General features: G+C 41.6%; 1 long non-coding RNA gene across 2 annotated transcripts; it reads left to right on the top strand.

Annotated features, from left to right (window-relative positions):
• Window positions 1-51,051: 51,051 nt before the first annotated feature.
• LOC117796053 lies at window positions 51,052-128,182 on the top strand. Of its 2 annotated transcripts, XR_004620395.1 has the most exons (5): window positions 51,052-51,824; window positions 108,689-108,854; window positions 110,306-110,419; window positions 124,332-124,589; window positions 125,064-128,182. It is a non-coding gene; the product is annotated as an uncharacterized LOC117796053 (long non-coding RNA). The 2 variants fall into 2 exon arrangements; XR_004620394.1 differs by lacking the exons at window positions 108,689-108,854; window positions 110,306-110,419; window positions 124,332-124,589; window positions 125,064-128,182 and adding exons at window positions 55,732-55,913; window positions 64,271-65,048.
• Window positions 128,183-144,179: the final 15,997 nt, after the last annotated feature.

Below are 144,179 nucleotides of genomic sequence, written 5' to 3'. Positions count from 1 at the left end.
GTGTAGGCAATTATAATTTATTGTACAACTTTCCCTTAAATATTGATAAATGACAAGGTCGAGACATTTAGGATGACCATGAGTGATTCGGATGCCTGACTCAGATCGACAGACTCAGGAAGAAAAGAGAAAGATGCTACAAGCAATTTTTAAAAGAAGAATGATGTCTTGTAATTCAGATATCTGAATGATTGGTTTTCTCTCCCAATAGAAGGATAATCTCATTTCATGAATAACTTTATACCTGTCCCAGGATCATGCACAAAGTGTTGTCTACAATCAGCCTTAGTAACTGTCTGGGTATGGGGCGAATTATAACTTCAAAAATGTATACCTGATTGAACATTTCAGATTCACAAGCGTGCCTGGATGTCTTATTAACAAATAAATGTACCCAAACAATGTGAAAAACTGGAATATACATCATTGTTTTTATTGATAAGTAAGAAGAGACGAATGGAAAAATATATCTTTTTTTGCTACTCTCGCTCTCCCACCCTTTTATTGTCTCTTGGAATGCCCTGTGCTTGGTTTACATCAGCAAATATATATAATTTAGAGAGGCTTGACACAGCAAGTTCTCATTTTCGAGCTAAACTGAAGGGGATGGCTTATGTCACTGACAGATCCACGAGAGCTGGTTTTTCTAAAACAGTATTCTGTGAAGCCTTCAGATTTTTCAAAATGCTTTCAATTTGGTGATGTTGTTGGAAAAATATTTGCTTCCAAATCAGTGTGCAGCGTAAAACAGAAGGGCTCAGGCCTCGCTGCTTTGCATTAGCAGGAATGAGGAATATTACTGCTGTCTCGATGCCATAGGGATTCCTGCTGCTTTGGAAGCTGAGTGCTTCCCTGACAAACTATTGCTAATGTTCTTACAGCACTTGAGAATACCAAACCTGTGTGGTTGGAGTGGACAGATGGACACTTTGAACTGCGACTGGTAATGCTTTGGTGAATATCTTGATATTTTTGCATCATGTCTGAGGAAAGATTTGAAAACAGAAATTTGCGTATTTGTAATAATTCTATTGTGATGACAACAAAAGGGACCCTCACCCCACAGCCAGGCACATACAGTGTTTCTGTAGGACCTCAGGGACCAGCCTATATTCTTGGAAGTCTTTGCTATTTGGCACCAAACTGAAGCCAGCCACAATCTAGTTTCTGAGAAGGAGTATTCTGAAAGGATCAGATGGGAAGAACTTCTATGAGTAGTCTTCTGAACGACTCTCAGAACAAGGGTTAAAATCAGGTATTTTTACTTAAGATTGTATCACCCTTCCATGCGGAGCCTCGTTGGAGAGACTACCTAATTCTCAACCCCAGAGCAGGACCCGCAGGGTGGAATCAGAGGGAAGGGGACAGAACAGAGCATGGCTGGTCTCTGTCTGCATCAGCCTTTGGCAGTCAGCCTGGGCTCCTTGATGGCAACTGCTTTCAAAGGAAATATTTATATGACCTTAAATATAAAACACTAAGACAAGAGAGAAATGACTCAGGGAGTTTCACTTAAATTATCTTTTAAAAGGATCCAATTGAATCTTTACTTTCTGCCTGGAGATAATTGTGGACCTGACTCATTTTCAGCAATTCAGGGAAATTTGACTTGTGAATCGAATTGCTCAGACTGGACTCAAGATCTTTGGGTCTGGAAATTTTCTCTTAGTAATAAATATTTGGGAAGAGGAGATACTAGATGCTATCCTGATCTCCTCTGGAAAGTAGGTGAGACTTATCTCTTGTCCTTCCCCAGTTTCCTCTTTCTAGACCCCATCGCATTGCTTTCCCCTCCTTCCAACTGCTCCCAGTCTCTTCCTCTCTTTCCTTCTTCCTTCCCTCCCCCTTTTCTTACTCCCTCTCCCTGACTCCCTTTCTCACACATAATCGCATTCTCTTCTTTTCAAAACCTGCATCCTGATAGAGGTCTGAGAAAATTTCACACGTAAACAAAAATGTTACCCCTCCTTGAAACAAATACGTTTGAGTTATTTGAAAAGGAATCACAAGTTCAAAAAAGGAAAAAAGTAATGAAGACTTAGAGTTTGAGGCATCAGAAGTAACAGGTGTGGGAGGTATATTCTGGGGTAGAAGAATTGTCCAGGAGGCAACTGTCTGCCCATGAGGCCTTAGGGTGTTAAACTGCTGTTGTCCATGGCTCCAACCTGGGAGATGCTCGTCAACAGCTCAGGAGGAAGGGCAGGCTAAAGGGAAAGTAGAAAACCAAAAAACCAGACTTGAGAAAACGTCCTCATATGCCTGAAAAGCCTTAATGTTTAATGTATCGTGTGTGTGTATGTTTTTAATGAAGCAATTGACATCTAGATAGTGAAGAACAGGTGAAGTTTGAGTCCAAGTAACTGAACAGCACTTCCAAGTTTGCTTGGCCACACCCTTTGGGATTTCCTACAGAAAAGCCCAGTGCTCAGGGTTGTAAACCTTTTGTTGACAAATGTACCTCAGGGCCTGGTTAACACATCTGCCCAGCCTGTAATTTGGAAGGCAAAATTAGTATTATTTACAAAGAGCCAAGAGCACATTTAGTATTCTGCAAAACACAGATGAAGAACCCAGAGTTTCCGTCCCCGCAAGTTGGGGTATGACAGCCCCTGATCCTCTGGTTGCCAGCACCATGCCTTCGATCTGGTTTCTTTTTTTTTTTTTTTAATTTTATTTTATTATGTTAATCACCATACAGTACATCCCCAGATTCCGATGTAAAGTTTGACTTCATTAGTTGCGTATAACACCCAGTGCACCATGCAATATGTGCCCTCCTTACTACCCATCACCAGTCTATCCCATTCCCCCACCCCCTCCCCTCTGAAGTCTTCAGTTTGTTTCTCATAGTCCATAGTCTCTCATGTTTCATTCCCCCTTCTGATTACCCCCCTTTTCTTTATCCCTTTCTTCCCCTACCGATCATCCTAGTTCTTATGTTCCATAGATGAGAGAAATCATATGATAATTGTCTTTCTCTGCTTGACTTATTTCACTTAGCATTATCTCCTCCAGTGCCGTCCATGTTGCAGCAAATGTTGAGAATTCGTTCTTTCTGATAGCTGAGTAATATTCCATTGTATATATGGACCACAGCTTCTTAATCCAGTCATCTGTTGAAGGGCATCTCGGCTCCTTCCATGATTTGGCTATTGTGGACAATGCAGCTATGAACATTGGGGTGCATATGGCCCTTCTCTTTACTACGTCTGTATCTTTGGGGTAAACACCCAGTAGTGCAATGGCTGGGTCATAGGGTAGTTCAATTTTTAACTTTTTAAGGGACCTCCACACTGTTTTCCAGAGTGGCTGTACCAACTTGCATTCCCACCAACAATGTAGGAGGGATCCCCTTTCTCCACATCCTCTCCAACAATTGTTGTTTCTTGCCTTGTCTATCTTTGCCATTCTAACTGGCGTAAGGTGGTATCTCAGTGTGGTTTTGATTTGAATTTCCCTGATGGCTAATGATTTTGAACATTTTTTCATGTGTCTGTTAGCCATTTGTATGTCTTCATTGGAAAAGTGTCTGTTCATATCTTCTGCCCATTTTATGATTTGTTTATTTGTTTCTCGTGTATTGAGTTTGAGAAGTTCTTTGTAGATCTTGGATACCAGTCCTTTATCTGTGGTGTCCTTTGCAAATATATTCTCCCATTCCGTGGGCTGTCTCTTAGTTTTTTTGACTGTTTCCTTGGCTGTGCAGAAGCTCTTTATCCTGATAAAGTCCCATAAGTTCATTTTATCTTTTATTTCTCTTGCCTTTGGCGATGTGTCGTGAAAAAGGTTGCTCTGGCCGATGTCATAGAAGTTGTTGCCTATGTTCTCCTCTAGAATTTTGATGGATTCCTGTCTCACATTGAGGTCTTTCATCCATTTGGAGTTTATTTTTGTGTATGGTGTGAGAGAGTGGTCAAGTTTCATTCTTTTGCATGTAGCTGTCCAATTTTCCCAGCACCATTTATTGAAGACACTGTCTTTTTTCCACCGGAAGTTTTTTCCTGCTTTATCAAAGATTAGTTGCCCAAAGAGTCGATCTGGTTTCTAAACTGAAAAGGCTCCTTAATCAGTTTGAAGCAGGTAGCACTGTTAATTGAGAGCCACATCCATGCTCATGCCTGGAAAATTCTTTAGGGTCAACTAATTTCAGAGAAAACTCAGAATTTGGAAATTGAGAAAGAGGGAGTTGGGTGGTTTCCCTCGCAACTTTGCCATCTGCCTAGAGCACAATGGGGTGGCCTTTCCCTACATTTTACAAGAAGAAACTTAGGTGTTCTTAGTGGAAATTCCCAGGCTTTAGCTTTAATTCAAGCAAGACCCCCAGTGCAGGTCTGGGTTGAGAAGGTGAAGTGGGAAGAGAGAAGGATGGGGCAAAGTAAAGGCAGACACGTGATCCACCAAGATGAGAGGGCAGAGGAGCTTTATTTAGACTGAGAAAGTACCAGTTTGAAGCAGGAACTGAGATCTACAAAGTCCACGTTTAAATAGTGCCCTGCTTTAAAAGCTCAGAGTTCCAGTGCCTGATTCACTGAGGCCGAGTAAGAGTGTGCCAGGAGCATCGGACTTTTGTCCTGAGCATTCTCTGACCATTTCTGACTCAGAAGGTTTCAGAAATAGCAAACGTGATGCTCAGAGGAAAAGGAGGGTCAGGAGGAAGATCAGGAAGAGGAAGAGGACTTTGTCACTAAAGTTTTCCTGGTGGCAGCAAGCTCTGCACTAAGGTCAAGAAACTTCTGAAACCAGAGGACTGTGTGTGAGCAGGTGTTTCAGAAATTCCACCAAACTTGTTCTGTGGGTAAAGGACAATTCTTAAAAGTTTTGGGGTTTCTCTTCTCTGATTGTATTACCACTCATTTTGGAGTGATGTTTAGCCTAAGGGTTTGTGATGTGCAAACTTTGCAATTAAAATATATTTCTGCTTGTATTTCTCCTCCCATTTAACTTGTGTTGAGATGCTTATGATCAGCATTTAGTAGTGTCTATTACGCTTACCTTAGACTCTCCAATATATTTTTCTTAAAAGACAGTGCGGGGTCATTAATAGGCTTGCTGGTTACCAGAGCAAAGCATTGGAATCAATTAATAAAGACTTCAGAACTTGTTTCTTTACACAGGTTAAGGAAAGGGAAGGTTTAGATTCTCCTTCCAAGAACTCCAGAAAGAATAAATTCCAAAGTCTTATTACAAAAGAGATTATAATCAAAAAATAGTTACAAAAGAATTTATAATTGAAAGCCACATGTCAGTCTTTCTCATTTACTTTCATCTTGATGAACCCTGTTTTGTTACAGGTTGTTAGTGGGATCCTTAGACGTGGTGTGGAGCATTTCCCTCTTTAATCCCAAGCTCACCTCCTCCTGTTATAATGAGCCCCTCCATGTCATAAGGTGATATTTCACAAGAGAAAACCACAGATACTGTATGAAACAGGTGAGAACATAAAACAGCATGGTGCATGAAATCACCTACTTAAATTGTAGTTATTGCAAATATCATCAATTTTTCTTCAAGGCAGAATGCTCTACAGTGAGAAAAAAGAAGAGATTGATCAACCACATTCCCACCTAGAAATTTTTTTTGCATGAGCTTGTGCTGGTAATCCTGGGGGGAGCCCCAAATGGAGTAAAGGAGTTTGAGCTCCCGTTAATGTAAGTCAAAAAGCCTAATGGATAGTGTATGTTTACCAGAAATAAGGTTCAAAGTTATATACACATACTCAGTGTAGTGACCTTGTTATTGTGATAGATCTAGTTCTTATTGATGGTTTTATGGGCCTGTAATAACTAAAATTTGGAAAATGAGTTAATTTTTTTGCTTAAACATTTTTTGGAAGACTGTAACTTTAAAAACACAGGGTCCATAGAATAAAACATAATTAAAAAGGAAAACGTGAGTTTCTGTACTCTAATAGGTCATTTTTCATTAAGATTTTTGTCTGTACAGTGCCCCAGCATTTATAGTTCTTTGATTTTATGTCGAAATACAAACACAAATTCAGATTAGATTCTCTAATTAAATAATTAAGATGGTTATCCAGTGACATTTGGAAAACAACTCAACCAACTAGCAGACCCGGCAAACCAGCATGATTACATAGTATGCAAATTTTAATCATCCAAATTTGCAATAGCATTATATAAAATATGAATGACTTTATGCACAGAAATAAAAATGTGAATTCCAAAAAAGTTAAAAGCCTTAAGAAATGATTCTATAATTTCAAAGCTGGGGAAGCTGAGTGATTTATAAACTGTGTGATGCCATTGCCACCTGGTAAACTCACTTGAGCTTGGGATATGGAGCCATTTACTCTTCCTTGTCATCTTATGTTTTTTACCTTCTTGGCAACCTTAGTGAGTGATTCTGATGACCACTCTACTATGATTTTAACATTCACCATGATTTCAGTTTAAAATCTCCTGCCTAGAACATGTCTGATTCATAGCTGGTGCTCAATAAATACTTGTAAAGGAATGAATAAGTTAACATTTTTCTTCGCCTCTTATATGAGCATCATCTGAGCATTCATTAAGTGGTGGTGGTAGGCGCTAGTCTCAAAAAGTACTGAAAAAAACGTTATGGCAGTGAATTTAGATGTGATAAATACTATTATTGTGTATCTATGATTTTGATTGCATATGTATGAGAGGGGGAGAATGAGGGAGAGAGAGAGAGAGGCTGTTTATAAAATTTGGTCTCAAAGCAAGAAGAAGCTACAAGGGTTGTAGATTTTTGTATCTTCTCCCATTTATACTTATTCACATGAAAGCTCAATCTTGACAATTGTGAGTTTTGATTCGGTGAGGTCTTCAGCCACACATTCTTTTCATAAAGTGTATTTTTCTGGCATTTAAAGTTGTTTAGAAGAGTTTAACTCTCCCAGGAGAGGATGTTTGGAACAGATGTTCATCTGTTGAACTTAAGGCAGTCAGTCACCCCTCCCTTTGTGTACCTTTGAACCGAATGTGGAGTTGTGAGCAAATTGCTGACATGTACCCCAATTTCATGTTTAGGGTATTTGGTGATCCTTTGTCATCTACTTCTTCCTTTATATTGTTATGTAAGATGCAACCATGTTAGCAAAGTAGGACTGTAAATTTGGCAGCTTCTAAAAACCAAGATTATGTTTTTTAAGTGTGTGGAGTAAATAGAAGAAAGAGGTCAGCCTTAAATGAAAAGCTTTTTCTTACATTGTTATTGAGCTCCCTGAGATGCTGAAACAGTATCTGGTACTATTTTGAAACTAAACACTGAAACTTGGGTAGATGCTATTTGGAGGACAAACATCATTGTTAAAGAGAGCAAGATAGAGCTTGGATCTCTCTTTACAGTTTAAATGGAAATTCAACTAGTTCTGTTTTTCAGTAGCTGTCTATTTCTCAGGGAGGAACATGCACCCCATCTGCCATTTGTGCACCCTATTTTCTGTTACTCCTCTTTGGGGTAAGGTATATAGGGCTTCAGGTCAGACTTGCAGACTTTCAAGATAACATTCAAATTGGGAATTTGAGTCCCATGGAGATGGTATAAGAGGCCATTTAATCACCCATTTTTGGGGTGAAAATTAGGCATGGACATTGGCACAGATTAACAAAATGATTGATCCTAATTAGAACAAACTTTAGATTACTCATCCATGGGAACAGCTCTATTCAGTGTATATAGAATGGTTTGAGATCTAGTCTATGAGGCTGATTTAACTTATTAAGATAGTGTGTCTTTACACTGTGATAATTCTGAGTAATTTATTGAGGAATTTTAGTATTTCATTAGTAAACTATGAAGCTTAGAGGTGTCCTGTAAAAGGACAGAGTATCCATAGCTCAGATTTTTCTTAATTCAACTGCTTCAAGAGCCCAAGAAATAAGTACTTACAAATCTGTTTAGCAAATACTATATGTGTGTATTTATTTAAATAGAACTCAGATTATAATAGTCAACATTCTTTAATATCAGTCACATTAGAATTTTTGCAATGGAAACAGTGGTCAATTTTCATAATCCTCAATTCAAATGATTAGTTATCCACTTTCTGTGCTTGGCTATTTAGACTTTGTTTCACGCTGACTTTGTTGTCATCATTGTGTTTGGACGATCATCAATTTTGCAGAGCTTAACTCTTCAAGATAAAAATCCTCTTGCCTCTCCCCTGTGTGGCTAAATGGGAAAATCTGCCAGGACTGATGAGCAGCCCATCAACTATACATGGTGAGCCACAAAAAGACTATAGAAGAGATTATAAACATCTATAGTATTAGTTACAGGGACATTATCCATAAAGCATGTAATCCTATCCAAACCTTCCTATGACAGTTTCACAGTGTGCCAGAATTTTTAGGATATTTTCTATTTTCAACCCGTGATCCCATGTAATACATAGTCTTGGCATTTCTTATCGCTGCCAACCATGCATTTCTCATTTTTAAAAAATGTTTGTTCCAAATTTCAATACTGTGCATCCTTTTTGCCTTAGACCAAATACCTATCACACATTCTCATCATTTTAATTAAACTCGGGCCAATCCAGGGCAAATGTTTGATTTTGACTCAAAAGGTGCATGCAAATCACAAATTCTGTGCAATTCAGAATGGAAATACTTCCTGTAGCCTTCTTGCAGTGTGTGGAGTGAAACAGTCTGCCGGATTTGTGATTGCACATTGTTGGAGAAGACCTGCTGATTCAAAAATAGAAAAATAAACCCATGTCCACCTGATAAGTAAGCATCATGTGTCTGTAGTTGTAGTTGTAAGATCATCAGTCTAAAGAAGGAAAAGTCTGGGCCTGGAATGAGGCAGTCCTCAATTTTAACCCAGCATCAGGTGAGCAAAGAGCTAACTGGCCACACACGTGAGAACCACTGGGCCCTGGGAAATCATACATGAGATGGGCAATCAGGAGCTCTGGAGTTCCTTTGACTCTTCCAGCACTCTCTATGTGGACTCTGATAAGGAAATTATTCCTTTTCCTGGCTTATAAAGTGGAGGAAACACTAAGCAACCATGCCTATTACACATTTTTTCACAGCTTGTATGGTCAATTAGAGCCTTCAAAGAGGCAGTTCTATAATTGCTGAATTCATTTTCATGAATCAAGATTTTATGTAAACATTGATAACTGGAAGCTCAACAAAGAGAAAACCATTAATAAAGAGCTTCATCAAAATAGGTGCCTTAAAATCCCTTTTGGTCTGTTTGTTGCCATAGTGAGTTATAGCAGTAATACAAAAACAAGTCTTTCTTTTTTTGTGGAGAAAAAGTTTCTGCACACATGAATTTGGGATGTACTTGTCTGTTAAGCACATCCTACAATTCAAATCCTTACAGGCAAAGTGATTGGGCTTTCTAGACTTTACCATTATGCCTGGGAGGAGGGGTGTGTAAGATCTGTGGGACCCGAGTTTGTAGCATGGGCTACAAATGTAAGAGCAAGGAAGAGGCAGGTCTTGCTAGTGTTCATGGAATAAACCCTTAAGGTGATGACAGGTTGAGCAGTAAGGAGGAAGTTTACTTGAGCTTCCTTCTCACCCCATCACCTGCCTCAGAGGTACTCTGACCAGTACTTCCGAATAAGTATCTGTATGCAGTGAATGAAATGCCTGTGTTAACCCCTTTTCTAGAAAGTATTTAGCAACTTGTAATCAACTGGTTCAACCTTCCACCTAGTGCAACAGTCAGCTCAATAATATATGGTACCTGCTTTGTCTCATGACTATTCATAACATATCTATGATGTCGATGCTATTATTGTCTCTGATTTCTAGATGAGAAAACCGAGGCTTAGAAAATTTAGGTCGCTTACTCAAGGTCACACAGTAAGAAGCAAAATCCAAATTTGAACTCGAGTCTTCTTTACTCCACATTCAGATTTATAATCACTCTAATAGCCATCTTCATCTTCATTTTCCTAATCGAGACAACTGTTCCATTATTAGGCAACTCAAATGAGAGTATTAAGGTGAAATCTTCCTTCTTGGCCTTGTTCTGTACTTTAAAGTAACAGAGGATTAAGACCACTCCCATGCTGTCAATGCTTCAACAACACATCTTGGGCCTCTGCTATGTTCTGGGCCCACTGAAAATTTAACTTCCTAAAACTATTGTTACTATGTTTTTAAAAGAGTTTTTTTTTTTAAGGAATAGCTGACAAATAATAAACTGCACATATTTAAAATGTACAGTAATTTTTGTGTATATCTGTGAAATCATCACCCAAATTAAGATAATGAACATACCTACCACCCCCCAAAGCTTTCTTGTTCTCCTTATAATTATTCCCTCCAGTTTGAACTGTTTTGAGATTTATCTGTGTTGTAGAGAGTATTGATAGCTCATTCCCTTTTATTGCTAAGTAGTAATTCAATGTATGGATAAATCATACCTTATTTATGGACATTTGGGTTGTTTCCAGTTTTTGCCTATTATGAATAAAGTTCTATGAACATTAATGTATAAGTCTTGGGAGAGACATATGCTTTCATGTCCCTTTGATAAATACATAGGAATAGAATTGTTGGATTACATGGTAGATGCATGTTTAACTTCTGAAAAAACTGCCAGTCTCTCTTCCAAAGCAATGTTACCATTTTACATTCTCACCACCAGTGTATTGGTGTTTTTGCTGCTCCACATCCTTGCCAACATTTGATATAGTCTTTTTAGTTTTGTTTTTTTTCTTTTAAAAAATCTTTTATTTCTCTCAGAAGTATTTTTTGTTTTCAGTGTATAAGTGATTCATATTTTTGTGAAGCTTCTTCCTATTTATTTTATATTTTTGATGCTATTGTAGTGGTAACTTATTTTTAAATGTCAATTTGCCATTGTTCCTACTATGTAGAAATACAGAGAGTTTTATATGTGAATTTTGTAAGATACAGCCTTGCTAAACTTATCTATTAGATCTGAATTCTCTTGGATTTTCTACATAGACTATCATGCCATCAGTATATAAACATAATTTTACTTTTATCCTTCTAATCTAAATTCCTTTTATTTCTTTTCCTTGCCTTATTGCACTGGCTGGCATCTCAGTACAACACTGAAGAGAATATTTGAAAGAAGATGTCCTTGTCTTCCTTCTGATATTTGCATCTGTTTTTCTTGTTTATATTCTACCAGGTCAGTCTAAGTCTTTTGTCTTTATATTACCAGTTCAAAGTGCAACATTTAGGACATAGCCGATATTTAGCGAAGGGTGATTAACAATTAATGAAAGAAAAGTGGGATCCACTTCCTGCCCACAGCTTACCGGGTGAGAGAAGAGAGGTAGACATTGGCATGCAAAATTATACTATAACATGAAAGTGTTTTTCTGGATAATGATAGGGTGCTGAGAGGAAGACTTTTTAGTCCTCTGCTCGTGGCAGGGAAAGAAAGGGAAAAGGGACTCCTGGAAGGTTATCTGGAGAAGGTGATGCTGAGTTGGATCTGGAGGAATCAATAGTCAGGAGAAGGAGGGAGATATATGGATACCTCAGAATGTATTGGGAAAATAGAAAAAATGTAATATGAAAAACTGACAAATTTGAAAATTTGGCTTTCATATTTCCTCCCTCCCTTATTCTTTTTTTTCCAGATTTATAGTCCCAGTCCCCCCAAGTCTGATTCTTATGAAAGAATTCCTGAATCACCATTCTAGAGCCTTTCTGGTTTCTGTGCATGTCCTTCCTCAAAATATAGCCTCCACAACTGAATCCAGTTCCAGGTGTGACTAACCAACCAAAGTGCAGGTACATATTGCTCTCTTGGTCTGAACATTGTAATTACAGGATCCAAATGCATGTGACCCACTTACCTACACCTGCTTTCTCCAAATACAATTTTGATGTTTTAAAGGAATTAAACCTGGCAGCAAACTTTAAGCCACTTTTATAACATTTGATTCAAAAACCCAAGGAGTCTTGTTCTTCTTCTTAATATTTCTTGTTATGGAATCTAGCCTGGGTCTAAGTATATATTCCTTCTCTCATTTAAAAGAAGATGTTTTCTCTTTTTGGAATGAAGAAGACTTTACTTCAGTGGGAATTTCTAGGAGATATTTGCACTCACCCAAACGATCATCCTGCTGTTTTTAAGGAACCTTGATGGAGTCTCGTGGAATTCCATATAATTGTTTTACTGCATATAATGAGAAGCTGATATTAAATCCTTCTGATAGAAAATAATTACAAGAGATCAGCATCTAGCATTTGTCTCATGAATACAGTGTCTGAAGGACCGAATATCTCCGCTGTAAATTATTCTTGGCAAAACATGATTTCAAATTTTTCTCAAAGCTTGGCAGGATAGATGATAAGGTCCTATTTCAACACATTTCATTATTATTCATTATTTCATATTTAATTTTTTCTCTATGATACTTGCAACCCAGCAGGTAGTCCTTTAAATAAATAACCCCCACATACCTTCCCACATACACTCAAACACGCATGTGCACGTACATGCATATGCATATACACCACACACACGCAGAGAAGAGTCCATTTACCTGTTAGTGTAAGCTAATGTGTCTTTTTTAAAAAGATGTATTTATTTATGTTAGAGAGAGAGCATGAGCAGGAGGGGCAGAGGGAGAGAGAGTCTCAAGCAGACTCCCTGCTGAGCTTGACTTGGGGCTCCGTCTCAGGACCCTGAGATCATGACCTGAGCCGAAACCAAGAGCTGGATGCTAAACCGACTGCATCACCCAGGAACCCCTAAGCTAATGTGTCTTAAGAGAGGGTGTGTCCTCTTGCCTTTTCCTTTGCAGACACCAGGGTAGATTCTGAGGTGGGAGCTGCTTTGTTTTGTTGGAAGTGAGGTGCATTCCCAAACATCAGATCTTCACTGACATGAGGTCATGGAAACACATTTCAGTGTCTATTGCAATGGAGAAAAATAGAGAAAAGTCAGTAGCTGACTAGTTGTGTGATGGTAGGTGGTGACCTCTACAATTTCTTCCAGTGCTTAATTTATATAGGATACTTTGAATGATCAACTGTGTTTATGTATCCTGGCCTGTTAGGACATAGCAAGGAAGCAGGGCAACTGAGCATAGCCAGACTGACCTTCAAATCAGTATTAGATCGGGGAGACCCCATTGGGTGGCAAAGCTTTGGCAAAGTTTTTAGTGGCCATATCACCCTATAGAGCAATGAGATATCTGTTCAGCCTTGAATGTTCTTCCTTTCCTCTTCCCATTCTTCTCTAACCCTAAAACTTGAATCAAACTGAACCAAAGCAAGTTGAATTGAAGGCACTGTCAGCTAGTTTTGAACTAGCCTTCATTGTTTCCTTGTGCTATAAGTTTAGTGGCCCATGCGGAACCAGAGATTTTTTGGTCTACTCTCAGCCATTGATTAGGCCTTGTATTTCTTCTAAAATAGTGACTTCTCTGTCTCTTGGGACCATCTCAGAAATAGATGTCCCTTATGTAGCTGGAGACTTATGGACCAAAGTCAAGGAGATGTTCCTTAGCTATAATCTAGCTGGTGATGGGCTATCCCAAACCTATTGCATTTTTCATATCTGTGCTGTATTGTTGCCTTCTTCAGACAGGCCTTGACCCTACTTTTTAGAGCTGCAGAAATGCCTGGATATAACCACTTTCCTTCTGGTATACTTCAGATTCTTTTGTGTTCTCTGGGAACACATTTTATCCAGCCAGCTGTGTCTAAGAAGACAGTGTCCCACCCAGCCTGCTACACTATGGATTTTTTCTGACTCTAATGGAACAAGAGTGGGTTAGTTCCAGAAGGAACTACAAATCTCTCACCTCCTGAGCTGTCTACTAAGTTGCTATAGAGTCTTTGCTGAACATGCATGGGATGCCTTGCCCACATTATTCCCATCCTCATGACAATTAACAAGAAGTGAAGGAATGTTATGGTTCTAGGGATATTGTTTCTAACTCTCTAGCAAAGAAAAGCCCTAAATTCACTAGGGCAGTGATACAAAAAAATGACAAGTGGTGACTTTCATGAACTTCAACCAACCACAGCTGCATTAAACTAATGACCCAAGAATTCTGGTATTTTGTTATCATATAGGATACAGCCCAATATCAACAATCCGAAGGAAAAACATGCGGAGGGAAGCAACCCAGTTTCTGCCAAACATTGGGATAAAGGCTAAACAAGCAGCTGGTGATTTAAAACAGAGATACAGAAAACACAAGTTTGATGATTCCTGACCATGCCTCTCTTTGCAATAGGCAGAGCGAACTCAGAGATGATTCCTCATCACACAGAACTCTACCACCTCTTCCATTAAATTAGAGAGCTATGTATTTCACAATCAGCTGAGAGTTAAAAGCTCCTGATTGGTGGCACATAGTTTAAATTGGGGCCTCATATCTTTCTCTTAGTCTGATTTGGTTCAATTCAGTTCAGTTCAATACAAAAAAAAAAAAAAAAAGAAAGCATTTATGGAACCCCTACCAGGGACTAGACGATGTATTATGAAGAAAGTGGAGATGACTAAATTTCTGCTTTCAAAGAACTTAACATATCTTAGGGAAATAAGAGATAGAAACATCAAATTATGAAAGGAGGGCTGTGTTATAGACCCTCTGATGGAGAGACAAAGTGTTGTGGATCCAGCCAAGAAAACTGTAGTACCTCAGTAGAGAAGGACACAGTTGAATTGGGGCTTGAGCACTGAGTAGAATTTAACCCAGTGCAAGTGGGAGGAGGTGGCAGGGGCATGGAAAGGAAGAGTGCTTGGGAATTAATTAACAGTCTAATAAAAAGTGTTGGGTCATGAAGTTCACTGTGTGTTTAAGAAACAGTGACTAGTCTGACCTGTCTTGTAGGTAGTGTATTGGAATATAGGCTACCATTACAGGTTAGAGCCAGTTGTGAGGGACTTTGGATGGCACTCAATGAGTTTGACTTTCTGATCGATTGAGAAATTCATTCCTTCAATGAGTATTTATTGACTGTCTACCATGTAAGGGTTTACATTGTTGATACAGTGGTGTATGAGAGAGCAGCTCTCTTCTCCTGTGGGGCTTCTATTCTAGTGGGGGGCTAAGCTATTGATAAGTAGACAAATCAAGAAGATAATTTTAAAGAGATATCATTGCTGGGAAAGAAATAAGGCAGGGTGATGAGAGAGACAGAATGGTGGCGGTCCAGGGTAACCTCTCTAAGGACATGATATTTGTGCCGAGACCTATTTGTGCTTCTATTCTAGTGGGGGGCTAAGCTATTGATAAGTAGACAAATCAAGAAGATAATTTTAAAGAGATATCATTTGCTGGGAAAGAAATAAGGCAGGGTGATGAGAGAGACAGAATGGTGGCGGTCCAGGGTAACCTCTCTAAGGACATGATATTTGTGCCGAGACCTGATGAGAAGACATCAGTTATGCAAAGATGAGGGAAAGGAGAGTTCCATGCAGAGAAGCAGAAAAGAACTAGATCCAAGAGAGGAATATGCTTGGTATGTTTGGGGAACAAAAGATGAGGGAGTGGAGATAATAGAAAGTGAGGGGATGTGGCAAGAGATGGGTTAGAGATGGGGGCAGAACTTGCTCATGTAGGGCCATTAGGCCCTGGTAAAATGTGGGCTCTATTCTGGGTGGAACGAGAAGCCTGTTTGGGGTTGAGGCAGGGGAGTATCATATGTTGGCTTATGATTTGCTCTGTAGTGAACTGATTGTAGTGGATCAAGAATGGAAATGAAGAGAAACGCATGGAGAGGCTCCTGAATTTTGGATGAGGTGTGATGGTGACTGGGACGAGGATGGTGCCAGTGCAGAAGAAGAGGCTACCAAATTGGCATATATTTTAAAGTTAGTTCCAACAGGACTTGGTGTTGAATTAGATGTTGGAGAGAGGGGGAGAAAAATGAAAATGGCCCTGAGGGTTTTATTTGGAGCAGGTGGTTGTGTCATTTGCTAAGATGAAAGACTAGAGAAGAGATTGATTGATTTGAGGGTTACATCTTAGGTATTCTTTGGATAGATTGTTAAGTTTGAGTTGCCTATCAGTCATCCAAATGGTGAGGTCAAGTGCGTGGCTATCATGGGAGTTGTTATTCTGATATCAGGGCAAAGGTCATGGTTGGAAATAATAAACTTAGACACATACTTAGCATAGAGGACTACATAATGTGGATTGATTTCTAAAAAGCTGTGTGTTTTTTAGGTGGCTTACTAATAGTATCAAAAGTTCTACAATATTGATATCTCTGTGAAAAGACTATATAACCATCAACCAAACTTCCAGGCTTAAAAACACCATTATGTCAGTAAGAAAGATATTAATAAAAATGAACATATTGACTAATTTGTAAAATTTCAAGGCCTTTTGTATTGTAAATGCCTGCATTTGCTGCTATGGATTCACTTTATTACAATGAGATATAAGAAGGTGTCTCGTGGGTGTTTTTCTTATCCGTAAAACCTTATAAACTTGGACACTGAAGAAATCTTGTTGCTTATTCATGAAACATTTTAAGCTCATTAGAAAAAGCCAGATTATAAAGTTCCTAGCCTAATTATGACACTGTTTAAAAAACTCAGAACTGAAGTTTCCTTTTAATAGCCTCTGGATTCCTAATTATTGGGCCACTGGATTCACGTAGAGAAAACGATTGAGGAATACACCCGAGATACCTTAGGAGAGAAGACAATACTGCACAGAGGCTCTTTAAAGCTGGGGTATCATCGGAATGCTTCATCCATGCTCAATAATAATTACATCAACAATAATAAACTTTCTCAACAGAAATGTATTAGATCTTCCATCTCTATATGAAACCTTTCAAAGGATTCTTTATTCAGCTGCAATGCTCTCTTGCATCATGGGCAAATGAGGATGAAATAAAGCCTGAGAATGTGGTCAGGGAGACTGAGATGGGATAAACAGACCAAAAAATATTGAACCACAAAGTAATGCATGAGCTGAGGTCCATCTGGTGAGTATGCATACCGTTGCTCTACGCTAGAAACCATTACGAACCATTTGAAGTGATCAAAAAAAATTGCTGCCCAGGTGTAGCAGTTTATATTTTGAAAATGAAATAAATCTAGTGGATACTGTGGACGAAGAACTTGCAAAATCTTATTAGAAAAATAAATCTGTTTTGAGTTAGAAGAGTGAAAAAATCCCAACAAATTACTGGAGAAGAAGTGTTGCAAAACTCAATACATTCATGTTTATTCAATAATCACACACATGTTCCATTAAGAAATGCAGAAAAAAGTGCAATAAATATTGACTTTCACAGCAAATTGTAGAAGTATATGTGTGAGGAATAATAAATCCTTTTCATGACAGTTTGAGAAAAATAGAAACTTTGAGGCATTTACCCAGGTTGAAGAATAACAAAGCTGTCCTCTTAGGAGCAGGGGGGAAAATACAGCATTTCAAGTTAGTTGTAGAGAGATGATTCATTTGACTTGACTCTTTATATAAAGTAGAAAGAATTTGTGTTCGGTTGTTTCTTGAATGTAGGAAATCATGGGGCAAGACCTGGGCTTAGAGCCCCTTTTGTTTGGGTGGGGAGTAAAATCATGATGGACTCTCTCTCCCATGCTGTTGATTTTCCTGAAGTTCCCTAAATAAAGACTCAAATTCAGTGTTGCTTGCCTTAAAGTGTTCGGGGCTTTGGTGGAAATTGCACTGTGTTCTAAATATCTCATACCACCTCCTGGCAATATTTCTATCCAGAAAAAAGCATGTTAAAATGAATTTAAGAGCAAACTTGAGTGTGTGTGTGTGTTGGGGAGGGGGGGATGACAACAGAACATTTTGGGAACACTTATGCTTTGCTAATCAGAGCATAATGGGGCATAGTCTTTTAAAAGGGGAGGTGATACACTAAGTAATGTGTACCAAAGACTTTAAAAATATTCATGGACTTTAATTCACTAATTCTATGGGATTCAAAGAAAACAATCAGAGATACATGTGTATAACAACTTTCATGCAAAAGTATTTAGCTGCATTATTTATAATAGTGAAAACTTGGAATCGACTTAAATTTCAATGGTGAAATGATTTAATAAATTATGATTCATGGTAGACTACTGTGAAACTTTTGGAAATCATGTGGTAAAGAATATTTATTTACCTGCCAAAGAATTCATGATGTATTGTTAGACGCGAAAGCCAAAACAATATATATCACACATATGGTTTAGCTTCTGTTACGTTATGTGTGTTATATTGTTTATATGTAAGCCATATAGAAAAAAGACTGGAAGAAAATACTTAAAGAATGTTAACTGCTTAGTTTTGGGGGCTGGAATTATGTATGATTTAAGTGTTCCTATCTTTGTGCGTTTGTCTATTTTCAAGATTTCTGTGCTGATAATTGCTTTTATACTTAGAAAATTTCGTGTTATTAAGGAGAAAGCAACAGAAAGGTTAAAGGCAGAGTTCTGCCTTAGATATTGTGAGAGGGAGGCAGACTCTCAAGTTTTTGTCTTACTAAATCAGTGGGTGAAATCAATCCTGCTTTCCCTTGAATCTCTACCTGACCAACACTAGAGTGGAGTCTTAGAATGAGTAGGCTCTCGGTCAACAGCTCCAAAATATGAAATATTGGCTGGACCTAAAAGAATATCCATTTATTCAACCACAAGGAGCTAATCTCTAGAAGTAACCAATCTGCTGTGTGATTCCTGGTGGGACAACTGAACGGCAGGCTCCATCTCCAGAAAATTGCTTAACCCCTAACCCCCTACAGTGCAGAGCTTCCACTGGCCCCCCACTGATTTGTCAAGAGTTCCCAGGGTTATCATCAGCTTGGTGGGGCATAACGCAATAAGAGAAATGGGCCCTGGGTTTCACAGCTCCATGTGCAAATGTGGACACAATCACTTGCCCTCAACATTATAAGATCATATAATGATGCTTGGTAAATTGCTCTGAGATCCACAGGCAAGACTGTAAAATTCCATTACCAGTCTTTAATCAGTATTTGTATTCACTCATGTAAGAACCATTGAAAATCATTGATCCTGAACTTTATATAGTCATCAGCAAGTGAATCTGGGAAAGTTTAGGTGCCAAAAACTCAGGAAACTAACAGGATAAGCAACTATAATAGCATTAGGCAGCTAAAGCCAATGTAAACCAATATTAATATGAAGATAGAGGAATTTATTAAGGAACTAAATCTGCTGAAAAACAATGTTCTATGAGAACAAATCAAGATAAATGTGAATAGCTACTACTGATTTGGACCATCATTTCATTTCTTCTTCTATTGGAATGATATTTGAGAGTTGATTTTATCATCAAGAACACTAATTTCCCATTTGAAAGTTTTTAACCAAAACTCTATACAGCAGTGTGAACATTTTAGCTATTTAGCAATAACAGTGGAGAACAATTCTTTCAATACTTTATTTCTATGTCATATTAACATTCATGTGAGGGTGGTTTGTACTATGGATTTCATTGGCTCTACCCTGTTTATCAAAGTGCCAGTCAGCCATCCATAGTGCTATTGGAGTGCTACTGTGAGGGAATGGTGATACATTCTATCAAGAGTTTCTATTGGTTTTGTGTGTAACTGTTGATTTTTGAGAATTTTTCACTATTGCTATGTGCCTGATTTGTCTACTAGTAGAGCACTGGAGCTAGTTTTGTAGAGCTCCATCCATCCATCCATCCATCTACCTTTATTATGCCTTGTGACAAAGACAATTTCAGATGCCTTACAAAATATAAAATTAAGAAGTAATAGTTAAGGAAAATAGGACAAAGTCAAAAGAGTAAGAAAGATTAAATAAAGCCAAGAGTGAATTTAGTAAGCCATGAATCCTCTGTATTTTCTATAAGTAGGCCAAAATTCTAGTGGCCCATGCAGAGAGAGGGAGAGAGTCAGAATCATCAACCCTTGTTTCACACAATCCTTGGCTTCCCAGGAGGTAACCAATGGCAGGTCCAACAGGTGAGACCAAGGCAACGGAGCAGCTAAGCTCTGCTTAGCCAGAGGAATTCTGAGTTGGCTTTATATGGTATGGGTTCTGTGTAAGATTTAAGTTTAAAAAATCCTCCTCCACTCAAAGACATGCTCAACAACCATACAATTCGTAGTGGTCCAAAGATTAAAGCTGAAGGTAATGTGCAGGTAATGCATATCCACTGTTGGTACCAAAGCTGAAGATGTATCTTCCATGGGAACTCATGGACAAGATGCTGATGTTACAGTAAGCAATATACTCAACAACACCCTCAAAGAGAATTGTGGAAGGCAAATATATGTTCCTAGCTGAAGGTTTAAGTATCACATTCATCTACTCATTTATTTAACAAATATTTATCAAACATCTGCTATGTGAATTGCGTGTAGCCTGGAGGTAGGAGGTAGGTAGGTGGTAGGTGGTACACTACAGAGTATAAAGTATGTTTTCTAATTTTGAAAAATATTCTTTTTTTAAAATTTAAATTCAATTAGCCAACATATAGTACATCATTAGTTTTTGGTGTAGTGTTCAATGATTCATTAGTTGTGTGTAAGAAATATTCTTTGTGATATTAGCCATTCATGAAAAGTTAAACAATAATATAAATAATAAGATTAGAACCATCAAATTAAGACAATGAGAGTTTTGTAATCAGAGAATAGAGAATGAATTTTGCCACAGTTATCATAGGATCTTCTTGGAATGAGGTCAGCCTGACATTCTTTAAAGAATGTCCAGGGTTTGCATAAACAGAAATGAGAAAGGCATGCAGGTATGTTGGGGTGCTGTACACAGCTCAATAGAGAGAAAATAAAATTAAAACTATTAAGAAGTGTGAGCATGAGTTTTTAATTGGAGAGGGGAAAATGAAGGAAGTGAAGAAAGTTTACAACTTCTGTGTAAAAACCCAGAGGTTTACTGACATTCTGCAGTGGACGATATTGGCATCTGCCAATGTGAAGGATTGTGTTTTCCCCCATGGCATAGACCGGTTACATCCATTGTTACATTTTTGGCTAGAGAAGGAAAGAAGACATTCTGGAGGGAAGAGAGGGTGAGAAAAAGAGCAGACAGTGGCTTTTGAGATCAAGGCTATCTATCCTTACCAATGAGCCTTGGTCAGTCATTCTCTTTTTTAAAAAAATCCAGCATGATTCCATGTTTCATTAGATACGTGATTTTTAAAAAGTCACCCTTTTGGAGTTGGTGTACTATATCAAAGAGTAGTGATTGAAATTCTAGCTATTAACTGTGTCACCTTGGGTAAATAACTTGGCTTTCTTGAGTCTCTCTCAGTTCCTTCATTTCCAAAATGGTAACCAGTCATGTTCCCTGTTCACAGAGCTATACTGAAGGTTAAATCAGGATTGTATTTGTGAAAACTGACAAGATTTACATAGCTTTAGAATATCCCTGAAGAACAAGGGTTGCTTTTGAGCTAGCTACAAAGTTACAGTGGCAGAGATAGGGTAGCTCCCAGAGCCTAAAATATTTACTATCTGGCTCTTCACAGAAAAAGCTTGCCAACTCCTAGTCTAGAAGTTATACAGTGCTGTGTAGTGTAAAGTTATCCTTTTCTGCTTTTTGAAAAAGTTATCCTTTAATGTCTGCTTTATTTTCTCTCTTTCTTTCCAACTGAAGAGTGACTGTAATAACTTTTACTACATCCTTAACACATAACAGTTCCATTTTGTTGACTCTGAGAAGGTGACGGTTTGATGGGGTTATTGCAATCAGCATGTGGAAAATCACAAGACATCTATGTTCTGCTGAAAGACTGATCCCAAAATATAATTAAAATGAGCACCATTTAGGTGCAATATGGGTTGAGCCAAATGGTGAGAAGCGGGGGGACAAGAGGGAGTATTTATTTTATAAAGGTAGTTCCCAGGTTTTAAAGTGATGTCACTGGAGATTTTCCAAGGTTTTGTGGCTTTTACTTTTTTCCCCTTCCTTGAGATTACAAATAATGTCTTAGACAAAAAGAGATTGCTATCAAAATTTAATCTGTCCCTTTTGCCCTTGCACCAAAAGGAGTTAGAAAAAGGACACACAAAACCCAAAACCAGTAGAAGGAAGACAATAATAAAGATTAGAGAAGAAATAAATGAAATAGAAAATTAAAAAAAACCCAATAGAATGGATCAATGAAACCAGGAGCTGGTTCTTTTAAAAGATCAAGAAAATTGATAAACTTTTAGCCAGATTCATTAAAAGAGAGAGAGAGAAAGAGAGGACTCAAACAAAATCAGAAGTGAAAGAGGAGAAATAACAACTTACACTATAGGAATATGAAGGATTATAAGAAAATATTATGAAAACTTATATGCCAACAAACTGGACAACGTAGAAGAAATAGATAAATTCCTCGAAATATGTAACCTCCTAAAACTGAATCAGGAAGAAATAGAAAATTTGAACAGACTGATGCCAGCAATGAAATTGAGCCAGTAATAAAAAAAACTCCCAATAAACAAAAGTCCAGGACCAGATGGCTTCACAGGTGACTTCTACCAAACACTCAATGAAGAGTTAACACCTATTCTTCTCAAACTATTCCAAAAAATAGAAGAGGAAGGAAAGCTTTCAAATTCATTCTATGAGGCCAGCATTACCCAGATACCAAAACCAGATAAAGACACTACAAAAAAGAGAACTACAGTTCAATGTCTCTGATGAATATAGATGCAAAAATCCTCAATAAAATATTAGTAAACCAAATCCAGCTATATAATAAAAAAAAAATTCCCCACAATCAAGAGAGATTTATTTCTGGAATGCAAGGGTAGTTCAATAATTTACAAATCAAGGAATGTGATACATCACATCAACAGGAGAAAGGATAATACCACATGGTCATTTCAATAGAGCATAAAAAGCATTTGATAAAATACAATGGCCATTGATGATAAAAACCCTCAACAAAGTAGATTTAGAGGGAACACACCTCACCATAATAAGGACCACATATGAAAAACTCAAAGCTAGCATCATACTCAATGGTGAAAATTTGATAGCTTTTTTCCTAAGCTCAGGAACAAGATAAGAATGTCCACTCACATCACTTTATTCAACATGGTACTAGAAGTCTCAGCTTGAAATTAAAAAAAAAAAAGCAATAAAGGCATCCAAATGAGTAAGGAAGAAGTAAAACTTTCACTATTTGCAGAAGACATGGTACTATATGTAGAAAACCCTAAAGACTCCACCAAAAACCTGCTAGAATTGATAAATGAATTCAGCAAGGTTGCAGGATACAAAATCAATATACAGAAATCCATTGCCTTTCTATACACTAATAATAAAGTAGCAGAAAGAGGATGTAAGAAAACAGTCCCATTTACAATTGCACCATAAATAATAAAATGCTTAGGCATAAGCTTAACCAAGGAGGTGGAAGACATCTGCTTTGACAACTATAAAACACTGATGAAAGAAACTGAAGATGACATAAATAAATGGAAAAATATCACATGCTCATCGATTGGGAGAACAAATATTGTTAAAATGTCTATATAACCCAAGCATTCCATAGATTTAATGTGATCCTTATCAAAATACCAATACCATTTTTCACAGAACCAAAACTAATAATCCTAAAATTTGTATAGAACCACAAAAGACCCTGAATAACCAAAGCAATCTTAAAAAAGAAGAACAAAACTGGAAGTATCACACTCCAGGATTTCAAGATATACAAAGCTGTAGTAATCAAAACAGTATGGTACTGGCACAAAAATAGACACAGATCAATGGAACAGAAAAGACAGAATCCAGAAATAAACTCATGATTATATGATCAATTAATACATGACAAAAGAAGCAAGAACATACGACGAGGAAAAGACAAGTCTCTTTGATAAACAGTGCTGGGAAAACTGGACAGCTACATGCAAAACAATGTAACTGGACCACTTTCTTACACCATTCACAAAAATAAACCCAGAATGGATTGAAGACCTAAATGTGAGACCTGAAACAATAAAAATCCTAGAAGAGAGCACAGGCAGTAATTTCTCTGGCATTGGCCATAGTAACCTTTTTCTAGATATGTCTCCTGAGTCAAGGGAAGCAAATGAAAAGATAAACTATTGGGACTACATCAAAATAAAAAGCTTCTACACAGCAAATTAAACGATCAACAAAATTAAAAGACAACCTACTGAATGGGAGAAGACATTTGCAAATAACATATCTGATAAAGGGTTAGTATCCAAAATATAAAAAGAACTTGTACAACTCAACACCCAAAAAACAAATAACCCAATTAAAAAATGGGCAGAACACATGAACAGACATTTCTCCAAAGACAACATCCAGATGGTTAACAGACACATGAAAAGATGCTCAACATCACTCATCATCAGGGAAATGCAAATCAAAACCACAGTGAGAGATCACCTCACACCTGTCAGAATGGCTGAAATATAAAACACAAGAAACAACAAATGTTGGTGAGAATGTGGAGAAAAAGGAACTCTCTTACACTGTTGGTAGGAATGCAAACTGGTGCAGCCACTCTGGAAAACAGTACAGAGGTTCCTTCAAAAGTTAAAAATGGAATTACCATATGATCCAGTAATTCCACTACTGGGTATTTACCCAAAGAATATGAAAATGCTAACTCAAAAAAGGTATATGCACTCAGTGTTTATGGCAGCATTATTCACAATAGCCAAATTTTTAAAGCAACCCAAGTGTCCATCAATATATGAGTGGATAAGGAAGATGTGGTATGTACGCACAATGGAATATTACTTAGCCATAAAAAGAATGAAATCTTGCCATTTGCAACAATGTGGATGGATCTAGAGTGTATAATGCTAAGTAAAATAACTCCTCAGAGAAAGACAAATACTGTATGATTTCACTCAGATGTGGAATTTAGGAAACAAAACAAAGAAAAAAAGAGACAAACCAAAAAACAGACTCTGAGCGCTAGAGAACAAAATGATGGTTACCAGNTTCCCGGGGGGGGGGGGGGGGGGGGGGCAGGGGGATGGGTGAAATAGGCGAAGGCAATTAAGAATTCACTGATGATGAGCACTGAGTAATGCCTAGAATTGTTGAATCACTTTATTGTACGCCTGAAACTAATATAACACTGTATGTTAAGTATACTGGAATTCAAATTTAAAAAGAAAAGAAATCTAAACTATCCCTTTTGTCCCTTGCCTACAAATTAGAGATAATAATATTTCTTGTTAATGTATACCACTCGGGGCTGGGGAAAAGGTTCTGTTTCTCGTTGCCGTCATCAGCATCATCATGATCAGTGACAGCAACAAAACTTAGGAATCTCTACCGGTGACTGAATGCTTGGGACCATATCAGGCATAAACATAAAGAGTCATCCAGAAAATAGTCATCCTTCATTCCCTATCCTTCTCTTTCTCTCTCTTTTTAAATCACTAAAAATCATTCCATTCCCAGTGTTTTTGCTGGCTGTTATTTTGTCCCAGGCACATTTCCTTGATGCTTTAGTGATGCCTGACCCACTGTAGTGCTTACTACATGGTGGATATTAGGTTTTTAACAACTTAGATGAATGGAATATACGAGAGTCTATTTCCCACTCAAATAAGGAGTCCACCTTCCAGGTTAGAGTTTGTTAGGCTATCATTACAGTAACTTAAGTCAGTGTGTTAGAGAAAATTTGGCCAATTACATTTCCAGTGTCACTACATGGGGAAAATCAGACTATCAAATATAATGTTTATTATATCGTCATACACAAGGGAAAAACACGGGGCGCCTGGGTGGCACAGCGGTTAAACGTCTGCCTTCAGCTCAGGGCGTGATCCCGGCGTTCTGGGATCAAGCCCCACATCAGGCTCTTCCGCTATGAGCCTGCTTCTTCCTCTCCCACTCCCCCTGCTTGTGTTCCCTCTCTCGCTGGCTGTCTCTATCTCTGTCAAATAAATAAAATCTTTAAAAAAAAAAAGGGAAAAACACAAATTCTTTTTATTGTATTTTTAATAATAAAAAGGAACATAATCATTACTGGCAGAAGATGTATTACTTTTGTGGGGCTTTGCACACCAGCATTTCGTCCTATTCTCTATTATGGTCACAGCATTAATTATTGGGGCCTAATTAAGCAAAATTACACTATAGACCCTAATGAGGTCTCTAGATTCTTAAGAAAAAAACAACCCAGCTATCTTTCTACATAATTTTGAAGTTAACATTAGTAATATAAGTCAGCCCAACCCACTTTTTCTGCTCAGCTTATCTTTGAAATACTTGTCCTTTTTTTGGTTTACTGGTCAAAATTTAGGAGTCGTTTTTTAATTTTGTTTTGTTTCTAAATCTACCTCAGGGGCACTGGGTGGTTCAGTCAGTTGAGTATCTGTCTTTGGCTCAGGTCATATGATCCCAGGTCCTGGGATGGAGCCCCACGTCAGGCTCCCTGCTCAGTGGGGAGCCTGCTTCTCCCTCTCTGCAGCTCCCCCTGCTTGTGCTCTCTCTCTGTCAAATGAATAAATAAAATCTTAAAAAAAAAATCTACCTCATGTTAAAGAGCTTTCCACTAAAGAATATTCTGAAGCAGAAACTAAAGGAGTAGGGTGCTAGAGAGGGGACTCAGAAGTTTTTTTTTTTTTTAATGAGAAGTTATTTGAGAAGCTGAAGGTAGAAAGATGCCAATAGACATCAAATATGGTGCACCCTTTCCTTTCTTACCAGGAATGGCGGCGTGTGTGATGGAGAAGCTTCATTATACTCTTCTTTGTTCTCTTATCTACTGGCCTTTAGACCTCTGTGTTTGTCTGCTCATTCAGTCTTTCAACAGTCCTTGGCTGGAGTGCCCCGTGGGTCAGGCCTGCTGGGGTTTGTCTCTACCTACACCCACGCACAGGCTCAGGGTAGGCTGCCCCATACTGCCGTTTTGCTCGTTCTGTGGGGCCTTATGGCCCTTTCCTCTAGAGAGGTTCTTTGATCAAAAGCAGTTACACTTTTCTTCTCCTCTGGGAGGTACCAGTCCTGGATCACAACCTTTTTTATTCATCTTGTAAGCCTAAAATATTCTCATCTTCAATGCAGACATTTGCCTGTCTCCTTTTCTGAATTCCTTTTCTTTTCCCACACTCCCCAACAGGGGACATTTGTGCAAGCTCATCCTTGATTGTCTGTGTGTCTCTCTTGGCACTCTTTCCCTTGGTGACTATGGCCTCCCTGCCCAATGGTCCTACACTGACAGTTCCCAATCTGATCTCCTTTTGGAGGGCTCCGCCTGCTTACAGGGCATCTTTTCTTGGAAATAGCTCCACAAGGCGGAGATTTTATCTGTTTTATTTACTGGTGTATGCCCAGCTCCCTCTTTTCCTTCCTCTTCTGTTCTCTCATTTCTAGCCCAGTCATGCCCTCCTTACTGCCCAACGAGCTCCATCTTGCGAAGTCCCTGACCTGACACCTCCCCTGCTAGAGCCTCTCATAATACCTTAGACCTTTTTTTCAGAGCAGCACGATGTATGACATATGGCATTAATTGCTCAATGCCTCTTTCCATATTAGATCATAAAGACTCCACGAAGTCAGGACGAGATCCGCTTTGCTCACCAGGGCTGGACAAGTAGTAGGTGCCCAACAAATATTTATTGAGTAAAGAAATGGATAAACTCCTTATGTAACTGTTAGTTGAGTATGCTTTTAACTATTTATTCATTTATTGTTGGTATTGTAATCCGTACTATATACAATGGTCACAATTTGTGCAAGACATCACATTCTTCACATGGCTTCTCTACTGAAAAACTCCAATGACCTCATTTTACTGGTAAAATTAATGCATTAAATTATTGCTCCTGGTGTGTGAGGCACCGAGCCCAGAATAATCCTTTAAGAGCTTTGGCCACAGGGTAGTCTGCACTGTTGTACAAGAGAAGTCTCCCCTGACCTCAGGTGCGTCATAGGGAACCACTGACCCATTCCAGTGTTTGTTCCTATTCTCTGGGCTATCAAACTGGCTTCCGGTTTCATCTTAAGTGATCATCTTGTCCCACCCCTTGGCTTAGTGCCCATCCTTATCTCTGGATTTGGACCTCAGCTGCCCTCTGACTAAGGCTTTGTGTTGTTTTAAAACTAAGCTCTCACAATGGTCACTATCCAAGCCATCCCATGGTGGCCATCCAGCTGAGCTTGTCCAATCTCTCTGGCATGAGTGCCTCCATGGTGGGGACTGCATACCTAACTTGTCATTACTTTTGACCTATTTTCTGTTCTAATCGGAATACAGAAGAATCCATGCTCATTCCTGCACTTTTGTTCTTTTTGACTCCCTCTCCTCTCCTAACACAGACTCCTCACTTTTGTTTGCCTACCTGAATCCTCCTCATTCCAGTTTCTTCATAAATATAGGCCCCACTTCCCAGGTTCTCCTGAAGGCTGTGCTTAACCCGTATGACCCATGCTGGTCTCCTGTTCAGGGGTCTGTGTTTTATTTAGGCACATGCTGACGTCAGTGTGTGTACTTACGATCTAAATGTCAAGTTAGGATCCTAACAATTCTCATGTGTAAAGTTATGAACAACCCCTTCCTCCCATTCCCCCCACCCCTTGGGGATGACCATTCACTGGGGATATGCTTTGATGAAACTTCTCGGTGAGGCACATGAACCTTCAGAACCTAGATGTCACGTCTGGGTTTGGAAAAGTGGACCTGAGCGAACCTGCAGTAGGAGACAGAGGGAGAATTGATCTGCTCTGGGACAGACGTGGGGAGAAGAAGAGAAACTGCCTTGGGGAGGAAGAATTTGAACCAGAGAAATGACAAGTAAGAAATTTCTTTGTGAAAGACTATTGATTTCTTTATACACAATCTTTAATCAAGATTATTTTTAAAAATCCCACAATACTTAGTGTCATGACTTTCATACGGTCTGAGGGCCATGTAATGTGATACCTATAGAGAGTTGTTTTAACTAAACACAGGGTTACTTCATACATGTATGAGAGGTACTCAGTAACACAGAAGGGAAGTGGAGCACAGCAGCAGGTTGCTTGGTATGTTCCATCCTGATGTGCTGGCTAAGATAATTAAAAATGAATGCACAAAACCTGTTCAACTCACACAGAATTTTTAGGGAGAAAAAGATGGAATTTAGTCTGTTGTCTCTCATCATGCCATTTATACATATATATTATAATGTCAAACTAAGCCTTTTTTGGGAAGACATAAAAACATTATTTTCAATAATGCAATTTTCCTTCCAGCATGCCAACTATGTCTAGTGAGAATGGCAACAGAGAGATGCATCCCAACACATGCCTGGTATTTACAGTCTTCACATCTTGTCCTACCTAAATCCATCCACTCTTGGCTTCTCCACTGAGACATCATTGTTTCTTATCATTATGTCCTGGTCACACCTATGCAACTACATGCATGATCCAGTCTCTTCTTGCTACTTTGGATTCCTACCTTTATATCTCCTTGGCTCAGGACCCAAATACTTGCTAGTGACACAACACCCTTCCTGTCTTGACTGGTTCCTGGGAACTTCCTTTCTTACATGCTGCATCTATGGGCAGCCCTCTACCTGGTCTATTGTTCTGCAGACTCCATACCTTACTTGAGATGGTGATAACTGTTTCTGAAGGAGGATAACTGGAGTGACAGGTCAGCCATGATGGTGTGGTAATGACTTTGATGCAGGGACCATGGCCTTGGCGGTAAAGGAATTGGCAACATCTTGAAAAAGTTTGTCACTGCTCATGGAACAGAGCAGTTTGAGTCAAAGGAAGCAAACATGAAAAAAAAAATGTGTGTGTGTCATCCCTAAGTGAAGTGGAAGAGGAAAGGTTTCTGGCTAGTGTGGGCAAAAGTGGTTTTAGTTTTCATTGATAGGGGGTCACCATCCACATTGCCAGAGATATTTTCTCAACATTTGCTTTTTAATTAAAATCTTCTCTTAAATCATGAGCTATTATTATGTTTTTTTCCCCACTTGGATTGCTAATAGTCCTAAATAATCACCTATATTGGGTTCATCTTATCTTTTCTCGAGGCCCGTGTAAGCTCAGGCACCTAGAGATTTAATTACAGAGCTCAACCCTTCTCTGTTATTTTCATAGATTGGCCCCTGTAATCAAGCCAATCCTTGGCAACTCTTCACTGGAAACTCCTTTGACACCCAACAAGTCATTCTCTTCATTAATGCCTTAATAAGTCTTCAGAATCAAAGAATAACTGAAAAATAAACATAATTTCAGACACTAGAGTAAAAATGAGCTTTAAGTGACAGGCTGTTTGATATGCCATGAATGGGAACAAGAAAAGGATTGATTAGGGGAACAGGGAGGGATCAGTAAACTTCAAGGGGTATTAGACAGAGTGGTGGTGACCTCCACATTTTGGAACTTCTATCCCCATGAAAATTTGGAATTTGGGAGATTTGCATAAATTTGGAGGTTAACCTCTAGACTACCTGGAACATTTTTACTACATTTATATTTAGACATTTCAGGAAAAGCAGAAAATTTTGAGAGACACCTCCTTGCAATGTTTTGAATCTGAGCGATTGCTTGAAATTACATGGGCAGTGAAGTCTTGTAGTAATAATTGAAATGTAGCATGATATTGCCAAACCTCTCAACAAGACCCAGGAAGCTGTATCTTGAGTAATGTAGTCAGGTAAGAAAGTTATTGATAGCGTATTTAAGCCCGGTCCTTCTGAAAATGTGATTTGAAATTGTGTCCATTTGGCTAAATGAGATTATTTTAGTAAACAAAAAACAAATGCTACCCAGACCCAAGATGAATGATTGAATTCAGTGAAGCAGGCCATTAAAAACTTATGTGATATTAATACACAGATTGACTAAGTTTTTTCACTTTCCTTGCAAAGATCATGAGAATACAAGCTTGAGTTTCTGTACTCACAAGAAAGATACCCTCAAGTAAGAATCTGCTTCTATTATTTCCACTCTCCATATCTGCAAGTGAACTCACCTTCCATTCCAAAAGAAAAGAGAAAACATTTTAAAGGAGTTCCCCTCCACACACGCACATATCAACATTTTCCTATCAGATCTACAGTCTACCGGCATCTGCATCCATCCTTTCCTCTCAACCCTGTTGGAATAAGGAGCTATTCTTCCTCTCATCTAAAGCTACCTCCTCTTATGTTCTAGATCCCAAGCATTCTTGCTTTTTCAGCACCTTTACCTACATAATCTCTCTTCTCTGTTGTCATGATGTACTTTCCATCAGCATTTCAGTCCTGTAAAATCTCATCCAACTTAAAATCACCCTCCCTCAACTATACCTTATCTTTTAGCTCCTGTTCAATCTTGCCCATTCTCTTACGGTTAAATTTCTCGTTACTCACTCATTCCTCAACCGATTCCAATCTGCATTTAATTTTCCTAACTTTATTGAAATGACTCATTTAAGGTTACTCCTGACCTCATGTCACTAAATACAATGAATATTCTTCAAATTTCATCATATTGTGTCTTTCTTAAATGTGGACTATTATCACTTTGAAACATCCGCATATCTCTTCCCTCTTGATTTCCATTTTGTATCTTTGGCTAATCCTTGCGAACCTTCCTTATTGGGTCATCCTCCTTTACCTGCCCATTGGATATGGAGGTCCTTCAAGGTTTGGTTCTGCTCCTCTCACTCTACATTTTTTCCCTAGATGGTGTCTCTTAAATCTGAGTCTTCAGTTACCACTTATGGGTCAAAGTTTTCCAGATGTTCAAAAGTCTCTTCTGACCTCCAAAGTATATATACAACTGCTATCTTGTCACCTCCAATGGAAGGTCCCAAAGGCATCTCAACCTCAGCATAGCTAAGCCTATACTCATAATCCCACCCTTGAACCTGACTCTCCCCAGTGTTTCCCTGTTCAGTGAAAGTCACTGTCATCCACTCAGTTGTCCAAGCTAGACACCTAACAGCTCTCCTTCCTAATTTCCCCTGCTGAATCTATCACTAAATACTGTCAGAACTTTTTTAAGAATTTCTGAAATCTGTCTATCTCGCTCCATCTACATTTTCTCCACCCTCATGAAAACTATTGTGATTTCTTGCCTGATATCCTCCTACCAGTTTTCTTGCTGCCCTCTAAACCCTAGCCAGAGTGAAATTTTCCAAATACAAACTGGATCATAGCTTAAAACTCTTCAATGGCTAGTTGGAACGACCTTCCTAATCTCAGTTTGACATTTCCCCCGACTCTTTTTCCACCATCCTTCCCTTACTCTTTGCCTGTCAAGCATATTGCTTTCTTCCACACTTTTATGTTCAACTCCTAGACATCCTTTAGATCACTGCTCAAATATCACTTCCTCAATGATGTCTTCCCTATACTAGAGTCTATCTCCCACTCTATGCTTCCTTAACGGAATTGTTGCAGTTTGTAATGATGTATGTTTGCATACTTATCAGTAAATGTCTCTTCTTTTGAGAACCTGTTCAATTAATATCTGTTGAATAAAGAGTATTGAAACATGCTTAGCAAACTATGTGTGTGGAAGGGAAATGCTCTTTCCATTCATAGGTGTTGAGGTAAGTGAAAGGCAGGAGAAAGCACAGCCTGGTCTCTGAAGCTTAGGACAGGAATGAGCCAAGTCCTAGTTTTGGCTCAATTTTGGAGGTTACACAGAAAAAGTCAATAGTTATACAGTCTGGAAATATTCCAGGACCGTTGGTTGGGAGGTCTCTGAGAGAATGCTGCAGTTAAATTTGTATGTGAGATGGGACACTGAAGGGCTGGTCACGCCATTGCAGCTGGACTCCCCCCACTCCCCTGACTCTGCAGTCAGTATATCATCCCTTGTAGCCCTCACAGATCCATTTTGCAATCAGTTTATATCTCATGGCTGGGACTGTTCTCTTGACATTCATCCTAAAGTGACTGATTACAAATTACAAGCCCCCGAAGACTTTTCAAATTTGGGCTAAAACAATAGAAAATAATTTAAGACGATTGAATGGTAAGGAAAGTATGTTCCATAGATTGTTAGAGCTGAAAGAGAGTATTTAGTTCAATGTTATTTTGCAGATGAGGAAACTAAGGCCAAGAATAATTAAGTAATTAGTTCAAGATCTCATGCAGCAAGTTTTGGGAACTGGTAAATCCAGAATGCAAGTACACGCTGGCTTTGCTTGCTGTTCTCGCTAACCTTCAGACTCATTTTCATAAGTGCTCAGGGAAAAGCTTCAGGTTTCAATTCAGGAAATATGGCTAAAGTCTGGAATCTGGTCTGTAACAAAGAAAAAAACAAAAAAGGTCTGAGAAAATTTATTAAATCAGATCTATTTGATGCCTATTTTCAGTTATAATTACTTGTCAGCTTGAAAGGTACTATCTTGTGTCTTTAGTTATTGTCAATGGTCACATATGTGAGTTGTACAAGAATGTGATCTTCATGCATCTACATCTTGCATTTAAAAGAAGGAATCAGGCTTGGTAAATATCTCCATTTTTTCTAATGAATGCATGGGTTTTTACGTAAGCTCAAAGATATTTATCCTTCACAGTGTAAGTGAAAACTTGCCCTTAATTCATGAAATTGCTAATTATTTGATTCTCTTTGTAGGTGAGGCCATGCTGAACAAGTGATAGCCTATTTGGAGACACATGTGCGGTGTCATGACCAGTAGTTTTTACTACACCAGCAGTCAGGACCTTCTTCAAATGTAGAAGGCAGCTGCGAGTGACTCCTTGCTTGTTTTTTTATTTTTATAGTAGACGGACCCTGTGATGGTCCATGATAATCCCCTCCTCCTGGTATTCATGTTCTTGTGTATCCCCTTCACTTGCATGTCAGTGGGGCCTGTAACTTCTAATGGAAAGATTATAGCAAAGGTGATGGGATTTCACTTCCATGAACATGTTACATGAGATTGTAACTTCCATCTTGCCAACAGATTCTTTCTCTTGCTGGCTTTGGTGAAACATGCTGCCATATTGTGAGCTACCCAGTGGCAAGGAATTGTGGGGACATCTGGTCAACAGCCAGCAAGTGAGCGCTATGAACAGTCAAGGAGCTTGGAGCAGATTCTTCTCCAGTCAAGCTTTCAGATGGGGCTCCAGCCCTAGCTGACATGTTGAATGCAAGCTTACGAGACACCCTGGAGCAGAGGAGGCAGGTAAGCTATGCTGGACCCCTGACCCACAGAAGCTGTGATGTAACATGTGATGCGTTAACAGCTAAATTTGCAGGAATATTATATGCCACAAGACAAAAAGAATATGATTTTCTTTTTTTTTTTTTGGCTATAATGGCTATATCCTATTTTTTTTAACTGCCTAATAATAATAACTAGAACGACTTATGTCTTTCACACACATAAAGGATCTTTGTGACTGCCAGATCCCTATAATATCACATCAAAGTTTCTTAGTTTAGCATATAAAGCCCTTCACCATTAATTATTGACTTATTTTTCCAGCTTCTTCTTCTGTTATGATCCTATCCTTTCTCCACTCTCTCTGCACACACCTCCACACAGCTTCTCCTTCCTTCTCTTTGTTCCCAGGACACCCCACAATGTGGGGCCTTTGTACAAGCTTCTGCTTCTCCCTGGGATGCCTTCCTTTGGCATACCCTTCCTTATCTTTTAAGATCCGGCTCACTGATTGTCTCCTTCCTAGATTACCATGTCCTCACTTTAGCACGTTTAATAGCACTTTATTAATGTACATGATACCATTTGCCACCTTATATTATAGTTCATACAGGTGGCAGGGTGATCTTTTATGTTAATTTGGATTTTGCTTTCCAAATTTTCCCCTTCGTTGTCTTTTCAAATAGGTAGACACGGCATTGGCATTTCTTTGCTTCAGGGATTTTTTGCAAGGTGGAAAGCAGCTATTTGAAGTTTTGTGATTTTTTTGGTTTGTTTTTCTTCAAAGCCAAATGTGTTGAATAGATTGTGCTGGATATTTGGAAGAGGGAGGAGAAGAGGGAGGAGTGCCTCTGAAGTACTGAAGGGAAGAGTCCTTGGAGTGGACAGAGGTCTGACTCACTTGCGGAGCTCCAGGGGAGAGGAGCAGACCTTGGGAGGTAGGAGAAAAGATTAGACCTGAGGAGATAGGTCCTATCCTAGAGACGGGAGCTCAGGCACAGGGCCCTCACTGGCTGACGCGTCCCATGTGCCAGGCACAGCTTGAAAGAAGCATTGGCTGTGAATGAGAGTGTTGGGTGTCACCATGGCAACCAGGGCATGCCAATGACCCAGGAGTGGAGAGGCCTCCCCATCTGTGTACCGCCCAGAGAACGTCCCCTTTCCAATGGGGAAAGGGAAAATAATGACCATGATTGAATTTCACCACAATGTGTTGGGGAAGGGTTGACTCTGAGTTAAATTTCACTTGAGTTAAAAAAACAAAAACAAAAACAAATTTGATATTTCTTGCACACCTATTTGTAGATTAAGATTCATACCAGTATAAATGAGCCCTCAGCACAAGAAACATGAAGAAAACTATACCGAGGCACATCATAATCAATTTGTTCAAAACCAGTGATAAAGGGAAAATCTTAAGAGCAGCCAGAGAGAAAAACAAGCATTGCACACAGGAACAAAGATAAGGATGACCGTAGATTTCTTGTCGGAAACAATGCAAGTGAGAAGACAGCGGAGTCACATCTTTAAGGTGCTGGGAGAACAAAACTGTCAGCCTGAGATTTCCACCAGGGGAAAAATCTCTCTCAAAAATGAAGGCAAAATAAAGTTTTTTTTCCCCCTTAGAAATACAAAAGCTGAAAGAATTTATCAGCTGCAAATCCGCAGTATACAAAATGTTCAAGGGAGTCTTTCAAGAAGCTAGAAATGACACCAGATGGAAATGTGGATCTGCACCAATGGTTCTCAACTGGAGGTGGTTTTGCCCCTCCCCCACTCTGGGACGGTCTGCACTATCTGGAGACGTTTTTGGTTGTCACAACATAAGGGAAAGGAGGGTGGAAGGCTACTAGCATCCAGAGAGTAGAGGCAAGGACTTCTACCACACGTTTCACAACGCACCGAACGGCTCCCACCCTTCCTCCCCGCCCCCAGCAAGGAATGTCAGTTGTAATGAGGTAGAAAAACCCCTTATCTAAACAACAGAATTACATGGGTACATGTGAATATTTTTCTTACTATTTAAATCCCTTTAAAAGATTAGTGGACATTTAAGCAAAAAAATAATAATATCTTGCGGGTTTTCCAACAAATGTAAAAGTAAAATATGCGGCCAGAGCACAGAGGCTGACGACTGGGGAAATCAAGCGTGTTATTGCTACTATGCTCCTTCCACTCTGTGGGAAGTGGTACGCCATCCTTTGGAGGTAGACTGAGGTAGGTTAAATGTGTAACTATAAGGGCGCCTGGGTGGCTCAGTCAGTTAAGCGTCTGCCTTTGGATCAGGTCATGATCCCAGGGTCCTGGGAACCTGCTTCTCCCCCTGCCTGCTCTGCCTACAGCTCCCTCGGCTTGTGCTCTCTCTCTCTGGCAAGTAAATAAGTAAAGTCTTTTTAAAAAAATAGTTAAATGTGTAACTATAAACCCTAGGCTAACCACTAACATAACAAAAAAAAAGAAAAGGGATAGCTAGTAAGCTACTGAAGGAGAGAAAATGAAACACAAAAAATAATCAATTAATTCAAAAGAAAGCAGAGAAGGAAAAGGGTTGGAGGGGAGAACGACAAAGAACAGATGAGAATATTAAAAAAAATAGCGTGATAGCCTCAAACCCCATCATATCAATAATGATTTTAAATTTAAGGCCCAAACACACCAATTAAAAGGTAGATATTATCAGATTGGATTACAAAAAGACCCAGCTACACACTCCCTGCAAGAGATTTCTTTTAAATAAAGACACAAGTAGAATGAAAGGTAATTGAAACAGACAAAAATGAGAACCCAAATCATAAAAAGGTTGGAATAACTATATTAATAGTAGAGGAAGTCGGGGCGCCTGGGTGGTACAGCAGTTAAGTGTTTGCCTTCGGCTCAGGGCGTGATCCCAGCGTTATGGGATCGAGCCCCACATCAGGCTCCTCCGCTGGGAGCCTGCTTCTTCCTCTCCCACTCCCCCTGCTTGTGTTCCCTCTCTCACTGGCTGTCTCTATCTCTGTCGAATAAATAAACAAAATCTTTAAAAAAAAATAGAAGAAGTAGACGTCATAGCAAAGATTATTATCAGTATAAAGAAGGTTCCCTCATAAAGGTATAGTGTCGAACGTAACAGTCCAAAAGTACTAATAATAGAACTTTCAAATGCACGAGGCAAAAACTGGTAGTGTTTCAAGGAGAAATAAAGTCATGATTATAGTCAGAGATTTTTGGTACTGCATTCTTAATAACAGATGGAGCTAGTAAGCTGAAAATCAGTAAGGATACAGAAAACTTGGACACTTGCTCAACTGATGTGACCCAATTGACATGAGTCAATTAAAGAACAGTCTACCCCCAGATTCAGAATACAAATTGTTCTCAAGTGCACACAGAACATTTATCATATTTTAGGCCATAAAACAAGTTTCTAAACATTTACAAAGTCTGCAAGTCTTTCAAAGTGTGTTCTCTGACCATGATGGGATTAAATTAGAAATCAATAATAGGAAGATCTCTGGAAACTCCCCAGATATTTTGAAATGAAATAGTGCACCCTGCCTGTCTTTGGGTCTAGTGGGAAGTATTAGGCCACATTATTCTTCTGCTTGGGATTTGAATAGATAAACCAGTAAAGACATCAGGATGATTTAGATTCAGTCTTGCCTTCCCAGGAACAGTGGAAAGAACAATTTGATCCCCAATGGTCTTTGTAGTCCTAGGTCTTTATGCACAGACAATAAAATCACATAAACTCTTAGAGAGGAAAAAGCTGATTTAAATTTCTAAAATACACTGTAATATGATAAAGACAAATACAATTTTATTGCCTTCAAACCTAATATATGGTTATTTAGCCAACTATTTTAGGTAGCACACTTTGAGAGGTTGTTTTTAAAAGCATATAAAATATAAATATAAAAATATTTTTAATGCTTTATAATTAGTATGGTCTTCCTATGTTTGCTTTAGAGACAAAGATATAAAAATGCTTTGCAACTGGTCTGGTGTTCACAAGTTTGCTTTGGAGAATAGATAAGAATGTTTAAAGGTAAATGGATGCCTCTAATCTGTTCATATAGTATATGAAGATTTATAGTATAAGTAATTTGTTTTTTAAATACGATAAACATAAATAAATATTTTATTTTTAAAAAATGGCCACAATGATATTTCCAGTCCCATTTATTTTTCCCCATGACTTTGACATCCCTACCAACAGGAGATGGAGTCTGATTCTCCCCCATCTCGACTATGGACTGGCTTTCAGCAACTTGCTTCTATTGAACAGATAGGGGTGGAAATAATTCTGGGAGCCTTCCAAGGCTAGGTCAAAAAAGGTGATATGGCTTCCACCTGGCTCTCTGTCTCTCAGGTTGCTTGCTCTTAGAACCCAACCGCCATGCTGTAAGAAATCTGTAGAGAGACGCCACCCCATGGAGATGTTCACATGGAGAGGACCTGAGGCCCCAGCTCACAGCCAGCACCAACCCCCAGACATGAAGGTAAGATTTCAGGTGATTTCAGCCATCAGCCTCAAGTCTTCCAGCTGAGGGCCCAGACATCATAGATCAAGGACACGTTGTTCCCACTGTGGAATTTCCCCACCAGGGTCCTGGAGCCAGATGGGACTGGGTTTGAATCTGTTCCATTGCATAGCAACTGTGTGTACAAGAATGAGTCTTGTACATCTCTACGCCTTAATTTCCTCACTTGGTTTTTGGGAATAATAGTAGCACCAATCTTATAGGATTGCTACAATGAATAAATGATACAGTGCACATAGGACATGTTCATTAAACGTTGGCTACTAGGGTTATACATATTAAATCTGTCCATTTGAATGCATGCCTTGTCGTACAACCTCAACTTCCAAATCTGGAAAATTTCCTCCAATGTCCCACTGCTGGGCAGAGCTTGTAAAATGTACTTTTACAGGAACTCACTGTGCTGTTAATGGGGGTGACTTTCCAGGCACTGATCACTACTGTTGTCCTCTCAGGACACCCCTAGAGAAGTGCAAAGTGTCCCCATAGGACCCTGGGGTAATGCCCACTGGCTCCCAGGTAAGCTGATTTTTGTCTTTGTGAATGTCAAGTTTGGTCCAGAGATTCCCTTCTCCTGGCTCGTCTCACTGAGAGAAACACAGGAATGATTCTGCAGGATGATAATTTCCTGCAGACTTTTTGAGAATTTCCACTGTTTGTTTTGGAAAACAGTGAGGGTAAAATAAAACCAAAAGATTTGCTTTTCTCCTCTGACAGTCTGGCTGGGTTGACTTAGTGGCACTCACTTTGGGGACATGCCCTCGTCTCTCTCCCTCAGCCCTTCCAGAGAGAACAGTCTTGTGTGATTTTAATATGATCATGTCTTTACCATGTGGTCTATCAGCTGTCAGTGACAGTGTGTTTCAGAGTGTCTAGAAGGGGTTTTAACTGGCAAGATCTTTAGTAAATTTGCAAATTAGTGATCTGCCGGCTGATGTTATGACAATGTCTAAACACTATCAGTGCCATTTTAAAATAATCTTTCATCGATACAACATTCATCTTAATTAGCCAGAAAATGTTGGTCCCAAAGGAAGCTCTTTACAGTTTTGTGGATTCGTTGTGTGGTTATGGGATGGCTTGCTGAACTTATTTGGAAAAAAGAGATTTATTGAAGTTATTTGTATCTTATGCAACTTAGGGGGTGCTGGTCAGTATCCTGAATTATTGGAATGTAGAGCCAGGGATACAAGTGGACAATACTCTTCTCCTTGATGAGGTGGCATGGGATGAGTATCAGCCTGACAATCCTTGATACCTGGGTTTTGATCCTGGCTCAACCAGAATTTGTCTGTATGGCCCTGGGAAAGACCGAGAACATGGGATTGGACACTTACTTACACTGGGTAATCTGCATCCCTTGTTTTGTTCCTTGCAAACAATATGAGATGAAAATCATTGGCATATCCATTTTAGAGATAAGCAAACAAATGGAGCTGCAGGGAGCAGAATTAGCTTGTCATGGGTCATGGCCATCCAACTAGTAAGTGGTAAGAGACCCAGGTCCCTCTGCCCTGAAGACTGAGGTCTACACAATCAGGAGCTAACCTTTCACCGAAAAGTCCCGTAATATTCAAGAGTCTAGATTTTCTCATCTGTATAGTGAAGCAGTTGGACTAGATGACCTTTTGCTTATAATTTAGAGAAAGTATGATTCTATGTAGCTTACACATCTGGGTTTCTGGGTTGTTGAGTTCCTTCTATGGTGGCTTATATTCTCATGAAACCTGGCAGGTCCTTGTAGTACTCTTGGGAGGGTACAAGATTACAGCTCTAGTACTGGTTAAGAGGATTAGCAGCCTTAACAGGACCACTTTTCTTCAGGTTAACTCAGAACTGGACATTAGCTTCTCACTAGCTTATAGACATGCCAGCCAAAAGGGCCATCATTTTCTTTCCTTCCGGTGATGTCAGCAAGTTCCTGACAGTGCTCAGCACCCTCTGATTGCCCTATCAGTATTTACTAAGTCTACCTGATTAATATCCTTTGTATTATCTGCATAGGGGTCATTTAATTTAAATCTGAACAAATTCTTGGCTCTCTCCTGCTACACAAAAATGCATTAGGGAGTATTTTTCTGGTATGAGTTTCTGCCCCAAAGCATGAAATTCAGTACGAACTCAGCCCAGGTTACAGGATAGAGATGCCAGATGGCTGTTAAAATGGACCCTGGCTTGGCCTTTTCTCTTATAAAAATAATTTATGACCTGCCACTCTGAACTTCCAATTGTGGGCTTTGTAGGCACCCTGACAGTTTTCTCCCATATTGGTAACTACTCTCTGCTGTCTCTAGGACAACGTTGTTCTTGGCAGCAGCCTTAAAATATCATGAAAGGGGATCATCAAGATCACTTGGCATCTTGGCCCCCTCATTTTACACAGTGTTGTTATTATTTAGAGACAACTCCAGGAGATGGACTGTCAGAACTCAGGACTTCGGTTTCTTTAGGGTCCAAGGCATGAGTTGAAGTTTCTCTACTCTCCAGGCTTTATTTGTAGAGTAGGAGTGGTCATGCCTGCTTTTCAGATACTTGGTGAATTACATGAAATGGGTTTTCTGGCTGTATGAGTTTCCTAAGGGCTCTGTAACAAATTACCACAAATTTGATGGCTTTATTGGCTCATAATCTGAAGGCTAGATGTCCAAAATCAAGGTGTTGGTAGAGATATGTTCCCTCTGAAGGCACTAGGGAAGAATTCTCCCCTGCATCTTGGCATCCCTTGGCTTGTGGCTGCGTAACTATCTCTGCCTCTGTTGTCACGTGGCCTTCGTCCCTGTAAGTCTGTGTCCAAGTCTCCTTTCTTCTCTCTCATAAGGATTGCAGTCATTAGACTTAGGTCCCATTCTAAATCCAGGATGATTTCATTTTAATATCCTTAACTGCTTATATAGCTGCAAAGAACCTATGTCGAAGTAAGGTCACATTCTGAGGTTCTGGATGGACATGGATTTGGGGGCTGGGGGACCCTGGTAAAGTCACAATACTGGTTTCTGCTTGGGAAATTTTGAAGTTTCCCAAACACAGCAAGGATGCAAAAAATATGCTGGGCAACCAAAAAACCATGCTAAGTAGACAAGTTAAGGGAAGAGAGGGTAATTGTTGCAAGGGGTTGGGTGGTGGTTGGTCTCCTGCAGCATCTGTGTCAGAAAGCTTCTCTGCAGGGGCACCTGGGTGGCTCAGATGGTTAAGCATCTGCCTTCGGCTTGGGTCATGATCTCCAGGTCCTGGGATCGAGCCCCACGTCTGGCTCCCTGCTTAGCAGGGAGTCTGCTTCTCCCTCTCCCTCTCCTTCTGCCTTTCCCCCTGCTTGTACACAGACACTCTCTCTTTCTCTTTCTGTCTCTCAAATGAATAAATAAAATCTTAAAAAAAAAAAAAGAAGGCTTCTCTACAGAGATAATATGTGAGAACATTTTGGGCACAGTGGAGGAGTGAGCAATGTGAAATGTTTTGAAAAGAGTTTTCCAGGTGGACAGAGCCACAAATATCAAGATGCTGAGGAAGGAACCAGGTGACATGTTTTAAAGGACAGCCAGGAGGCCAGAGTGGTTGGAATTGGCATGAGATGAGAGGAAAAGAGGTTGGAACAGTAAATGGTGGTCTGGCCATTTGTAGGCCATTGTAAGGCTTTGAGCTTCATTTTAAGGGTAATGAAACACCAGTGGGAGTATTTGAGCGTGAAAGCAGACTAATCGGATTTACATTTTCAAAAAGTCAGCTGGGTTCCCACGTAGAGACTAGACACAGAGAAAGTATAGGATCAGGTCGGTGAGCCCGAGGACATGCCAGTCATTGAGGCAAGAGATAGTGGTATCTTGGAAGGTACTTGTAAGTGTTACTTTCTGAGATGGGGAAGACCAAGACATATTGGGACTTGGGGGCACAGTGGGAAATCCGGAGATCAACTTCGGATACATTAACTTTGGAAATGTCATTAAACATTCAAGAGGATGAACGGGGCGTTGGGTTTTGAGTCTGGAGCTTAGGAGAGAGGTCGGCATGGGGCGTTAGATCTGGGAGACCTAAAAGCGTGGAGCTGAGTGAGGTCACCCAGAGAAAGAGTGGATCAGGGGAAGGATGGGCAGGACAGAGACTTGAGTTATTTCAAAATTGAGGCCAGCCAGATGTTTTGAGGGCTATGCTGCTGTCGGCAATGCTTACAGCCCACCCTACTTCAATTCCTCATTACGGCTTATCTTTGCAAGATTCCTCTTCATGGGCCCCGGTAGTTTCAGTGTCTTGGTTTCGAGATCAGCTCTCTCGCCAAAAACTCATTGGTTGTCTTTTTCGTGTATTTCTGAAGGCTTTGGGGCGGAAAGCAGGCTCCTCCTGGAAAGTCCCATCTGCTATGTTCCTGTTCTCTACTTGTGGATTTGCTCTGTGTACCTGGAGACAAATGAGGCACGGATGGCTGCACGGGCCTGTCTTCTCTGATTCACAGTCTCGTTCCTCCTCCTGCATCCCGTGTCTGCTCAGGACATACGGCTGGAGCAGCCACCACACCCGTGCGAGCACTTGCGTTCACAGACCCAGCTGTCTGGGGCTCACCTGAGCATACCTGTTACCCTTCCTTTTGAAAAGCTGGCCATTGATTTCTGACTTCAAAGCTTCAAATCGTATAGGGGAAACCTTGAAGGTATTCGTCTGCCCCCAAGTGCCCCCATTCCAAACAGCCTTAGTTGGCCTGGATTTTTTTCTTTTGCTTTTGGATGGTTTTCCATTTGGTGACATGAGAGAGATTGGGAAGGAGGTGCAGAAGGGGAGGGGGCGCTGAGGTGCCTGACTCCACTAACCCCCGACTGGGCTACTATCGCCTCATCTAGTTTATGGGACCTGAAACCAGACCTATTGGAAGTCTGGATGGATGCGACATGCGGGGCAGGTGGGAATTGGTTAGAAAAAAAGGAAAAGGGGAACAATGCACGTTCAAGTGTGACTCACAACACATTTAGTGTTGCAAATGCTTTAGCAGGTTCCTTTTATCCACTTATGGAAAACCTGGCCCATTCCCCGTTGTAGCAAAGATGTATGTTTCTCCTGGACACACACACACACACACACACACGAATGCATGTGCTTATGAATGCATTGGAGCATGCGTGGGTGTACACACACACACACACACACACAGCCTTGCTTCATACCAGGCCTTTGCCAACAATGACTTCTTATTAAGTACTTCAGATTTAGGATAAAAGAATATGTAAGAACAGGAACATTTCTTTCCCCTGAGCATGAAAGAACTTTGTGTCTGTAGAATGTGTTCTGGCTTGCATTCAAACCTCAGTGTGTACCACAACACAATTCCCTGCAGCTCCGAGCCGGGTTGCAAGAGAGCCTTGGATCTGAATGCGCAGTGCCTGAATTTTTATCCCATTACCCAGTGAAATCCCATCCCAACTCAGTCTTAGTCCCTGTATAAAACAGCTTAGATGGCTCGAGCTTCCCTCTGAAGCAGTAGGTTTGGGCAGATACTAACTAATTCCTCTGGTTTTGTTACCAAAGCCGTCCCCCCACCCCCATCTCTTACTCATTCTCCAACAGCTAACCTTTCTCTGTAAACTGCTGTTTTTCACTTTTTAATCTTCCTGTTCCTTCCTCTCCACGTTTAAAATGCAAAGGCCTGTTGTATCTGGACTATAATAACCTCCTTTCTGTTCCCCCAACTCCTCCCTTCCCCTGCCATGCGTACAACAAGCTCTATGTTTCTTTTGTCTGCCTTGTGCTACTGTCGGCTATTGGCAGTGGACTTGAGCTATCCCAAGAGCAGAGGAAATTCAGCCTCGGTCCAGAGTGCCGGGGACCCAGGTAGTGACTAGAGATCATGTCATTGTCTCTAGGGAGGCACCTCAAGAGGCCAAAGGAGATGCTCCCTTTAGCAGGCACCTCAAGCCCCTGAGACTCAGTGCCTGTGTCCTTGGCTGTGTATCTCCCCCAGGGCCCACTGCACCAACTCCGCCAAGCCATCATGCAGGTCCTCAGTAGGCCCGTCTGTGTGTTCCTGCAGCCCCACGCTATTCCCCCTTGCATTCTTATCATACGTGGGTCTGGGAATCATCCGTTGTTTCCCTGGACCCTCTGTAAGGCTGGGGCTCATTGAGTCACTGCTGCATTCTAGTGTCTAGAATAAAGACTTGCACATTCAGGCACTTAGCCTGTATTTGCCAAATTCATTCATTTATTTAGTCAGTCATTTGTAAATATTTTTTCCTGTTCTATGCCAGATACTGTTCTAGGTGTGGAATCAATGGGCAAAAGTGGGTAGAATTCCCACTGGCCCCTCAGGCCCCTGCCCCTTCGTGTTCCTTTTGAAGTTTATTTTCAAGTTATTTGGTTTGGTGTGTTAAACTAATGAACTGTAGCAGGGTGTTGCACTGGTGAGCGGTGAGAATTGTCTCTGTCAGATGGGGTGTCCAGTGGCCTCACTCCCCATGACTGTGCTCTGTGTCCGTTTCTAGATCTGTCTTACCTGAATATTCAGTCATTGTTTCTGTTGGAAAAAGAATTTCCGTCATATTCACGATTAGGAGACAGACATATACTGGCATGTCTGGTGAATTGACAGGGTAGGAATGGGAAGGGACAGAAACCAAAATACATCAAGGCACCAAGGAGTCCTGGAGAGACTATATCCCTCTGAGAAGACTTGAGGCCATCTCCATAGGGGGATCCAAGGATGAGAGGGGATTAGGGAGGTCTCTCTAAGCTCTGTGCCTGTTGAAATCTGCAGCTCAGCAAACGGGATCTCTCTAACACAGTGTTATGGACTGAATGTTCGTGTGCCCCCCAAATCCATATGTTGAATCCTTCATCCTCCAAGGTGATGGTATTAGGAGGTGGGGCCGTTGGGAGGTTATTAGGTCATGAGGGTGGAGCCCCCAGGAATGGGATTGGTGCCCTCTTAAAGGAGACCCCAGAGAACTCTCTCGATCCTTCTGCTGTGTGAGGACACAGGAAGAGAAAAGGTAGCCACCTATGAGTGAGAAACTTCACCCTCACCAGACACCAAATTTGCCTGCACTTTCATCTTGGACTTTCAGCTTCTAGAACTGTGAGAAGTAAATTCCGTTGTGGACAAATCACCCAGCCTGTGTGGCATTCCGTTATAGCAGCCTGACTGGACTCAGACACAGAAGTAACTCTTTATTTACTAATTTTTTATCTCGGAAGTAACTTATGGGGCAGTTGGACCACAGGGACAAGAGTATCCACGTGTGGGACGGTGGACCCAAGAATAGAGCAAGAGGTAGCCTGACTCCTCAGGAGATTTCAGGTAACTCCCGGGGCCTCTCGGAAACATGAAGACGGAGAAAGTCCTCAGGGAGACAGAGGCCTTGGAGTTACGCTGGCAGGTTTAGTGGGTAGTACAAATCATTGCTAGTGTGACCGTGACCTTTTGCCACCACCCTCCTCCCCCAAAGGCAGATGGACACGCAGGACATTCTTGTTTCTGGTCTCTTAGATCGATTCTGCTTATAGAACCCCTCGCCTCTGTGGACAGGCCCCAGGGAGAACCACAGTGTCTGTCTCCAGCCCTGGCCCCTCCAGCCCTGGCCCCTCCAGCCCTGGTCCCGTTTGCTCTCCCACGTGCCTGTGTCAGCCTGCCTGGTCTCACTTTTATTCTCATGGCCTCCTGGACTCGTTTCTCTGGTTCTTAGGACCCCCTGGGTGTGGCTAGCTGTTGGGGAAGATCGTTCTTTAACTGCTGAAAGTCTGCCACTGTAGGGACTCTGTCTCCCACATATGGATCCAGACAGCACAGGGCAGGCGGCGAGAAGCCCCCTGGCCTGCCATCCTCAAACCAGGAGACTCCCGTTTGCACACCGCCCTGGAGCATGCAAAGCATCAGCTCGTTCTCTTCTTCACTTTGCAGAAGAGCAGATGAGTACACTTGGGCATCTCCGTACTAGTAGCTGATTTGCCTTCATAAATTGTTCGTTTTGGGTGAATTTGCCGTTTAAAGGTAAAATCATGGGTCACCCCTATGCCGTGGATCTCGACAACGAGCAGTTGAGGCAGGAGTGACAGATTGGTGGGAGAAGGTTTGGGTGCTGAGAGAGCTCTCATAGGATGCTTCTGATCAATATTCATGTGTGTATGAGTCTCTGGGGATCCTGTTAAAATGGAGATCCTGGTTCAGTGGCTCTGGCATGGAAAACTGAGACTCTCCTTTTTTAACCAGCTCCCAGGTGATGCTCTGAGGCCACACTTTGAGTAACAAGGCCTCAAATCACAGACCCCACCCAGGCAATGTTTACTCTTCTATGCCTGTGACATGGTCTTACGATCCAGGCAATGACATCCCTACTCAATATGTTGAATGAGCCTTTTCGGTTGGCTACTAGAAAGAGGAAGGGAAGTTTCTTATAACTGAAAAGGAACTTATTCCAAACTGGAATTCAGTTACATAAACACAGTTCTGTGAATGATGTTCTTGTTTTCCTACAACTGGTATTAATACTCTTTCAAAAATGCTGCAAAGAGGGCCAGGGAAGCCGCTGTGTGTGCAGAGGCGGGGGGGTGGCGATCATTAAGGCCAACAATACACGGGCAGAAATGATCCCTTTAATCAGAGAAGCTTTCAAAACAGGCTGGGTCTTTAATGGGGAGCCAGGTTAGGAGAATCGACAGACGTAAAAAAGTAAGTCCTTTGCAGAATCAGAGTGGGGAAAGCCTGCTGCCTGTCTCCTCTCCCATCTCTCCGCCCTGCTGAGCGGCATGGGGGAAGGTGTCACCTTGCCAGAGAGCCCGGTGGGGGGGGGGGTGCTGCCCCACCTCCTGCAGACGGCTCTCCTTCAGGGCAGAAGTGAGAAGGGGGTGGAAGGACTTTGGGTTTCTTTTTTTTTTTTTCCATCTGTGTTTGTTGCCTAGGGTGTCCTCTGGGTGATGCTAGAAGATAAGTTCTTGTCATTACTGGAGCACTGTGATTATTCGCCTGCAGTACCAGCAGGGAGCCCAGCCACAGGCCCCCCGGCACCGAGCTAGGCCCAAAGGGGGAGGCAGACAGCAGAAAGGTCTGCTTGTTACCACTGTGGATCTTATAAGATAGCTGGGAATGGAAGAGCCACATTTTAAAGATCACTAACCACATCCAGCAGGAAATCATAAGTTCCAAACGAGTGATACGCACAATAAGGATGTGGGCTGATGAGGGCATGGGGAAACTTTTAAATGAGGTGATCAGAAAGGCTTCATCGAGAAGGTAGTAATTGACTGAGTCCTGGAAGGGAAGGAGGAATTGAATAGTGCCTGGGAGGTCTGAGACGGTGCAGTTTCCAGAAACATCCTCTTGGCCAAATCCCTTTGTGGGAATGGCTTGGGGAGAAGCGAAAAGCTGTACATTGATGGATTTGGATGACAGAAGGTGCCATCAGCCCTAATTGTGGCCCACCTGAGGGTTGTCAGTCAGAGAATGCACAGTGCACCTTCCTAGGTCTCTGTTTCCTGCTGGACCCTACAGGGAATAAGGGACAGATTAGGATGCAGTTCAATTCTACCGTCTTCATTATTTTCTTAAAAACATGCTTTATGGGGAGTGCTCTAATCAGGCAGCCCAAATTTCTCTCTGTACTTCAGGAACCCCCTTAGCACCTGATTTTCAGCTTTAAAAATTGTCATTTATATTTGAAACCCCAAAGCATTCCGTATTTTAAACATCGGCAGATACAGGTTAATAATGGCAGGGCTAGGAAAAAGTCCATAATAATCTTAAAAAAAAAAAAACAACAACATTAAAGCTATTTTTTTTTTAATTTTAAACTTTAGGCTTCACATTTCAAAGTTTTATCAAACTGCTCCCCCAATAATTTAAACCATTGTTTTCCAAGGGAAATTTAATAATAAGAGCCGCCATGTGTTTCTGCTTAATTTTGGAAGCCTGTGTTATGCAGTCAAAGATTCTCATTTGAAAATAATTCCTGTCCTTATTCTAAAACTGCCAGGGGAATAAAATTTAAAAAACATGTTGCAGCTCTCAAGTGTATGTTTTGCCTAAAGCCAAGCAGTGCTGGAAGATCAAAGTTTGGAGTGCCCTTCTAAAGTTAGAACCACAGCCTTGCAAGGCGCTCGCAAACCCAGAGCCGGGCCCGCAGCTGCCTGTCTAGGTCCTCCTGTAATTAGCTCTGGTGCAAACAGAGGCCCGTGTTCCTCCCCCTGGGCGGGGCCCCAGCCTCAGGGCCCTGGTGGCCTGGGAAGTGGATCCCCAGAGAGATGGGACAGGCTGGGTATTTTTAGACCACATGTGTGCACTGCAAGGCCTCCTGCGTACCACAGTTTGCATTCGTGAGGATTGGGACCAGCGCCTCTGCCCTCCGTGTGCTGTCTGCCGGCTCTGCCCTTGGTGGGGGTTATTTGTCAACATGACAGATTCATCCAATAACATTTAAGGATGGGCAAACTGGGGCATGTTTGCTCTTCTCAAGCCGGCTCTTGTTCTCTCTTAGAAAAATGAATGTAGGTACAGGTGTGTGTGTGTCTGTATGTGTGTGTGTGCATGAGTGTGTGTGTGTGTGTGTGTGTGCTTTTTCTCCCTAAGCCCCAAAGATCTGCTTCCTCACTCCCTGATCAAAGCCCTAACTTGACACTTTTCAGCCTCTGTAGAGTTGAGGGTCAATTAGGATTCCTTAAAGCCCCAGGATGACACTCGGGCAACAGGAGAACTTGCAAAGGCTGTCCACGTGCCTCCAATCCTCTCCTTCGGGAAGTTGTACTTGTGTGTGCTGAGCCAGTCTGAAGGGCCCACCTGCCACTTCAAGTGTTATGGTTCAGAAATTGTAGGGGTCCAAGCAGATGTGTGAATCAGACATAAATGCGACTCTTTACCAAAGAGGTGCCCGGCCTGGTCCCCCTGAAAATGAACTTGACACCCAAACGCACCTTGGGCTAGCTAGAAGCCACGGTGAACTTGGGAAGACCGTCACCAGACCAGAGGAAACCCAAGCCTTTCCCCTGCTGGTGTGATCTGCTGCATGCTGTTGGTGGCAAGCATTCTCCAGAGCCTTCCCTGACACGCTCCTAGTGCCACCGAGGCTTCCCGTGGATTCCCGTTCCCCTGGCAGCTATTCAAGGAGAAGCAAGCAGGGCAGCTCTTTCCCATCCCCGAGCGAGCTCCCCACCACTTCTCAATTTCAGATAGACAGTTTTTACACAGAGCCTTGGTTTTACATTGGCTTCTAACTTTGCCACCCTTGATACGTTCCCGGGTGCAGTTGATAATAGGAAAAACAGGTGAAGTGCTAAGTCTCGCTCAAGCTGTCCACTTAGCTATTTTTACCCTCAGTGAGCTGAATCAGCTCTCTCTGTGTGCCTTTCCTAGAACAGAAGAAATCAGCGCCTTTTGAACAAGAGGCTGGAGGAGATGCCTTCTCCTTCACCACAGATGCTCCCCCAGTTCATCCTTAAAGTTTTGGTGCAGTGGTCTTGGGAGAAAGACACTTCCTTTTCCCGGAGGCATTGCTGTGAGCCGTGGAGGCCCACAGGAGAGCCTCATGCCTCTTCTGACAGAGGAAGCCCAGGTAGCCAAAGCTTCCCTCTGTGGTCTGTACAGCAGTCCTGGGGGAGAATGACAGGTTATTTTAATCCTTCTTCACCTCTTCAAATTCCAGCCTTAAAAGCTACTCGACGTAGAGGCCTCAGCGTTGGCGGTGGAAGGGTTATGATATTTGGGGCTGTTGGGATAGAGAGAATGTATTTTGCATGCAAGAAGACACGGGTTTGGTGGGGAGGGTGTTATGGGCTGAATTTGACCCAACCTCCAGCACTGCAGAATCTGCCTGTATTTGGAGATGGGGTTTTTAAAGGGAAAATTAAGTGAAAAGAAGGTCATTGGGGGGGGGTCCGGATCCAACATGACCAACGTCCTTACAAAAAGGGAAAATTTGAACACAGAGATGAGCAGAGGGAAAATGATGTGTAAAGACACAGGGAGGAGACGGTGGCCATCTACAAGCCCGCGAGAGAGGCCTCAGAAGAAACCAGCCCTGCTGACACCTTGATCTTGGACTTTAAGCCTCCAGAACTCTGAGACAATAAATGTCTGTTCTTTAAACCACCTGGTCTGTGGCACATTGTTATAGCAGCCCTAGCCAACTAAAACTGTTTCTGGTTTTGCACAAGTGTGGTACAAGGTCACACCAGAGATAGCTATTGGACAAACCCACTCTCTAAAAATGTACCTGGACAGGTGTTCCTACAATGATAGGGAATAAATAGAGCTCATTTTTTGGGGCGTATTTTATACACCTAACTCTTTGGGGGATTCATTAAAGAAGCAGGAAAGGGGACTGATGTACCCTAAGGACATGACACTGTGCAGTTTTTATTGTGGGGGAAAAAAGCACGACACCACCAAACTGGCAATTCCTCACAATACCAGGTGCGTTACAGATTGGTGTGTGGGCTTTTGTGAATTGGTTGCATATAAATGAGGAACATTTAAATAAAAAGGAGATCTAGAAACTTTCACTAGTTTGGGGCTTTTATTTATAGCTACTTCTGCACAGGGCTTATTTCCCTTAGCCCGTGAGTTTTGTGCCATGACAATCGAAGAGGCTTTTGCATGAAGTGCTACTGGTTTCAGTGTGCAGATGGGACGCTGCCAGCCCCTCCTTTACGTGGAAAACAGAGAGAATAGCAGGAGAAAATGGGGATGCTGAGAAATCTGATTTGCAGAGGGTGTGGTTTAGTGGGAAGAGAATGGAGTGAGCATGAATCCCAGCCCAAGCAGGACTATCAGGGTGATGTTGACGCATTCTTTAACTTTCCAGAACCATCGAGGCCTTGGCTCCAAAATGAAGGGCTGGACTAGGAGAAGGCTAAGGTCGCGTCTCACTCTGATTCTAGGGACTCAGGAGGTCAAGAGCCAGCGCTCCCGTGGAGTGGGAGAACAGAGCCCCAAACTGCCCTACCCTGACCTCCCCATTTGACCAAGTGATATTTTCTTCTCCTTAAATAGTCCCTGGGGACATCTCTCTCAGGGCACTTTCCAGCCTGATGCCACCTGCATGCGGTTCCCAAGCCCCCCATCTCCCTTCTGTGCCACACCATTCCTTCTTCACCTTCTTCACTGCTCTGCTCAAATATTTGCTGTTCAGTGCCATCTTTTTAGCTCTGGGAACTACTCACAGGGGAAGTTTTTAATCTTGCAATTTTGTTTTAGCGTCTTTTTCTCCCCTGTCCTAGGAAGACCTGACTGAGACTGTGTACCACCATCTGGCATTAACTCACTTCTCTCACCTCTGAACGGACCCGTGATACGAAGCTCAAGCTGCTGGATAGTGTAAAGGAGATGATGTCTGCAGGACAGTGAGCACAGAGTAAGCACTCGTGTTATGTGTCTTTCTCTTTTGTGAAACTTCTGTACTTTCTCTCTGCTCCACGTATTAGTAGGCACAGCCTTACGTTGTCAATGCATGCCTATCAACTTGATAGTAAACTCAAGGTTAGGCTCCTGTCAGACTTGTTTATACTGCGATTCCACTCCAAGTTACAATTTTGCACAGCACATAGGAGGTCCTGATGGATTAATTCTTGGTTTGTGATCTTAATCGAAGGGCTATTCCTTCAATGAATCCCTGGTTACAGGGACTCTCAAGACCCAGACACTCATCCTTCCTTCTCAGTGTTGGTTCGAATTGGCCTTTGAGCCTTCTGAGCACCTTCCTTTGCCATGGAAGTTTTAGATTCGCTTGTAAGATGTTCACACATAGTAATGGGTATTTACTTATTTTTAAATAGATGTGACAGTGTTTAACATGCATGAGAAATCAAACGCTGAGTGTTAATTGTAGACAAAATCATCCTATTTTGAAACAATCCATTCTTAATGATGTTAGGAAGGAAACCGGGCTCCCTGGGATGGCAAAGCAAACCCTCACGACCGTCACAGGGATGCGGGGATTTTCTAGGAGGTAGGGACTCAAACAAATAGAACCATAGGAGCATAATTGAATTTGTATTTATTTTTCCAAAGGTACATAAAAAATAAGCCTTAAAAAGTAGTGCTCTTCAATGGAAAGTTACAGAACACATGGATTTAGGGATATTAATATTCAGTGAACTTGCTTTTACTTCCAGGGGTTTATTTGGAGAATAATGGTCAAACCCATGAGCTGATTTGGACCCAGGCTCCTTGATTTAAGGCTGAGGGAACTGGGGATGTTTAGCATGGGGAAGAGAAAATTCTGGGTTACAAGGTAGCAGTCTTAAAATATCTGAGAGCCCGTCTTGTGAAAGAGGAAATGTGTTTGTTCTGCATTCCCACGACAATCACAGGGGGTTCGCTTTGCCATCCCAAGGAGCCTGGTTTCCTTTCTAACATCATTAACAATGGGTTGTTTTGATATGGACTGATTTTGTCTACAATTAACATTCAGCACCCTCTGGAAGAACTATAACCTGTGGGTGAAATGGGCAAGAAGAAAGATTTTTGTTCTGATGTTAGGCAGAACTTTCTAGCAACGACCTCTTGACGTGCTGAGGCAGAGATGGAATTATTGGATGGGATGAGTGTAGGAGACGTGGTTGGAGTCAGAAGACCATAGAAGCTCCTTCTGCTCCTGGGATCATAATCTCTTATATCTGAGTCCATCATTTTATTTTATTTTTTTAAAGATTTTATTTATTTATTTGACAGAGAGAGACAGCCAGCGAGAGAGGGAACACAAGCAGGGGGAGTGGGAGAGGAAGAAGCAGGCTCCTAGCGGAGGAGCCTGATGTGGGGTTCAATCCCAGAACGCTGGGATCACGCCCTGAGCCGAAGGCAGACGCTCAACGACTGCGCCACCCAGGCGCCCCAGAGTCCATCATTTTAAAGACTGGGCTCAATTATAAGACCGTTCAAAAACCACAAGGACAGGAGTCTGAGATGATTTGAAATACAAAAAAACTAGGGCTGTAAGCTGGGCTGGTTATAAAGTTTTTGGGTTTCTCTTTAGTTCTTGGACTAGGAAAATGTCCAAGAATCCATCACAGCTGCAAAGGCAAGCCGAGTCTTTGTAACATCTCAGAGTTCTCTATGTGGGAGGCGGTGGACTGAGAGTATTGATCCTGACTCACCTGGATGACATAGGGAGCTCTCTACAAACACACCGGCTGGAGGGCAGGAGGCAATTCTTTGAAGAATGAGGCCCCAAAGTGGTAGCTTTGGCTCGAGGGAGCCAATCATTGTTCTTCACGTGGCACTGGATGAAGTAGGCTGCACCTTGCAGGGTCTGCAAAAATTCCTTTACCGTCTTCTGTTCCATCGAGGACATGAGGACAGTAAAATCTTTTACAAAACCACGAGGAGGATTGTAGTGAGGGTTTATCACTTGGTGAATGTATACCCCATGGCATGAACATGGCTATCGAAGTAATATAAGGGAACAGTAATACTTACCCAGTAGCGTATCCATGCAGCAGGAGCTAGTGAAGTTGAATTGTTTGCCTTAGGAATAGGAAACAAACAAACAAGCAAAAAACAGTATGGTAGGACCAGGAATGTGGATCTCCTCTGTTTGCACAGAAACAGCTTGGCATTTTTATAAGATTCCTTTTCTTGGGAAAATATCAATGATTTGGTCCCTTGGAGATTTAACACAAAATAAAATAAATGCAAGTAAGGTGGGTGGAGCCTTTATTTGTTACGAAACAGCTCTCTCAAAGCACCTGCTAGAATTAATTCAGCTGAATCTACTTAGCTACTCACGGTCCATTCATGAGAAACCACACTTTGTCTCATTGCTTGCAACTTCAGACTTCTTAAGTTTTGCTAAGATGGTGTTCTAGCTCCAGCCCTTGTCCCCAACTACCTGGGGACGGTTGATAGAGAAATGAAACCTCTCTGACTCTTCACTTTGAAGATGGATCTCTCAGGATGTGTTTTGCTGCAAGTGACGAGAACTCTGACTCAGGCATCATAAACATTAAGGTCATTTGTTGTCTCACATCACGAGAAGTCTTGAGATAGGGTGTTCACACCATAGCTCCATTAATGCCATAGGGACCCTTTTCGTCTTTTGGTTTGGTATCCTCATGAGGCGGCCTTGTGCCTAGGCAGGCTGGCCTCATGTCTGCAGGATGGCTGCAGCAGTTCCAGCCATCATACCTGGTTATTCCTTCTTGTGAGCGAAGAAGCCTTTCCCATAAGCCACTAGGAGAACTTCCCTTCTATCTGACTGGTCAGACTGACACCATTTTTAAACGAATCACTGGCAAGGTGAACAGGATGAAGAAGATTGATGTAGTTGGCAAACTTTTCCTTAAAGGGCCAGTTGGTAAATATTTTAGGCTTTTCTGGTCATGAGGCAAACTCGAAGACATATAAACATTTTAAAATTTAAAAACCATTCTGTACTAGACAGGGTTTTTCAGAGATATAGAATCAATAGGAAGGTGTATGTATATATATGTGTATGTGTGTGTGTTTATCTATGTATCTCTCTATGTATCTGTGTATCTATGTATAGAGAAATTTATTTTAAGGAATTAGTTCATATATTTATGGAGGCTGGCAAGTCCCAAATCTGCAGGGTGGGCCAGCAGCCTAGCAACCCAGGGGGAGAGCTGTTATGGCAGTTCAGGGCCAAAGGCCATCTGGTAGCATAATTGCTTCTTGTTCAGGGAAGGTCAGTCTTTCAGGTCTTCAACTGATTGGGTGAGACCCACCCCCGTTATGGAGGCTAATCTGCTGTAATCAAAGTCTACCCATTTAAATATAAATCCCATCTAAAAACACCCTCACAGAAATATCTGCCATAATATCTGGGCCCTGTGGCCTATCCAAACTGACACAAAATCAGCCATCACGCATTCTTAGCTCCGGGCAATGCAAACATGGATGGGCAGGGTAGATTTGGTCCTGGGCTGTCCTTTGCCAAACTCTGACTTCAACCGATACCTGAGATGGAAATAGGATCATTTTTCTTATGAGTGGGCACCTGAACAAAACAGCGGTCAGTTGATAAAGAACAAAGCTGGTGGGTAGACAGCCAACCCTGCTACGCCAGTCCTACCGACTCCACAGAGGTTTCGGTAGACTAAGAAAGAAATGCATTGAGAAACTCGAAAACACTGCGTTAAAATGTGGAGCAGAAATCCTGATCCAGCACTTCCCCGCCTCAACTGTTGTGTGTGTGTGTGTGTGTGTGTGTGTGTGTGTGTGTGTGTGTGTGTTTTAAATGAGTGACTCAATATTTCTATTTGTCAGCACAAATGTTGCCCTGTTCTTCTCTTCCTGTGCAGGAGGCAGGCCATCCTGCTCTCCAGGCATAAGAGAAAGGCAACCTGTGACTTGCTCGTGGAGGGAGTGGGATGGGCTGTGAACACTGCTTCTGTAGGTGGTGACTACGCCAAGTGGGTGCAAGCAGATGCCCTCCATGGAAGAGGAGCTTTTAAAGGACCAGGCGCTGTGAGTTTTGGCAAAGGTGAGCTGCCAGGGTTCTCTCCCAGTAGGCGAGCTGGGGGTGCTCTCCAGTTGTCCTTTGGGCAAGTGTGCATCCTGGTGGGCTACGTGTCCCATCCAGTCTTGCAGGGCTTTTTCAATTCAGATCAAATGACTGGTATTCTAGCACTGGGTACTGTGCTGGGCACGGGGGATGTAAATTTGTGTAATATAAGGTGCCGGCCCTCCTGACAGGGAAATTTGGAGGTGGAAACAGATACAAACATACTATCATAGGATCCTTGACTGTGATGGGTGCGGGGACACTAGCATCTGAGTGCACATTTGGAAATGTGGGAGGGATGTTTTTCCTTTCCACAACAACTAGGGGATATCTGTGACATTTGGTGCCTGGTTGCTGGAGTGTCAAGTGTCCCACAGTGCATGGGATGGTCACAATGCATGGGATGGTCACGTACAACAAAGAATTGACTCACTTAAAATACCACTAGTTCATAGAAACGAGCTAAGGGTTTGGACGATGCTCTTTCAGTGGGGGAAGCAGAAGGAAGCTCTAACACCAGCCCCTTTCCTCCTTCCTACTTGAGGGGTGTGATGCCCACAGGACAAGAAAGCTGGAATCTGCTGGGCTCCTTACTTTGGGTAAAGCTCATGTTTCTGCTGAAATTCAGGAAAGAACTAGGATTAGCTTTGGTGAAACAGGGACTCCACTTACAGTTTTGTCAAGTGTGAATTGCATAACTCCAGGGGGAGCCACTCATGTTTCAATCACTATTGATTTATGTAGCTATTACCACCTTTTCCTGGCAGCTGGCGGTAAAGTACCTGGAGAAAGGGATCCTTACCGATTCTCACTGAGCCTGAGGCAGGGCTGGGCTGTAGGGTGGCGAGAATGACATGTAGGCGGCATCCGGTGTGGAGAAGACTGGGTGGTGGGACTCAGGCAGCTGACCACGGTGGTGACTGTGGCCAGGGAAGGATTCTGGTCTCTGGTCAACCCATTGCAGGAGTGGCGAAGTAACAGGGCTTCAGCAGGCTTCAACCTGACGGGGGACATGTTCAAGTTTCCACTCAGAGTGAGAGAGATGCCCAGGGGCCTTTGCTCTCCTTCACTGACTCGTATGGGAAGAACTTGGTCTCGGGTGGGAGGAAACACACTGTTCCGACTACACACAGAGGCAGATGGACCCTCCCCCAAATCTGGCGGCCCGTGCACACCCAAAGGGGATGAAGAGGTTTGTTACTCCCCCAGGCACTCCAGCTTACATAGGCAACTCTCCCCAGAGTCCCGTTCACTTATGCTCAGGATTTATCTGCCACCAAAATGGGTTTAACCTTCTGAGCTTCAGTTTGGTACCTCATGCTTTTCCAAGGGAGAGAGCAGGGAAGGCCGCTCAGGCAGGTCCCTAATAACCTCCCATGACATGGGGGAAGGGGCATGCTGTGCTGAGTGTCCCCAGGCACAAGGCTTGCAGGATTTGACTCTCCCTCAGTGCCAAATGAGAGAGCACTCAGAGAGTACTAAGTATTTCCTTACCAACTTGCCCAGATGTGGAGCGCCTCTGGAAGAGGGAGGGGTGAGACTTAATAGCTGTCAGCAGTCGCACAAAACAGTGAACTCAGACCCCTCATTACGTACATCCTGTCTCTTTAGGACACAGCCCTGGTTATGCTCAGACATTTGGGATGATGGCCAGGGAGGAGGGGAACAGGGCTTTTAGGGCCCTTTCCTTTGCATGGCTCTACTTCGACCTACTCTGGGAAGAATGCCAGAAGGTGGGAAACTGAGGCTGGCTTAGTTCAGGGAGGCATGGGGTCCAGTGGCTCTCGTGTAGTTGGGTAACACAAGACTCACTAGGGCATGTTTGAGCCAGAATCATTGAAACTGAGAGACATAAGATCTGCTTTAGCTCTTGGGTCCTGGAACTTTCCCTGTGCTCAATTCCTTGGGCACATCCATTAATGAGTGCTGAACATTTTCTGGAGACAGGATCAGGGTGGTGTGCTTAACCAGGGTCCATATTAAGAAGTGATATGCTGAGACTTGGTTTCCACACCTCCCAAAATGAAAAGTGGCACCGCTCTTAACTTTCCTCCGGAGGCTGAAAAATAAAATGATGAATTGAACGCTTAATGCATTGCAAGCTAAATACACTTGGGGATATAAGCGAACAAGAAAAGAAAGGAGGCAGAGTTATTGAGGCAACAATTCAGATTTAATTACATTTGATATAGACCACCCTTTAAAAATAGTTTGGTCGGTTAAAGGCTGTAGTAATTTATGGAACTATCTTATTGCTTCCAGGGAAGTTGACAAGTCTGGACTGAATCAGGAGAATCAGCATAAATCTCAGCCGATGCCTAATTTTAGAGATGTCTGGTCCTTGAAGGAGTCTTGCCACAGCCAGATGGGGTGGGAGACAACATTTGAGGATGGAAAAGCATGAGGTGCCAAACTGAAGCTCAAAAGGTTAAACCCATTTTTGTGGCTGATAAATCCTGAGCAAAAATAAATCGGATTTTGGGGGAGAGTTGTGTACGTAAGCTGGAGTGCCTGGGGGAGGCTGCAGGAGTCTTGAAAAAATCATAGGGAATTTTTTAAATTCCTCCAGGCCTGGGTGTTGTTCATCTCAAAAAAACCGAGCTCCTTCTCCCCGAGAGCTGCCCCAAACAAGGTAGCAAGGGGACCACGGGTTCTCCAGGACTTTGCTTCCTTACCTGTTCACTACAGACATGCCCTTCTCCTCTGTTAGCAAGACTTCCATGTCCTGCTGAGGTCACTCCTCATTGCTGAGATGTTTGCCTTCTTATGGCCTGGAGAAATGAGGCCCTTCTGGAGCGGTCTTCTACTCTTTATTCTCTGTTACATGGTGTCGCTTTGTTTACATCTCTGCTTCTAGAAGTTGTCAAAGGAAAGCCTGCATCCCATTCGTCTGTGCAGAGCTTGCTGTATCATAGCACTCGGCACTTGGGAAGAGTTCAGTTATGGTAAGAGTTGAGCTCAACTCAAAGGATTAGGCTGGGGGTCTTAATGGTAGATGATAGCTCTTAGACTCTATAATTTTAAATCCAACTCGATGAGGCCATATGGAGAAGGGCAGGTAAGTGCTGACATGGCCTTTGTACTTCTCAGAACATCGGTTGCAGTGCACTCGTTATTCTGATTGTGTTTATTACTATTTTCATTTTATTCTTCTGGAGGAAGGGACAACAGGAGCAAAGAGACTTTCTGAAGGGGTTGAAGAATTGCTTATTCATTTAAGGGGTCGTATTACCAAGAACAAAATCACCGAGGATCATGTTATAATATATTTGAAGTTTAAGATTGTAATGGATTTGGGAAGTGTTTCTCAAGACTTTGTTCCCACACCATCTGCCTCAGAATCTTTTGCTTAATGCATATTCCCGGGCTGTGGTCCTAGACCTATGGAATCAGAAGCTCTTTGGGTGTGCCCAGGATTCCGCACTTTAAACAAATTCTTTGGGTGACACCAATGTACACTAAAGTTATAAAATAACTTTGGTGGGCTTGGGAATGGGGGGAATTTAGCCCAAGCAGCACAATCACGTGTGGATTTGTTGTGGTGCAAGGGACAGAGCCAAGTCTTTAGAGTTCTACGTTTCTGCATGGAAATCCTCAGCGGAATGCTTGTTATCTTCATGGCCACCAGCAAGTGATATCATCTGTCTCAGCTTCTGTTTCCCCATCTGTGAAATGGGGACACTAATGTCTTCCTTGTTGCAAAGACGAACGCAAATATATGTACAGGGCCTGGATGTAGAAGGTGTTCAATCAGTGATAGTAGAGATGACTTTTGGTAGCATCCATCAGAAGGATGTCATCCCAGTTTTAATGGGCATTTACGTGTTGAGGGAAGGAAGAGAACTTCCTAGTAAGATCCTTTACAGGACTAAGATGGTTGAGGATGAGATGTGTAGAATAGAGGGAGATAACTTTTTTGATGACATTCCTAAGACTCGAAGAGAATGTTTCTCAGAGGATGTTTATGGCACATCTTCACCAGAAGAATTGCTATAGTGTTTCTAGTGTGTCAGGAAATTAAGGAACCTCCATTCCTTTTATTTTTATTCATTTTTAAGTTTTTAAAAACATTTCATCATATAAAACTTAAAGTTTTATATGAAAACAGATGAGTATAGCAAACTTCTACATGCCCATCACTCATGTTCAATGATTATCAGCTCTTGGCTAATGTCAGTTGTACCACCTGCTCTGAATGGATTACTTTGGAGCAAATTCCTAACATCATATTCTTGCATCCATAAACATTTTAGGATGTGACTCTAAAATAGACAAACTTTTTAAAGAAAAAATAAATAACAATAATACCATTATTAATCAAGAATTAAAAATGTCTTTAATATCATCAAATACCTGTCAGTGTTCAAATTTCTCCAATTGCCTAAGTCTTTTTAATTTTTTTACTTTTTTTGCTAGTATCAGAGTCCAACTAATGTCCATATATTACAATTAATTCATGTCTTTAATTTTTTTAAAAAGATTTATTTATTTGGGAGCAGCGGGAGGGGCAGAGGGAGAGGAAGAGAAATCCAAGGAGGTTCCTCACTCAGCGCAGACCCTGCTGTGGGGCTCGATCTCACAACCCTGAGATCAGACCTGAACCGAAACCAAGAGTCAGATGTTTAGCCGACTGGGCCACCCAGGCATCTCGATGTCTTTTAAATTTGTAAAAAATACATTAATTTCCTCCTCTATATCATTTTGTTCCCTTGAAATTTGTTTGTTGATGAGTTTTCCACAGTCTGAATTTTGCCGATCACATCCCTATGGAGCCGTGCCTTTGTGCTTTGCATTTTCTAGAACTAGTAGTGAGGTCTAGAGGCTTGATTGGATTCAGGTTTGATTATTTGGCAAGAATACTTCATAAATAGTAGAATTTCTTCCATTGGTAGGCATAGGATGTCTATTTCCTGTATGTGTGTGTGTGATGTGAACAGCCATTGATAATCATTGTCTAGATCCATTCATTTACTAGGGACAGTAATATTATAATTTTATCTTATCTTGTTAATTACTTATCCAAAGTACATCTTCAAAATGAAACTTTACTTTATCAACGATTTGGTTATTCAGATGTATAATTTCTATAGGAAAGTCAGTATAAATGCTTTTTTAAATACAAATTATTTTTTTTTCAGAATAATTAGTTGGTTCTTCAGCATTTTCCAGTTGCTGACTTTTAAAAAACATAAACTCATGGATTTAAACATTTTTGATGTGTTTGAATCCATTGGAATGTTATTTATGTTCTGACTGTGTCATGCTTGGCCAGCAGGAGCCTCTTCAAACTGGCCTTTGAGAGCTTCTAAGGTGACGTTAGTAGATTTCGCAGCTTCCTTGCTTTCTGTTATGGCAGAATGTTTTAGGCTCATTTTGTACATTTTCCCTTCTGACCTGAAATCAGTTATTTCTCCCAGAAAATGGTATTTAGTAACCATAATCTGGGGGCTAAGAGCACCTCATTGCTGCTATGTTGGTTTACTGATTCCAGGTTTTTTCAGTGGACAGAACTAGAAAATAAATATTTTTTTGGTATGTCATGATTCTATATTGATTTTTGGTTCATATTCAGGACTAAAGGACTTTTCGTTCTTTCTTCTGTATCTCTTTCTCTTATGCCTAAGTCTTGATTCTCAAAGATGACAAATAATTGTTTGTTTTATCCTACAATATATACAAAAGAGTTTTGGAATAAAATACCAAGACAATCATCAAAAATATCTGGAAAGAGTTTAAGATTATTTTTGCAGCTCTTTTGTCCATAGGGTGTTTTCCATTAGGCTGTAGAGTCAATGTCTGTGTTTTAAAGTCACCAGACTGCTGTTTGTATGGTTACATTGCCTCATCAAAACACAGACTCATGTGTTTAATTTTGCTGGTGAATGTCAGGATTTTCTCTTTTACAATTTAATTTTCTTGGTAATTATGTAAACATTTACATAGTTTCAAAGTTAAATCTGCAAAACCAGGTATAATCATATAAGTCTTGCTTCTATTCTTATTTCCTCCACCCTATTTCCTTCATTTACCAAAGACAATCCATTTTCTATATTTTCATGGTTTGTCTTTCTATTTTTTAAATAGAAGAAGATTCATGTGCGCGCACACACACACACATACACATTTACATCAGTGTTTCTTAACCTAGATGAAATTGGTATTTTGGACTGGATAATTTTTTGCTGTGGATGGTCATTCTATGTATTATAGCAGCATCCCTGTTCTCTACCTGTTAGATACCAGTAGCATACCTTCAGTTCTGACAACTAAAACTGTCTTTTTTTCTTTTTTAAAAATTTTATCTATTTATTTCTTTGAGAGGGAGAGTACGGGGAGGGGCAGAGGGAGAGAGAGAGAGAGAAAATCCCAAGCAGACTCTGCACTGAGTGTGGAGCCTGACACAGGGCTCAATCTCACGACCCTGAGATCATGACTTGAGCCAAAATCAAGAGTCAGACACTTAACCTACTGAGCCACCCAGGTGCCCCCAAAATGTCTTTAGACATTGCCAAATGTCCCTGTGGGCACAGTTCTATCTGATAGAGAATTACTGCTTTATATATATGTACATTTGTAAATATGCTTATTTATATATTCATTTTCCCCTCCAACTTCTTAGATGCACAGCAGCAAATTATACCCATTTTCTTTACCTTACTTTTTTAAATTTAATTTTTTAAAAATTTTCAACAAATTTCATTATCCACATGCAAAATCAACAAGGACTGTTTTTACTTGAAGCATACTTCAGAATCCATGGTTCTAAATGATATATAGAAAACATTCCTTCCCAGAAAAATAGAATACACATTTTCCTCAAGTACACAGAAGCCCCTGGTTAAATTGCAAAAAAGAGACATAGCAAATATTACAGATTTAAGAAGACTGAAATCGTACCAAGTATATTTTCGAACCACAGTGGTACGAAAGTGAAGATCAAGAACAAAACAAAGTTGGAAAATCTAACAATGTAAATACTAAATGTTTAATATGTAAATACTAAGCAACACACTGTGGTACAAGCAATGGGACAAATAACAAATCAAATAGCAAATCAAAGTATTCTCAAAGCAGAAGAAAAAACACACTATTCCAAAACCTACGGGATGTGGCAGAAGCAGATGTTAGAGTGAAATTTATGCTACAAATGCTTGTATTAAGAAAAAAAGTTCAAATAGATGACATTACACCACAAGGAACTAGAAAAAGAAGAAACTTAGCTGAAAAAATCAGTAAAGGAAGGAAATAGCAAACAAAAATCAGAAATAAATAGAACAGAGACCAGAATAAACAGTAACATAACATTGAAAGTAATGACCAGTTTTTCCAAAAGAATAAACAAAATTGGCAATGCTTTAAATACATTGAGGGAAAAAAAAAGACTCAAAACCGAAATGAGAAATGGAAGAGAAAGCGATACAACAGCTAACCACAGAAATACAGAGTGTGATAACAAATGACTATGAATAATTACATATTAACAAATCAGATAACTTAGGGGAAAAAAACCCAGATAATCCCTAAAAACACACAAGTTACCAAGATTGAATCAGGAAATCTTGATTTCAAGAAATAGGAAATCTTCTTTGACCAATAGCAAGAATGAAAGTTGAATTAGGAATCCACCTGACCTTTTTTTTGCTCAACAAAATGTATCCTGGGGATTACTCCTGAGTATTACGTAGAAATAGTTTTCCTTACTTTTTCCAGTTGTATAGTATTCCACTGCCCCATTCCACCCTGTATTTTAGCATTTTTTCCCAGCTTTTATACAGAGGTACACAGAATAGGCCCACAACTATTTGGGCTAGCACCCAGAGAGAGTTTCAGTTTTCCAAGCACTGAGAAAAATTGTACAGCACACTTTAAAAAACAGAGTAATTATCTTCCTCTTGCCCCATCAGCATTTTGTTTAGTGCAACAAGTTTCACCCTCCCCCATCAACAACTATTAAAAAAAATTGGGGCACCTGGGCTCAGTCGGTTAAGTGTCTGCCTTCGGCTCAGGTCATGATCTCTGGGTCCTGGGATTGAGCCCCATGTCAGGCTCCCAGCTGAGTGGGGAGTCTTCCCGCCCCCCCCACCACTTGTGCTCTCTTTCTCTCACTCTTTCTCTTTTTCTCTCTCCCTCCCCCTGAAATAAATAAAATCTTTAAAAAATTCTATTCTTAAAGCTCAGAATTTTTTAAATTTAAGAGTACATTTCTGGCATTTTCTTAATTATTGTCATTAATTTCTGAACCTGGATCTAGTTAGGCTCTTGTTTGCTAATCTGCAATTTATACATTTAAGCTGCCCCAAGCATTATCATTTTACTTTTTAATTTTTCCTTTTCAGAACTTTCTGGACTTTTCTCTCATTGTACAGAGGAGAGTGTTCCGTTCACTACAGTGGCCCTCAAGCCTTCTCACCAACTGCGAGGATCAAGGAATTATTCCAAATTTCTAAGTGGGATTAAATTTAGGAATTTGGAATTCCAGTCACTGCTATCAAATAGCAGCTAAAAATGTTGGTTTCCTCCGAAGATCAGCAGGCAGAAGAATGTTACAGGATATGAGGTGGGACAAGGAGCTCCCTTGGTGCCTGAACAATCCTCAGAACGAGGATTCTGAGGCCAGCCCGAATGGAGCCCCCAGCTGGGCCAGAGGAAATTAGGCCTCAGCTTCCATTGGGGGAGACAGAGGAGCCCTGAGCTTTTCAGGGATGCTAGGCTGATTCTTTTACCAGTTCACAGCAGCCTGGGAGCAGAGCAACCTGCTATCCCTGACAAATGAGAAGGCCAGGCTCAAATTAATTATTTTGGCACTATTATCATACAGACCAATTCAGTACATTTACGTAAAGCTGAATATTAAAACCTATTTATTTTCTCTTCTAACTCATAAGCTGTCCCTCCTGCCCCTGCCCAAAATGGGTTACATTATGAAAGCTGAAACTTCAGGAAATTCCTCATTTCCATATGAATATCTCATTCTGCAGTTTGAAAAAGTACAAAAGTATAAAATGTACCTCATTTTGACGTGGCCCCCAGGAGAAAAAGTTAAAGGAGATTTTGCTAAGGGGGTGTGTGTGCTGAGTTGTCAGAAAAGAGAGCGTGCAATAAAGACTATGACCTTTCCTATTTTTTTTAAAGATTATTTATTTATTTATTTGACAGAGATAGAGACAGCCAGCGAGAGAGGGAACACAAGCAGGGGGAGTGGGAGAGGAAGAAGCAGGCTCATAGAGGAGGAGCCTGACATGGGGCTCGATCCCAGAACGCCGGGATCACGCCCTGAGCCGAAGGCAGACGCTTAACCGCTGTGCCACCCAGGCGCCCCTGATCTTTCCTATTTTTAAAAGGAAATATTTTGTAAGAACGAGGCATGAAATCTGCTAACTCACTTTAGGATGTCATTTTCCCAATGACCCCCGAATTGTTTCATCAAAATCTTTTCCTATCTAATCAGTTATACCCACCTCTCTGGACCCTTTCTTTTACAGAATTGCAAATTTTTTAACTTCTGTTTTTAGAATTATCCCTTGTCTATTAATAATGGGCCAATGATAACACATGTTCGAGAGCAAAATCCAAAATACAATTTTGTATAATGAAAAGAAGAGACAGATTTTTTTTTGGCCAGTTAAAATACCAGCTCGAACAAATCATTTGCCCTTCGGTATTTTTTTTTTTATCTTTTATTTCTCTGTTCTTGGGCTCAAGACGAACATATCTGCTTACCGCTGTTTTTTGCTCGTCTTTAATCATACAAACAGCATCTAGCCTCCTCTTCCATCTCCTTACCGCTCCCCCACCCTCCTTCATTAGAAGGTTCCCTCTGTTCTCATTTCCTCCTTTACTTCATTGTGAGCAGCTGGGCTATGTGCTTACAGCAAATTAGCTGTAAAATAAAGCAGCCTTTTTTCCCCTTTTTATTTTTTTTCCCAGGGTGTTGTGGGAGAAAAGGTGGTTAGAGAAATTATCCCACAATAAGCAAGTGTGGACAAGGATCAAATAAGAGAAGACATCAGCCTGTTGAAGGGTTCACTCACACTGATGAACCATAGTTTAGTACATTCCCCTCCTGGGGGGTCCCTTTTGCGTCATTCTGCATGCTTACCCTCAAGTTCTTTAGCAAAGGCATTTTCCCCACAGTTCCTGATTGCCACAGACATTCACCAAATGAAGTCCCGGTTGGAATGTGTGTTCTTTAAAATATTGAAATCCAACTGCAGTTTTAATGTTGTTGGCCTCACTTTTTGTGTGTGTTTAAAAATGCAACAGCAATTGTCACAGCAATTCATCAATTTAAAAAGGCAGGCAGGCACTAAAATTGTGTATGGTCTAGAGAGGAAAATTAGTTCTAAAGGTAAGGAAATCAAAATAAGCTGGATGAGAGAGGGAGACAGAGAGAGAGGGAGAGGGAGAGAGAGATGGTAAAAGCAAGAGAGAGGGAGAGAGATATGGTTAAAGCCTTAGCAACTACTCCCAGGCATCGGGGCTCTGTGTCCCCAAGGTGGGTTTTGTGGTTCATTGTGGTCTGCAGGTAATCAGCGAGCGCCTGTGGTAAAGGTGCAGGATGACCACAAACAATACGATTCTTTGGAAGGTCAAATAGAATCCTCTGTGTTTGGTTTCAAGCACATTGACAAGAGGATGCTAAGTATCCTTGAGGCCACTTGGCCTCTCTCCCTGTGGCGTGTTCAAATCTAACGTATTGTCCTCTCTCTATCCCAGTTCCAGTAGCACAGACCCACCTTAAGGTGGGTGAGTGGAAAGAACACTTTGATGGAGGCACGAGGTCACCCTGCACCTTGCTGGACCCTTCATCATTATATGCAGTGAATGTCAACTTTTTTTTGAAGCAGTGAAATATTTTCTTTTCCAAAGGAAACATTACTTGGCATTTAAGTATGCAAAGCAGCTAAAGGAACATTTGAGTACCTTAAATTTATTTTGCAATTTACAAATTCATGCAACTGTGATTTTAAACTCTGTTTATTTTAAAGACGCTCAAAGAGAATTCTGACGCCTTTTGCTTGAGCACAAAAAATTGAAATTGGGGATTAGAGATGACTGTTACCATTAGAACAGCCTCACTTCCCAATTCTACTCTCTTTATTTATGAATTTTTGTTTGGGTTACAGAGTAGGGAGACAATTTTGATTCAGACGTTTAAGTAGAGGGATATGGTAAGATTTTTGTTTTTTATTTCATTTCCTTTGTGACCTCAGAACATGCCCCATTTCCTAGGAGATGACTGCCAAAGTTGGCAGAAACACAAGTCAATCTGAGAGTACCAGGTTACACTTAGTGATCTCACATTTGTTCATATCACTCGAGTGTCTTAAATTACTGTTGAAGAGTGGTTGAACATATTTACAAATGCAGTCCTAATTAAATGTTTGCAGAATCTCTGAAGCACCGTGGTAAATGGGAGAGTAAAGAATGTGGTTCGGAAACCATTGCATGAGCATTTCCAGAGAGATCGCCTGCAGCACCAGCAGCATCTTGGGAGTGAAGTCACCAAAATGGGCGAGACAAGAGTGTGTGTGCGCCTCCTTAAGACCCATAAATGTTCTGAAGGGGATCTGTCGTCTGTTTTGGATTGTTGGAACAACTTTTCAGCTTCAGGTTTTGTTAGAGGCAGAATTTCTCTAGGTGGTACCATGCAAATTGAGGATGCTGGAGACGGGAGTCCGGAAACCCTTCCTGATTCTAGAGCTGCATGGTGCAGTGTGGTAGTCATCAGCCACATGTGGCTGCTTAAATTTAAATCCTCATCCTCAATTAAAATTACATAAAATTAAAAACTCATTTCTGCAGCCTCACCAGACACATTTGAATGCAATAGCCACGTGTGGCTATCAGATACCATATTGGATAGGACACATTTAGACTTTTTTTATCATCACAGAAAAGTCTATGGGAAAGTACTGCTCTAGAATGAGAGCCACTCACCAGTCCAAAGGCCATTTTGAGGTTGTTCTTGAAAATAGCTTATAACCCTGCATAGGATTATCTTCCCAGTCATTGCAGGTATCCCCTCCATTTTGCTGGAACTATTTAAATGAAAGACGAGGGAGGAAACATCTGACAACATCTTCTGTTCCCTACTACAGTCCTCTTTCCTAATGGCCCATGATAGAATGAGAGAGAGTACATTGGGGCTTATATTTGGGAATTCCCTTGAAATACTGTAAGGGGCAAGCAGAGTGATTCATGGAGAGAACTCTGGAGTCAGGCTACAGTTTCTGTATCCACACAACCACTTACAGGCTATGCCATCTCGAGGAAGTTAAATGCACTGTGACTCAGTTTCCTCCTTTAGGATAACGCCAGTACCTACCTCATTAGATTATTGTGAGACTAAATAAGATACTGCCCAGTGCCTAACTCCTAGTGAGCACTTGGTATGTGTTGGTTACTTTTATTACTATCACCACCTGCCCAAACTAGAAATTCCATTTTTTTTAAAAGATTTTATTTATTTATTCAACAGAGATAGAGATAGCCAGCGAGAGAGGGAACACAAGCAGGGGGAGTGGGAGAGGAAGAAGCAGGCTCATAGTGGAAGAGCCTGATGTGGGGCTCGATCCCACAACGCCGGGATCACGCCCTGAGCCGAAGGCAGACGCTTAACCGCTGTGCCACCCAGGCGCCCCTAGAAATTCCATTTTGGAAGTCATTCTTTGAATAACAGTTTCAAACATAGGAAACACAAGAAAACTGTGTTTTCTAAAAAACACAGTTTTTTAAAAACTTTCTGAATTTCTTTCTAAAAAATCTCCCAGATAAGAGAGTAATAGTCAAAATGTGACCAGTGAGAAGGCTGTCTGGGTAGGGTTAGGAAACCACCAAATGTCACAAATTCCCCATTCTACAGTTTCTTCAATTCCTCACTTTAAAGGCTAGAAGTAGTTTTCAAATACTACTTTAAAGAAGAGTGTTTTCTGAGCTCTTGCCTATTTGGGACAGTCTGTAATTGTCATATGAATGACAACTTGGCTGGGCGTTAAATTCATGGGCCCTAAATCACTTGTTCTAATCCTGGACAAACTTGGTACCATGGTTTTCTGATATTCAGTATTTGAAAGCAATGCAGCCTGATGTTGGTTTTTCATTGAGGATGCGTTTTGAGTTCCCCCAGCAATGAACTCAGAGGCTATGATTCAAGTGGGCGGAGTTTATTTGACAGGTGAAGGAGTAGGGTGGAGATGCAAGACAGGGAAGGAAAACAGCAGGTAAAAGGTGAGTCCTAGAGTGGATTAGCAAGCCAGATACCACTGTATCCACCTGGAGCTGAATCCTGCTGGATTAATTGTGGAAATCAGTGAAAAACACATTTCCCAAAGTTATCCTCTCAGAGAAGTGAGGACGCAGGGGTATGGAATCACCGAATCCTGTCTCTTACTGCATGAACACAGCTTCTGGGAATATTGATCCCCCAGCACAGCAGACATCTGCAAGGGCAGAGAAAGGGCAGAGTCAGAGAAAGACTAGAAGAGAATCCTGGGGGTTGGCAGTTGGAGGTCAGGCTGCCTACGCCAATGTGCTGAGGACAAGAGCAGGTGTTCAGGGACAACAAGGTCCACCACAGGGAGCAGCCTCTTTCTTCTGTGGGGTTGCTTGATGCTTGAATGACTGATTAATTGATTGTAATTCCACATTTTTTTCCTGTGTCCTCTTTCACTTTCTCTGGATCTCACTTTCTCTTAGTTTCTCTTTTCTCTGTCTCTTCTTCTCCATCTCCCTCATCTCTGTCCCTCTTTCTCGGATGCTCTATCACTTTTTAATTTCTATCTTTTTTTCTCTCTTTCTTTTTGATTGGATTAGCCCTGTTAGCAGGCGAACTTAGTCCTGAAAATTTTTCTTTAATTTTATCTTCGCTTATTTCTTTGGCATTGGTTCTTTTTTTTTTCTCTTTTTCCTTCAATAACTGTATTGCTGAGCTCTAGCTATGTGTTCTGCCCTGTGTATCATATTAGCGCTCATCATTTTTATCTCTATGCTTTTCCTTTGCATTCAAAACAAATTTTCTGGTTTGTCCCCCACATTGTTGCTTTTATTTTTGACATTGTTAGATCTGCTCTCTATTGTCTCTAAATTAAATTTTATTTTGCCTTTGCAAACTTAGCTTTCTTGCAATTCTTCCTTAAGGGTCCAGCTCAATTGTCATGTCAGTTTATTCCAGATTTCTGTTGCTCTTTCATAGATATCATGACTTTTCCAATTCTGTCAAGAATATTGAAGAGTTTTCTATTTTTTCTTGTCCTTACAGTAAATCATTTTCTATTCTCCTCTTAGTCTTTAGGATAATGTCCATTTCTTTAATATTCAATATTTTCTATTATCTGTATGTGTAAGTTTTCTTTTTATTGAATCTCAAAGAAGGCCACATCAACTCAGAGGGACCATTTGCCAAACAAAAAAACCTGTGGATGTTGCCCCGATTCTGTTTGTTGCCCACTGCTGGCTGAAATGTAAGTAGAAGGGCAGGTTGATGTTTGTACCACTCAGCTCAGGCTCCCCTGTTGAACTGGTCTTCATTGAGAGAGGCTTTGGTGGGTCAAAGAGAGACCTTCCCCTATTCCTGGCACCTAGTTCTCTTGCCCTCTGAACCCGCAGAGTTCAGGAAAATATAGACTTGCAAGCATGTGCTGAAACCAAGGCTATTTGTATTCCCTCCATTGTCCATATTCCTTTACTTGTAGGAGCTATGCTTTTCACAATGAACTTTGCATCATGATTTCCACGTGCTTTCTTATCTATTTTTTTAAAAAAATATTTATTCTCTGTGTGGGTATTGAAATATGAGGAATGATTGGAATAATCAAGTCACATATAGTGATTGCAAACCCAAGTTCTAGAGCTAGACTGCCCAGGTTCAAATTCTGATTTGCCATTTATTAGCTACAAGACCCTGACAAAGTCACTTAACTTCTCTAGGCCTTTGTTTCCTTGACTTTGTAATGAGGGTGAGAATGAAGCATCCACTCCGTTGGGTTGTTGTGGATATTAATTCCATTAACATATGTGAAGTGCTTGGCAGAGTTCCTGCCACAAAGTAACTAATCAATAAATGTTAGCTCAAATTATTATCTCACAAACACCTCCTGTGCAATGAGAGAAATAGCCACCGTGTTTTTTGGTATGGCTGGGTAGGCATAAGAGAGAAGGGACTGGGGGACAAATGAATTTTCTCATTTGCTTTGGTCTGGATGGAACTGCTCTGTCTAATTGATGAGACAAAGTATGATAGACACCAGTGGTTTTTCTACTTCCAGTACCATCAGCATTGTAATTAGTAGAAATCCATAATTAGTAGAATTAGAATTCTGACCACAGGTCATCTGTTGAGCTTCACTTTTGGTTTTATGGTGAGTTTTCCTTTTATTATGTGTTTTCATGTGTATTTTAGTGGAATATTGGGAGAAATTGCATTAGATGACTGGGGAGATGCCATTTTAAATGGTAATGATGTAGAGAGTTTTTTCCTGCTGATCTTGCAAATTGCTCCTATCCTTTCTTGGTTCAGAAGAGGCAGTAGCAGGCATGGAGTGCAGCCTTTATCCATGTGGTATGGGAGAAAAGAGAGTCCATCCTGAGCCTTCTCAGTTTGGGGGTGTGTCACATTGACCATCTGACTGCCTGGATCATGAGATGCAGATATGAACACAAGTTTAAAATAGGTACTGGTGTTATGCCATGATTCCATTTAGGAAAGGGGGGATCTATTTTTTGACTGATTTATGAAGTATTTAAGGGAGTGTCTGGCATACAGGAAGTGTTATAAAGGTTTTTGTATCAAATAACTCTATGTGGTAGGTACTATTATTGTACCCATTGCACAGATGAGAAAATTGAGGATATATAATTTTTCCAAGGTCACACATCTAGTAGAAGATAGAGTCTGGGTCTAGCCCCAAGCAGTTTGGTTCTAGATTTCCCATTCTTGACAACTAGACAACTGCCATGCTTGACAATCATTTGGGATTCTGCCATGGGCCTTTGCTCTCCTCCAAATGAAAAACAGATCAGGAAAGTTGCTGTTGTTCCCATCAAATGAAGTTTACCAGAGAATGTTCTCAAGTCTTGATGCTACCATTAATAGTGTTATCTCCTAAACCCAAAACACCAACTCTCCATTTCTCTTTGGTCACAAGTGCTGTTCTCTGGAGCAGATTAAAAAGTAATACATATGCCATGAACCTCTCTGTCAAGGTCCATGGACGTATGAGATAGATAGATAGATAGACCTCAGTATATCTGTGGATGCCTTCCTTCCCTAGGTATTATTAATATTCTGAACACCTTAAATCAATTTTTTTACTTGGTAGAGTTTTTTGTGTCGAATTTAACTGAACCCTTAGCCACTCTATCTCCCACTTATTAAGTGTAGTTGCACCACCATTTGGTGCTTATGTAGGTAAAATGTCAGCACAGGTCTAAGAGGTCTATCTATGGAGACATCTGCTACCTGACGCCCCATGAGTAATAGCCTGGCCATGGAGTGAGTGGGAGAAACATCTGCTCTGCACACAGAAACTGACTGCTGTGCAGGCAGAACCAGGCCACTGGGAGAGAGGGAGCAGACCAGTGACAATGGGGCTGCAGGCGGCCAGAGGCAGTATTCTAGCAGGCAGCTTCTCTCTTCCTCACTCCTTCCCTAATAGGAGTGGGATCCATGCTGTGATAGGTGAGATAGCATACAGGCAGATTGTCCACCAGATGGTACAATCTTCTATTTAAGAAATATTTGAAAGGGCAACAAAATACAGCAGAAACCATCCGACAGTCCACATGGCTAATGCAGAATTAGCCAAAATGATGGCGGCAACAGTCGTGGGGGTGTTGTGGGGTGAGATGTAGGAAAGGCTAAGGGGAGACGAGCACCATGATGTCTGGTGGGGCAGATGTCGGTATAGTTTGAGATGCTTCTCCAACATTGCACTGTGGGGCTTTGATGTGCTTCTGTGAACCACAGTCTGTAGCCTGTGTTTGAGAATGGCCAAGGGCAAGGGTGATGGACACAACCATGATGATCCAACCTGGCCTGGGTCTCATGAGCCAGGGACATCTCTTGTGTTCTCAGTCTAGGTGGAGAGGAACTTTGGTTGTCATCGCTATTCTGTGGCTCTTTTCTCATTTCTGAATCTCTGTTGAGTGGCGTTTCCTTACTGATGTTCTATTACAGCGCTGTTTGAACACAGTTCTACACGCTGCCATCAGCAGCATCATGGATATTGTTAGTTGAGCTTTAGTTTTGTTCCAGGGACTGTGCTAAGCATTCCACCTAGGAATAGTTGGTACACATTGAGTGGTTACTATATATAAGCATTGGTTGGAGTGATTGACATCTATTGCCTTATTTAATCCCTGCAACAAACTAATGAGGCAAGTACTATTATTATCATTTTAATTTTACACATGGGGAAAGGAGGTTTGGAGTCCTTACATAACTTGCCCAAGGCTACAAGATTATCAAGGAAATAATCTTAATGGGGAAAAGAATGTGTTTAATCCAGAATCCATGCTTTTAAATGCTGTGCTTTACTGCCTCAGATATATACCTTTTCTGTCTTCATCCTTATACCACTGTATGAAGATGCTGTCGTTCCTAATGCACAGTTGGGGAAACTACAGCTCAGAGAGTTAAAGGCATTCCCTGGGGTCACGTGTCTAAGAATCAGGTCTGTCTTTCTCCCCAGCTGGTGACCGGCCGCCATGCCAGACCACCTCTTCTCCACCCACTTCTCTAGCTCCTTCTCTTCCCCTGCATCAGCTTTCTCAGCATTCATGCTTGAAACCCTAGTGATATATTGACATTATGCAGTTGACCCTTGAACGATGCAGTGGTTAGGGGTGCCAATCCCTCCTGCAGTTGGAAATCTGCCTCTAACTTCCAACTCCCCCAAAACTTAACTGCTACTAGCCCACTGTTGCCCAGAAGCCTTCCTGATAACACAAAGTGTAGATTAACATGTATTTTGTATGTTTGTATATTATATACTGTATTTCTACAATAAAGTAAGCTAGAGGAAAGAAAATGTTATTGAGAAAATACATTTATGTTACCATACTGTGAAAAATCCACATATAGGTAGACCCACACAGTTCAAACCTGTGTTGTTCAAGGGTCAACTGTGTTTACTTTCTAAGTCTTATCTCTTCATCTTTCAGAGTATCACCCTTCCTGCTCCTTTCTTCTCCATCCCCGTGGCTACTAGCCAGTCCAGAAGAAGTTCCTGGGCCCTCACAGTGTTATGAAGATATTTGCCATCGATTGTCATATGCTCTCCCCGCAAAAGTGTGCCATGTCTTCTAGGCATGAGCCTCAGAGACACACACTACCATCCTACATTCTAGAGGTGGCGACGGCAGAATGGCTTTCTCTATTAACTAGCCCCTAAAAGAAGGGATATCTCTGTGTCTCTGTGTGTACAGACATTCAACACAGTGTAAAAATGTAAAATTGGGTCATGTTTTCCATGAACGTATCTAAATGCACTTATATACCAATACCTGTCCAAGGATGAAACTATGAGCAGAGATAAATGCCGAGTTGTGATGGCTCCGAGTAGATTGCTGCTATCTGTAGGGGCAAGCCAGTTTTCTGGGGAACGTTTCTCTTCGACCATTACAGAAAAAGTGTCAGGAATCTGGATGTCTAATTTTTGGAAGGCAGTGAGGCTTCATTATTCATAGAGGATTCTTCCTCAGAGTTACAACAGACAATGGAACAGAAATGGGGTTGACTAACCCATTGACCTTGTATCACAAGTGCAGCAAGAAATAAAAACTGAACAGACCCCTGTGTTTTCCATCCCCCTGAGGGCTCTGTCTGTTCTCAGGCCTGGGCCTCTTTCTGTTTTCCCCTCTGGAGGGTTCCAGTATCAAGCATCTCTGTGTTAATTAACTCAGCATGTGGCACATAAAGGCCTGACAGCAGATAGCTAATGTTTTGGATATGCACACAGTTTAAGGATTAGCTCAATTCCAAAGGACAACTTAACGTTGTCACAGTACAGTTGACACTTGGTGATCCGAGGCAAATTTTGGGTTCTGGGCAATCTTCCTTCTGCCACCATCATGCATATGGGCCTCCACTCCTTACTCTCAGCTCTTAGACATTCAGACAAAGCAAGCCTATTTTAATATTTTAATTCATCCTAAATAAAATCTTGTAATTGCCAATAAAACCCAACAATAAAAAAGCTGTACAATGCACTGGGTTATCTGTGTTGATGTTTGTCTCTTGCACAATGGGCATTTTATGCAATATATTAAAAATATGTATAATAGATAAAATAAACGTATAATGTAGGTTCACATATAAGGTAGCCCCAAAGCCAAATTCCTTAGAATAGGTGTGTGATGAGAACCCAGTGTGGTATGGAAATCCTTTGGCCCTATTTCCAGCCTTTTTGAGCATTGAGTCATGCAAAGTTTGCCAAGTGGCAGCCCACAGGCCACACCTGGCCTCTTGACATGCTTAATTTGGCTTGTGTAGTGTTCTTAAAAAGTTATCATTGAAAATGCGGGGAGCTTTTTTTTTTTTAATTTGCATTTTTGGGTTTTCTTGCTCTAGGTTTTTGTTCCCTGATGGCAAAAATTGACAGGAGTGGAGCAATTCTCACCGCCTTGGCTAGGGCACACGTGACATGGTGTCAGCTTCAACCCAAGTACGTGGTGTTTGAGGTGCCAGTTCCTGGGCCCCAAGTATTCCTTTCTTGCTGCTCTGCCAGCCCGTTTGCTGAATCTCCCACTTCGTTCCTAATCAGTTCTTGTCTGTTTTGCTCAAGGTCAGCTGTTGAAGGAGGGCAAAGTGGCTTGAGTTGGGCAGGCTCATCTTAAACCCCCTTTGCATTTAGCTCTGTACAAAGTGGAGTTTTCACTAATCTTGACCAATTGCCCAGAAATCACCTAGTGAGCTCCTTGTGAAAAATCAAAACAAACAAGAAAATATAAAATATGTGGAAAGGCTGACAAATTGAGCCATTCGGCATGGCATTTAAAAATGGATATAGAAACATTTTTAATGTACTCTTTCAAATGTCATGACAGCTGTCCAAATTTGTAATTTTAAAATATATTTTATGTTATCACATACATTTGCTATACACTCTATCAAATATATGACTAATATGTGAAAACAAATATGTTTGCCACCCGGCTGACTCATGCTCCTTGGGATGCGGGAGGCTCCTTGAAGGATAAACAAAAAGCCCCTTGTGGCTGGGAAGAGGGACCCCAAAGCTAACATTTTTTTTTCCTCCAGGGGATTTGTTCAGAGTTCAGCTTTTGGTTCTCCTTGGGATGGAAGGCATGTATCATACAAGTTCTTACAGAATCATTAGGGCCAAAAAAGGAAGACGTGTCTTATTTTCAGCACCAGGGAATAGTTCCTTAAATCATTCATTCATGCAGCCATTTCTTCATCTGTTCGTTCACTCAAGGAGTGTTTATAGAATACCTACCATGTGACAGTGGAATGTTTGATGTTGTAAGGAGGATAAATACGTGAACAAAAATTCTGGGTTGGTTGTTTGTCTGAAGAAGCTGTATTTGTTTCCTTGGGTGGCCATAGCAAGGTACCACAGATGGGTGGCTTAAACCACAGAAATTTGTTGTCTTATAGCTCTGAAGGCCAAATGTCTGATATTAAGGTGTCAGCAGGGGTTGGTTTCTTCTGAAGGCTTTGAAGGGAGGCTCTGTTCCAGGCCTCTCTCCATGCCTTGTAGATGGCCGTCTCCTCCCTGTGTCTTCATGGCGTCTCACCTCTGTGTGTGCCTGTGTCCAAATTTCCTCTTCTTATAAGGGTGCAAGTCAGATTGGATTAGGGGCCATCCTAGTGACCTCTTTTTATCCTAATTACCTCTGTGAAGGCCCTATCTCCAAATGTGCTTGCATTCTGAGGTAATGGGGGTTAGGACTTCAACATGAAGTTTTTTCAGGGGGGAGGATGCAATTCAACCCATAACAGGAGTGTATAAGGTGACTGTTTCTGGAAGTTTGAATGCTTCTCTTCTGCTCATTGGTTCTGCTGCTTTTACTAGTAAAGGGGTTCTTTCATTTGCTAATGGCCACCTCACTGATTACAAAACTAGGCTGGCCTAGATAATTAGAAGTTAGACAGGTGACAATAAACAGAGCTTGATTCCACAGACACAAAATTTTAGTAACTGACATAAAGTGTGTATACAGATGATAGAGGCTGGATTTTGGATGCACTTGTGTGTGAATGGAGGGCCAGTTTGTGGCCAGGAATGGGAATAAAAGATCTCCATGCTGTTTTCCAGAAGGATCAGATGCCATGTAATATGGGTGAATAGAGAGGAGAGAGCTGGTCCAGATAAGCCAGAGAGGAAAATTCTGGAAAATTGAAATCTGACTAACATAAAGCCTGTCACATGAACCTGTAAGTCTTCCTGAGTGAGGACAAAGGGAGAAAGAACCAAAAAGGAGAGAAAGATCCAGCACTAACTGGGGGTTGTAGGACACGTGACACGAGACACGGCATTAAAAGGACCTAGCTGACATCCTTCGACAAGATTGTGCTGCAGCCCAGAAAGAAAGCAATGTGGGCCGTTCCCTGGACCACAACTGTGAGATGGAAGATCATCTTCCTTACACTCTCTCTCCAACCCTTTTCCTTGCTTGGCCTTTTCTCTCCAGCATCTTCCCTGCTTCAGTTTTCCATCCTCTAAGTTGGCACAGGGTAAAATGAGAGCCAAGAAAAAACTTAGTCTCTCAACAGCATGTGAATTGTATTATGAAATTCCCACAGGTTGAAATGCTTCCATAAGTGATAGACACCGGAGGTCATGGGTTTGTCCACGGGTGCCTTTCCAGCACAGTCTATGTCATACCAAGCATTCAACCATTCCACCTTCCTTTAGGTGCATGCCTGGCTCTGGTCCCCTCTTTCCAGCAGCATTTCTCCAACTTTCATGTGTAAGCTCATCACTTGGGGATCTTGTTAAAATGCAGATTGTGACTTAGAGGGTCTGAGATGGGCCCAGGCTGGTTCACACTTTAGGTTGCAAGGGCTGGTGGGACGATGGAGCCCCAGGAGATGCTGTGAAGTGTCATTCTGTCATTCAGGAGCTCCGGGCTCGGTGGGGTTCCCAGGTGAAGAAGAGAAGATGCCCCTCTTGGCTACAGAGGGCACCTTAACATTCACTAGCTCCTGTATTCATTAGTAAGGGTTAGAGAGAAAAGAAAAATAACAATAGTGTTCTTAATTGGATCTCTGAAAGAGATACTGCGTTTCCACTGATGAAGGCAATTAAAGGTGCAGACACTACTGCTCGAAAGCTGACATCTTCAGGTGTCTCATAACAAAAATTAATACCACTGCTGGCTGTGCCACCTAGTCATGCTGTAAAGTAAATTAATTACTGCAACCAAACTAATAATAACAGTGCCGACAGAGTTGTAGCAATCTAGTGGCTTACCATTGGAGACTGAGCAGGGACTTTTGCCTCTCTGCTACCCATGAGCGCAACCCAGCAATTGCTGACTGTAACATTTCTATTGTATGGTTTATGCTAAATATGCATATCTTAATTGCATTAGTCAAAATAATTAGCTAATATATTTTTGCATAATGACGAGGTAAGCAAATATCACCATAGCTCAGTGGTTCTTGCATGAGTAAATTTGGAAAATTAATAGACTCCCAATTTCCTAATTATCTGTCTTTTATTCCATGCTCAAACAAAGAAATGCTACTGCACACTCCTGGGCATCGTGTAATTTAGTTTGCACCTTGAAAATTTAAAGCACCTGTGTTTGTTTTCTCCCCCTTTTGCGGGAAAGTGATATAAAGAAAAGTACAGCTCCTTCCTTTTATCACCCTTAAATTGAAATGTAAAGGAGGCAGTGGATCAATACATTTTTTAATTTTTATATGAAAGTGGGGCCTCGAGTTACGGGCAGTTTTAATGCATTGGAAAGTTATTATAAAGTTGAAACAATGGTCACAATTCTTTCCAAAGTGACAGTGCAGAGCAGAAGCCTGAGCTCCGGGTGCATGGTGGCATTCCTTTGTACTGTCCATCCCTGTCATCTACCAAACTTCCCCTTTGCGTTTCTGATGACTTCTCGGTTTAGCTTATCTCTTTCTCATGTAGTCACACCTACATGGCAATGGTTCCTTTCTTGCTCCTGGACATACAGTCTCCATGGAGGACAGTGTGGTTGTTGAAGAGTAAAGCTCACTTTTGATTAAAATGCTCAGTGGACCACAGCTGGATTCCTTTGGGTTCCATCTCATTTCTTTGGGTTTATGATTATGAACCAGAGTAAAGTGGGACTACCCTGTGGTGCATCCTGATTTAGCAGAACCTGGCCATTCCTGCCAAGGGGCCCAGCTCTTCCTCACTATTTATGAGAAAGCATAGCCTTCGTATGCTAATCTAATGCATAAGGAAAACAGACATCTACCCAAGAGGACATTTGGGCAATACACTAATATCCTCTCAAGAGCTTAAAAGCACTCTTGCCTGTGTCTTCCGGCGGCCCGTTTCAGGCCACCACTTAAAAGGAAGAATGTTCCAGAGCCCGAAACCCACCATATCTGGACGAAACCCTCACACCAAGCCCTAAGCCACCAGTGTAATGATGGGCAAGTACCGTAGGGGAGAAAGCAGCTGGGTGAGGATCTCCTTTAAGTTTCTGATGAGTCTAGATTTCTGGTGGCTTAGGTGGGATAAGGGAAGGAGGAGATCTTCACTGATGTCACTTTGCCTCCCAACAAGCTCTGATTGGATCACTTCCCCCGGCAGGTGCAGTGCTTGTCGGGATCCCAGCCCTGAGGCCCCTTGAATGGCCTTCCAGCAAACCCCTTGCAGGCCCTCGAGAGCAGGGAGCGGCTGTAGGCTGTAACATCCTCAGGTCATGTACTCCCTTCCACGCTCACATGCAAATCGCCAGGAAACATAAAGGGAATGTATGTAAAATTTGTTTTAATTTGTACATGTGAGTGTAACAGGCTTTAATTAAGATGAGGAAAGAGATGAAGCCATGCTAAATGGTATTTGGGAGGCCATGAAAACATAACATCCAATTTTATAGGACAAGGTTTGATACAAGAGGAGTAAACTCGAAAGCCAAGCACGCAGCGTCCGTCTTGGCCAGTTAGGAAGGGAGGGCTGTTCACTGTTACCCAGGCACCATGTTACCATCAGGACAGTGGAACCCAGAAGGCAAAAGGAAAGAGAGCTAGGATGGAAGGCCTAGAAGAAAAACTAATGAAGAGAAACAATGGCCACAGATGAATATTCTGGGGGGAGAAAAAAAACGCCCAAATTCTCATGCTAGAAAATGTAGCGAGAGAAAAGTAATTCGAGTTAGACCAGAGGATGGAAGAAGTTCACCAAAGGTGGACATAGCCAGTGCACGGATGGAAACACAATGGGGAAGAGAGGGTAGAGAGAGGATAGAGGCCCTGAGGAATGAAGGGAGCGACTGCCCAGTCCTCAGGCTACATGGTTCAGCTTCTCATTGCCTCTCATCCCAGGAGAGGCCATGCTTGCATCCGAGTTATGGAGAGCCTTGTATCCAGGATAGAAGTCAAGGGCAAAAGAAACGGGACATGGTTCCCAGCCTTTCCTTATCTCCTCAGAGGCCTCAGGGGAGGCACCTTCTAGCATGCTAGACAGGTGTTCCCCCTGAGGCCCTCGAGGCATAAGAAAACTTCCGATATGTGATGGCGGGGTGCAGAGCAGGAGGGGGGGTGCAGCAGATCAGGCTACAGAGGGAACCGGGGCCAGGTCACACTCTTTCAACATGATCTGAGGAGTTTGAGCTGAATCCTGGGGATAGCCGACAGCTAGGAAAGGGCTGAAAAGCCGCATGAAGCATAAGATCAGCAAATCTTGGAATAAGCCATCAGTTAGATTAGCTAACGGTCACGTGGAAGTTATAAGAATGTGGAAAGCATATTCTTTGCTTTCAAAGATCTAATATTCTTGAGTTATGTGAATTAACTGAATGATTTTTTTAAAAATCCCAAATAATAGATTAATAATAGAGAAGACACATCTTAGGAGAAGTAGGATATAATTAACAGGCAGATCCCTGCTACTTCGAGTGTGGTCCGTGTCTGTGGACAAGCAGCATCGGCATTACCTGGGAACTTGTTAGAAAGCAGGAGCTCAGGCACCACCCCATACTGACTTGACTCAGAATTTGAAAAATAACAGGATCTCCAGGTGATCTACCCAAAATACTGGCCAAAAAGGCTTGCAGAAATATTAGGTGCAAAGCCTTCAGTGGAGAACAAAGATTTGATGAAGGAAGAGTAACCTTTTGTTCAGTAGGGATTGGTTTCATTGTCTACACTGAGTCTGGTGCTTTACGGCGTAAAAGCACAGGATGGGTCCCCTACAAAAGCATAGAGCAGATAAAATAAAATAGCTGTCAGATTCTCCAGGCGCTCACCCTGGAAGAACTTAGAATCTTGGGAAAAGGGGAGGAGGACCCTGCATTTCCTGAGAAAAGGGGACTTATAATTCGGAGAGGCTTGTTTCTTGCACACCTGGGTTGGAGAAATAGTTCCTTGATGGTGCATGATTCAGTTGAATGGAGTAAGCTTTGGGAAAAGGCGGAATGGTGGGAAATGATGGAAATGGAGCTCCTTGGGCATGGCTTCCATGTTACATACTCAAGTGACTTTACAAAAATACAAGTCAACTAGAATCTTTCTAGAGTAACTAGATCTAGAATCTTAATTAAAATATTTCAATGTCTAGCAAACCATGAAACAATCCAAACATCCTAGCAGAGCTCCCCTGGCCTTATGTGGACATACTGTTGCCAACCTTTCTCTTCTTCTGTATCTCAATCCTCACCCCTGATCTACCTACCCCAGCAGGACCATATGGAAATGTTATACTGGGTTCTCCCGCTCTGCCCATCTTTTCCTTCTCCACCCAGTGACTTTGCTCACAGAATTCCCACTACTTTTAACAGCCCTTGTCACCCCATTTTGCATATCCTTTGGTAAATCCTACTCAGGCTTTGAACCTTTGCTCACACTTTCCATCTCCTTTAAGGCAAAATTAGGCACACTGTTCTCAACGGTCCCTTGGTGCCTCATAAATTGCTCCCTCCTGTAATAGTTATTGTGTGTGCTTCATGCTAGGCTCCAAGTTCCTTGGTGTACATAATATATCTTATTCTTGCGTTTCCACTTCTATCATTATACTGCAGACATAATAGATGCTTAATAAAAACAAGTTTAATGAAAACAATGAATAAGTGAACATAAGAATAAATGAATAATGAATGAGTGAAATCTGATTACAGAGGGCCTTGAGTGCCAGGCTAGGGTCATTGGTATTCCTTCTGCAGCTGTTGGAAGGAAAATGTGGTAGTAGGGTGTGGATGAGACACACTGATTCAACTCACATGTTAAAAAGCAAAATTAGGAAAAAGAAAAAGAAAACACATGCATAGAGAGGAAAAGGAAATTCAGTGAGAAAAACAGCAACGAAAATCTGCAAACTCATTTTGTAATAAAAATGTCTCCTCTCTGCATCTGGAGAACCGGGCAGGCAGTTACAGGTGACAGGAAGGTGACGTACTCTCTCCTCTGTATACCCCTTGGCCAGATCTCCACACACCTCAGTCAATGGCAAAAAAATCACTAAGTGGGGGCAGCCTTACATTGGAGATTACCTGCTTTCGTGTGCCCTGATGATTTGTGGTTGTGAGTTCAGATTGGTGTGCATTTCCTCTGTTATTTCCAAGATTATTCTTGCTTAGGTTATCAGACCCATGGAGGGCAGCCAAAGGAGGCGCCATGGTTGGGATTGCTACCAGTAGGGGTGCACTGGCTCCTCTGCCAGCACTTGTGGGACACTTACTCACGGGACAGGCCTTATCTTTTGTGATCGCATGGACAGACTCTTCGAATTACTTGTGTTTCTTTTGTCCATTGATGTCTCAGAGATCTCGGGGCAGAAACTACACATTTAGCGGAATTTAAGTTGTCCTGGTTCTACTTTGAGCCAGCCTTCAAAGTAATTATTACAAGACAATTATTAGAGTAAGGAATAAAGTCAGGGTCTTTCATGATCAATTCCAAACTTTGGGAAGCGTGCTGTGACTTTGGCAAAGGAGTTCTGTGTGGAGGAAGCTTGGAGAGTTCTCAAGGCAGCGTTCCTTACACGGGGCCCTGGTTCCCACTGCAGCTTAGCTGGGATGTGGGATTCTTAATTCAGGTCCCAATTTTTTCAGATTGTTACACTGGGCTGTTAACCAGCTGCTGTGTTTAACCACAGATGTGGGTGCATTTTATGGATGCGATTCCTCTGTGTATGTTTGTGTGTGCCAATAAACAAATATGTATATATTTAAAACCAATATTGACATAGTGTTAAGACTGAAATCTTTGCAGTCAAATCAGGAAATTCCAAAGCTACACTTCCTCTAACAGTATCCTTTTAGTCGCTTACACATCCTGCGTGTTGTACCATAGCCATGTAACTTCAAAAATACGTGGGGATAGACAATCCCAGGCCTAGCCTGGCCAAAGCACGGTGATTTTATGAATTATCTGATTTTGAGGTGCTTTCATTGTACACTTTAGCTTCATGTAAACACACTGAACTTTGATTGAGAAAGGTGGAAATAAAGGAATCAGGAAAGATGTTTTCTTTCGTAAGTCAAAAAAGAGAGACATGTCTAGTTTTATTCTCTGGTTAATAATCTTTATCCAAATGGAAGTGAAAATGGCAGAGGGAATGTTCTTCATCATAAGTTCAACACTCATTGTTTCAACCTTCTACACTCAAAAATAGGAAACCATTTTTCTTCAAAATTGGCTTTCTTTCCCTTCCTTAATGAGGACTACAATCTTGCCAAATTTGAAGTTCACAGCTTCAGTCATTTTTGAATTACAGAAGCACAGATAAAACATTTTGATATTTTTTTATGATGGAAAATATGCAATTTTCCCTGTCTAGGTGTATGGTAATATTCTCAGATACATCACATCTAAGTTTAGATTCGAATGAGTTCTCCCATGTCGAAAGTGCCGGGTAACTAACATAAAGTGGCTTTTGTTTTATTACTCTGTGTTGGCTAACCTTCCATTTGGTTCCCTTTTTTGGCCATTATCTGGTTGGAGTGGTTTGTCAACAGGCGCTGATGGGCCTGAAGACACGGTCTAGGAGTTAGTTATCTGACTCTCAACTTAGTGCCCCCCTCATTCTCACTCCTTAATCTTACTGCTTGTTATGTTTCTGCCTTCTTTTTTCCTGCTTCCAAAATCTTCTGAGAGTTGCCAGATAATAAGAGACAAATTGTGCAAATTGAATGTCAGGAAGTGGTGCATTAGTAAGTGAGCTTTTTGCCATCAATGGTACAGTCGATTCCCTCTCTCTAAGCCAAATACTTCTCCAAATTGGATTAGGCTTGATGAATTTCTTTTTTTTTTTTTAAAGTTAAAGTATGACAGCTACTTATTTTCATTTTTGTTCATCTGGTGAAACCAGAAGGGGCCCAAAGAAGTCATTAATGGCCACTGTGTGAGGGCTCTAGGAAATGCATTGAGGGTAGAATGCATGAACAGTATTGTTCACCATATGTAGACTAGAAACATCCTTATGTTCAGGGTCCATGGGTAAGAGAGGGAGTGTGTTATAATTAACTGTATAGTACATATGGTGGACTAGAAAGTTTACTCCATGGAGACTAGTTTAGTTATAAAATCAAACAAACAATGAAAACAGAGTCAATTAACAATGGCTCTATCAAATGTTGTCATGGACTGCATGTCAATTATGTGGAAGACCGTGGGGTCAGAAAGCATAGGCATATTCTGACCCCGGGCCCCCACTTTTCTAGACAAGGTAAAACAGGTTGTATCAGATGAAGTTAACAGACCTAGTTCATAAGAGGGTGGCACTGAAAGAGAGAGAGAGAGAGAGAGAGAGATGAGCTTTATCTGCTGCCAATCCCTCTTACTATGGCTTCACCAAGGATTACTAGAAAGTCTGTAAGTGAGTCCTTCCCTCAGAGCCCATGTTCCGTGGTCATCTGAGGGCCAGCTGTCAATGTTGCACTCTACCCAACTGTGGGATCACCAAGAACTGGGTTAGAACTCCATAATCAGCTGCCTTGTGGCTCCATTTCCAGGGACTAGGTGGCTGTAAGTCTTGCTGACTGAATCTTTGATGGAAAAAGATAGGTCTGATGGGTAGCTTATGTTATGCAGGACAATGATTATTTTAAGCTAGACCAATCCGCCCTTCCTCAAATCTAAACAGCCTCTATGCTTCTAAATCCTGCTCCTTGCCAAGACAAAAGGCAGATGGTGCCAGACCCTGCAACTGCAACAGAGAATCTGGTTTTGTAGAGCAGTTTAGCAAGATGGTCTTTAATCGTGCTCTTTGCATCTGATGCCTTCCAGATATTTCTTGAGAAAATGTTAACAGTTTTGAGGGCCCCATATATGTTAATAGGTGTATTTGCAAAATGCAGCCTACTCTTTTGCTCTGATTGTGCTCATAGTCACATCTGATTACATCGATAGCTTGCTCAGAAGATTTCAGGGGCTCCTTTGTGGGCCTTAAGATCAAATCAAAACTGTGAACAAGCTAATATAGCCCTTCTCTCTCTGACCATCTTGTTTTTTCATCCTCTCTTTATTATTGCATTCTAGACATTGACACTTACTAATGTTTTTAGTTCTTAGAGATCTTTGAAGGCCTCCTTTGACTCTTCCCATCATCCTTCTCCTTCCCACTCCCATCTTTTGAATTTGTTTAGGTGTCCCTGCTACGTCATTGTATAGACTTGAGTAGTTTTTTGCACTTCTATTATAAGATTTATCATATTTTTTATATTTGCTTGGTTTCTGCCTCTCTGGCTAGAAAATAATAATCTCTATGAGATTACAAATCACCGTGTCTGCGTTGTTCCCTTTTGGAGTCCTTTACCCAGTGCAATGCCTGGCACATAGTGGGAAATCAATGGACATTTGTTAAGTGTTTGAATCAATTATTTCTATTTTAGATACTAAGATTAAATGAGCATTTCTGTGTATTAGCCTAATACTTTCTACTTTTTAAAAAAATATTTTAACTCTAATAAATTTACCTTCTTGCTAGTCTATCTTAACTTTGTTCTGTTTTGAACTCCCTTTTTTCTAGAGGTAGCAGACAGCCTTGGGTCCAGAGCATTAAAGCTATAACCTAAAAAGTGTGAAATAAAAGTTTCTTGGTGCCCTATAGGACATTGTCTAGGTTCTCAAGCTCTAGGGATGCTTTGCAAGTAAGATCAGTTTCTAACAAAACCATCGGACCACTTGAATCTTCTAAACTGGTACTAAGATGTGCCTGCTTTAAATAATGTTCTGTTATATAGTGAACACCCTCATAGTTAAGTTCTGGTGCCTACAGATTTGTGCCTCGGACAGATTGGCATCCAGGAGCACACTGAGACACTCTGTCTTGATCAATGTATGATGAAGTACAGAAACTCAACAGGAAGGGCATAGAATCTTGAAGCTTATCCAAAACTAGTCCTTACAAAAGGCACAGGAAGCTACTATGCCCTCAAAAGGTTTTACTCTCAGCCAGCCATAATACCTAAAATGCTTACCACTAGAGTCCTCTTAGATTTTCATTATTGCATTGAATAAATGCGTTTTTAGAGTAGAAACGTATTAGCCCATTAAATCCATTCTCATGGATTGGTTTAGTCTAGATCAAGTAAGCTGCCTCTTAGAGGAGAGAGAACAGCACCCTGAAGAAATGAAATTGCAACAATAAATATCCATCATCAAAAAGGAGAGATGGTAGGAACCCAAAGAAATGTCAAGCTTGTAGGGATATTATTTGGATGGAGGCTAGCAGCTGGGGGTGGGGGTGGTGGCAAGAGGGACAGGATCTGGGCAACCATGGGGTGCTGTGTGTGTGTGTAATTCCTGGGGTCCCAAGGACAATGAAGAAGGTGGCTCCAGCAAGCTTCACCTCCTGGATTTTGTCCAGGTCCATCTGAGGTGTCAGTTTCATGCTTCTCTAAGACAAGGTGTGGGAGAGGCAAGACATACCTGTGCTTCAGTTTCTCTAGCTGCCCGGCTTGCTATTGAGTAAAAATGGGATGGATATAAACTCTCAGGATAGATTGTGAGCATCACCTGGTTAACCTCACATTCTTTGACATCTTTGCCAAAAATCTCACATAAATATCAGAGATTTCTCTGTGTCGGTGGAGCACATGTTTACTGGTTACCACTGAATTGAGACTAGTAATGTCCTTCTGATTTCTTTGCTTGCTTTTAAAACAGAGGAAAAAACTGAGTTTCTGGGCCACATTTGTCGAGTTTCCCCTTCCTCGTCTCCTTGTCCCAGTAGCTGGCGTTTTTTTCCTATGATAGATGTATGAAGTATGCAGGGTTTCCAGGGGAAGAAAATCCAGGGGAAAAATTGGACAGAAGACTGGCTAATGACCAGAGTGGGTTTAACCCATATTTGAAGTCTCACTTTCAGTAACTGGCGAGGGTGATACTTCTGGAGTGTATGAACCAGCTGGTATTAGCAAAAGTGTGAAGATCTGCTGATGGAGGAGGGGGCAGGGAAGGTTTGTGGGTGTGTTTCGAAGTCTGTTGGATGCAACTGGTTTAATTTCCTTTGTTCATCTGCTTCAGTGTTTGCAGTGATTTGAGAGGGTCGTTTTCTCCCCCCTCCAACACATTTGGTGAAGTCTGCTGATACTGTGTCACTCATTAGGCTGTCAGCAGTAGTAAATGTTGTACATTCCATTTACATCAGGAAATTTCCCCTTAAAGAACAATACAAGATACAGAGTCTGGTTCCAACCAGGGTTCATGCTAGAGAGAGGGAGAAGCAGAGACAAAGAAAGTCAAAGAAGAGAGGAAAAAAAGAAACATGGAAAAAGAGAGATAGAGAGACACATGAAAGAGTCAGCGAAAGAGAAAGAAGGGGGAGAGAGAGTGCCAGTGAAAAAGAGGGGACAGAGAGAGAAACAGAGATACCCAGAGAAGACAAAGACACACTAAGAGAGAAAGAGAGAGCCAGAGCCAAGCATAGAGATGGATGGAAGAGAATATTATATACAGAGAGAGAAAGACTGAAGAAGATGCTCAGAAAATTGGGGAGGGTGGAAATGTGGGAAGGAGAGAATCAGAGAGACCAGGGAGAGTGGGCGGAGAGATAGGGAGGGCAGATAGAGTCAGGGGGACTGGAAGAGAAGAGAAAAAGAAGACATACAAGGAGGAGGAGAAGGGGAGGAAAAGAATATTCCATGAAGATCCGGTCTTACTCCCTTAAGCCCTCCCTGATGTTTTGATGTTAGGGATTACCTATATGTGCGCAAGATTTTCCTACCAAACCAAATCCAGGAAGAAGTGAGGGTAAAGAGACTACAGCAGACTCACAAGTCCTCAGAGCAATTGTATTCATCAAGGCAAGAAGACAAGGGAGAAAAGTGATAGAAAAACACTTCACAAAATTCCCTGAAAGAGTTTATAAACAAGTCGATCTTGTTTTCTGCAACAATTTCTCTACTGAACAATTATCAGGAGAGTGAATTTCAGTTTATAAATCCAGATTTCCCACCAGTTTGTCAGTGGGGAAAATTTCCTTTGAAAGAAGTTCAAGACCTCTTTTTAAGAACTCGTCTGTGTTGTGCCTGGCTGATGTAGGCACTGTTTGGACACTGTGAGGGTCCCAAGTTGTGGGTATGTTCAAGTGGAGGCAGTTTTGGTTGGAGTGAAACCCATTCAAGTTGAAGGTGAACCAAGTAACGAGAATCATCCTAGTATAAATCTGCTGCTAGTATCAGAGAGAGCTACGATTTGTTGAGCACTTGCTAGGGGCCAGGGACAATAGCAAGCCCTTTATTGGTTCATTATATCGTCACCGTAGCCCTATGAAGTAAATATATTTGACAGAGGAGGGACAGAGATGCAGAGAAGTGATGTGATTCACCCAAAGTTCTCTGGGATTTGCTCTCAAGCAGCAAGGTTGTGCTCCATCTGATACAGATAATAATAGCTGAAAAGATATAGACAGATAGATGATAGATAGATGGATGGATGGATAGATAGATAGATAGATGATAGATAGATAGATAGATAGATAGATAGATAGATAGATAGATAATAGATAGATTGAGTCATGGAGAACACACTGATCATTTTCTTTCCAAGGCAGTTGGAGTTCTAAAGAAAAGAGTCAATATCTGTCAGTTTCTCCTTATTGTTCCCAGGGCTTCGAGTGGTGTTGTAGATATTAGACAGATATCATCATACATCCCCCCTGATGTCATATAGAAAAACCCAATTATCTTGGAAGATCTTCAGTCTGTTTTATCCAAACTGGCTTAAGGTAATGCGTTGCTTTATATCTGCAATGGGACTGGCAGTGGAGAAGCCCTGGGCTAAAATGAGTGAGGCATCAGATTCTAATGCTCAAAGCTGGAACTTGACAGCCCTTCCCAAAGTGTGTCCTGTAGCACACTTGTTTCACAAAATGTTGTGTAAAGAAAAGCTCCCAGGATCAGAGATGTTTGGGAAGTACTGGGTTAATCACATTTTGGTAGGTCTCTTTCCTGAAGAATTTCTTGTTAGAGACCATGTATACTGCATTTGTGTCCTTCCAATGGGATGGGTCTTACCCTCTCATCACATCTACCCAAAGCCACACATTATCCGATTCTTCTTAGATAGCTTATGTTGTACTCATCACAGGCTGCCTGGTTTGTTATTTAATATTTGATGAACCCGTGTTTTACTTGCCCACCTAGATTGTGAGTTCCTTGTGACTGGGGACTTAAACTTGCTTGTTTGAATCTAGTACTGTGTAATGTAGGTAACAGGTACTCGATAAATATTTATTCATTGACACATCCACATGTGAAAAAGTGCTATGTCTTGGTTTGGTTCCCCCCACGCAGCTCCTGATACAGCAATTCGAGTGCAAGTTGTTTACTTGGGAGGTGATCCCAGGAAGGCCACACAGAGTGGGAAATTGAGGCAGAGTGAGGAAAGGTAATAAAAGGTACACTAATGGATGGGTTATAGCTGCGGCCAACTGAGGCTCAAGCCTGCTGGGAACTCTGGCAGATGGTAGCACACACATCAGCGTTGGACCACTGCAGTGGGATGAAACTGGAATATCTTCTACCAGCTTGGGCTGAAGATTGGTCCTGGGGTGTTAACCCCTCTGTACTTCTGGCCTGTAAAACAGAATGGCTGGAAAACCTTTTAGGCAGAGAGACACAGGAAGCTGTCAGAATGCACTAGGCCACTACAGTGACCCCTGGGAGTGTTGGCAGGGTGCTAGTCATGACCTGTTCCATTATCCAAGAACACCGTTATTTAACCAGCCTCCCCAATTCCCAACAACTGAACAATATATACTCATTCAGCCTTGTATCAATAAACGAGCAGGGGTTTGTTTGTTTGTTTTGTTTGTTTTGTGGCCCAGACTGACACATTAACTTAGATTTTTCCTGCTTTTAGAACCCTCTACTGCATTTCTCCCCACTACCTCAGTGAAAAATTCTCCTGTCAGCAATCTCACAATGTGATTTCTTTATCAAAGTTCATAACCGATTATTTCCATAAAGAGCTGATACTTCATTAATTATCTGATTTTTATCTTTTTTTACGTAGGTCATTTATATGTCATTATTGTCATGTTATAGTCTCCTGCCTATGAAAAGGCCTGTAGTAAAACCAGCAACTTCGCCTTTGCCTCTTATTATTGCCCTATATTTCATTTGTCATTTTATTTACTGTTCTGAAGAAGATCATAGTTGGTTGAGGTGCTTGATAAATGAACACATGGAGATAGAAGCAAACATATGCATGGGACCCTTCCCAACTCTTGGGCTGGCCTGAAGTCCTCATGTTAACAGCAGGAGATGACAGTTTCCATCAGTGATGTCATAACCGCCCTCAGCGTAACTAGCTCCTACTGGAAGTCTGCTTGATTTTTAATACTGGCTGTGCTTCCTGCCAGGATGCAAGCCCCAGAGCTCCAGGTAGTACTTCCTCCCAGAGTGGCCAAGGCTATGTTTGTGTCCCACGCTGCCTTGACTGGTGCTTTGAGTAGGAATTCACTTCTTCCATCCTAGCTCTGGAAACATTTTCTGGCAGTTCTCTTTTACCTCTTGGCACTTACGAATTTGTCCTCCTAAGACTTAAAAATTCCCAGAGGCCCCAGACTGTGTGTCACTCTTCACCTTTCTTTTTCTCAGAGCACTCAGGACCATGCCTGCCATATTTAAATGTTCAGTGAATGCAAGGAGCTGAACTGAACTGGAAGATGGACAAAGACAATTTTCTCTTGTCTCTTTTCTTTATTGACTACAGAATTGGAATGCACAGTAGCGTTAGATGGAATGAGAGTGTCACAGGACCCCTACACCAGACACATGTCATTTTCACTGTTTGAGGCATCAATGTTTAAAGAAGCTTTTAGCAAAAGGAACTTAAAAAAAGAAAAAGCAATCAGAGAAGGAGTAGTGTCTTAATTGCTCCCCAGGAGTATTAGTTTGAACTATAGGAAATTGCCATTGTTAAGGTCACACATGGTGGTTCCTACCTAATGGCTGAACACAAATTAGTAGATTTATGGGCATGATAGAAATAGGACATGGCAGTTGTGATGTGGAAAGAGGAAAGCAAAGAACATTGTTGAAAGGGGTTTTTAGGACAAGGCACCAGGAAGTGATGTTAACTGGAGGAGGGAGAGTAGTAAAGATGAGGTAGGTGGGTACACTGCAAACTGAGTCCCCCTGAACCCTACAAAGTTTCCTGAGGCCACTTCTATCACAGCAGACCAATGCTTCTAGAAGGTCGCTACAGTAGGTTATATGGGGTAAGCCCTGCTTTCTCTCTGTGTTTGTTTCTTAGTATGCGTACCTCAAGGGTATGAAGCCATGAAGGAGAGTGGCTCTTCTCAAACGGAGACTGTATCTCACATAATTTTTGGCCCCAGTGAAATGCTTTTAACCCATGAATTTTTGCTAGTTGGCATCATAAGCCAAAACCAAAATCAGATTAATAATACCCACTCCCATATTCTCTATTCATACACGGGAATACCTTAAGTCATCTTCAAGATAAAACATCCCAAACTCTGCTGTCAATTTTTAAAAATGGGACGTCTAACCAGAACCACAGACTCAACTGCCCCAGTGAGTCAAAACCCAACTGGCTGAGGGTTTAATGTTCTATAATATTAATGTGCACTAATGCTTGGGGACCTCGATGTAACCCATGGTCCATATGGCTCTTAGATATTCAAGGGCATGTTATAATGAGATCCTGCCGAGCAAAAGAGGAGAGGCAGCATTTATGTTAGGAACCAGTGAAGGGTGCATCCACTTAATGAGGTCAGGTGGGAAGAGGAAGATGTGGGAATTATATGTTTTAAACAGGGAAGGAATAGCACTTTTTTGTGTCCTAGGAAGGTGCAACCTCCCAAGATAGAATCTATAAATCAGGGCATTTTAATGTTTCCTCTGGAAACTTGCTCTTTCAGAAGACCATCAAGCAACTTGTCTATTCTCCCTCACACCTACATTGACAAGTGGAACTTTTCTATTCCATCATAATCAAGACACAGAAAATGGAGGTGTTAGGGGCCATCTGGCAATTCAGTAACACATATATTGATGTATGTGTGTTACATTTAAAGGCACAGCATGGTAGAGCAGCAAAAAAAAAAAAAAAGATGACTTCTAGATTCAGCTCTTATACTAACGAAGTGTTAAGAACCTGGATTAATCCCTTAACTCTTGGAGTTTGGATTTTCTCACCTGTAAAATAACTGCGTTAGATTTGATGACCTCTATTGGTTAGGGCTATTCAGTTGTACTCTTCTGTGTTTCTGGATTAAGTTGCTGGTGCTTGACATGGAATCCTTTTCATCTTTAGAAAATTATCATTGTTTAATAGATCTGTTGTCACCTTGTGAATGAAGATAAACATTTACAAGGAAAATATTAACAAGAAATAATCAAATAATTGTTCTTCTTGGTCTCCTGTATTCCTTATTTTTCCCTCCATTGCTATTCCAAGTGCATGGAAGTGAATCAGTTAGAATGTAGGAGTTCACATACTTTAAAGCCTCATGTATTTTATTTTACAAAAAGAAAGAGAGGGAAGAGAAGGGGGAAATACACAGGCATGGCATAAAAGAACAAAAGGACCAGATCATTGTGCTGGGGGAAGGGAGCCATGGTTCTTGAAACTTCAATAAAGACTTTGGGAAGAAAATGTCCCCAAAGGAAGTTTTTTCCCCTTTGAACACCTAGATTAGTGTTAATTTTTCCAATCGTCGTATTCGTTCCCTACATTATATCGGAATTGATTCAGAGAAAGGACTGCACCCAGATACATAATAAACATCTCCAGGAGAGGTGGGAAGGACGGGCAGAAGCAAGAAGGAGATGAAGGGAAATCAATTGCTCGGTGCTGACAACTTCTTCTTGTAATAACAGTATTCTGTCACATTGCATTACCAGCACTTTGCAATTGTATGTGTTTTTGCTAACAGGCTGTAAAAGTTTAATCATATGAGCATTGAATACTTTGTATTAGTGGGAATGATTCAAGGGGATGTGCACTTTATTACACCAGTTTGGTGCATAATGTGTTGCTTAGTGAAGTGAGACTTATCATTTCAGTAAAATAATATTTATTATTTATCTGTTTGTTTGTTGTGGTGTCGGTGCCTTCCAGGGAAAGCTGCACATTCCTGTTGGGGGAAGATTTTCTCCCACTCATCTCTCTCTCCCCACTCTGTATATCTGAGCAGCGTGACCCTGAAATTGGGATAAAAAAATCACTTGGAGTACCCAATTCCCAACCACCTGAGAAAGCAACAGCTCTTCTTGGGTTTCCAAACAGCATTTGTAAAGCTAATGGGATTGCTGCCGTGAAGCATCTTTTGCGAGGAAAGTTGAAGGAACAAAAGGGGAGGAATTTCACATGTGTGTGAGAGCGACAGTGGGTTGGACAGATACACCCCAAGGGATGTGCTGAGAAAGAGGCAGCTAGAATTAGAGACAGCCTGGAAAGGGGCAGGCAGGATCCACGAAGTTGGATTTTTTTTTTTTTTTTGGCTTTAAGGAAGTTTGTAGGAATTTAACTATTTCTACCCAGTGCTGGAATGCATTTGGGTACCTTTCTAAATAGAGCCTTTCCTGACTACCTAGATTTGAACTCTTGAAACACCAATTGTCCTATCACTCATTGGACATTGATTACACAGTGAAGTGTGTGTGTACGTGTGTGTGTGTGTGTGTACACTGTTGTAACACGCTAACGTGAACTTGGTGACTTAAACAACAGAAATTAATTGTCTCCTGATTCTGGAGGCGAGGAATCTCAGATCAAGGTATTTGCTGGCCAGGCTGGGTCCCTCTGAGGACTGTCCCATGCCCTCTCCCAGCTCCTGTGGTTTGTGGGCAATCTTTGGTGTTCTTAGGTTTTTAGGAACATCGCTCTGATCTCTACATTCATTTTCACATCCTCCCCCTTGGTATGTGTCTGGGTCTAAATTTCCCCCTTTTATAACAACACCAGTCATACTGGATGAGGAGCCCACCCTACGCCCACCCTACTCATCTTAACAACTGGATCTATGTTTTCAAGTAGGGCACATTCTAAGGTGCTGGGGTTAGGACTCAAACATGTGAATTTGGAGGAGGACACAATTGAACTCTTAACAGTACTCCACCCTGAGAATTGTTTATACAGCACATTTGGGGATTGGTATGAATTTCCTCTAAGTCTGATGATGTCCATCTACGGAAAGCAGCCTCTGCAGGGAGGAGTATGAGCCGGCATAGTCACTTACCATGTGGCGAGCATGGTACCAAGTGCTTTAAGTGCATTAATTTATTTAATACTCACAATGTCGTCATGAGGTAGGTGCTGTTAATATCCTCATTTTACAGATGAGGAAACTGAGGCACAGAGGGATTAAGCAAATTGTCCCAAATGACACAATAGATTCAGGTTTCAAACTTGCACAGTTTGCCTCGTGAAGATCTGCACTTAACCATGGGTTTTTATAGCCTCCCTTCATTAGACAGAATTTGGATGGCTGCTTATATAACTGTTTCCTCTCTTTATATAATATTTATATTTATTTTTTCTGACTAGGGCTTTTTCACACAACAAAAGAATCTAGTAAAGGACTTTTAAACTTTAGGTCAAATGATGCAAATGAGGTGTCTATTTTCTTTCACTAGCCTTGAAATGGATCTCCCACCCAAGACTCCCCAGGAAGCTGTGCTGGGATGTTGTGTGGTCCATGGTCCAGAGGCAGAGGAAGTGAGGTTGGGTGTGGGTGGGGTAAGGTGGTGTTGTCTAGGACTCCAAACGACAGTTCCTCAAAGTAACATGGTGATTTTGAGCTGTGTTTGGGCTTGCATCCATTGAAGTGGGTCCGGTCTGGTGGACAGAGAATGCCAGCAGGTAATGCAGGCTGGGGAGGCATTTGGAGGCAGGGTAATGAGTGGATCTTGGTTCCTGTGGTTAGTGAATTAGGGCAGGAATCCTTCTAGAGGTATAGGCTATGGACATACAGGTCCTGCTCCCAGGGGCAGGGGCCTGGTGAGGATGGCTGAGGGGAAATAACATCTATTGAGCACCTGTTGGATGTTCAAAAAAAAAAAAAACAGTGAGAATTTATTATTATTTCCAGTTCAAAGCTGGGGCTTAGATGTCACCTAACTTACCTTTGTACTCACAGCTAGCAAAGGAAGGAACTAGAATTTAAACCCAACACTGTCCAGTATGTAAACCTGGACTCTTCCACAGCATTACATTATCCAGCAGGTTTACGCAGGGGGAAGTAAGTGGAGCTGAGGGTGTAGACTGCGGGTCCTCAGTGTCTACCAAGGAGTGGGGCTGGGCACTGACACCATTCGGCAGATGGAACCTTCATGTGCACAGTCACTAATGCATTGGCCACTTAGGTATGTTGGCCAGGTAATTGAAGTGATGGATGTGAGTGGGGACTAAGTGAAGATCAAGTCAGAGCTCTCCTAAAAGGAGGCTGCCTTCCTGAACTTGAAGTCTATTGAAAAGCTGCCACATTGGTCTCTATTATTATTTAATAGTTTCCTTTCTGGTTAATACTAAGAAGCTCATCCTGGAAATAAATACCAAATAAAGTCCACACAAAGTCACCCTGCTTTTCTCCTTATGTGTTCCTAGCACAGGCTTCATTTCCACAGGAGTCCAGATGTGGAGCTCTTATGGTCTGATGGCTGAGAAGGGGGATCAGGAGAGTGGATCGTGTGTCCTTCAGAAAGACAATGCCCGCCTTCAGAAATGCTCACCACGGAAATATTTCTGATGACCTTGACTATGAGCACTTCATCGGGCTCCTCTGCTGGCTTTTCAGTGCATTAATCCTGAGTTCTTCAGGCCCTGAGGGCATTATCACTTACTTTAAAAAAAAGTAAAAATGGGTTATACTGTGCTTTGATTTATGCTTTGTGTGTGGTCCCATGTTCAGCGGTATGGAAGTCCGTTTGTGTGGCAGCTCTATGTGCTGTATAAAGTCACTCTTAATTCTAGGATTTACCAGCACCAGTCTTTCTAATCAAGCAGCACCTACTGTATACCAATTTATTCTGCGATAGATTCTGTGAGTGAACCAGAAACACGGTAACCAAGGTCCTAACCTCACATGTCTGACCTTCTTACCAGGAGTAGAAGTCATTGATACCTGTGAAAGTTAAATATCCATGGGACAGGTGAGCAGTAGTTCCACAGAGGGGTTCTAGAGAGGTCTACAAAGTAGTGATGAATGGTGCACACATCTGCTCTAGGAACTCAGGGGAGGGGGTCGTATGGTGAACGGGGCTGTTCTGGGAAGACACCAGCTGGCAACAGGAGTAGAGAGAAAGCCAGACTTGTGTGGAAGGAAGTCCCACTCTGGTGTTTCCTGGAGGATTTTGACCTGACATTAGTACAGAGAAATACTTTAAGATGGTTATTTTTACACTTTCTTCAGTTTTTTATGAATTTTTTTCTCCAGCAATAAAATCCTCCAGAGAGGTTTCATGGGGGCATTAGTCTATCTTTACATGGGATCTTTTTGGGCCCTGGGGGTATGTCCAGGGAAGAGCCTACTGTAGCTGTTAGATCTCTGCTCCGGGTCTGTCCTCTGCCCGCGGGTGTGAGAGGGTGGCTCCTTCTGTCCGCCTGCGGTGGGGGTCTCAGCGGAGGACGAGCTGTGGGAGCAGGCCAGTCTGACGAGGCCTCTGCTGAATGACAGCCTCATAGAAATAAGCTAATTTTGTGGTGAGCCTGTTTTAATGCTATTATTTATGTTTCTCAATAATAGGAACAATGGTATTTTCATTCTAATTCAGTTATCTGACGTAAGTAATGTCAGTGACCTTTATCATAACAGATCTCCACTGTGAAATATCTAGTAAGAGAGGGCAGGTGGTTGTTACTCTGTGAACCTCACCATCTTTTACCCCCCTTGCTGTGCTAAGTTAAATAAACCACCCTTCAGTGTGGGAACGCCTGAGGTAGCCCTTGAGGGCAATGCAGGCAGTGGGGTCGCTAGGACCAGACAAATGGTGACCTCAGTAGCATAAAGACCAAGCTGCCAGAGACAGCAGATTGCTGGGTGTGATCTGAGGCCCTTGATTGTCATTACCTAATTAGCAAGGCTGGAAATCTCAGGTTAGTACAGGGCAATAGTGAAGTCAAGATCATGGTCTGTCTCATGTAGGTTTAGTCCTACTTATTCTTAATCCTGAACCGTCATTTTTTTCTAAGTAGATAGGATTAAGCAGGAAGGTAAGAATGGAGAGATCATTTCCATTCCCTGACTGCTACTGGAAAAAATAGTTCAAAAGAAATATCCACTGACAATTGACTAATGAAAGTCACTGACGTTTTAAAAGAAAGAACGTCATATTACGGGGGAATGTCTTTCAAAAAAAATTATCTGTTTTTTCTGGACAAAAGGAGGTAGAATAGCTCTTTTGGCGGTGAGAAGGGTGTTTGTTGCTGCTTTTCTCTGTGTCTAACCGTCAATCCCATGTTTCCTTGACCCTGTTTGGACATAGAATCCCCAGAGCCTGCTCTACTTACGTCTTCTTTGGAAGTATGCAGCCTTATTTGGGATTGATAGGAGAAAAAAAAGACGCAAAGAAACTCAGGAAAGCCTCCAGTATTTGTGTCCCAGGTAAAGGCCTGTGGGCTTACTTGGCATCTCAGAGCCCTCATTGAAAATAGTACTTGGTGGAGTATTTGGATGAGCTCAGAGCTTAATTACAAAGGGACAATATCACTCAAAGTTTAAAAGAAAATTGAAGTGGAAACAAAGTCTAATGATAAAAAATCTGGGTGTTAGGTCAATATTTATTTGTGTTTTTGCCATGGTAGAAAGGCCGCTGGGGTCTGAGGGTCTGGCTCAGGGGGCCAAGTCATAGCCAGGCAATAAGGAAAACCGGTGGGGTTGGAGGGTTTGCCTTCCGAGATCCTATTTGAATGAATCTGTGACACATAAGGTACATTTGGGGAGAAAATTCTCTTCCTTCTATTTTTCATAATTTCATTAACTAAATGCTTCACTAACATTTTTCTAGTTACTACCTCTTGCATTTTAACATTCTTATGGACCCAGTCCATGTGCTTTACCCTCTCAGTACTGTGTCTAATTATCTACTTCTGAACGCACCCACCCTGCCTCTCTTTCAAGGCACAGAACAAATAAAACCTTCACTGTTTCCCTAGATCATTTAGTTTGTACTTGTCATAGGGACCCTGAGTTAGGACACATTCTGTGTTCCTGTTACTTTTTTTTTTTTTAAAGATTTTATTTATTTATTTGACAGAGATAGAGACAGCCAGCGAGAGAGGGAACACGAAAACCGGTGGGGTTGGAGGGTTTGCCTTCCGAGATCCTATTTGAATGAATCTGGGGCTCGATCCCATAATGCCAGGATCACGCCCTGAGCCGAAGGCAGATGCTTAACCGCTGTGCCACCCAGGCGCCCCCCTGTTACTTTTGTACAAGCCCTTTCCTGATTCATCTTTGGAACCCACACAGCTTCTTGTATATTTTAAATGTTAAATAAAAGTTTTTGAATGAATAACGATCAGGGGATAAAGACTCATTTGGATCTGTAAGAAGCCTGAGCTTCAGAAATTTATTTCAAATTATAGAGATCCTGTGAGTCTACTTTAATGATGGCATTTACCTAAGCCCTTAAAAATATTTATTCTCTGAAGGAGGTTAAACATTCCCTTCAAATCCCTTCCCTCCAAATTTGTCTCACCGACTCAATAAACACTTCCTTTACAGATACTATAAAATATTTTAGACCAGTTTTTGTCTGGGTGATAAGAAAATATCAAAGAATGTGAATTAAGGAAGGTCTTATGTCTGTCCAATATATCCTGAAGTCATTTAGACTTTTCCTCCAAAGTAAATCTTAAATATATAATGACTTCTCTCTATTTGCATTTCCACCACCCCTAGTTTAACCCAAGACTGCATATCTCTTCCCTGGTCCCCTGCTCTAGCATCTGAATTGGTCTCCCAATGATTTACCATTCTCCCATTTACCCACGAGGCCTCAGCAACATTGTTTTTCAGTTCCTTAAACTTAAAAAAAAATAATATAAAACAAAGAGGAAATCAAAACAAATAATTTCCTAAGACCTCAGGGAACTCTGACTATACCTTCTGTTTGTTCTTCATAGCCCTTTTTGATACCTTAAATCATGATTTCTTGTTTAGTGCCAGTATCCCTATTGAATAGTAAGTTCCAGGGCACCTGGGTGGCTCAGTTGGTTAAGTGACTGACTCTTGGTTTCAGCTCAGGTTATGGTCTCAGGGTCATGAGTTCGAGCCCCACCCCCTCTGGGCTCCAAGGTCAGTGTGGGTCTGCTTGGGATTCTTTTCCCCTCTGCTCCTTCCCCCACTCACGTGTGCACTCTCTCTCTCCCTAAAATAAATTTAAATAAATAAAATCTTTAAAAAAATAAACCATAAGTTCCATGAGGGCAGAGACTGTCCACTTTGTGATGCACAGTCTAACCAGTACCAAGATAATGAGTGGCTGAAAGTAGGTTCCTCAGTGAGTAGTGTGTTGATAGAAAGAATATCGATTCCATCCATGGGTCTTAGTCTTTCATCTCCTGGGAGAGACTTAATAGTCAACTTCTTTCTGGTGATAACTGTTCAGAAGCTTGAAGGCTGCCTTCCTGCACCACCCTATCTGCTACGAGTTCGAGCTTCTACAGGTTATCCATTCCTGGGCCTTTCTGGAATACCTTTTGAGTCCCTTTGCCATTCTTGTCCCTATATTCTAGTTTGTGTGTTGCTATTTAAAGTGGCACCCAGATCTGAGTGTGATATTCCACCTGTGGTTTGACTGGTGACACTTGAGAAGGACCAGTGTCTTCTTCAGATGTGATACTGTCATGAAAGCAACCTAAGTCTCATCAATCCCTGTGTACATTCATCGTCTTGCTGCTGGTGTTTGAGCCCACACCTGAGGAACACACTAAATTTCTTTATTCAATATGCCCCTAAGACGCATTGTTGGTATTTTGGGNGTCTTCTTCAGATGTGATACTGTCATGAAAGCAACCTAAGTCTCATCAATCCCTGTGTACATTCATCGTCTTCCTGCTGGTGTTTGAGCCCACACCTGAGGAACACCCCTAAATTTCTTTATTCAATATGCCCCTAAGACGCATTGTTGGTATTTTGGGCTCATTTCCAGAACTTTGCTTTTATTCTTGTAAAGAAGAATCATTTTACCATGCTAACTCCTAATTCTCTCATTCTTCAGAATCATTGTCTTTCTTGGATTCTTGTTATCTGCAGAATCTATATCTTTATTCACTTAAGTATTTTTTACTGCATGCCTACTCTCTGCTAAACTGTGTGTTGAATGTGGCGCTTTATAAGGTGGTCATGATACCAACTTTCATGGAACATTCTAATTATTGACGAGACATTTGAATGCCTCAGCCATGAAGACATCACCTTATGGCAGTCATTTAGAATCCCTTCTAGGTATCTATCAACAAGCACTATTTCCTCGATATGTTTTTTCAACCAATTAATAGCCCATCTGATATATTGTCATTTGGCTCATTATCAGCACATTAGCCAATGCATAAGGATATGATTAGAGACTCATTTTAGGCATTATTAGATTACAAGTAATAGAAAACTTATTCAAAGTGGCTTAAGTGAAAATAGACTCATAAGGACCCAGGGAATCTCATAAACTTAATTGTAGGAAATATTGCTGAGTGCTATGGAACTGGAAAATTATCAGTCATGTTCTTTCTTCATTTCTCTCTCAAGAGTTCACCCACACTCCAGATCTCCTGCATTCTTCTCACTATAGGTTGACTACTTCTGGGAGATTCCTAGTTTCATCTCCCTTCAACTTTGACTTTCCATGATACCAACTTGGGCACCATTTCTACATGGGCATTCTTATCCCAGGACCTAGATTTTCCTCCCTTCCATCCTCTGTCTATTCTTTCTTGCTTGCTTTCTTGCTTTCTTTCTCTTTCTCTCTCTCTCTCTCTCTCTCTCTCAGTTCAAGTTCTAGAAGGAGAGCATCTGATTGGTCATTGGCTGATGGCAGATTGATTCCCCTTGGTCATGCTTGTTCAAACAACTGTGAGAGAGGAAGAGGGGAGTGGAATCATTTTTTCAGAAGATCTGTGTCTTACAGGGCTGATTAAGCTGATGAAACTGGAAAGGGAGATTGGGATGGCAGGCATGTAGTCTAGCATGCCACTATGATGAGAGCATCTTTATAATATCTCTAAAATCTAGCCATATTCTGTCTATCAAATTTCCAATGGACTAATTTGATAATACTATCAAAAGAAGTGAGAGTAATCTGGCAGGATTTGTTCTTGGGGAAATTGTTCTTAAATTTTATCACATTTTCTAAGAGACCAAAAGCCATTGCTTTAACAATCCATCCTAGAATCTTCCCCAGGTTCAGCTTCCAGATCATAGATGTTTATTATGCAGTCCCTAGTAACTCTGATTCTCAAGGATACACAGATAATGGTTTACAACCTCATTTTCCATTATTTTTAGTACATGGGTGTAGTAGACATGGAGATAGGCTGTCCTTATCCCTCTCTGAAGAAGGACTTGTTGCAACTACTCACAGTACTGTTAACAGTTGTCAGCTCTCAGCTCGTGCAGGGATATCTTAGTTTCAGAGAACTGACTAGCACCTAGCCATGCCTTTCCAGGGGGTCCACATCCAGTGACTAACCAAGGTGAGGGTACAAAGGCTCTGCCACTTTAGTCCAACATGAGACCACTCTGATGGGCCATTTTAACTCCAGAGTTCCCTGAATAGTTGGCTGAGGCTGCCAGGCCTATAGTGCAGTTTGACTTCTTATACTCANTCTCTCTCTCCCTAAAATAAATTTAAATAAATAAAATCTTTAAAAAAATAAACCATAAGTTCCATGAGGGCAGAGACTGTCCACTTTGTGATGCACAGTCTAACCAGTACCAAGATAATGAGTGGCTGAAAGTAGGTTCCTCAGTGAGTAGTGTGTTGATAGAAAGAATATCGATTCCATCCATGGGTCTTAGTCTTTCATCTCCTGGGAGAGACTTAATAGTCAACTTCTTTCTGGTGATAACTGTTCAGAAGCTTGAAGGCTGCCTTCCTGCACCACCCTATCTGCTACGAGTTCGAGCTTCTACAGGTTATCCATTCCTGGGCCTTTCTGGAATACCTTTTGAGTCCCTTTGCCATTCTTGTCCCTATATTCTAGTTTGTGTGTTGCTATTTAAAGTGGCACCCAGATCTGAGTGTGATATTCCACCTGTGGTTTGACTGGTGACACTTGAGAAGGACCAGTGTCTTCTTCAGATGTGATACTGTCATGAAAGCAACCTAAGTCTCATCAATCCCTGTGTACATTCATCGTCTTGCTGCTGGTGTTTGAGCCCACACCTGAGGAACACACTAAATTTCTTTATTCAATATGCCCCTAAGACGCATTGTTGGTATTTTGGGCTCATTTCCAGAACTTTGCTTTTATTCTTGTAAAGAAGAATCATTTTACCATGCTAACTCCTAATTCTCTCATTCTTCAGAATCATTGTCTTTCTTGGATTCTTGTTATCTGCAGAATCTATATCTTTATTCACTTAAGTATTTTTTACTGCATGCCTACTCTCTGCTAAACTGTGTGTTGAATGTGGCGCTTTATAAGGTGGTCATGATACCAACTTTCATGGAACATTCTAATTATTGACGAGACATTTGAATGCCTCAGCCATGAAGACATCACCTTATGGCAGTCATTTAGAATCCCTTCTAGGTATCTATCAACAAGCACTATTTCCTCGATATGTTTTTTCAACCAATTAATAGCCCATCTGATATATTGTCATTTGGCTCATTATCAGCACATTAGCCAATGCATAAGGATATGATTAGAGACTCATTTTAGGCATTATTAGATTACAAGTAATAGAAAACTTATTCAAAGTGGCTTAAGTGAAAATAGACTCATAAGGACCCAGGGAATCTCATAAACTTAATTGTAGGAAATATTGCTGAGTGCTATGGAACTGGAAAATTATCAGTCATGTTCTTTCTTCATTTCTCTCTCAAGAGTTCACCCACACTCCAGATCTCCTGCATTCTTCTCACTATAGGTTGACTACTTCTGGGAGATTCCTAGTTTCATCTCCCTTCAACTTTGACTTTCCATGATACCAACTTGGGCACCATTTCTACATGGGCATTCTTATCCCAGGACCTAGATTTTCCTCCCTTCCATCCTCTGTCTATTCTTTCTTGCTTGCTTTCTTGCTTTCTTTCTCTTTCTCTCTCTCTCTCTCTCTCTCTCTCAGTTCAAGTTCTAGAAGGAGAGCATCTGATTGGTCATTGGCTGATGGCAGATTGATTCCCCTTGGTCATGCTTGTTCAAACAACTGTGAGAGAGGAAGAGGGGAGTGGAATCATTTTTTCAGAAGATCTGTGTCTTACAGGGCTGATTAAGCTGATGAAACTGGAAAGGGAGATTGGGATGGCAGGCATGTAGTCTAGCATGCCACTATGATGAGAGCATCTTTATAATATCTCTAAAATCTAGCCATATTCTGTCTATCAAATTTCCAATGGACTAATTTGATAATACTATCAAAAGAAGTGAGAGTAATCTGGCAGGATTTGTTCTTGGGGAAATTGTTCTTAAATTTTATCACATTTTCTAAGAGACCAAAAGCCATTGCTTTAACAATCCATCCTAGAATCTTCCCCAGGTTCAGCTTCCAGATCATAGATGTTTATTATGCAGTCCCTAGTAACTCTGATTCTCAAGGATACACAGATAATGGTTTACAACCTCATTTTCCATTATTTTTAGTACATGGGTGTAGTAGACATGGAGATAGGCTGTCCTTATCCCTCTCTGAAGAAGGACTTGTTGCAACTACTCACAGTACTGTTAACAGTTGTCAGCTCTCAGCTCGTGCAGGGATATCTTAGTTTCAGAGAACTGACTAGCACCTAGCCATGCCTTTCCAGGGGGTCCACATCCAGTGACTAACCAAGGTGAGGGTACAAAGGCTCTGCCACTTTAGTGCAACATGAGACCACTCTGATGGGCCATTTTAACTCCAGAGTTCCCTGAATAGTTGGCTGAGGCTGCCAGGCCTATAGTGCAGTTTGACTTCTTATACTCATTCCTGATTCCTTCCTATTCAAGGGTACTTCTACCCACACGTGAAACTCACAGACTCATTTCAGCCTGCTTCACAAAGAACCCAACCTATGGCATGGTAAGACTTACTATCATATTCTTGACTGACATTTAATCATCTACTGCTATTTTGACATCTTTTCCATTGTTTTCTTTTGGCACATGTAATATCCTGTGTGTCCATCTTGTCTTCTTAACGTGTGTGGACTCTCTTGCGGCAACAGTCCATGTACTATACTTGTTTGTGTCCTCACTGCATTCTTATACCAGTCTCTTCTCATTGAGGTCATCATTGGCCACCATATATAAAATTGCATTGGATGCCTCTCAAACCCTGCCACTCCCTATCTCCTTTGCCTGATTTACATTTTCTTCATAGCATTTATCACCTGCCAGCATATAGTTTGCTTATTTATTTTAAAAATTGTTTATCTCCCCCCCCATAGAATGTAATCTCTATGAAGACAAGAATTTTTCTGTTTTGTCCACTGCTAAGACCCCAGTACAAAGATGGGACCTGCCACACAGAAAACACTCAGTTGATATTTGTTGGATTAAACTGAATTAGCCCAAAACTTCCATTGTAGTGTTGTAAGAGTCTCTTACATTAGTCAGGGTCCTGACAGGAAATAGATGGCACATTCAAACTGGCTATTTGAGGAGGCATTCATTAAGGAAATATTTACAAAGTTATAGGAAGGTTTTTGAGAAGCCAAGGAGGGACACTGCAGTACTCTGGGGCTAGCAATAACAGGGAGCCATTACCACCCCTAGATCTGAAGGGACAAGCAGCTATGGGAACCCAGGGAGAATCGTTATAAGGAGAGGGTCTTCTAACAAGAAATGTAACCTATAGTAGAGGGAGGCATCCGACTTGCAGTGCTTGGCAGGAAGGAAACTAGGACAATAAACACTGACCTCACTCTCTTCCCACCCTCTACTGCCTCCTGGAAACTCCTAATGGCCAAACTCGCATCGCCAGCAGGAAAAGGAGCTCATTGATGCAGTCTTGGAGAGCCAGCCTCTCAAAGCATAGAGCAAGGTAGAAAAGGGTAGAAATCCAAGGCTAACAGAAAATATCTGAAACACGTCTTAAAGCAAATGCGCTGTTGCCATTTGGTCACAAAGTTGCCTGTAGGACGTGCGGAGACTTGGTTTAATGGATTGTGATTGAGAGAGAGAAATTCCAGAGGGGTTATGTGGATATCATGCACTAGTGGGTATAGGAAGGGGAGAAATCTTCCTCCCTCAAGAAAGGAGAAGGTGAGTTTCTGAGAATGGGAGCTAGAACTGGAGAGAAGGCCTTCTGAATCTGTATGTTCTACGAATTTAAAAGAGGATGAGATGCTATTTCAGCTCTCGGATTCCTCGACTGAAGGTGGCTTCTGAGAAGCTCCCTTTACATTAGTATTCAAGCCACTCTGAGAAGTTTCCAAGAGTGTGGAGAATGACAGGAGGGTTCAGCATCCAAGATTCTGGCTGTTGTTGACAGTTTTAAGCTGCAACTGTGGGTGCCAATCTGGTGCCCCCATTCCCTGCCTGCTGGGAGTGCCCTGCAGTGTCATCGCCCTCCCATGGCCCCGGCCACCTGCCAGTTGGAATTTAGCAGTACATCGGGGCCAGAGTGGTCCACCTTCCTTCTGGGTGAAAGAAGAGGGCTGTGAAATGTCCTGGGAGCCACCCCTAGTGCCAGACATGCAAACAAAACTGGCCGAGTGGAAACAAGCCGAGAACTAATGCAAATGTGGGTGTGGGAGACAGAGCGCACAGGGCCAGGGAAATGGCACTCTTCATTTCTGCTTGGTCGAGGAGGTGCTATTCTTTCTGAACCTGGGGCAGAGTGGCAGGAACAGCTGTTCAAAACTGTCTCTGTCAACTCCAGCGTAAGTGTGTGAACTTGGTTAGGGTAGGGGAGTATGTCTATAGTGCAAAACTGCACAGCATCCATCGACAATCTGTAAAGGCAATGGAGTTATGTGTCATACAATAAAAAGAAGACAAGGAGGAATAAACTCCAAGTTAAGAATAAAGTTTGTTTAAGGCGTGATGGCAATCATTCCGAGGGTGGCTGAGGAAGGAGAGAGCTGGAGAAGGAAGACAGGATGCCATTGTGAAATTGCAAAGAGCAGTGAAGTCCTTCAGGTGGGAGAAACCTAGAAAGCTGATGGGAAGGGTTCCCTAACTGTAAGATAAAGTCCAAACAGTGTAGCCTGGGTGGTCACAGGCATTTCCATGGCTTCCCCGTAACTTTCATTTCCGTTGATGACTTTCAAGTCATACTGATGGAATCTGATGATTTCCATCCCATATCTCAACCCTGAGATTTCAGACTTGAATTTTTTTTTTATTCAACAGGACGTTAGCATCTAAATGCCCAGTAATTCCTTCAGATTCAACCCGTCCAAAATAGAAATCAACATTCTTACCCCCACAATCACCATCTCCCTTTATTTCTTTTAATTGCATTACATTCCCTCAAGTTATTCAGACCAGATCCCTTCCCACCATCATTACTCTCTTCCTTTCCCTATCTCTCTGTCTAATCCATTACCNTACCCCCACAATCACCATCTTCCTTTATTTCTTTTAATTGCATTACATTCCCTCAATTATTCAGACCAGATCCCTTCCCACCATCATTACTCTCTTCCTTTCCCTATCTCTCTGTCTAATCCATTACCAGGTCCAGTAGGCTTGCTCTTTCCTCTTCAACCCCATTATTACATTGTTAGTTCTGGTCTTCATTATTTCTTATCTGGGTCATGGCATCTTCTTCTAAGAGCTCTGTTCTCCATGAGTCCAATTTCTATGCTGCAGTCAGAGTGATCTTTTTGAAATTTAGGACAGATTATGTTGCTACCCTGATTAAAATTGTCCTCCCTTGTTTCAAGATATACTTAAAATACCCAGCATATCTTATGAGTGTTAGCTGAAATATTACTTCCTCAGAGAAACCTCACCTGCTCTGTAGAGGTGGCTAGGCTCCCCCTACCTATACATTCTTTTACCTCCTTGTGATGGAGCCAGACATCTGTCTTACAAGTGATCCCCTTCTCTTAAGTAGAGTTCCCATCGATAAGTGGCTCTCTACTTAGGAACTTCATTTCTTACCCCTTGGCATCTAGGTGGAATGATATGGCTAATTTCTACCAATGAAACAAGAGCTCAAGTGATGTTTATCACATTCAGGAGTGGCTAGGTATTCGTGGCTAGGTATTATCTACTATCTTCCAGGCTGTTCCTTTCCTCTCATTGACTAATTAGATGAAGAGAATTTAGAAAAATATTTTAGGAAGTTCCTGGAGAGTAGAAGGAGCCAGAAGAGGGAAGGAATCTGAATCCTCTGTCAACCTTGGGAAGGAGAGCTGCCCAATCTGCAGCTGTAATGTGAGTAAGAAACAGGCATTTGGTGTGGTAAGCCATTAAAATTTGGGGATTGTTGGTTACATCGGCTAACATAAATTATACTAATACCTTCATTTACTTCCCTATCAGTTATGATGGAATCTTAGTGTTCCTGATTTTTTTAAAAAAAGTATGTCTTATCCACTAGGTTAAATTTTGAGAGGACAGAGGCAGTGTCTTTCTTGCTTTTATAACTATATTCATAACATAGCATAATTATTTCATCTTTAGGTAATAATAGATCTTACCATATACCAGGTTCTATTGTAAGCAATTTAGTAACACCAGCTCAATAAATAGATGCTCTATAAATATTTTTGTGTAAATAAATTAATTAATTAATAAATGCATGCTTTGCCCCCCACCTCATTTCTCCATCATTTTTGCTAACTTCTCCCCTAAACATTTTCTTTGGACTCCACCTTCCCTGGCCTACTTGCCTTTACCTGGTCAACATCTACTCAACCTTTAGATTCTGTCCATGTGTCTCTCCCAAGGTCCTCTAAGATATGTGCACTTTATTGGATGGCCTCCTCTGCCTGTGATCCCACTGCCCCTCAATAGCATGTCATGGTACTTTTTTCAATGCTGAGTGGTTGTTTTCTCCTCACAGTCCTCTGTAGATGCTGAGATTCTTGTGGACAGTGGCAAGGTCTTTTGTCTTGTGCATCCCCAGTGTGAGCATGGACCTAGCACATCACAGAAACTCCACTAATGTGACTGGATAGATAAATGGTGAACCAAGTACTCCACAGTGGGACCACGACTGGCTTTTCAAGGTAGGTGTTTTTTCTACTCTGCCTTTTCATTCTATTTAATCACCCTTTCACAATAGACCTCTACGCTTGGCTCATTGCGTGGTCAGAAAGTAAGCTAAGCTACTGTTAAAAAGATATCACAAAATACAGTGCCTCAAGACAGTTTGAAGGTTCTTTCTGTCATATCATGGTGGGAAGAGTGTCTGTTCCATAAGGTCCAAGAACCCAGGTCCTTCTATTTTGTGTTCTGTTACCTTTAGGGTATTGCTCTTATTAACATGATTATAACAGGCTCTGTGGCCCTAGTGGTAAGGAAATATGATCTCCAGCTGGTCGACAAAGACCCAGTTAAACCTCTTCAAAGGAAGAAGAAAACTTTCTGATGGAACATTGGGAGTCTTTAGTCAGTTCACCTGCGCCCACTAAAATCGTAGCCCACCCCAGATCCCCTTTGGGACCTCTGCTGACCACTGTCATTACTGTCTTCTACAAATGACAGCATTTTGAATGGCACCGGCCACCTGGAACTTGGACTGGCCTTGGACCTTTGGCTCTCTTTTAGTGAGTCTTTCTCCTCCTCTGAAGCATGATTTCCTCAAGAACAGGGGCTTGGGCACATGAATAAGTACAGAATAGTGAAAAGAAACAGGCGTTTGTGTCCAGCTGAACTTGGCTCAGAGAGGCACTACACTCACTAGCTTTGAAAAGTTCAAGTAAGTGAGTTGTTCCATCTCTCTTAGCTCCAGTTTTTAGACAGGAGCAATAATTCCAACCTCCTGGTTATGGTGATGAGAGCCTGTGTAAGAGTCTAGATGGAATTCGTATTCACTGAATAGNGGGGCGCCTGGGTTGCACAGCGGTTAAGCATCTGCCTTCGGCTCAGGGCGTGATCCCGGCGTTATGGGATCGAGCCCCNATTCGTATTCACTGAATAGTATCTGTTACTATGATGATGAACCTGAGGATAGTATTTTATTTCTTCTATGGGGACAGATTATATAAAACATTAAATAAGCACTTACTAAACATTCACTGAAGTTTTCTAATGAAAAATTCCACCAGTGAAATTGCATCCTGAGTGGGTCAAGATTCCTAGACTGGGCTAATCGTTAGGTCCTCTCTTGACTCTAGAACATTGTTTTTACTACTTAAGTGGAATTCAGCTTCCTGGAGCCAGGGACAAGAAACACGAGCTTCTGGGGCGCCTGGGTGGCACAGCGGTTAAGCGTCTGCCTTCGGCTCAGGGCATGATCCCAGCGTTATGGGATAGAGCCCCACGTCAGGCTCCTCTGCTATGAGCCTGCTTCTTCCTCTCCCACTCCCCCTGCTTGTGTTCCCTCTCTCGCTGGCTGTCTCTGTCTCTGTCAAATAAATAAATAAGATCTTAAAAAAAAAAAAAAAAGAAACACGAGCTTCTGATCAGGTGAACTGCTGCCTCCTACCCACCCTCCATTACTCCCTTCTTTTCCCAGCATCCAGATACTTCCAGTAGAGTCAATGAGGGTCGTGATGCTGTGGTTGTGACGAGAGGAAGTAGTGTCACCAAGCTCTGTTTGATTGACTAAAGTCAGGCCATTCATTTGATGGTGGGTATTTGAATGTCTTTTAGAGTCATCATGACAATAAAATAAGGTAGTACATGTGATATACTTAGAAAATTGTATGGAAAAATTGTAAATGTTCAATATTACCACTTATTAGTAGCAGAGTAGCAATTAATTACCTATTCTATAAAATTCTACTGTACGTATGGTGGAGGTTGTAGAAGTGCATATATACAATATTCACACAATCAGAGGGTCTTCAAATTCTGAGATCTTCCAGTCTTGACCTTCCCCTAGGCCTGTGTTTGTGACCGATTTGGTTTATTTGAAGATATCTGCAGGCCATTTGCTAGTTCCGTTCCATGCTCCAGAGAAGCTAGCTTCTGCCTGTCCCTCTCAAAAGAAAAAATGTGAAGATTAGATGAGATGGTGTCTATTAAATGCCTTGGTAACTGTGGGGTGTCCCACAATACCGCTGAGTGGAGGTGGGCACTTCCAGCCCTGTGGCCTAAGGGAAGGGTGCTGTCATTGCCAGTAGCTCCCCAGCCTGCCAGAAACTGATTTGTGATCTTTGCACTTTTCAAAGACTGCTTTCCCTTTTAAGCTGTTTCATTAATTGCTGTTTCCTGAATAGTAGAGCATAGTCTCTGATTTCACTCATAGAACAAAGATGATTGGTGTCCTCTGAGCCCAATGAATGGTTGCATCTTCCAGCCTTAAGTCATTCGTGTTCCCTCCAGCACAGGTAGTCTCACATGATGCTTACGTACCTTCAATATCTTTCCTAAAGTCTTTTAATTATATCCTTACAGTACATTTTTTAAATAATGAAAACCATAAAGCACATCATTCCATCCCCACCCCACCACCCCCCAAAAAGAAAGAAAAGGGCCAGGCTATTACAAATGAAGATGTTTTACTTATGTATCAATGGCTTCTAGAATCTGATCCTGGAAAGTTAAGTCTATCTGTGCTTGAAAATAGAGTCTTGTATGCAGTGTCTTCAGATGGAATGATCACAAACTCCATACGTAAAGGGAAATCAGCCTTGGCCTATGTTACTTGGAAAATTGAAGAAAAGGGGGTTTGGAACTTGGGTTATTCAGGTAATTACCTATTCCCTTAGAGCACTCAATGCTTTTTAGACCGGAGCTTCAACTCTTTTGTGATTTTTTCCCCCAGCTCTAAAACTTGAACAAATTCATCCACTTGGATTTTTTTTTCTATTTGATTCAGATATTTGTTCCCAGCCTGAGAAATTGCATGCCAACTTCCTGCCAGGAGCACCTTTCCACAGCTGTGTTATAAATATCTAGGAAAAAACAGGGGAGGATTAAATAGAAGATTGCAATACAATTCCTCCCAGTGCCAAGGTAGTCCTGGGAGGTTCAGATAATAATATCTCACATNCGTTATCAATGGCTTCTAGAATCTGATCCTGGAAAGTTAAGTCTATCTGTGCTTGAAAATAAAGTCTTGTATGCAGTGTCTTCAGATAGAATGATCACAAACTCCATACGTAAAGGGAAATCAGCCTTGGCCTATGTTACTTGGAAAATTGAAGAAAAGGNTGTATCAATGGCTTCTAGAATCTGATCCTGGAAAGTTAAGTCTATCTGTGCTTGAAAATAGAGTCTTGTATGCAGTGTCTTCAGATGGAATGATCACAAACTCCATACGTAAAGGGAAATCAGCCTTGGCCTATGTTACTTGGAAAATTGAAGAAAAGGGGGTTTGGAACTTGGGTTATTCAGGTAATTACCTATTCCCTTAGAGCACTCAATGCTTTTTAGACCGGAGCTTCAACTCTTTTGTGATTTTTTCCCCCAGCTCTAAAACTTGAACAAATTCATCCACTTGGATTTTTTTTTTTCTATTTGATTCAGATATTTGTTCCCAGCCTGAGAAATTGCATGCCAACTTCCTGCCAGGAGCANCACTTGGATTTTTTTTTCTATTTGATTCAGATATTTGTTCCCAGCCTGAGAAATTGCATGCCAACTTCCTGCCAGGAGCACCTTTCCACAGCTGTGTTATAAATATCTAGGAAAAAACAGGGGAGGATTAAATAGAAGATTGCAATACAATTCCTCCCAGTGCCAAGGTAGTCCTGGGAGGTTCAGATAATAATATCTCACATTTACAATTTAGATCTTGAGCCCACTGAGCTAGGAGTGGATCCAACTTATTATACCTTCCACAGGGCTGATGGCATTTAAAGACTTGCATGTCTATGTAATGATAATATCTATTACTAATTAAATTATTCTGTATTAGAAAGTATGGTGATTTTTAAATAACTTTATTCTTGGATCACACCTAGGTGACTGGTAAATGTGCTTTGTAATTATTTAGCATATTTTTATCACCTGAGTTTTAGAAGTCAGAAAGTGACGGTGATTCTGCCCAAGGGTTCCTGTTATGCAGAAAACAAGATTGTTCTGATTTTAATGGGTAAGCATGTAGACAATTATCATATGGTTTGACTCATTTATGGAACATAAGAGGAAGATTGGTAGGAGAAGAAAGGGAAGAAGAAAGGGGGGGAGGTAAATAGAAGAGGGAATGAACCATGAGAGACTATGGACTCTGGGAAACAAACTGAGGGCTTCAGAGGGGAGGGGGTTGGGGGAATGGGATAGGCTGGGGATGGGTAGTAAGGAGGGCATGTATTGCATGGTGCACTGGGTGTTATACACAACTAATGAATCATCGAACTTTACANATTGCATTCAAAAACTAGGGATGTACTGTATGGTGACTAACATAATATAACAAAAAAATATTATGAAAAAAATGGGTAAGCATGTAGAGTAGGGCAATTTGTATGAGCTTTTTGGATAGTGCCCTGTAGGTGGTTTTTCCTGAGAGGCAAGTGAGGAGGTCCTGAGTGCAAGAATATGGGCAGAGTACAGTCTACGGAGGCTTCAGCAGCCCTGCCGTCCATCAACTGGGAGATCGGAGCAGGAGAGGATGAGGGCACATGGAAGAGTGTGTGAGCTCTCCAAAGAGGAAAGACAGCTCAAGTGTGGGCACCAAGAGTAGCCTCTTTAGTCTCTTGCCCTTTTCCAGCTTTCGATTAGGGCCAGTCTTGCAAGGACAGCAAAACTGACTTGTTTAGGAAGCTTGTTTGTGGTGAGACCAGGACTGTAGGCCAGCTCTCTTGACTTCTAGACTTGAGTGATGTCGGGAGGTCAGCCTCACTGTTCCACAGAGAAAATGAACCGATCTAATTCCAACACTTCCTCAAGGGGCAATGAATCTTTTGCCTAATCATACAAAGTAAGCCGTCTCTTCTAAAATAGATTGATTGATTCATTCATTCATTCATTCACTCACTGTGTATTTACACAGTTACTGCCCTGGTTACTGGCAATAGCTTTGAACATAAACAATTCAAGTCCCCGTCCTTGTGGGGATGACATTCTGGCAGAGAAACAAAAATAACAAGTAGGCAAATATGTCAATGAAATTATTTCAAATAGAAGGTTATAAAGAAAGTTTAAAAATAAAAAACTGATGGGATAAAGTGGGTAGGAAATAGTAGATGAACATAGTGGTAAAGAGCAGACAATAATTTAGGGATTTCCATTAACTAATAATCAAATGGTAACTTCTGGCAAATGTCTTTAGATTATAAAGACCTCATGAAAAGAAGCCATGCAAATTAAAACAGTAAACTCAGGAGATGGAAACATTAAAGAAAATACTAATTACTACTTTTCTATTGTTTTTTAAAATTACCACTCTTATTATAGAAATAGCACATTTATTGGAAATAATTAGACCATAGAGAAGACTAAGAAGAAAAAGTAAAATATGATAAAAACCACTCTTAAAATTTTGATATTTTTCTTCCAGTTTTGTCTATGCATATGAAGATATAACTTTTACATGTGCTGCTTTGAAACTGGCTTTTCTGGACTTGTGGCATACCATGAACGTCTTTTGCTATTAATTACATAATTACATTATGCATAATTTTTATGTATCCTTGTTGGGTGATATTCCATTGAAAAGTGTACCAAATATATGAAACCAGTTCCCTGTTTTGAACATTTGTTTCTAGTTTTCACTCTTGTAAGCAATGCTTGATGAATAATTTTGTATCTACATCATTGCATGTTTTTTGAAATAATTTCTGTAGAGAAAATATCCTAAGAATGGAATCGCTAGTTCAGAAAGTCTGCAGTTTTACCAACTTTGAATTATATTGCACACATTTTTATGAGAGAGAATTTATCAGTCTATACCAGCAATTGATGAGTGCTCTTTTCCCCACATCTTGGCCAATTCAGAGCAGTACGAAACATAGGAATAGGTGAAAAATGGCACACTGCTGTTTTGTTTTTAAAGATTTATTTTCTTTATTTTAGAGAGAGTACACAAGGAGAAGGGGCAGAGGGAGAGAGAGAGAATCTCAAAACTCTTTGCCAAACACAGTCCGACACAGGGCTTGATCCCACAACCTTGAGATCATGACCTGAGCAGAAATCAAGAGTGAGACGCTTAGCTGACTGAACCACCCAGGTGCCCCAAACCGTTATTTTAATTTGCATTTATCTTATTACTAGTGAGATTTATAGTTTTTAAAATTTTTTACTATTTATATTTCTTCTTTATGACTCATATCTTTTGCTAATTTTTAACACTGAAATGTTCATTTTTTTCCTTAGTAACTTGCAAGACACCTTTATGCCTACTATGTGCCAGGCACTGTTGCAGGATCTGGGGATAGACTGATGAGCAAGAAAATATTGGCTTTAAAAAACCTTTCCTAGTTTATTCTTTGTTTCTTCAGTTTTTGCCAGTAGAATTATTTTTAGAAGTCAAAATATCCTTATTTTTCTGTATGGTTTCATCTTGCAGTGCCGTGTTTAGAAAGCTCTTTGTAACTTCAAGGTTATAAAAACTAGTCAATATATTTTCTGCTGCTATTAATTGAATAATTTATCTTTTCTCCACAGATTTAAAATGCCATCTTTATCATACACTACATTCTTAAATATACATAGGGCTGCTTTGGGATTTTCTACTTGATTTCACCTGATATGTCTATGTTGGCACCAACGTCAAATTACTCTAAGTATTGTGGTTTTATAATGCATTTGGCTATCTGCTAAGGAAAATCTCAATTCATCACTCTTTTTCAAAACATTTTGCATGTTTTTACCACCAGAATTTTATCAAACTCCAAAAAGAAATTCCATGGGATTTTCTGAAGGATCAAGTTACATTTAAAGATTAATTTGCAGAGAACCTGTACAATATTCCTGTAGTAAGAATACAGCCTCTCTGTATTCAATAATTTAAGGAGTTTTTCGTTTGTTTCTTCTTTTCCAATATGGTGGATTTTATTTGTTTTTCTTGTGTAATTTATCTAGTTAACATCTCTAGCACAATGTTGAATAGAGTGGTAAATATGGACGTTCTTGCCTTGTTCACAAACTTTGGGGATAAGCACCGAGCCTTTCTATATTCATTATGAAGTAAGGTTCTATGTGACCCTCAGCAAAGTTTATTTGTTTTCACTAAAAGGAGCTTGCATATTGTTTGGGTCCAGTTTATTTCTATATATTTTATTTCTTTGGTTACTAGTGTGAATAGGATCGTTTTGCCATCATATTTTTTTAACGGATCATAATTGGTTAGTAGGAAACCTGAGTTACCTATTGATTTATTGGTAGCCTTTTAAATGATATATTTTATTACCAGCTGCAACTCAAAATACTAGATCAGTGGTACAGCATGAGAACCAGCCAATCAACACAGATACTGGGTGTGAATGGCTTACACACACTTTGCATGGCATAGCAGCTGAATACCAACGTGGATGTCAGTTCTAATATTTTTTCAGATAAATCTTCTTTTCCCAATATCTTTCATAGGTAAGCAACCATAACATCTATAATTCCTGGCTGTTTGTCTTCCACCTTTACAATATTTTATTTTTATATTTAATTGCATTAACTAGAACTGCAGGAGAATCTTTCATAGAAGTGGTAATGATGGAAATCCTTGTCTTATTACTGATTTTATTAGAAGAATTGGTCAGGGGTAGATTCTTCTGTAAATAACACTAAGGAAAAATCTATTCCATTCTATTTTATTAATAGTTTTTTTAAAAAATCAGAAATTGATAGTGAATTTTATCACACACTCTACCTCCACCCTTTATCAAGATGTTTATATGGGTTGTCTCCTTTGCCCTATTAATATAAATTCTATGAATCCATGTCCAAGTTGAACCATCATGGCATTCCCGGAATTGAGCCTCCTTGGTCATGATGCATACCCTTGTGTTATACATCAGTTATTTATTCATGTTTTATTTAGTAGTTTTGTATCTAATAGGCATAAGTTTATTGCTTATAGGTGTTTTTTTTTCTTGTGCTTTGACAGGTTTTGGTAAAAGACTGTCTTCATTTCGCACATGAATTGATACATTTCCATCTTTTCATGCTTGGAAAAGTATAAAAAAGCCCTAAACAACATTATGGGCTTTTTGTGGAGATCACGTTTTAAAATTATTTTCAATTTTTTAAAACAGTTTTGGTCTGCTCAGGTTTTCTAACTGTTCTTCAGTAAGATTTTAGAATTCATATATTCTTAGAAAATAATCAATTTCATTGAGATTTTTCAATGTGGTAGAATAGAGTAACATAGTTCTTTTATAATTTTCAAAATAATCATATCTGTTGCTACATATGCTTTCTTGTCATTAATGTTTTTCATTTTTTCCCTCTTTTATCCTCAAACTAATCAGAGGTTGATTTATTTTATTGATCTTTTCAAAGAGCCCACACTTGGTTAGTAATAGCAGACATATTTTGAGTATTCACTGGCTGTTGGAGATTTCATGAAAATAGCTTTACACATATAGGGCGCCTGGGTGGCTAAGTGGGTTAAGTGTCTGCCTGCGGCTCAGGTCATGATCCCAGGGTCCTGGGATCGAGCCCTGCATTGGGCTCCCTGCTCAGCAGGAAGTCTGCTNTGTCTGCCTGCGGCTCAGGTCATGATCCCAGGGTCCTGGGATCGAGCCCTGCATTGGGCTCCCTGCTCAGCAGGAAGTCTGCTTCTCCCTCTCCCTCTGCTTGCAGCTCCCTCTGCTTGTGCTCTCTCTCTCAAACAAATAAATAAAATCTTAAAACACACACACACAAAGAACTTTATATATATATTATCTCACTTAATCCCCCAACAACTTTCTGGTTTTCATCACAGCACAGATAAGAACACAGAGACTCTGAGAGTTTGAGTAGTACTTGAACTGAGGCTCCGTAGTTAGTATGGGTCAGGCAGATGCTGAGCCCCGTCTGTCTGACTCAAAAGAACGTCCTTTTTAGCCTTTCATTTATCACTTTTAGGAAAACCAATTTCTCAACTTCTATTTTTATCTTTATTACTTCCCCCCCCTACTGTGCTTAACATTGGGGATGGTGGTCTTGTTATCAGTAATCTACACATAGACCGTAAGTCCGATTTGAGTCTTGCACTTCATGATACGTATAGAAAATAAGTTTTGTGTAGCACTTTGGGAAAACAGGGTGAGGCTGCTCAAGACCAACCACTGAGAACTTGGAGGACTCAGCTGGTCCCACACCCAGCCTGACTGCTCAGGGGACTGAGAAGACCGTCCTGTACTGCTGGACTCCAGCTGGGTAGGAGATGTTTTCCTCTTCTTTATTTGTTTATTTTATTTCAAGGTGGTCATAACCGAAAAGAGAAAGGTGTTGATTTTTAAATGTATTTTTTAACACTTTTATTGAATTGCAGCCAGAGAATATGTTCTATTTGATTTTTGCTTCAGGAAATTTATTTTCATCATCGACCAATATGTGATCACTTTTGGGGTCAATAATTCATGAGCACTGACGCAGAAGCTATATTCCCTGTCCATCCTAACCATGGGGTTCTAAGTTGAATGTATTTCTATTAAATCAATCCACTTCTAGACTTACTATTCAAATCCCCTACGTCTGTAAGTGCTATTTACCTTCATCTGTCAGGAAGTGAAGGAAGCATTGTAGTATGTCTGTCAATTCCTACTTTTAATTCAATTAGTTTTGCTTTATGTATTTTGATACTTTTTCATTTGGGGCCTATAATTCAGTACTATGATATCTTTATTTTACATTATAAACTGTATAAAATAAAATGATCCTCTTTGTCCCATTCAGTATCTTACTTTGAATTCTTCATCTATGATACTGATATTACAACCTCTGAATTACATTTTCCTTGTATTACCACTCTATCTTTAGCTTATCTTTTATTTTTAACTTTCGTGAGTTGTCTTTTCTTTGAACGGCATGGAGAAGGCTTTTATTTTTAATGCACTTTATTCTCTGTCTTAAGAGATTTAGCTCTTAGGAAAGACCATCTCTTTCCTGAGAAATATCTTACATTAATTTGCNTCTTTGAACGGCAGGGAGAAGGCTTTTATTTTTAATGCACTTTATTCTCTGTCTTAAGAGATTTAGCTCTTAGGAAAGACCATCTCTTTCCTGAGAAATATCTTACATTAATTTGCATTATTAGATGGATAGATGTGATGGTTGCTGAGACTTTCCCCAATGGCTATACTTTCAGGACAGGCATAAATAAAGTGGCAAGTTACATGAATTGTGCTGGTGACTCTGAGATGAGGAGGTTTGGGTAGACAGGCGTCAGGTAGAAGTGGTAGGCAGTCTTTGATATACCAATACCAGTGACCCCGCCTCCTGGTTCACACCCTGTATAAACCCCTTTCCTATAATGTAGGCTGGATCCAGTGATGGCTTTTTTTTTTTTAAGATTTTTATTTATTTATTTGACAGAGATAGAGACAGCCAGTGAGAGAGGGAACACAANACACCCTGTAGAAACCCCTTTCCTATAATGTAGGCTGGATCCAGTGATGTTTTTTTTTTTTTTTAAGATTTTTATTTATTTATTTGACAGAGATAGAGACAGCCAGCGAGAGAGGGAACACAAGCAGGGGGAGTGGGAGAAGAAGAAGCAGGCTCATAGCAGAGGAGCCTGATGTGGGGCTCGATCCCAGAACGCCGGGATCACGCCCCGAGCCGAAGGCAGACGCTTAACCACTGGTGCCACCCAGGCGCCCCCCAGTGATGGCTTTTAATAGAATGTGGTAAAAATGATGGGATGTCACTTCTGAGATTTGATCATAAAGAAACTGTGGATTCCGTGTTGCGTGCCCTCTCTTGCTCTCTTGCTCTCTTGCTGGCTTGCTTTGAGGAAAGCCAGCCCCATGTCATGAGCTGCCATGGAGAGGGCCCCATGGCACAGCGTTTGAGGAACTCTACCCTGCCAGCAAGTGCTTGAGTGAGCTTGAAAGCAAATTCCTCCCCATACAAGCCTTCAGATGGGACTGCAGAGCCAGCCAACACCTTGATTTCAGCCTTGTGAGACACTGAACCAGAGACCCCATCCCAGACCCACGGAGACTGGGAGATCCTAAGTGTTTTCTGCTGTAAGCTGCTAAGTTTTGGACTAATTTGTGATTCAACAGTAGATAACTAATGTAATAGGTGGTGAGACTTCTTGAACATCTGTTAGCCCTTTCTATTTGGTTTGTACGGACAAGCACTAGGACAGGTGCCTGAGTTCTGTTGTTATAGAGAAATCGATCAAGAAAGACTGGTTTAATAAACAAAATGGGCAAAGTGAAGGTTAGAGCCTTTTGGTGATACACACACACACACACACACACACACACACACACACCTGATTTGCATAATGTCAACCTTTTGTAAGTTGTTCCAAAGGGATAGAATATAATTTTAGAAATGCAAAATATTAGTGTGATCCACGGAAATGTAAAGTATCTCATGGCAGAGATGAGTATTGGGGATGGAGGGGGGAGGCAGCCAGCACTTACAAGAGGGAAGGCCCTTCTGTTCAGTCCCATGGGGTTTCTGTTACCATGCAGATTCTCATTGCATATCCTTGTATTATTTCAGTGTATTGGATTCATTTCCCCTTTTGCTTTATTTTATTTGGGACTAAAAATTGACAAAGTTATGGCAAAAATAGAGGACCACTTTGAAAGTGTAAGAAGATGGGTATATAATCAAAAATGAAAATACGAAGGCACTTAGAGTCTTCATTGCCCATGAATCTTATTTGGCCTATTTATTAGAGAAAAGCAGTTTGAATGATAATGTGTAAAAAGCATGAAAAATGATTTCCGCCTTTAAAACCCCACAGGGCTAACAAAGCAGGATTCAGGAGGAAGAGTCACCCAAGGAAGTGGAGGATTTACTCACAATAAGGGTGGTGAACCAGAGTTTAAAAATGCATGTCACTTAGCCTAATGACCATTTAAGCAAAGTCTTAACACTGGAACAAGAAAAAGGAAAGTGCGGTGATCTCTTGCAGAATGGGGCTGTTCACGGGTGGGTCATATAGGAACTTAAATGACAAAAAATGGGGGAGGGGTGGTGCCATGGCTAGAATAGACACAAAAGCAATAAAAGTATGCAGGGATATTCAGAAGAAATAGAGAAGGATACTACACAGCACAGAAAGCCTTTCCATGAACGAAATCGGATTGACTTTGGAGAAAACATGTCACCAAGAGTATACATTTTCCAGAGTTAAAACCAACTCCAGGAATGAAGGCTGCACAAGATACACTCGGGCTTCAGGCTAACGTAGTGGGAAATTGCAAATAGAAACTGTTGTCTGTTGATCCCTCAGAAGGTCCCTGGTAATGTAAAGGCATTAGTTAGGCACATGTATTTTCAACGTATACTGAATTCACAGGTTGCAAGGCTTTCTTGAAAAGGACATTGATGTAATTTGCGGCGTGTCTGGACAATTATAAACCTTTCCTTCAAGGAGTTCATACCTGGCCATGAAGGACAGTGCTCAAGGGAGGACTTCTACAGTAAGAACCCAGTTCTTGGCATGCAGGGGTCCTCACTGTGCTTTAGGCCATAAAGATCATCTTCCAGTCCACAGTATAAGAACTAGGGGGAAAAATCTAGGTTGTATACGTATTTTGAAAACAATTACTTCATCTCTCAGAGATAGGAATTATTATCCCGATTTTACAGCAGAGGAAATCAAGGCACTGATAAGGAAGTCATTTGCCCAAGATTACACAGCTAGTGACTGATGGTGCTGGATTCAGAGGCCTGGGGTGTGAAATCAAACCCACGTACTTGATCTCTCCATCCTGATGTTCTCTCTACCTCTCTGCCCATACCCACCTCTCAGAGATTTAGTGGGTGCTCATTGCTCGTGATGGGAGCGAACTCTTCCGAATGGGGCTGGAATCTCCAGCATATTTAATATGTGTTATTTGTGTCTTCCTAACTGGATCACAGGCCTCTTGAAAGTCTTGTCTCTTGTTTTTTTCCCCCTCTCCCATACTTGTATATATTTCATTTTACTTTACTTTTTCCTATATATTTTAATGTGGAATACATGCCCCCACCTCATCAACTGTTTGGCTCCTTGACTACACATGCGTTCCGGTGTTCTTTTTCGTCAGTGGCTGCGGATGATGTCAGGCCTTTGTTAGTTTGAAGGCTGCTACTGAGCCAGTCCGCTGATATTTACAAGACAGTTTACAAGAACCCCGGAAGATTCGGTGGCTTCTGCTCAAACATAGGGAACCCTGCACAAGAACTCTGGTGCACGCTCTAGGACTTGGAAAGCACATCGTTGGAGCCCTTATTTGTTGTAAGGATTGTAGAGAACTTGAAATCGTCCACTGAAATTTGTGGAACGAATAAATGAACACATAAAATCCTGAATGTGTGAATGTTTAGAAAGTTGAAACATAGAAGGAAACTTTGTTTTTCTTCCTGTCTTAACTTTTGCGTGCTGGTAAGAACAGAGGCAGGGAAGAGAGACAGAGGGAAGAGAGAATTCTTTTGCACCCAGGGCTTGCTTAATAATTTTTGACTGATGTGCCCTGCAGAATAAAAAAGGAGAATGTATTTTATCCGTTCAGCTCACAACGATCAAGGTCTTACTATGTGTGAAGTTTATATAACTTACATAGCACAGTAATCCACTGGTTCTCAAGTCTGGCTGCACACTGGAATCCTGTGAGAAAAAGGAAAATTATTGACACCTGGCATCCAGCCCCGGGGATGGAGTGTGGAGTGTGACAGGGACAAAGGGGTTTTAAAAGTTCCTCAGGTGATTCTAATGTGTAGCTAACTTTGAGAAGCCGCATGTGACTCCTTTTGTCCAGGGTTGTCAAACTCTTTCTGTAAAAGGCCAGCTAGTAAGTATTTTAGTTTTCTCTGACCATATGGTCTCTGTTGCATTACTCAACCTTGCTGTCGTGGCACTAACACAGCCATAGATAACATGTAAGTGAATGAGGGTAGCTGTGTTCCAATAAAACTTTATTTAGGGACACTGAAATTTGAATGCCATAAAATTTTCACATGTCACAAAATACTATGGTTGTTCTGATTTTTTTTTCTCAACCATTTAAAAAATATAGGTTGCAGGCCGTACAGAAAAACAGGCACCTGGCTGGATTTGGCCATAGTTTGCAGGCTCCTGCTTGCTTGTTTCCTCCCTCCCTCCCTCTTTCTTTCTTTCTTTCTTTCTTTCTTTCTTTCTTTCTTTCTTTCTTATTTATTTGAGAGAGAGAGATAGTGAGAGAGAACATGAGCAGGGGGAGGGGAAGAGGGAGAGGGAGAAGCAGACTCCCCACTGAGCAGGGAGCTGGATGCGATGTGGGGCTGGATCCCAGAACCCTGGGATCATAACCTGAGCTGAAGGCAGATGCTTAACCACCTGAGCCACCCAGGCGCCCCAGACTCCTGCTTTCATCTATATAACTCCAAGGAGGCAGATATGACTCTTATTCTCATTGTTACAGCTGAGGAAAGTGTGACAAGATCCGACATCTGCTAGTGGTCGAGTCAGGATTTTTTTTTTTTAAGATTTTATTTATTTATTTGACAGAGAGAGAGAGCAGCCAGCGAGAGAGGGAACACAGGCAGGGGGAGTAGGAGAGGAAGAAGCAGGCTCCCAGCCGAGGAGCCTGATGTGGGGCTCGATCCCAGAACGCCGGGATCACGCCCTGAGCCGAAGGCAGATGCTTAACAACTGAGCCACCCAGGCACCCCTCGAGTCAGGATTTGACCATGATGTTAAGCTTCTCTTTTAGAAATAATCAACATTTATCCCCAAATGACACTTTTGGCTGTATTTGGGATTAGCTATGAGGATAAGTGATGTGGGGAAAACTCTCCTTCCAAGCCCTATCATTTACAAAATAAATCGCCAACAAATTAAAACTAAAGCAGTACCTCGTTTCAATTAAAAAAAAATTTTTTTTAAACATTGCTCACTCTCTCCTTCCCACATTGTGGGGCAGTCCTGGCCTTTTACATGTTCGTTGAGGGATTTATTCAATTTAATTGAAGTTACAGTTTTTCCTTGTTCCTCATGTACCAACAAATCAAGCAAATAGTGTTAAAATATTATGGTCAATTATACATATAAATCTTGCAGAGTTAATGAACATATTCTGTAGATTGCGAAACAGACTGGACACTTATCTTACTCTTTAAGATAAAATACCACATCTATATAATGCATTGCTAAGCTTTCTTCTTCCTACACATTTTGCCTAGAATCCCATTTTCCATTAAATAATAATCACTGTAATTAATAGGCTGGTTATTTTATCTCCCTAATCTGGTTACGGTAATTTATCAAAGGCAGGTAAAGGGGTACTAGAGAAGTAGGGCACCCTGCTTTTTATAAGAAGGTAACGGATATAAAATGTAATAATTCTCTAGGGGAACAAACCTAAGAAGACGTGACTTCTTATAATTCGCTGCAGGAAAATACACAGAATATTTACCATTATTTTAAGGGCGTTTGATCAGTTTAACTTAACACTTCTCCCAGCTAGCGATTGCGGCTATGTGGACAGGTGACTTGAATGTTTTCTGCAAATCTTCCAAAGGGCCCTGGGACGATCAGCAGGATTCCTTCCTGGCTCTGTATCCTGCCTTCCTCAGGACCGCCCAGCTGCAATGTGCGACACTCCCAGGTGCTGCTGAGGACGATTCGGAGCCGGGATGCTCTTGAGAGGGACTTAGGGCCCTTCACCTCACCTTGCATCTCCGGGGACGGTTCGTTACCAACCTCTTCCACCCTGATGCTCTGGCATGACAATTGATTCTGGCAGGAAAAAAGGAGGAGGATGAAGGGGACCCGACAGGTAGGTAAGGGACTGGGCTCCTGTACGAGGTCTGTGGCAGTTCTAGAGTTGAGCCAATCCGCCTGACCCTTCATGCTAAGGCAGCCCCCTCCTTTGCATGCACACCTGTCCTGCCTGACCCGTAGGGCTCTCCCAAGGCTCGGACGAGATATACCATGCATTATTTAACGTCAGTGGCCAAGGCTGGATGGGCGCATAGTTTTAGTGTATTGAGTTTAAAGAATGAACTTGGGAGCCAGGCAGGCCTGGATTCAAATCTCAGCGACATTCCCCCTGAGCTGACAACCTTGAGGATGTTCCAAAACCTCTGACTACCTCAGTTCCTCATGGATAAAATAAGGCTCATAAGCTTGTTGTGAGCGTTAAATCAGAAAATGCTTCAGAATCGTACCCAGACTTGGGGTGAGTCCTAGAAAAATGATATTAATCCCCCCCGTTCTCTTCCTCATCTTTCCCATTCTTTCTTTTCAATAGGCTTTAATGATTAATGTGGGACGAGGAACTGCCCGCCTTTCTCTGCAGCCACCCAGGCCTTTGGAATGTTCATTCGGAAGGCGAGGAAAAGAGTAACGAGAAAAAAGAAAAGCCCCAAAGAAACAAATTCTGATCGTGTCATTATCATCCTCGTCCCTTCTGTGGCTTCTCATCGTTCGTTTTCAGGATAAGGAGCACAAAGTTTTTTGCCACTGCCTTCATGGCCCTGTGTGGTATGGTCCCTCCCACAATGCCAGCCTTTTGTGTCACCAAGCTCGGTCACTATTCATTTCTATGCCTGCCTGCTCTGCCACTTTAAATCAACACTCATTTGTTATCTCACAATTGGGTAGGTCCAAGTTCAGGCGCAGCGTGACTGGCTTCTCTGCTCAGGATATCACAAGGCCGACTCCTCTTGTTGGCTAAACTGAGATCTCGTCTGGAGGCTCTGAGGAAAAATCCACTTTCTAAGCAGTATGGGTTGTCTCTCTTCTCCCCCTCCCCCGAATTCAGAATCATAGAATGTGACCAAATACCACAAATTAGACCCAAACCCAAACCCAGTCCCTCAGAATGTGGCCTTAGTTGGACATGGGGTCTTTACAGAGTTAAAATAAAGTTATAATCCTATATGACTGGTGTCCTTGTAAAAAGAAGAAATGATATCACAGAGACAGACATGTTAGAGGGAGGAAGATGAGACAAAGGTGGGAGACAAAGGCCATCAATAAGCCAAGAAGAGAGAACTGGAGCAGAACTGTCCTTCACAGCCTTCAGAAGGAACCAACCCTGCCCATGCCTCCATCCTGGACTTCCAGCCTTCTGAAATGTGAGACGTTAAATGCCAACGTTATGGAGACCCTAGGAAATGAACACGCAAGCTCGTTGTTGCTGTTGGCGGAATTCAGTTTCTTCCCTGTGTAGGACTGAGGCCCCATTTCCTGGCAGGCTGCCAACCGGGGCTGCTCTCAGCTACATGCGGTCATCCACATTCCTTGTTGTGTGGCCGCCTTCATCCTCAAGACAGAAATGGTGCATTGAATTCTGCTCATGATTTGAATCTCTGCCTCTGTCTCTGAGTTCTAGACTCAGATTTAAAAGGCTCATGTAATTAGATCAGATCGGCTTAGGTAGTCTTTCTTTCTAAAAGTTAACTGTATTATATAATCTATAACCTAATTATGGGAGAAAATCCATCGTATTCACAGTCTCAGAAATTATGCTGGGTGTGTATACCCAGGGGATGATGACCTTGGGGCCTCTTAGGATTCTGCTGACTGGGGGTCCAATTTCTGGAATTCGCCCTGCTTCCTCCTCCCCCAGCACATTGTGCCTGCCGTTTCCTCTCTAGGAATACTCTTCATTGCACCCCGTCCTCCCATGACTGACCTTTAACTCATACTTCTGATCATAGTATGTTTGTTTGTTTGCACGGATACATAACATTTTCTTCTGAAGAACTACTCACAGTGATCATTTTACCTTTTTGTTTTTAAGTAGCTATTTGGTTCATTTCTCTCGCATTCACCCTGTAGTCTTGAGAGCAGGAGCTGTGCTGTTTCTGGTCATCATTGTATGGTGCTAAGCCAGCGCCTCACAGGCAATACAATATCCATTGAATGAACGAATAAATGATAAAAATACCCTCCCCCTTATTCTTCCAATCTCTTGCACAGGTTGAGACAATCAGTGACCCCAACTTGGGATATGGGGGGAATTTTTTTTTCAGGGCATTGTAGGGGATTCCTGAGTAAGAATTTGATATGGACCAAATGGCCCCCTGCTTTAATTATCAACCTGATGCCTGAACATTTTATGTTAATTTTCAGAGTCTAGATGATGAGAGTATAAAGGCCAATATTTTTAAATGCCACCATCATTGTCCCTGACAACTTAATCTAGAACGACTTATGCCACTTCCAGTGGCCTTGAAGGAACATGATAAAGGGCGGGTCTTCTCAATGAAAGCAGAGACAAAGGAAGAATGCACCCTATCTGGAATCCTATCTGGGGTGGACATCACAGCGTGGGTTTGGGGTAGCCAGGAAGGCATTTGGGTGGTCTAGTTGTGAGTCAGAAAGAAGGTGCTGCCTTCCAGCTCTGTTTAAGTGCCAGATGGACTCTAGTTGGTCTGCTGAAATCCATTAATGGGTTAAACCATGATGAGACAACAGCTTGTGTTGATGTGCCTTTCTATCCAGGTTGGCTATTTGGTGGGTGCGCGGGGCAGTGGGGGAGATGAAGATGATGGGGAAACGTTTCTCTTCTCTGAAACATCAGAACAGTTCCCTTAATGGCCACTTATGTTGGGGTTCCAAGGTTTTCATTCAAAATGATCATAAAAAGACACCTTAAACCCACAGGGAAAGCCCATTCACGTAGAGCAGCTTTGAGCCAAGCCTCTGGAGTCACCAAGCTGAAAAGAACCTGATTAATGACAGCACCTGAGATAAGTGGCACTTTAACCAACCTTAACTGTTGATGTATGATGACATAATGTCCCCTCCAATTAATGACAAGGATATAAAACACCTGTATTTAGCAGAGCAGATGCTGCTTTTATGGTTAGATGCGCAGATGAAATTGACTTCTAAAGGACCATCTATAACTTACCTCCCTATTATTTGTTTCTGTATTTGTTTCATTATGTGTGTTATAGGTGGAGGAGGAAATTTAACCTTAGAATCTACACCTGTGCGGCAAAAGGGCACAAGCTCTACTGTAATTTACCTCCCAACTTGCAGCCCATGATTGAGCAGGTTGGCACTGGTGATCTGCCTCATTTACTGAGGGTCTTTCATGCTGTGTGAACCCCAGGTTTATACATAGACATATATAAAGATGAGCAATCCTTTAATGAATCATCCAATCAATCAATATACAGAAGCCACCTGTTTAAATCCTCTATAAGATAAACAAGGTATATGTAGTTTTTAAAATAAAAACGGTTATTGCATACTAAATATATGCAAGATGCCGTTTAGGTTTTTTCGGCTTACTGAAGACTTCTTTAAGGGTTGTGATTTATCAGGGAAAGCAAGGCATATACACATGATCATAAATGCTAACTCTCAGGGAGGGCTACTGTGATACTGTGATTTATAGTAACAAATATATATTTGTGCCCTCCTTAGTACCCATCACAAAGAGGGCACATATTGCATGGTGCACTGAGTGTTATATGCAAATAATGAATCATGGAACATTGCATCAAAAACTGGGGATGTACTGTATGGTGACTACTACAACAAAATAAAAATTATAAAAAAAAGGAATATAAAATAAAAAAATATATATATATCTTTGGTCTTCCTCCCCATTTCTGGCACAGAGCTCCTAAAACCCCTGGTATTTCCTAAGTGAAAGAGTTACCAAGGTGTCTTTTGTTGTGTTCGTGAAGTAACTTCTCAAAAGACTTAGGTTTCATAAGGATGGGGGCTGGTTGTCAGGGGGGCAATCATGTCCTGAGAGGGTTGGAACTTTGAGTCCACCACCCTCCCCGCCCTGCCCCAACCTTAGAGGAGGGGAGGCTGAAGGTTGAATCAATCTCCAATGGCCCATGACTTAATCGATCACGCCTGTACAATGAAGCCTCCATAAAACCCATGAGGATGGGGTTCAGAGGGCTTCTGGGTTGGGGAACACATGGAGATTCTGGGAGAATGGCCCCTAGAGAGGGCTTCAAAGCTCTGCGCCCCTTCCCCATACTTTGCCCTGAGCATCTCTTCAATCTGGTTCTTCCTGAGTTAGGTCCTTTTATAATAAACTGGTGATCTGTAGCAAAAATATTTCTCTGAGATCTGTGAGCCATTCTAGCAAATTAACTGAGGCTGAGGAGGAGGTGGTGGGAAACATCAGTCTGTAGCCAGTCAGTCAGAAGCACAGGTGACAACCTGGACTTGCAATGGGCATCTGAAGTGGGGTGTGGGGCAGTCTCGTGGGCCTGAGACCTTCATCTGTGGGATCTGAAATCTCCAGGTTGGTAGTGTCAGAATTAAGTTAAATTGCAGGGTCCCCAGCTGGTGTTGGAGACTGGCTTGTTGGATGTGTGGGGGAAACCTACACACCCACACATTGGCATTGGATCCAGAACCCTTTTTAGCTACCAATAATGGACATTCTATGAGTTCAGAGAAAGGAGCGTGCCATGGGCTGAGGTTGGCTGGAGAAAGCTGTGTGGAAGAGGTGGGTTGGGAGAAGGAACTACGTAAATAGGTGGGGAAGAGAGAGGACAGGTCAGATGGGAGATTATGCTTTTGAAGGAAGGTAAAGGAATACACAGATCAAGCCAGGGTCTGGAGCCAACAAGAAAACAGCAAGTACAAAAGGTACATTGGACAAGCTATAGCTCGAGATCAAAAAGATAGAGTCAAGATCCTGAATGGTGTTGAAGACCAATTTAACTTCTTCCACATGATGATTTGGGAACCTAAGGGAAAATAATGGGGAATCTTCTATCTTCTATCTCAACTTGAAGTATTTTATGTTACTGACTATGTTATTTGGGTGAGTGCTGACCTTGGAATTGGGAGACTCTAAACAGGTGTTTAAAAGGCATTGTGGGTTGAGACTGCCCGTCTTGTTGAATGCAGGAGAAAATGTAAGAATAGCAGTATAAATTGGAGAAATGGCTTCATGAGTGGTGTGGTCTCCCCAGGAGACCCTAGGCAAGAAATTGGGCCATTGGTGTGGCTGTCAAACACAGAGGTTAATAGGAGAAAGAACAGGAAAACAAGGGTGAATTTCAGTTTTGGGGACCACGAAATTCATGGTCCCTCTTTGTTTCTTCTCCAATTTCTCTTCACTACCCAAAGAAGAGTTTTTCTGAACCGGTCCAGTTTTAGGACATTGAAGCGGTCACTGCCTAGAGGTCTCAGTGCCCTTGTTATGTGGAGTTAGGGTCCTAGCATGCATGGGTATGGGCTCCTCTTGATCTCTCTTGGGTTCCTGAGACCAGAGAGGACACCAGATCTTGGGTTACTGCCTAGGGGGGAAGGCCCATCAGCAGCCCCTTCTCTGCATCTCCAGGTCATTGCCAGGATGTGGGCAGCTTCCTTCCCTCCTCACTTGTTGGGACAGGTGGCCTTCACCAGTTCTGCTTTCATTGTGAGGGCAAACGTTCTGCCTCTTTCACTTTCTCTTGTTTGCCATTAAGAATGGCAGGTGCAGCCATTCTCACATCTCAGGGTGGTCTCTGGGATGGCAGCAGCAGAATAGACATCTTGGCTGACAATCTGAGGTCACGCTTTTCTTAATAAATTTGGAGATGGAATGTAAATCCCATGAGAACAGGACTTTATTTTGTCCATTGCTGTATCCCTAGCACCTGTGCCCTACCCGCAGGGAGTGTTTAATATACATTCGTGGAATGTGTCGCTTAGCCTTGCTTTCTTTTCTGCACACATATTTTCTTTAAGGACCCAGATGGTTGATTGAGAGCAACATCACCTGTTTGGGGGCCCATTCCCCAGACTTCCATACCTGTTTACAGCTATAAAATGGGCCACTTCATTTTAATATACCCAATAGTAGCCACTAACATTTGCAGTGAGTTTACTTCTCCTGAAGGAGCCTTCTATGGGGTTAGTAAAGCCTCCCAAAGATGGTTTTCGGTTTTCTATGCCTGTTATCTCAAGATTCCAGTCTGAGAAGTGAATCAGCTGAGACCACATGGAACCCATTCTCACTTCTTCTTTGTAAAAGGAAAAGGTACCCTTCCTTCTCTTCAAGATTATTTTTCTCCACCCCACACTCTCTTATCAAAGGAGGACCAGACTCACATTTTATACATTATTCTTCTCCATCACCTGGTATTTTCCACCTCTTACTATCAACAGGTTACTTCAAGTTATAGACATATTTATCAATCTTCAAACAAATCTGTCTTCATCTCTGTGTCCCAGTTGTTGCCAATGACCATCTCTCCTTTCCCTCATAGCCTAGTTCTTGGGTAAAACAAATATACACATTTATAGCCTCTACTCCCTCTCTTCCCTCTGTGGTTCCCTAACACCTTCTTGGGTGGCTGGCTCAGGACTGAGCCTGTGCTTTCTGGTCTCTCACATATTATTAAGGGCCCTTTGTGCTGAAACAGGTCCCTGGCAAACTGTGTTGGTTCATTTTTGGTGACGATCAGCCATTGAATGGGATTCTAGGAATCCTTATACCTATCCACTAATTTTATATTAAAATGATACTGGAAGAATGGAAGCCATGTACAATTTTCTTGTTTGTCCTGATACTTGTATTTTTTATGGAAGCCTTTTACTTGTGGAAGAAGGGAAAACCATGGTTCCATGCTCCCTTATGTAATCTTATCAAGAATTTAAGACCAAGGAGTGTAAAGGAGGGGATGGGTAGGTAATGGAAGATTCTCTGTGCCCCATCAGTTCTCCAAGAATCATAGCCTAGAACTACACTCTATGGAAGAGAAGAGACCTCAGGGGCCACCACGTTGGGTGAGGCAAATAGGCCAGGGGGTTGGATGTGGGCAGAGAGAAGAAGTGTAGTGTGATGGTCAAAGCCATATTTTCTAGAATCTGATTTCCTGGATTTAAATCCTAGCTCTGCCCCTTAAGAACCAGTTGCTTTCTCTCTCAATGCTCCAGTTTCCTCAACTGCAGACTGGAACAATAATAACTGTCGTGAGTATTAAATGAGTTCATATTTGCAAAGGACTTGGCACAGTACCCGGCAGATAATATACAGGTATAAAGTGTTGCTTTTTATTATTCATTAATCAGATATTGACCATGCGCTGCATGCCCAAACCTGTACTGAGTGCTGACATTATAACATGATGAAGTCATAGAAACAGAAGTCATAATACAGTGTGCATAAGTGACTGGGGGAATGCAGAGTCAAGGTTCCAATGGGGGCTGGGATCTCCTTACCACCAGCACCCAATTCCACATAACCTTGACAAGGAGAGCTGTGTGCCCCATTTCCCCAAGTGTTGGAACAAGGGGAATGCACCCAGGTGCGTGGGCATGTCTGCAGACACTCCTGCTCACACATTGAGGAAAGGAGAATGTGAACTACGGTAGCAATCAGCGGCATGCTTTTATAAGAATTGGAATGTGCGTGGCTTGGCCAATGGAAATAATGACCTTTTTGCCTGAAACCATAAGCTTCTTTGTCCTTCTTCTTTGTCATGGATTTGTTTAGTCTTCAAAATAGCATTCAGGAATGAGTTTATTATTTCTGAGAGAAGAGCAGTAATTACTTGACCAAAAAGAGGTGTGACTTCCATGTGAGCCAAACTTTAGTTTAGTTGGAAGTGAGATACTCTGCTGTTTGCCTGTTGTGTTTGTTTGGGTATTTGTTTACTCACTTATTTATTTTTAATGGCAAAAATATATGAAAGTTGTCTCCTAAGCAGAAAATAAAAACAAAAGCCCATTCTCAGACATTTGTGCTCATAACAGAATTTTTGGTCTGTGAATCGGGTCCTGAGAGATTAAAGACAGCTGGTGCATACCACAGCAGCCGAGAAGGAGCGTGTTTCTGGGTAAGTGTGTTGAATGAAATCTAAACAATGCTAACTGGTCACAGACACTAATTAAGGAGCATGCCAGTAGCTGTGGGCTGCTCCAAATGAAACACTATCTTTTTTTCACTTTGTTGACATAGAGATACAAATAAGGTTCTGGAAAGATTGAAAAGAAGAGTGTGGGCATTGTAATCTTGTCTTCCTGGCAAATTTGCCAGAATCAGATAACACTGAGAAGGAACTGGTTCAAAGCCACCAAGAGACAGTGTTAAATGAGGGCTACATTGTTTTTTCCTTAAGGAAAAAAAAAAAAAGTCGTGAAGCTCAAATCCCTTAAATCCTCAATTCTCTGCCATCATAATTTTATATACTAATTAGAAAGCAAATCGTTCCACTGAGAATTGTTTGCCATGTTTTATGTAGTTTTGAGGATGACTGTTAAAAAGGACACTTAAAAAATCGAGAATAAGATAAATTCCTGCAAGTGACTTTATAAGCTAGGGAGAAGAATTTAAGAAAAAAAAATTTTTTAAATATTATCCATTTTCAAAACACCGTAGGCAAGTTCCTCATTTCAGAGTCAAGAGGTGTCCTTGAAGGATGAGGAGAGAGCTGTTCTCCTGGTCAGTTGGGGGAGGGTGTTTTGGCCTCTTACAGTATGTTTGCCTTTGCAGGAGCCCCTGGGAGAGACCCGTGAGTCAGGGAAGCAGAGTAAGCCAAGATGGAGTGGAGACAACTGAAATGAATATGCCATCTTCAAAACCGTGGAGCTCTCCTTTTAGGAAGACATCGCTGCTGTCCTCTGGGATTCTGAGGAGAGAATAAGACCTATTTGATACAAAGCTATTTCAAGTTAAAAGGATGAGAAACAGGGATGATATGTATCTTTGCACCTAAAGCTATCTTCCAATCATGAAATAGGACCTTGGTTTTGCAGTGATGGTTAGGAAGACAGTACTCCATCTAGAATGGAGAATTTCACCTTTATGTAGACACCTGTAAATAGGTAGATGAATCTGGGGGGAGTTTTATGTAAAGTATAAAGCAAATAAGAAAGGGACCCTGGCTTGAAATTTTGGACCACATCTCAACTCACTTACTCCTAAAAAGGGGGGGGGGCTAAATAAAGGAAAGATGTCGGTTATCAGAAAAATAACAGGCTAAATTGCTTTATTCCAACCTTGGGGCTTATAATTTTAAAAACCCCACATATGTAGAGAAAAAATGTATTCCACGTTAAGTAGCAAAATCTACATCTTAATTAATGGAAGGTCGTCATATTTAGTAACATAGCTAAGAGCCTTTGAAGCACATGATATTAAAGCCTAAGTAAATTAAGCTAGTCAAAAGGCAAGATTTTATCGGTTAAGTTTGTTTGTTTTAATTGCAAGTAACCGACACTGACTTGTGTCGACACAAGCAAGGAAAATTAAAAATAATTTATTGGAAGATTATGGAGAGCTTACTGACTCTAAGAAAAAGTGAAGATGGGGCAGTATCATATTTACAGAAAACTCTCCAACAATTCATGGTCTCAAAAAAGACATTCATCACGAAATACGCTGGTGAACCAGCTTCAACCATTTTTCATACTTGGTTCACTGCCCTCTAGATTCAAGTTCCCAGGAAGTCTGATTGGCTAAGCTTGTGTCTAGTCCCACCTCTTGGCCAGGCGAGGCTGTGACGCTTTGATTGACAGAGCTACGAAGACTGGCTGCATGGGGGGTGGGGTGGTTCTCACAGAAAAATGAGGACACTCTTAGCGGGACAAGAGGGGAGGAACGCTGGCAGGCAGAAATAACAGATGGCCTGCTACCTACATACGCACGGGGAGTAGCTCAACTTGAATCTCAAAGGATGAGCAGAAGCATAGAAAGTTGGGTTTAAAAGTAATAAGAGGGGCGCCTGGGTGGCTCAGTCGTTGGGTGTCTGCCTTCGGCTCAGGGCGTGATCCCAGGGTCCTGGGACCGAGCCCCACATAGGGCTCCTCCACTGGGAGCCTGCTTCTCCCTCTTCCACTCCCCCTGCCTGTGTTCCCTCTCTCGCTGGCTGTCTCTCTCTCTGTCAAATAAATTAAATCTTAAAAAAAAAAAAAGTAACAAGATCATAAGCAAGCCGGACTAGGTCATGGAAAGATTCCTTGCTTAATTAAATAGAACCCTATAGCTGGAGAGTCAGAAAAATCCCTTTGGTCCTTCAGTGATGGAAAAAGGCAGGGGGAGAGTAGAAAAGACAGGGGCGAGGAAGAGAATGATAATGAACTGAGGTCTGTGCCATGGCGCGCACTGGCTTTGCGCGCAGTCCTGCAACGAGCTGCGATGCTCTTGACAAACACACTAAAGGTCGTGACCAAATGAGGCCGCGTGAACGCACCACTGCAGGAATTTGGTGACACATTGACGTGGCAGCAGCATCGCTGGGAGCCAGGTTTCACTGGAGCAGTTTGGCTGAGCTGATAAAAACATGGGTTTTTGAAGGCAAAGAGGCTTGAAGTCAAATCTCACTTGTTTCAACTTGGGAAAGTTATGTAATCGCTGTTTCCCCCTCTGTAAATTGGGGATTCCTACCCAATAGCTCACGGGCACGTCTCAATTATGGGAGAGCCCTGGCCACCACCACCCCCTCTGATCCCATCTTCTTCCTCCAGCTGCGCTGGCCCAGGTGCTCTCCAAATGGACCAGGTACAATCCGATGGTGGAAACCGTGACCCAGGTAAGGAAAGTGGCCGAAGGTGGTTCATCCTGAGTCATCCGAAAAGACTAACCTGCTTCTCCGTGCCTGTTTTTCACGGAGCCTGCGGTGGGCGAGCCTTTGGGAAGTATTCTGTGGATCCCGTCGTGGTAGATTCCTAGGGTGGCTGTACAAATTGCCGCCGCAAACTTGGCAAAGACTCCCTAAGCTAAAATCAAGGTGTCGCCAGGGCTATTCACTTCTTCCTGCAGGTTCTAGGGGAGAATTTGTTTCTCTGCCTAGAAACAGTTTCTTGAGGCTGCGGTGCTCACTGGTCCATAGTCCTTTCCCGCGCCTTCAAATACAACAATGTCCGTACAAGTCCTTCTCACATTTCTGTCTCTCTGGTTCTTCTATCTGCCTCCCTCTTGCCTATTTATTTATTTAGAAAGATCTTATTTGTCAGAGAGAGAGAGAGAGAGATTAAGCAGGGGGAGCTGCAGGCAAAGGGAGAAGCAGGCTCCTGGCTAAGCAAGGTGCTGATATGGGACTCCATCCCAGGACCCTGGGATCATGACCTGAGCCCAAGGCAGAAGCCCAACCAACTGAGCCACCCAGGCGTCCCCCTCTTGCCATTTTAAAGACCGTTAATGGTGACCTTGGGCCCACCAGGAAAAACCAGGGTAATCTTCCCATTTTAAAGTCAGCTGATTGGCAATCTTAATCCTATCTGCAATTTTGATTGTCCCTGCCATGTAAACTGTCATATTCTCAGCTTCCTGGGATCGGGGCGCAGACAACCCTGGGGGACCATTATTCTGCCTAGCACAAAAATAATACCAAATTTCCATTTTTTCTTAAATTCAATAAACTCTCTAATATTCTGCCAATAAATTATCTTTATTTTCCCTGTTTATGTTAATCCAAATCCGGGGTGGTTCCTTCTGACTATATTCTTCTTCTTCCAACATATGGCATGGCTCAGCCTTTTGCTCTCCTTGCGCTTGTTACAATGCACCTTCCCAATGAGATCTTCCTACCCCTCCCTGCTTCACTCCAGGATTCTTGAACCCCTCTCTCCTAATCAATTATTTCTGTAGCTCTTACCACCTCCTACCTCACTATGTGATTTACTTATTCATCCTGTTGATTCTGTGTCTCCATTCCCCTGGAACAGTGTCTCAGACCCAACAGGCATACAAAAAACAGATGTTTGATGAATGAATGACACAAAAATAGGATTAAATACAATTTACTGAGATGATTTATGTGCAACACTTAGAACACTGCGTGGCACAGAGTAAGTGTTCATGGGATGGTTACTCTTATTTTTAATTCCCCAAAGTCTCTGGCTTCTAGAATTCTTCATGGTAAATGCTTCAGCCCCAACTTGAGGACACCACAAATGTTGCTAACAAGCCCTTAGAAACTTGTAGGGTTTCTGTGACTGGCAAATAAAACTTTCATTCTTTGAAAGCCACAAAAATCTTTTAAATAAGGCAGTTACCATACTGGCTTTGTCTTTGTGGGACTCTTGGAATGGAGGGACAAATCACGGATTTACGCACCCGCTGGCTCAGTTTGCTTTCCCTTTAGGGTAACGGCTCTCTGCCCCTGCATGTGAGAGACACTGCCCGTCTCCCCAAGATTCCAGGCAACTGCTCCAGCTGTCATGAACACGGGGCTGTGGCCTTGAGGAATGCGGTCAGAAAGCCACTAAGTGAAAAAAAAGCAAGAAGGAGGGCGCAGCCCTCAGCGCCGTGTGAGTAACGGGCTTTTTCAAATCAGCCTCCGAAGTACCACTTCCCTGAATGCGCCAAAAATGTGAAGCTTTGACCCTGCAAACCAGAGAAGTTCAGGTTTACGCTCTAGGTAAAGAAGATTTCCTTAAAGCAGCCCGGCAGCTGCAGGACTCAGAAGAGAAAGAGGAAGACAATACATTTTCGTGCTCGGTCTGTGGTGGCAGGTGCACGCCAAGGGTCATGGCCTCCAGAAGGAACTGGGGCTTGGCTGGAGAACTGTCAATTAATCATCCAAGAGAATGCCCCTGACAGCAGGGAGAAAACTCCCATTCATTTCTTCAAGATTGTGCCGCAGCCACTAAACGCTGTGTTTCTACAAAAAGAATTCATGCACTGCTTGGCTCCGGGAGTCGTTTGTTTGCTCCTGCGTGTTGTACAACACGCAGCGAAACGGGTCTCCGCTAAGTCCCTGCCCCACAGCTCGTGCCTTCCTTCGCCGTTGTCTCTTACATGCTCCGTTTGGAACGCACTCCCCTCTTCTCTTCCTACGTACATTCCATAAATTCTGCTCATCCCCGATGGTCCCACCAAGTCCCAATTCCTCTCCTGGCCATTTCTGTTGACCTTTGTATCCACTTTATCCCCTTTTATGAATCAAATGATCATGTATCACATTGATGATGATGATAATAATAATAGTAACCTGGTTCAGAAAATCCCCCACTTTCCCTTTACTCTCTATATAACCTAGAGCAAGTCACTTCATATCTCTTAGCCTCTGGTTCCCCACCTATAAAATGGGAAGATGGCGGGGGTAATCTGTGAAAGCTTCCTTTAGCTTGCTTTTGCATGTAGTAATTTGCTCAGTAAATGGCAGTTGAATCTGAAAGTCCCGTCTGTCCTCTGGCTGGTCCAGATGCTAAACTACAGCGTCTGACATTGAGCATTCTGTTGATGTGCCTTTGTGGGATTACTCAAGATTCCAGAAGTCCTCCTCCTCCCCTTCCTCCTCTCTCCCTTCCTCCACCTCTTCCTCGTTTTCTCCTGCTCCTCCTTTCCTTCTCTCTTCTTTATTCACTGTTCGGATCTTTCCCTACCATGTCAAGGCCATTTTATAGCCAATCTCTCCAACCACCATCATCCCAGTCCAAAGGCATGTCTTGTTTTGAGGCGCTCACCCTGCATGGGTCTCACAACTCAGATTTCCAAGGCAGTGGCCTTGTCCCTCCTGTCAGCTCTGACAGCAGTGCAGCCGAGGTCCCTGGTCCCTGGCCATGTTGCTACTTTAAAAAATGTGTGCATTGCAGGGGGAGCTCTTTCCTAGCCTGCGGTTTCACGCCTCTCACCTGGCTCAGCTCTTTCTTTTCAGGAAGCAGATTTATCCCCCACAGGAGTTCATCTCCTGGACAACCTCACCTATTTCTAGTTCCAGAGTCTGGTGGGTTTGCTGCTTATTACTGTGTTTTCTTTTTGTGGTTCCATTTTTGATATATAGAGTATTAACCTTGTTGTTTGCTTTTTAAGAAAATTAATTAATTTATTTGAGAGAGAGAGAGCAGGGGGGAGAGGCAGGGCAGAAGGAGAGCGAGAATCCCAGGCAGACTCCCTGCTGAGCATGGAGCCCGCGGTGGGGCTGGATCTCACCACCCATAAGATCATGACCTGACCCAAAATCGCGAATCGGAAGCTGAACTGACTGCGCTACCCAGGCCCCCCTCATCTTGATTTGAGGACAACATTGCCTTTTATTATTACTTTCCCCAACTTTTTTTTTGGAAAATTTTAAATCTACCGAGAAGTGGTAGGTAATAAGATTAACATCTGAGATTCACCTAGTTGCACCAAGTTTTAAGATGTTGCCAGATTTACTTTCTCCCTCTTTTTTTTTTTTCTTAACCATTTGTGAGTTAATTGTAGACACCATTACCTGGAAATTCACGCATACATCCTTTATCTAACACATGGGTAGGGGTTCTGCATGAACTCATGGCACCGTGTTTAGTGGAACTCTTGATAAGCTTTTCCTGTTGCACTAGAATTGCATTAGTCTGGTTGCATTTTTTTAAATACATTGATGAAAGTCATTTTGAAAATGTCACACCACTGTCCTCTTGAATCCAGGCCTAGCAATGAGAAATCAAATGTTGATTCCTTTTTTGTTCTTGTTCTTTTTTTTTTGTACAAGGAAGGTCTTTTTTTCATCCTGGACCAGTTTAGGTGTCTCTTTATGCTTGGTGTGCTGAAATGTGTCCTCCCTTTGTCTTGATGTGGGTAAAAGCATTTTATTCTGACCAGTCCTTCTGTTTACAACTTTCTCTTTATCACTTTATGATATGTTTTTGAGAAATCTTTGGCTCTGCCTTTCATGTTACCAATCAAGCAGGACCTGTCATGACCCTGTCCCTCAGCCCTCCACACCCTGGTGCTGTGCTCACTTTCCTCCTTACTTTGGTCCATTTTTGATACCTTGCAAACACTTTTCCTTGCCCTTCTCTCACTTTGTTATATTTAGTTGGCAAACTCAAACCCTCATTAAACTCAATTACCAACACACTCTGCCCCTCAACCCAAACAGCTGAACATTGTTAGAGAGAAAAAACACACCTGCGGTGACAATTCTTAATAAAAATTCCCTAGGGCAGAACTCCAATGGGCACGCCATCAGCATTCCGACAACGCTTCCGTGGTGTATTGCTACACCATTCTCCGAAACAACTCCTCACCTCACTGCCGCTCTGCCTCTCCATCAGCTTGTGACTTCAGCACCTACTTGACTCAGAACACCGACTCAAGCAACAGGTGAGTTACCTACTAACCAACCAGAAGCCATACCGATGCTTCCTCCCTTGTCCTTTCCTGCCTCAACAGCTAGACCAAGGGAGTTCCTGCTCCCATGCTGCTACTGTGTGTCTCTGTTCTTTCCCAGACATTTCCCCTGTGGTCATGGTCGTGGCGAACTCCTCTTTCCTTCCCCATTAGCCCCCCTCCTTGCTGCTCTCCGCAAACTGCAGTTGCCAGTATCTGCATTGTTAATATTGTGGAGTCCAGCTGTCATTTCTTCGTCTTATCTCAAATGTCATATATTTGAGACAGAACCCTTGCTTTTAACTCTGCATGAGCTTCTTATTCTCTTAGACTTTAGTATTTTATGAAATGGAACCACCAACTCAGTGTCTCACGTTCGAAGCCTAGAAGTACTTCTTGTCTCCTCTCTTTCTCTCCTTCCCTACATCTCGCCCACCATAAAGTCCTCTTGAATCTACCCTGAAAACAACCCAAATCTGTCTATTTCTCTCCATGTCCACTGCTATTGCACTGTACTTGTGACTTGCCACCCTGGATAGACACTAGAGTTTCCTGGCTGGGCTTTATAATGTGTCTAGGTCTTACTCCAGAACAGTTAGATTGAAGTCTCTGCGGCCGGGAGCAAACCATGGTCATGTCTTACAGCACAGCAGTAGACCCTTACTGGTCTCCTGGCTTCTGTTCCCCAACCTTTCTTGCCCTTTTCAATCTAGCAGCCGAGTGAGCTTTATTAGCTGTGAATTATGTCACATCATCCCCTGTTTAGAACCTGTTCAGGTCTTCCCGTGATTCTTAGAATAAAATTTAAATTTCTTATAAGAATCATGTGGTCTACCGCCTGCCGAGCGTACCGACATCATCTTAAGCAACTCTCTACCTTACTCATTCTGTGCCAAGTCTACTGACTTTTCTATTCGTTGTTTACCCCATGCTCATTCCCATCCTTGTGCTTGGAACCAGATTTTCTTTGATTCATGTCACTAGCGAACATTTTATTTTTCACTTTATTTGTCTTATTGTTCTGTCTGTGTTCTCAAGACTGGGACTAGGTAGGGAAACTGGGCTTATTTATATTTGTTCCTAAACGGGGTGACCTTGAGGAAGTCACTTAACCCTGATTATATTTTCTCCCAGACTTATATATAAGCCTATAACTTTTTATGATACACAGATAATTTCTCCTCACTTATCTTTTTGTAACACTCTGGTCTGAGAGGATCTAAAACAATATTATATCCTGCAAGTAACATTTGTTTGAAATTTTTCTGTAAGTAACATTATTTAATATATAAAATGTAAGTCTTCAGAATGGTAGGTATCTTACAAATTAGTTGCTATTATTACTCCTAATAATGGTAATGATCACACTTAGCACTCGGCACTGAAGAATAAGTTAGAAAGCTCCATGTGAAAAATGTTTATCTAATATAACCTGGCTTCAATAGTGTGTTTGTATTTTTCGTATGCTATGAAAGCTGTAAGTTTTAACTTAAATGGAGTTGCAGTGCAGACAGCAGGGTAAATGCTCCCAGGTTTACACTTTTCATTAGATGCCACCTTAACGTTGGCTCCAAGAACCCGTGGGAGAAGTGGCCTTCAGTTGCCATGTGTCATTTCAGGTTATGTAAGGTCTGACCACAGATTCCACTTTTAGCTGCACTAATAAAAGGGATTGTTCATCATTATATCAGCTTCGCAGGCACAAATCACACACTGGGTCAAACCTTTAGGGGAAATAAGGTGATTCATTCTATTAATCCTTGGCCTCCCAAGTCCTAATAAATCTTGTCCCTTTCACTGAGATGCAAACTTGGGCACCCAGAGATGTACCACCTCTTGCTTTGCTGACTTTGCTGTTGTAATATCATATTTAGACTTTATTGGGGCCACATTAAAAAGCTGCCATGACCATATGCCTAGAAAAACAAGAAAAAATGGTCTTGCTGTATTGTTGAGCCAAACAGATCATTGCAAAGCCATGTGGTTCAAAACACACACAAAAAATTATTAGAATATTTTAATGATACAGGATAATATTCACAATGTAATTTATTTTTTTAATTAAAAAGTTTTTAAATTTGAGGATAGTTGACACACAATGTTGCATTAGTTTCAGGTGTACAGCATAGCAATTCAATTTCTCTATACCTTACGCTGTGCTCCCACAGTTGGAGTTCCCATCCGTCACCATACAGCACTATTACAATATCATTCACTCTATTCGCTGTGCTGTGCTTCTTATTCCCGGATGTGTTCACGCCACAGCAGCAAGCCTGTATCTCCCACTCCCCTTCACCCACTCTGTCAACCATCAGCTTGTTCTTGGTGTTTATAGGTCTGATTCTGCTTTTTATTTGTTTATTCATGTTTTTTTCTGTTTTTTTTAAGTTCCACATATGAGCGGAATCATATGGTATTTTGTCTTTCTCAGTCTGACTTATTTCACTTAGCATAATACCCTCTAGGTCTATCCCTGTCACTGTAAATGGCAAAAACAAAACAAAACAAAACACAAACAAATAAACAACAGCAACAACAAAATTCATCCTTTTTTATGGCTGTGTAATACTCCATTATATAGTTGTATGTGTATATCTATCACGTTATATACATATATATCACATTATATATATCATATATATACACTATATATATATATACACTATATATATATATACACTATATATATATATATCTCACATCTCCTTTGTCCATTCACCTACGGATGGACACTTAGGTTGTTTCCGTATCTTGGCTTTTATAAATAAAGCTGCAATATGCATGAGGATACACATCTTTTCAAATTAGTGTGTTTCTTTTCTTTGAGTACATACCCCATAATAGAATTACTGGATCATCTGGTATTTCCATTTTTAATTTTTTGAGGAGCCTCTGTGCTGTCTTCCACAGGGGCTGTACCAGTTTACATTTCTGACAGCAGTGCTCAAGCATTCCTTTTTCTCTACATCCTTGCCAACACTTGTTATTTCTTGGTTTATTTTTTTATTTTAGCCATTCTAACAGGTGTGATGTGATATCTCATTGTGATTTTGATTTGCATTTCCCTGATGCTGAGTGATGCTGAGCATCCTTTCACGTGTCTGTTGGCCATGTGGATGTCTTCTTTGGAAAAAAAATGTCTATTTAGGTCCTTTGCCCATTTTTATTTTTTATTTTTATTTATTTATTTTTAAAGATTTTATTTATTTGACAGAAAGAGACACAGCGAGAGAGGGAACACAAGCAAGGGGAGTGTGAGAGGGAGAAGCAGGCTTCCTGCTGAGCAGGGAGCCTGATGCGGGGCTCGATCCCAGGACCCTGGGATCATGACCTGAGCTGAAGGCAGACGCTTAACAACAGAGCCACCCAGGCGCCCCCCTCTGCCCATTTTTAAATGGGATTGGGTTGGGTTTTGGGGGGGGGAGGGAGTGTTGAGTTGTATGAATTCTCTATATATTTTGGATTTTAACCCCTTATTTGAAATATCATTTGCAAATATCTTCTCCCATCCGATAGGTTGCCTTTTTATTTTATTGATGGTTTTACTTGCTATGCAAAAGCTCAAAATGCAAGAATTTAAGTGCCATGGAAACCAGGCTCATATCTGTTCCAACTGCCCCAGCGTACTTTTCTGGTACCTCTAGGTTGTGGAGACCAGAGTTCATAGAAGCTGAAGTGATGGCCTCTGCCCATGATAAATCCTCCTTCCCTCGCTCCAGCAGGTGGCACTGAGCATCCTGGGTATGGAGGGACTGCTGTTCCCATCAGCCTTTTGTATACATAGTCAGGGATTTCACCCAACAGCCAGATTTGGAAGGTATTTACAGACTGTTTTATGGTAGCTGAGCAATGGATGAGAGATCAAAACTCAGTTGTGGTAGATAAAAAGTGGGAACTTGGAAAGCTTAGCTGAAACTCTCCTAGATTCATGTCTTTATAGGCTACAAACTCAACCGGATTTCTTCTAGGCAAACCAAGCCTCTGGTCCCCAGGGTTACCCAGGCTCAAATGTCGTAGGCTCTTTCCTGTGGGATGGGGCACAGAGAGGGGCAATTTGGGGGGACGAAGAGGGAAAAGAAGGAAGACTTGGGTGTATTTTCCAAAGCATTCTTGTGTAGCAAGAGGATCTTAATACATCACAGTCTATATATAAATGCGCACCTTGATTGCATTTTGCTTGTCATGCAGTATAAAGCAGCCTCAGTGCAGTAGGAGAGATAATTGGAACCAGGAATATTAATGAATTCTAAACTCTGTAGTCAACAAAGGGATACCTTGATGTGGGTTATTCACTTGATGTATTATCCACAGCAATTCTTGTGTCTTTCTCTACTTCTCAGCTATGACCCTACAAGTCAGTCCTTTGAAGTTGGGCCTAATTAAGAAGGTTGAGATGAGACATAGCTG

Source organism: Ailuropoda melanoleuca, chromosome 14 (genome assembly GCF_002007445.2).
Source record: "Ailuropoda melanoleuca isolate Jingjing chromosome 14, ASM200744v2, whole genome shotgun sequence".
NCBI classification, from domain to species: Eukaryota; Metazoa; Chordata; class Mammalia; order Carnivora; family Ursidae; genus Ailuropoda; species Ailuropoda melanoleuca.
The sequence above is the reverse complement of the archived record's forward strand: the minus strand, read 5'-3'. Positions and strand labels throughout refer to the sequence as shown.